Here is a 144,179-nt window from a genome sequence, read left to right on the forward strand (position 1 = left end):
AGGATTGCGATGTTGTATACCTTGACTTTAGCAAAGCTTTTGATACAGTGCCACATGAAAGACTGATTAAAAAAATAGAGTCTCATGGTATTGGGGGTGCTATATTAAGCTGGATTAGGGCATGGCTATACCAAAGGAAACAGAGAGTTAGTATAAATGGAATCAAGTCAGAGTGGGAAAATGTTGTAAGTGGAGTGCCTCAAGGCTCTGTCCTGGGACCTCTGTTGTTTATAATATATATAAATGATTTAGATTCAGGTTTGAGTAGCAACATTTGCAAATTTGCCGATGATACGAAAATCGGTAGGGAAATTAATTCGGAGGAGGACTCACTATCACTTCAAGTTGATCTAGATAGGGTTTTGAAATGGTCAAAGGATTGGCAGATGCAGTTTAATGCTGATAAATGTAAAGTTCTGAGGTTAGGTAATGATGATAGAGTTACAAGATACGAGCTAGATGGTGTTGTGATTGCGAAGTCGGATTGCGAAAGGGATCTGGGAGTTATGATTAGTAAGAATTTAAAACAAAAGGATCAATGCATAAATGTTCGTAATAAGGCAAATCGGACACTTGGATTTATTAATCGCAGCGTTAGTAACAAGACACCTGGTGTGGTTCTCAAGCTATATCTTGCTCTAGTTAGGCCCCATTTAGATTATGCAGTTCAGTTTTGGTCGCCATATTATAGAATGGATATAAATTCACTTGAACGTGTCCAGCGTAGGATGACTAAGTTAATTCCCCAAATTAGAAATCTTTCATATGAAGAAAGATTAACAAAGCTTAAGTTGCATTCACTGGAAAGGCGAAGAGTTAGGGGTGACATGATAGAGGTTTACAAGTGGATGAATGGACATAACCGGGGGGATATTAATAGGGTATTAAAAGTATCAACACAGGACAGAACACGAAACAATGGATATAAATTGGATAAGTTTAGATTTAGGAAAGACTTGGGTAAATACTGGTTCAGTAACAGGGTTGTTGATTTGTGGAACCAATTGCCGCGTAACATTGTGGAGGTGGGGTCCCTCGATTGTTTCAAGCACGGGTTGGACAAGTATATGAGTGGGATTGGGTGGTTATAGAATAGGAGCTGCCTCGTATGGGCCAATAAGCCTTCTGCAGTTACCTTTGTTCTTATGTTCTTATGTTCTTATGTTTTGGTCAATCCTCGATCCTTAAGAGTCGTATTGCAACCCGTTCTCGCACTTGCTTATAGTCAATATTTGGCATATGAATAAGTGCATATGTGACATACTAATTTATTGTGAATATTTGAGTTTACCTTGAAATGCTGGATAGAAAACACCGACCTAACCTAACCTTCTTAGTATGTTAAGATATTACAATTAGTACTGAACCTATACCTATACAGTATTGATATTACAGTTTCAAAAAAATAATAAAACTAAAATATTTAAATAAATTGTAAAGTAACTCAGGATATTGTCAAATTTTGTATAAAATCTCTATTGTTTAATAAAACTGAGAGGAAGAGTTAGTGCTTTGGAAAAAATATGGCTTGGATATTCCATATATATAATATATACTTATACATAAGTATACTTGAAATACTTATTGTATTCTATACAATAAGTATAGAATACTTATATTACATACTTGGAATATATACTTATACATAAGTATATATGTCACATATATACTCATGTATAAGCAAAATAGTGACTATAAGCAATAAGTCCTATATGTGCTGTCTTGTGCGAGAGCGGGTTGTGTATTTCAGTCAAATTATTGTGACATTTCCCGCATTCCTTATTGTTTTATCTAGTCTCGTCTCGCTCTTGTATTTTCTGTGCTCTCTGTAATTCAGATGAATGCCTTAAGTCTTGCTCCTGTATTCTCTCTTCTCCATTATTAGTTGTATTTTTAGAACACCAAAATAAACTGTGTACACTTTCTAGTCATACCTTTTCCTCACAAACATATTTCTAATACATTGTCTTTGTATACTGAAATATTTACAATTTTATATCAAAACAAACAACCCAACCAACACACAAAATGAAAAGAAAGTGAGGATGTTTCAGTCCATCCCGGACCCTCATCATGTCATATCACATCCAAGGCCCTGGGATGGACTGACCTAGACCCCTCATTAAGGGCTTGGGATGGACTGTCCTGGACCCTCATTAAGGGCTCGGGATGGACTGTCCCGGACCCTCATTAAGGGCTCGGGATAGACTGTCCCGGACCCTCATTAAGGGCTCGGGATGGACTGTCCCGGACCCTCATCACGTCATGTTCCTCATTAAGGTCTCGGGATGGACTGAAAGGTCGTCACTTTGCTTTCTTTTCACTTGTGTGAGTTAGTTATTTTCAGCAATGTTATTGTGACTTATTCTCTGCATCAAAAATAAATGTACAGCAATTGCCATAAACAAGAGTACAGTATTTAGACTCATCTGCCAACACTATACATAACATTTGATAATACCAGTTACACATTTCCAGTTGTTATGACCAAATTAAAGTTTCCTCACCATTCACAACTGTATAATTAGAGTATAATTATTTTAGTGACCACCACATGACAGTGGAAACAATTAACTACATATCTCAACAAATGCAAAACTATATCATTTAAAATTACATTTTGTTAAACATAAAACAACATACACATGTTGATTACCAAGGGTGTAATTAGAAAGAAACAAGTACAGTCTGTCATTATATATTTTTAACTATCTATATTGACAAAAGTTTTCCTTCAAGGATGATGCCAATTTACCCAAACAGAAATTAAATTGATAATTAAATATAAATACATAAATAAATAAATAAATAAATAAATAAAAAAAGTGCACTGGATATTTAAAATAATAACTTTCTGTGTAAGTTTTGGATAAGAATGATAACTGTGGACACAGACCATCACGATGCCCCGAGTGTAGGTAAACACCTTCCCTTTTGGCCAATTATCCTTGGCACACCATCAACTCTGTGCACCATCAACTCTCTCTGCCCCATTATTCCTGGCATGGCATCAACTCTGTGCCCCATTATTCCTGGCATGACATCAACTCTGTGCCCCATTATTCCTGGCATGGCATCAACTTTGTGCCCCATTGCTCCTGGTATGGCATCAACTCTGTGCCCCATTATTCCTGGCATGACATCAACTCTCTCTGCCCCATTATTCCTGGCATGACATCAACTCTCTCTGCCCCATTATTCCTGGCATGGCATAAACTCTATGCCCCATTAATCCTGGCAGAGCACCAACTCTGTGCCCCATTGTTCCTGGCATGGCATCAACTCTCTGTACCCCATTATTCCTGCCACAGCATCAACTCTGTACCCCATTATTCCTGGCACAGCACCAACTCTCTGTACCCCATTATTCCTGGCACAGCACCAACTACACAAGCCACACCTTCATAAAGTAAACATCCTCCGACAAGGCAGCAACATACCGCTCCAGACAACCCGTAGTTTTTAGTTGCACCGTTTACGTGACCAAGTGTTTACGTCCACGTATCTTGTTAATGAGGTTACAGATCTTGAGAGCAGGACCAAGCTTAAGTCCCATATACTTCATCATCATGTCACTGTTGAGTAATAACAAAGCCTTTCCATCGATCTCCTGAAAATATAGAAAATAAAATTGCACATGAATTTTTTTTTGGTAATTTCAACTTTGATAAATACCCCATTAATTTTTTATTTAATTCACTCGGAACATTGGAGATTGAACTCGGGCCATAACAGCACGAGACTGTTGCTCTACCACGCAAGCTGTGGATGCTTTGATGATCAAGGTGAATGATCTATGAATGTGCACAAAGTGTTGAAAGGAATGCCACTCAGCCGTATTCTGGTGAATTTTTTTTTGCAAATTTAAATAAAGGGGAAAGTGCCAAGCCATTGCGACTATTTAGCACTGGGAAGGGATCAGGATAAGAATAAGGGATGGGACAGGGGAAAGGAATGGTGCCCAACCACTTGGACAGCCAGGGATTGAACGCCGACCTGCATGAAGCGAGACCATCGCTCTACCGTCCAGCCCAAGTGGTTGGGAGAAGTGATCCACAACCTGCTTCCATACAGCTCGAGGAACAAGCACACTAATAAATAAAAAGTGAAGACCCTGAAGGAGTCCAAGTAACTCCAACTGCAGATCACCCGGGACAGATAAACATATGGAGAGGAGACCAATTGAGGCCAATGGGTTAGTAAGACTGGAAACTAGAGCTAAACTGACCAATTAGAAGCAAATATGATAAAGAAATAGACTTTAAGACACTAGGTACAAATAGCAGGAGGTGGAGCTCAAATAATTAGATTTGAGTTTTGATCATCACAGGTGATCAAAACATGTATACACCAAGATGTAAAACTAATAGTTAAGCAACAGGGAAACTTAATAATGACAAGTAGATTAACTGACAGGTAAACAAACCTGTCTATAAATTTATATTTTAAACCATTTACTGTGTATTTTACTTAAATACCTGTCGAAAATCTGTAGCTTAAAAATCTTAAATACCTGTACTCAAGCTTTGAGTACATATGAGAAGCTAGTTTCTGACCAATACTGTGCACTGTTGTTCCTTGGGCTAGTTCCTACTGATCTTTAGTTAGAATCTTGTGCAAGTTGGGAGTAACTATGACTCTCTTAGTGGTGTCCTCGATCCGAGAAATCTGAGCAAAAGTAACATATTGAGAGTGCATAGTGTACAACTTGCGCGCAGCGGTTGTGTAAAGTCTTCAACACCTCCTCGTGGTACTCCTGGTTCTGCAGACATTGAGGCCTCCCCCCTTACTGTAGCCCTAGGGCAACCTTCAGCTGACCCGCAGTAAGGGCCCAGCTGTCATGGACAGTGCGGGAAGGGCGTTCCTGAAGGTCGTCAGCCCCTGTCATGGGTTTTCGGCCTTGGCATCCGTCAACAGTGCGGGATGTCAAGTTGACATCCCGCAAAAGTTTTATAAACTGTTCACACCAGGTTATACTGGGGCTTGGCAGACAATGGACAATACTCAGTAAAGCTCAGATCAAAATTAAAAAGCCTTTCTAAGAGGCCTGACAGCTGAGTGGACAGCGCTTCGGATTCGTAGTCCTGAGGTTCCGGGTTCAATCCACGATGGAGGCGGAGACAAATGGGAAGTTTCTTTCACCCTGATGCACCTGTTCACCTAGCAGTAAATAGATACCTGAGAGTTAGACAGCTGCTACGGGCTGCTTCCTGGGGGTGTGTAACAAAAAGGAGGCCTGGTCGAGGACTGGGCCGCAGGGATGCTAAGCCCCGAAATCATATCAAGATACGTAACCTCAAAAAACAAGCGTTGAATGTAATGAAACGCCATTTTCTGGGTAAGTCCTGGAGGCTCCCCGGAGCTATCCAGGCTGAATGGATATGTATAACTTTCTGGCATCAGTCAATGCATGGAGTTCTTGCCTACCGGGGACCACGAGCCAGAACCTGGCCCCCTCTAGAGAGGCACGAGGAGCAATGGCCTATAGAAACCCCCTTGTGGCTGGGAGCATTCTGTCTGACTGGGATAGGCACCCAGAAAGGTAGGCGCCCCAAAACAAACGCCTATTCTGGTGAAAATATTGCTACTGAAAGCTGAACGAGTGGACAAAACTCCCCAAACAAAATTATAAAACTAGCATGACGTCATCACGTCGCTGCGCCACCATCTGCGCAACCCCCCCCCCTCCCCGGGAGGGGGGAGGGGGAGCCCTAGACCCTCCACACCGGCGATCCAACTGGCAGTTCTTGGCTGATGGAATTACTGGCTGGTCGAGTGCCTCTGGCTCCGGTTTTTGTTTCAGTTCTGTGCCTTGTGGTGTGGACTGTCTCTACCGGTGGTGTGTGAGCCAGGAGTAAGATTCCACGGTACTAGGGTTTACGAACGTCGTGGGCACGAGGATAGACCGCAGGCTGCCTGGACCGAATAACTCTGTGGACAACACAGGTGGGACACCATCAACGAAGCCACCTGGTCACCATACAAATTGTGATAGATCCGTGTCAGAAAAACCGGACGCAAAGACTTGAGGAGAAGATCGAACCAGCCACGTAACAGACTGGCCTAATCTGCTGAAAGAGGTGTAGCTGCGGGAACACCCCTGGGTTTGGACACCGAGCAAGCAGCGCCTGAAACCAAGGCTGGGCCGGCCACCAAGGAGCCAAAAGGATTACTCTCCCTTGATAAGTCTCCAAGCGAGCTAGGACTTGGAGCAACAGCAGAACGGGAGGGAGGGGGCCCACCTTCGGGAGCCCGTATGTCCAACAGAGCCAACTGAACGAGTCGGCATCGACCGTCCATTCCGTGGACAAGGAATCACGGACAAGGAACCATGACAGGCCATCCACCAGGATGTTGGACACCCCCCTAAATGTGAACGGCCAAGAAAGCCAAACCCTGAGAACTCAGCAGATGATTCACCTGAAGCAACCAGCCCCAAAGAGCCAAGGACCACATCAAACCCCCTTGATTCAAGCAATGAACCACCGGGGAACAGTCCAAATGGAGCTTGATCATTGATCCGCAAGTGACCCGAACTCTTCTGAGCGACATCCTCACGGCCGCAAACTCCTGCACCGTGCTATGTTCTCGACAGAAAGACGGACTCACCTCCCCTGGTCACAAAGCCCCAGCCAAGAAACGACGCATCTGTTAACACATCAAGCGAGGGCTCAGGTAGGCGCCAAGGCACTGAACCCCGAAAAACCTGAAGAGGAACCCGGCGACGCAACATCTGAAGTAAGGCACCCGGAGGCCGAACCCAGCGATCGCAAGGGGGTGTCCCCGAAGGAATCAGAACAGTCAACGAAGCCAAACCCCGTCCGGCGGGTAGACCATCACGGCAAAGTTCAGACTCCTGCACAAACCTTCAAGCAACCTCTTCGTGACCCGGGAGCCCTCAGAAACAGCTGAAGCCGGGACTGCAGCCACAGAAGAGCCGCCTGAGTGAGACAAGGAAGCAGTCCAAGAGTCCCACACAAGACCCAGCCAAGACTGAACCTGAGAGGGACCCAGATGGGACTTCCTCTAGTTCACCAGGAATCCAAACCCGGCGAGCTGGGAAAGAGCCAAATCCCTGGCGAGCAGACACATGGACTGGCTGGGAGCCCACACCAGCCAGTCGTCGAGGTAGGCCTGGTAAACCCCTAAGAGATGCAGAAGGGCCACAACAACCTGGGTAAGGCGTGTGAACACTTGTGGTGTCAGCTTCAAGCCGAATGGAAGGCAACGAAAGCAGTAAGCCTGATGCCCCACAACAAACCCGACCCAATCCCTGAACCTCGAATGAATCTGGAAGTGCCAATACACATCTCGGAGGTCCAAGGACACCATCCAAGCACTCCAAGGCTCCAAGAGGGAGCCGGTCGGCTGAGCGGACAGCACACTGGACTTGTGATCCTGTGGTCCTGGGTTCGATCCCAGGCACTGGCGAGAAACAATGGGCAGAGTTTCTTTCACCCTATGCCCCTGTTACCTAGCAGTAAAATAGGTACCTGGGTGTTAATCAGCTGTCACTGGCTGTTTCCTGGGGGTGGAGGCCTGGTCGAGGACCGGGCCACGGGGACACAAAAGCCCCGAAATCATCTCAAGATAACCTCAAGACGAACCTGGGACAAAGTAGTCATCCGAAAGGAGGGGCAATAGACCCAGGGCGTTCAGACGGGACAAGTCCAGAATGAACCGCAGGTTCATGAAACAGGCGGGGAAACCCACCTGAGGGACGAGGACATTTCGACCATGCCCAAGCGAAGCCACTCCAAGATAGAACGACAGAGATAGAGCGACAGAGAACGTCCAACCTACTTTGGGTCTGTGAGAATACTGCGGCCTGCTGGGAGCACAGCTGGTGCTGGCTCTGTCTGGCATGACGTCAGAGGCCTATTCGCCTGTGATTGGTTATGTCTCAACCGCCATATGTGTCAACTGCCATACCAGCCCATAGGAGGAGGGGCCACCCAACACCGCCGCAGGCCGCAAGAAATAACCCGAAACACCCACAAATTGTGGGACCAATGTGGGCGACCAGCGCGAGTCCAACCCCACTGCCCAGGGGAAAGGCTCCGGTCAATGGGACAAACCGGGAAAAAGCTGATGCCCATTATGCGAAATCACCATACGAGCAGAGCAATCACCGCACCGACCAGTCGTCATTAGTCCCAAAGGCTCCGCCGGTTCTGAAACTGGGACCACTGGCCTACCACAATGGGAGGAATCCCATCCCCAAGACCCTTCCGGGAAGATCCCCCACAGAACCCCTTGGAGAACCAACAAGTCTGACATAGAATGACAACTCAAAGAGCCCGCTTGCAGATACTGCACCACCGCAGACTCTGCAAACCTAAGAGCCAGGGCCCAAGCAGATCCACAGATTGAGTGAGCACCGCCTGCCGGCATGCGAGACGAGAAGCAAAGAACAGAGACACTGCCTCCCACAGGATTGGCACAAACAGCTTCAACTGTGCAGCAGACGCCCACACCGCCGAGGCCAGTGCACCAGACCATAGATCGGCCCCAAGCGCTGCCACGTCCTCCTCAAGCCAGTCTGAAGACAGCTCAAGAAGGGATAATAAACGCAAGACCAAAGGCAAATGGCCACGGGCGCGCAAGTCCTCAGCAACCAGGGCAGCCAAAAAGGAAGAGAACCTGCACATGAAGCTGTACAAGGCCAACATTCCGAAGAAGGGCAGGGGCGAACAAGTACGCACTGAAGTGCTCAAACTCCCCCCTCCCCCCAGGTAAACCTGTACAACCGTAAGGGCTACTAGGCACTCAAGTGTACGGGACTGACAAAACGTATGCCAAGCCCCCAACGAAACCATAGGACTGTCTGCTATTCAGGACGACTCCGGGACCTTGTAACATACCCAGTAGTGAAAAAGAAGAACCGAACTCGAAAGATGCAAGATCCATTATCGAGGAGTAATCCGGGTTGCGCAGGAGGCAAGGTAAGCCGCAATGGCCTCCCGCACCTCATGAGGTGGGATGCGAAAGATGAAAAACCTCCGAAAAGAAGGAATTGAAGTACCCAAGGGAACTCGGAACCGAACCCGGGGAGGGGCTGACACCATATCAAATTCGTACAAGGAAGGGGGATAAGAAAACCCCACTCCCTGCAGCAACAAGCCCTGTTCAGAGGGCACCAAAACCCAAGCAGGGTCAACTAGGCCCAATGCCCCCCTCCCCCAAAGTCAGCCCCTGCCCCAGGAACCTCCACATTAGGACCTGGGGCTGAGCCATCCTCCAAACCCTCCGCCTCAAAAGAAAAGGCAGAGGCCGCCAGAAAAGATGGAACGAAGAGAGCTCACTGGTCAGACCCAGAAGCACCAGCTGGAGGAGCGGGCTCGAGTGTCTCCATCGCCACACTGGATGGGGTATGCCCCGAAACTGCCCGAGTCTCATCACCAACTAAACCCTGCCCCGGCTCCAAAACCCTCAGATGTTTTGGAGCCGGAAGCAGGGGGGATGGGGGGTAGGAACAGTACGAAAAACAGCAGGGGAAGGAAAAAGGGATGCGGACGAAACCAAAGTCGAAGCAACTAACACCCCCAAGTTCGGGTCCCTATAACCAAAACGTGGCAGCCTCGGGGCATCCAGGTGAGCAACCTACAACGCGCATGCAATGCCAAAGCCGCCTGCACCTGTATACCATGATCAGTGAATTAGGTGAAATGGAGTACATGCAAGCAACACCACTCGCAGGACTCTGGGTCGAAAGTGTCGCTGACCCAACAGGCAGCATGACAGAGGCAAAACAGGTTTTTGTCACCCTGAGACAAGGAGACAGAGCAAGCCTCAAACTCGCACGAAGCGAGATGGGACCCAGGGAACGCATCTATCAGACCACTGAGCCCCAGTGGGGTTTACCAGGGCCCTTAGATGCTCTGCTAAGGAAAGCCCAGGCAAGGTACAGTACTGTGAACCGGCGCCCCAAACTACCAAACAAACTGCTAAAAGCTTAACTCCCGGGACGTGAACACTCACGGGGATCAAGTGGAGGACCACCAATATATATATAATAGGTACCAACACCAAGGGGCAGACCCCCTCCCCCACCAGGCAGGAAATAGAAAAACAAAAGCCCTGCAAGAGTACAACAACCCAGGTGGAACAGAGCCGGCCGCTGTATTATGGTAAAACAAGCTACACAATACTTTGCACCTCTACCAGTGACGAAACTACCTCCTACCCAGAGACAAACAGTGGCGCTGAAACACCCCAGCTGACCCCAAGGGCGGGCAATCACTGAGCAGCAAAAGACCTCAACAGAGGTAACCCCCCCAAAGCCACAAGGGCAGTACTTACAGGGCACCCAGGGAAGGTAACCCAAGGTGCATGCAGCCTGAGTACAGGTGAAACTACTCCTGGCTCGCACACCATCACTTGGACACGACCACACCACAAGGTACAGCACTGAAAGAGATTCGGAGCCAGAGTTGCATGACTGCCCAGGTCTGACATCAGCCACAGAACTAACGGTGTGGATAGCCGACGCAGGGGTCTGGGGCTCCCTATTCCTCCTCCGAGGGGGTTGGGGAGCTGCGCAGACAGCAGCACAATGACAGTTGTGATGTCATGCTCGTTTGCTCGTTTTGTTTTTGTTTGGGGGAGTTCTGTCCAACAGTTCGACTTCCAGTAGTAATATATTAACCAGATAGGGTTTGTTTTGGGGCGCCTATCTTTCTGGGTGCCTGACTCGGTCAATGGCAGACATAGAATGCTTCCAACCACATGGAAAAGGGGGTTCTATAGGCCATTGCTCCTCGTGCCTCTCTGAGGGGCCAGGTTCTGGCTCGTTGTCCCCGGTAGGCCTAAGAACTCCATTCGCTTGACTGATGCTAGGGACCTAATACATTCATTATCAGCCCAGATAGCTCCGGGGAGCTGAAGGGACTCCCCCCAGAAAAATCACAATCAAGTAACAACACAATACAGAAAGTTAGTGTATGGTTTTGCCAGCAAGACCAGCAGAAGAATAGACTGAATTACACATCCAGGAGTGGTCATCTCCCAGCAAATTCAGTACACCACAGCTGACACCTGTTGCCAGTACCAAGTCCTGAGAATATAGAGGCTATGGCCAGTGTCAACTGCAAAAATGGGAGGAAGATGGAGGACCCCCTCCCCCACCATTTCAAGCTACTAGTCACAGTATAAATGCAAAGTAACTGTGCAGTACACTGCAGAAAACCTTCACATATGCTGCATTCATCACAAAGGTGATGTAGAGCTGAGCCTGTGACAAGTGATTGTGGACCTCATACCCATCCTGCGACTGGTAGTGGTCCCCATACCCATCCTGTGAGTGGTAGTGGACCCCATACCCATCCTGTGAGTGGTAGTGGACCCCATACCCATCCTGTGAGTGGTAGTGGGACCTCATACCCATTCTGCGAGTGGTAGTGGGACCTCATACCCATCCTGTGAGTGGTAGTGGGACCTCATACCCATCCTGTGAGTGGTAGTGGTCCCCATACCCATCCTGTGAGTGGTAGTGGACCCCATACCCATCCTGTGAGTGGTAGTGGGACCTCATACCCATCCTGTGAGTGGTAGTGGTCCCCATACCCATCCTGTGTGTGGTAGTGGACCCCATACCCATCCTGTGAGTGGTAGTGGGACCCCATACCCATCCTGTGAGTGGTAGTGGGACCTCATACCCATCCTGTGAGTGGTAGTGAACCCCATACCCATCCTGTGAGTGGTAGTGGTCCCCATACCCATCCTGTGAGTGGTAGTGGACCCCATACCCATCTTGCGAGTGGTAGTGGGACCTCATACCCATCCTGTGAGTAGTAGTGGACCCCATACCCATCCTGTGAGTAGTAGTGGACCCCATACCCATCTTGTGAGTGCCAGTGGAACCCATACCCATCCTGTGAGTGGTAGTGGGACCCCATACCCATCCTGTGAGTGGTAGTGGGACCTCATACCCATCCTGTGAGTAGTAGTGGACCCCATACCCATCCTGTGAGTGGCAGTGGACCCCATACCCATCCTGTGAGTAGTAGTGGACCCATACCCATCCTGTGAGTGGTAGTGGGACCCCATACCCATCCTGTGAGTGGTAGTGGGACCCCATACCCATCCTGTGAGTAGTAGTGGACCCCATACCCATCCTGTGAGTGGCAGTGGAACCCATACCCATCCTGTGAGTGGTAGTGGGACCCCATACCCATCCTGTGAGTGGTAGTGGGACCCCATACCCATCCTGTGAGTAGTAGTGGACCCCATACCCATCCTGTGAGTGGCAGTGGACCCCATACCCATCCTGTGAGTAGTAGTGGACCCATACCCATCCTGTGAGTGGTAGTGGGACCCCATACCCATCCTGTGAGTGGTAGTGGGACCCCATACCCATCCTGTGAGTAGTAGTGGACCCCATACCCATCCTGTGAGTGGCAGTGGAACCCATACCCATCCTGTGAGTGGTAGTGGGACCCCATACCCATCCTGTGAGTGGTAGTGGGACCCCATACCCATCCTGTGAGTAGTAGTGGACCCCATACCCATCCTATGAGTGGCAGTGGAACCCATTCCCATCCTGTGAGTGGTAGTGGACCCCATACCCATCCTGTGAGTGGTAGTGGGACCCCATACCCAACCTGTGAGTAGTAGTGGACCCCATACCCATCCTGTGAGTGGTAGTGGGACCCCATACCCAACCTGTGAGTAGTAGTGGACCCCATAGCCATCCTGTAAGTGATAGTGGAACCCATACCCATCCTGCGAGTGGCAGTGGGACCTCATACCCATCCTATGAGTGATAATAAACCTCATACCCATCCTATGAGTAGTAGTGGGACCCCATAACCATCCTGTGGGTGGTAGTGAACCCCATACCCATCCAGTGAGGGGTAGTGGGACCCCATACCCATCCTGTGAGTGGTAGTGGACCCCATACCCATCCTGTGAGTGGTAGTGGACCCCATACCCATCCTGTGAGTAGTAGTGGGACCCCATACTCATCCTGTGAGGGGTAGTGGGACCCCATACCCATTCTGTGAATGGTAGTGGGACCCCATAACCCTCCAGTGAGTGGTAGTGGACCCCATACCCATCCTGTGAGTGGTAGTGGACCCTATACCCATCCTGTGAGTGGTAGTGGTCCCCATACCCATCCTGTGAGGGGTAGTGGGACCCCATACCCATCCTGTGAGTGGTAGTGGACCCCATACCCATCCTGTGAGTGGTAGTGGACCCCATACCCATCCTGTGAGTAGTAGTGGGACCCCATACTCATCCTGTGAGGGGTAGTGGGACCCCATACCCATTCTGTGAATGGTAGTGGGACCCCATAACCCTCCAGTGAGTGGTGGTGGACCCCATACCCATCCTGTGAGTGGTAGTGGACCCTATACCCATCCTGTGAGTGGTAGTGGTCCCCATACCCATCCTGTGAGGGGTAGTGGGACCCCATACCCATCCTGTGAGTAGTAGTGGGACCCCATAACCCTCCAGTGAGTGGTAGTGGACCCCATACCCATCCTGTGAGCCAAGCTGCAACCAGACACAACACACGATGCACCCAGATCAAATCAACCCAGCATCAACAACCCAGGGACCCCCTCCGGAAAGCAGCAGTCCCATACCTAGCCAGAAAAGGCGACAGCTGCAAATGAACAGAACAGCTACCAGGACCAAAAGAGCAGAAACCCCTAGAGGCCAATGCCAACAAGAAAAAGAGCCTACGCCAAAAAAACAGAACTGAAGGGGCACCACAAACCAAGGAGAAGAGAGGAAGGAGAACACTCGGTCTAACTGCCCGACTGCTCAGGCGGCGCATGAGCAGGCCGGAGGCGAAACAACACACGAGACAGCTTACGGAATGGCGAGGAAGTAACATCAAAGCCGAATGCAAGCCACAGCGGCTCTGCCAGCACCACACGTTACGAGACGACAGTATATGGCATAAGATGCTGGTCTCGGAACAAGCCGAATAGAGACAGAACTACACCTATGAAGGGACAAGAATAACAGAAGGACCGCAAGGAAACCTCATACTGCTGCCGAAACAAAACACGCAGGTGGGACACCATCAACGAAGCCACCTGCCCACCACACAAGTGGTGATAGACTCAAGTCAGAGAGACCAACTCGAAGACTCGAGGAGAAGATCGAACCAGCCACGTAACGGACCAGACCGATCTGCTGAAAGAGGCGGAGCCGCAAGAGACCGAGCAAGCTCGGGTTTGGACACCCGAGCTTGACACCACTGAATCGAGGCTGGGCCGGCCACCAAGGAGCAAAGAGGACTACTCTTTGCTCTGCCAGAGACCGGTCTCCGCCTGGAGACCACGCCGACGCAAAGAGATCCACCTCCGGGAGCCTGTACGTCCAGCCGAGCCAAATGAATGAGTTGGCGTCGACCATCCTTTCCGTGGACAGGAGGAATGAACCGTGACAGGCCATCCGCTAGGACATTGGACACCCCCCCCCCGAACGTGAACCGCCAGGAGAGCCAGACCCCGAGAACTTAGCAGACTAGCCACCCAAAGCGACACGCCCCAAAAAGCCAAGGACCTCATCGAACCCCCTTGGTTTAGGCAATGAACCACCGGAGAACAGTCAGAATGGAGCAGGATTGTCGATCCATGAGCGACCCGAACCCCTCAGAGGTGACATCCACACCGCCGCAAATTCCCACATCGTGCTGTGTGCCCGATGGAAGGATGAACCCCACCGACCCCTTGACCAGCCTGGTAAGCACTGGTCATAAAGCCCCAGCCAAGAGACGACACGTCTGTGAACACATCCTGCAAGGGCTTGGGTAGGCGCCAAACCGATGTCGGCGATGCAGCAACCGATGCAAGGCCCCCGGAGGCCGAACCCAGTGATTGATTGCACGAGAGAGACAGAAGGGATGTCCCCGAAGGAACCAGAACAGCCATTGAAGTCAAACCCGACCCGGCGGGTAGACCCATCACGGCAAAGTTCAGGCGCCAGCACAAATCCTTGAGCAACCCCCAGGTGACCTGGGAGCCCCCAGAACAGGCGAAGGCGGGACTGCAGCCGATGCAGAGACTCTGGAGGCAGAGACAAGGAAGCGGTCCGAGAGTCCCACACAAGACCCAGCCAAAACCGAACCTGCGAGGAACTAAATGGGACTTCTGCCAGTTCACCAGGAACCCGTACCCAGCAAGCTGGGAAAGAACCAAATCCCTGGTGAGCAGACACGCGCATTGGCTGGGAGCCCACACCAGCCAGTCGTCGAGGTAAGCTAGGACCCGAACTCCTAAAAGATGCAGACAGGCCACCATGACCCTGGTAAGGCGTGTAAACACGTAAGGTGCCAGGTTCAAGCCGAATGGAAGGCAACGAAAACTGTAACCCTGATGCCCCACAAAAAACCTCAGCCAGTCGCTGAACCCTGGATGAATTGGAAGGTGCCAATTTGCACCTCAGAGGTTCAGGGACACCATCCCAGCACCCAGCTCCAAAAGAAGCCGGACCTGGGACAGAATAGTCATCCGAATGGAGGGGCAAAAGACCCAGGGATTCAGATGGGACAAGTCCAGAATGAACTACAGGTCCGTACAGTCCCGTTTCGGGACTGGGAACAGACGTGAAACCCACCTGAGGGACGTCGTCGTTTCGACCACGCCCAAGCGCACCCACTTCGAGATAACTCGAAAGAGTGGAGGATAAGAGGCTTGCTCTGCCAGCCCCAAACCCCCCGAAGAGAAAGGAGCCACCCAACGCCACCGCAGGCCATCGGAAATGACCCGAAAAGCCCACAAATTGTGAGACCAGGCATGAGCAAACAGCGTGAGTCTCCCCCCCAACCATCGCCCCATCAATGGGACGAACTGCAGAAGGGCCGATGCCCCTGACACAAACCTGACCAACAAGCAGAATGAGCACCACACTGACCAGACGAAGGCGGATCCGAAGGTGGCGCCAACTCCGAACCTGGTGCCACCTGCCTACCCCGACGGAAAGAACCCCCCCCCCATGGCCCCCCCCCTGAAGAACCAACAAATTTGACATATAATGACAACGAACAGAAGCTGCTTGCAGATACTGCCCAACAGCAGACTCTGCAAACAGCAAGGGACAAAAAGGAGAGGAAAGCCTAAGAGCCAAGGCCAGGTAGATTCCATGGAGATAGCGAGCACCACCTGCTGACACGCGAGACGAGTAGCATAAAACAGAAACACCACATCCCGCAGGATCGGCGCAAACAGCTTCAGCAGAGCAGACGACGCATGCGCCGCAGAGACCAAAGCACCAGACCCAGAAACGGCCCCAACCACCTCAACATCCTCAGTATGCCAATCCAAGGACAGCTCAAGGAGGAAAAAGATCCACATGACTGACGCCAACAGGCTACGAGCACGCAAGCTCTCAGCAACCAGTGCAGCCGAAGGGAGGGAACCTGCACGTGAAGCTGCACCATGCCAACACCCCGAGGAAGGGCAGGGGTGAACAAGCACATATTGAGATGCTCAAATTTGCCCCCAGGCAAACTTGGACCACTGTCCCAGCCTCACGCCACTCCAGCATGCAGGACTGACAGAACGCATGCCAAGCCTCCAACGACAAAACAGGGCAGTTGGCTAGCCAGGACGACTCCGGAACCTCATAAGGAATCCAGTGAGGAAACGAAGAACCAAACCTGAGCGAAGAAGGATCCATTATGGAGGCAAAATCCTGGTCGGCAGGCGGTAAGCCACAATGGCTTTCCACACCTCATGAGGCGGGAAACAAGAAGCCGAAAACCTCCGGAAGGATGGGATCGACGAACCAAAACATGGAACCAAACCCGGGGAGGGGCAGACACCACAAATCCAACTCGTACAAGGCGGGGGTGAAAACCCCACCCCATGTAACAGTAAACCCCGCTCAGAGGGCACAAAAACCCAAGCGGGGTCCAACGGGGCTCAAGAACCCCAACACAGCCCCTCCCCCACTCCAGAAACCTCCACAGCAAGACCCGGGGCCGACCTGTCCCCCAAAGCCCCGGCCTCACAAGAAAAAGTCGGAGCAGCTGCAAAAGCAGGAAGGAAGGGGGCCCACTGGTCAGACCCATACACTTTGGCAGGAGGAACAGGCTCGAATGCCTCCGTCGCTACCCCGGAAGGGGCTTTCCCCCGAGACCCTTAGATGCTCCGGAGCTGGGAGAAGGGGGGGGGTCGTGAGGACCAGAACAAACCCCAGCAGGGAAAGGATGAGAGGGCACAGACTGAACCAAGGTCGAAGCGACCAAAACCCCCAAGTCCGGGTCCCTAAAACCAAAACGGGACAGCCTCGGGGCTCCCGGGTCAGCAACCAACCAGGTGAATGTCACCCTGAGACAGGGGAACAGAGCAACCTTCAAACTCGCACAAGGTGAGAGGCGACCCAGGGGACCAATCCATTGGATCCAAGTGCCCCTGCGGGTTTCTCAGGGCCCATAGATGAAAAAGATGCTAAGGGAAGCCCAGGCAGGGTACTGCTAACCGGTGCCAAAGTCCACCAGGAAAACTGCTAAAAGCTGAACCCTTGGTACTTGTCGACTCAAGGGGACCTAGCAGGGGACCACCAAGAACAAGAGGGGGGTAACCAAAACTAAGGGCAGAACCCCCCCACCCCCACCAGGCAGGAAACAAAAGACAATAGAAAAAACCCGCAAGAAAACAACATACCCAGGCAGAACAGAGCCAGCCATTATGAGAGGTGAAAACTAGCTGTGCAGTACCCTGTGCCCCAACCAGTGCAAACTACCCCTACCCAAAGGCAAATAAGGGTGAATGAAACACCCCAGCACACTAAGGGCAGTCAATCACCAAGCAGCAAAAGACCAAGCAGAGGTAGATCCCAAGATGACTTGTGGAAGGTGGTCCCAAGGACAGTACTTACAGGGCACCTAAAGAAGGTGATCCTAGGTACATGCAGTCTGGGTACTTGTGAAATTACTCCTGGCTCGTGCAACACCAGAGAAACTTTGCCACACCACAAGGCACAGAGCTGGAGGGGAGGACAGGAAATCAGGAGCCTGAGTCACACGACCATTGCCAATCACATCAGCCTAATAACTGGGGTCTGGGGCTCCCCCTTCTCCTTCTCAGGGAGGGGAAAGCTGCACAGACAAGCAGCGCAGCAACGTGGTGACGTCATGCTCCTTTACTCATTTTCGTTTGTGGAGTTCACTAGTTTCCACTAGTTCAACTTTCAGTAGCAATTTCTTAATGAAATTAGGGGGGTTTTGAGGTACTTACCTTTCTGGGTGGCAGACATAGACAGCTTCAAAGCACATGGGGGGGGGGGGGGGGGTCTATAGGCCACTGCTCCTCATGCCTCTCTGAGGGGGACAGGTTCTGGCTCGTGGTCCCCGGTAGGCTTAGAACTCCATTCACACTGACCGATGCCAAAGTCTAATATATCCATCAGCCTGGATTGCTCCAGAGAGCCAAAGGGGCTCCCCCCCCCCCAGAAAAAGAGTTGAAGCAAGTTAAAACAGGTAGTGAATTATCCTTTGGAGTTAAAAATTTGAAAACAGTCCAGTGATAAATATTACGAAGTTCGTTTAATGATATGAGAGGAATAGAAGCTAATGTCAGGAAATTAAAAAGAAGACATAGGGATAGTTCACTAAAGAGAATATTCAAGGATAATATGTGATTTCGAGAGAACAATTAAGCTTAATCTGGTATAAGGGAGTACAAGCAGAGGCATGAAACCCTGACATTGAGACAAACAAGAATAAACCTGCACAACTTGACCTCTTGACTACAGAGTGGTGATTCTCAGCTCAGTATGGGATGGACGCACAAGACAAGTGATCACAGAGACAAGAAGGGTTGCAAGAATTAATTGTAGAATTCACTACTGTAGTGGAAAATGGAGAATGGGAAAAATGAACGACCTTAACCCTTAGACTGCGCATATTACCGCGAATATAGGGGCATAGTAGTGAAAAATATTCGAATTATGTAAAAATAACTTAAAAATGTTAAACAAATCTCCAACTTATTGGCTTCAGTGTCATGAAACATTTTGATCAAAATATTTTCAGAAATTGATTTTAGACGAATTTTTGAAAAATAAGAACGTTTTATTGATAAGGAGAACAGCTCCTAATAACTGGAACTGAAGGATAATGCAGTAATAAAGAGATGCAAGCACCTGTCTGACGCTCAAAGAAGAAGAACAGTTGTAAGAAGTGTCCACAAAGTGGATATACAGTTGGTGCCTTTATAACATTGCTGAGTAATACATAATACCACAAATAATAATGAATAACTATTTTAATATAATCTTTTTTGTTATATATCATATAAATACATTGTCCAATGTTAATATATGTTACTTTCATCAATGTCCCAAAATATTTTTTTAATTAACACTTTCGCGCTCTCGGCGCTCAAAAAAAAAACAATACCCCAGATGCTTTCGGCACTTTGCGCGCCTACGCGGTAAGACCGAAAAGTGTACACTCTTTTGACTGTCCTGACAATAATTGAAGGTGCACGTATTTAAATTTGGTATCACTGTGTTCGCAATGAAATTGTCTATAAGAGCATACCTATAAAATGCCGCCCAAGCATAAGGAGTATCAACACCAAATAAAAAACTATGCAGATCACTCGCCGAGAGCGCCAAACAGCAACAAAATGTTTCCACTCTCTTAATGGTTGCGAAGCCTACAGTTGTCCTACATCGCTAATTTTGGTATCATTGGAATCGCAATAAAATTCTCTACACGGACATATGCATATGAATGTTTAATATAGGTAATTGCCCACCCGCAAGAGTGTGTGAAGTGGAGAGTAGTTAGCCGCGAGCGCACTGGCGAAAACACAGGGGGGAAATCATGCTTGGAAAGTTTATACGTTTCCTGACCCTACTTTTCTATGTACGTATTTCTTTTTTATACCAATGTGTTCGCAATAAAATTTTCTATAAGATGAACTGTATAACATTTGTACAAAGCATGTGTAAGAGAAGCGCCAAATATAGAACCACGTCGCTCAGTATGCGTTCGCGGCAGAAACGAACGCATTGTTTTCGTTCGTTTGATGTTTGTCATGTTTATACTTGTTGAAACATTTTATAATTTGTATGACAGTGATCGCAGTAAAATTCCCTACACAGACATATACATAACACATACAAATATTTCCCACGTGTTGGATATATCAACGGCTAAAGGGAACCCACTGCCACATGCTCGCCACACCCCCAAACATACTTTGTGTATTTTTTTTTTACTCATAGAAGTTTATGTGATATAATATTCATTCTGGTACCAAAACATTCGCAAATAAATTCCCTACAAAACAAAAGTATCCCCATCCATTTCGGTTAAAAAATGGAATTTATAGAAATATTTTTTCGATGGACGAGAAAACTCGGCTGTTATGCGGAATCGTAAGAGAAAACGGCGACGAGTTATCTCTAATCTAAAGCGCGAAAGTGTTAAGATGAATTTTTTTTTAAGATTTTTTTTTTGTCCTTTGTTTATTATCTGATTTTGTTTTAACCTTCACGTCGTGGAGAATGCATGTTTCCATAACTACGTGAAAATAGGATGAAATTGGTCAACAAATAAATCAGTCACAACTCGCAAAACTTGGGACTTTTCATTTTTTTGGCTGATTTTTTCTCTGATTTCAAACTCTATTTTCTTTGTCTATTTTGGTTGTTTGGATGATTAGGGACCATATTAGGGCTTTTTCACTTATATAAAGTATACCTTAAATATATCCCCTAAATCATTATAATTATCATTATCCCGATATTTTGTGTTTATTGGGGGTTATGTTTTCTTGACTTCATTTCAACACACATTGACCTACAAATTTCACATATTCAAGTACGAATGCCAAACAATGTTTATTAAAACATACAATTAAATTAACGAATTAAAACTACCTTTATTCATTGTTGATAACTTCAATTATCTCTGGAACCAGAGTTTCAACTTTGAGTGGCTTCTAAAATTCCAGTTATTAACCGATTCTCACTATTTTGACATATTGTGTGCTCAGCTGTCTGTTCTACAATCCCATCAGAATGGATTTTTTCATAAACTTTATACATTTGGAGTTATCATTTTTTTGGTCTAAATTTGCCGCATATTTCAAATGTATTGTAAGATTTTTTTACATAAACTGTACTGAAAACCTATATTCTAATTTGATGAAAATGAAGATCATATGCTATTCTGAGAGAATAACAACATTAAATGAACAATTTGTGGTAATTCATATTTTTTATTCTGAATTGAAAATCTGAGGTTTTCAATATTCAATTTTAAAATTAATTTTGATACTCTTTTTTTTTTTTCAAGTTATGCTGTGATCATTTAGACAAAGTTGGAGCATTTGCCTAGTTGATTATGCCAAAAAAATGGAAAGTGTTTGTGCAAGTTTTAAAAACTTATGTAAAATTATTTTTTGTCAAATCATATACAGTATGTATGTATTGCGTTGTCTAAGAGTTAATACTACTGTGCTCCCGGCAGAAGAGTTTTTAGCTTTTCCCTCGTGCGACAGGCATTTCGGGCGAACGCGCGGCATTTATGAAATGTTTATACTCTTTTTGGTTTGCTGTCCTTAATTTTCCATGTATGTATTTAATTTTGGTATCAACTTGTTTGCAAGAGAATGCTCTAGAGGAATATATATATATATATACTGTATATAAAATTTCACCAAACCTGACGTGAGACCCGCATCAAATAAAAAACTATGGTGATCGTTAGCAGTGAGCCCCAAACATCAATGAAATGTTTATGCTCTTTTCAGGTTTGTCAACCCCAGAATTGTTCTACGTCGTTAATTTTGGCATCACTGTGATCGCAATAAAATTCTGTACACAGACATATGAATATAAAGTACAAAACATGGGCGCGCCCCACCCAAAGACCGTGGCAAGTTGCCCAAGGGTTACCCGCTACTGCACACCCAGCTGCACATCGGCTACACCCCTACTGAAAAGTTTATACTCTTTTCATATTTTTGACTGTAATTTTCGATGTATGTGTTTCATTTTGGTATCAATGTGTTCTCAATGAAATGTTCTAGAGGAACATACGTATAACGTCACCAAAGCAGTCGTTTGTTAGCCGTGCACGCCAAACAGCGCGAACATGTTGCTACTATTGTCAGGTTTATCAAGTCCAAACTTGTTCGACATCGTTCTTTTTTGTATCACTGTGATCGCAATAAAATTTCCTACACAGATATATGCATATAAATTAGACAACATGGGGGCACATAACCCGCAATGATTCCTAAAGTTGCCGAAGCCTTACTCGCTAGTGCACACTCATTGCCACACCCGCTACACCCAATACACCAGACAAACATACAGTTTTCTAACAGACGTTTTTGTGCAACATTGTTCATTGTGGTATCAAATTATTCGCAATAAAATGCTCTAAATAGAAAGACAAATATAAGCAATAACAACTGCAATACTGTATATATAAGCAATACCAGTAACAAAGTATAACGACTAAAGTCAGCCAAGTTACCTGTGAGCGCGCAAAATCAGTAAAATGTATATACTCGTTTCAGTTTTCTCACCTTATATCTTGTGCTACATCGTTCGTTTTGGTATCATTGTGTTCGCAATAGAATTCTCTATAGAGGTATATGCATATAAGGTCTAAAGGCCGAAGTGAGTCCCACAGCAAAGCCTAAACTCGGCCAAGTTACCCATGAACGAGCATCAATTGGCACACCTGCAGACTAATGTATATACTCATTCAGTCTGATAACATAAATTTTCGTGCTACGTCTTTCATTTTGGTATCAAATTGTTCGCAATAAAAAGCCGGGTATTTTAAAACTAGTCCCATAATAATAGAACAACAAATAAAATTTTAACAAATATTTTAACTTATGGACACTTTTTGACACTCATCACCACAAAATTATTTATATCTTTCCAGTGTTCTGACATCAATTTTCATGTTCCGTCTTTCATTTTGGTATCAAACTGTGCGCAATCTAAAGGCGCTCATTTTGAAACCACCTAGAAGTTGATCGGATGAAAATTTAATTTATTACAAATATTTTGGTTTATGATGTGCGCGATAGTCATCGGATTACATTAACCACTTAACTGCGCCAAACGAGTATTCTCGGTCGGCGAGAAACTGCGCCAAACGAGTATTCTTGGTCGGCGGGAAACTGCGCCAAACGAGTATTCTCGGTCTGCGGGAAACTGCGCCAAACGAGTATTCTCGGTCGGCGGGAAACTGCACCAACCGAGAAAACTCTTTTTGATTTTTCGGTACCAATTCTAAATGTGTACGAGGTTGGTTGTGTACGAAATTAACTCTTAGGACCTCCAGTGAGAGGCAGCCATCTTGGAAAAAATTTCCAGAATGCCCTAGGGCTGCTGGCCGGGTTAGTACTGAATGAGCAACAGTGGGTGGCGCACACGCCTCTGACTCCCAAACACCTGTCCGACGCGGTGTTGAAAGATAACGCTCTGTCTGTGAAATTCAAGCCTTATTGTTTGAAGAACATAAGGGTCATAATACTGGTGAAGCTAGGCACAATAAGGACCTAACACAAAGGTTGGATGTAGGTGATACAGCACCTATGAGGACGATACAGCGAGCATATCCAGTTGTTGCTCTGAGCATCACCCTTGCAATCCTATGCTATCTCCAATTTATTTTGATGATACATAGATGAATCATTTTCTGTGTTCAGTGATGATGCATCTAATACAAGTAGCATAGAGGAACAGTGTTAGCGGCTTCCATGGTGGTGTTTTCCATTGATATTTTCAAGAATACCTGAATCTCTTCCTAACTGACGGACACTCTTTGAGGCTAGCTGAATCTCTTTCTGACTGACGGACACTCTTGAGGTAAGCTGAATCTCTTCCTGTGTGGGATGATACAAAGCGATCTTTTCGAGACTACCTTACAAATTGATCTTTTCCTATAATCTTTTCATAACTACCTTATGCTTTACAAGCTTGGCTATATACAACCTACAAGTACTAAAGCCAAGGGTGTACGTGAGTTCATTATTTGCAAGCACACAGAAGGAAGAAACAGGAAGCAAAAATTTATCTGTACCTGGTGCACTGAGAGTGAAGTCGCACTGTGCACCATGGACTACTTCATTATTACTCACTTGTGAAGTACTGAGTGTGTAATACAGTGTGTTACTGTGTAAATAGTGTGTGAAACTGTACATACTGTAATTTTAGTGAATTTTTAACAGGTAATGTGTCCACAATAAACATTTATTGTGGACACATTACTGACACATGTATCACAGTTCCATGGAACATTATGAACATTCTACTGTATACATATTGTAAAGGACACAAATATGCATCATATATGATAAAAAAACAAATAAAACTGCATTGGAAATACATAAAACAAATAATTGAAAATATATTTGTGGCAACACCCAGCGCTTGTATGGCCCGTGCGACCGTGTCTGGGCGAGTCACACACGGGCGACCAGGCCCTGATGACGTCACAGCGCACCTTGTCCACGTCCCCACAGCCAAAGTAAGTGGAATTTGGTATTTATTTTTACATAGACATGTTCAGGGAAGGGAATTTATCATTTTACGAAGAAAAAAGAATTTTTTGGGAACACTTTATTTCATGCGCACCGGAAGAATTTCACAATAAACACGGCGCAGCACGGTGGCTAAGGAGAAAAACTTATGATGATAATAGGAGGGCTCAGAGTGCAATAATGTTAAAATGTATGAAACTCATAAAAGACGAACGAGTAAATTTTAAATGAAGGAGTGAAATTAAAGGAGAACGATAAACAAGTGGAATAATAGGATTGAAGACTAGTGAAAAGACGTCGACAAGAAGGAAACTGCAAGTCGTCCAGCTTGATAGTCTCGTCAGAAACATTAATGGTCACCAAGATGTCGACAAGAAGGAAACTGTAAGTCGTCCAGCTTGATAGTCTCGTCAGAAACATTAATGGTCACCAAGATGTTGACAAGAAGGAAACTGTAAGTCGTCCAGCTTGATAGTCTCGTCAGAAACATTAATGGTCACCAAGATGTTGACAAGAATGAAACTGTAAGTCGTCCAGCATGATAGTCTCGTCAGAAACATTAATGGTCACCAAGATGTTGACAAGAAGGAAACTGTAAGTCGTCCAGCTTGATAGTCTCATCAGAAACATTAATGTTGTCACAGACTAAATACATCATATCCAACAACAATAGTAAAGAATCATTATGTCAAATACAAAAACATTCTCTCACAATCATCTTTTAAAGAACCCAGTGATAACTGTTTTCAAAGTTTGTCCTAGATCTGCTACCTCTCGGTCTTCTACGTATATTAGTTCCTACTGGCATGCTACTGAACTGCATGAGAAAATGTTGAGGCTGTACCATGGGATCACACCCACATATCTACACTGCCGAGGCACACTCACTACCCACTGAACCATGATGGGCCCAAAAGTATCTCAACCAGATGTACTATCTGACTTCCATAGAGTTTACAAGGCACCATTCAGCACCACATGCGTGCCTGAGGAGCTAAGGGATGCAGATTTGATCCCATAGTACAGTTTCAATATTTTCTCCTAAGATACATCACGTCGTGATTTCGTTGTGCACTTAATTATAAATTTCTTAAGGTTTCTACAATTTTAAAATGCAAGAAAAAAGTAGAGCTAACTAACGTGTCGTCTGAACAGATCTGCGTGATTTGCTAAGGCAGAATCTGTGTTGGCAATGTGTGTGATGACTTCCTCAACGGTCCACTCGGCCGGGTCGCCACGGGGCCGAGGACTCTGGCCCGGCTCACTCAGCGAGGAGGGGGATGGCTCTGAGGGAGGGGGGAGGAGTATTCTCGATAATCTAATGGCTATCACAGCTACAATTACATTATCACATACTACCTTCATGTTGGGTATTTCTCATTAAATCTAATTATATCACTACTACAATTAATTGTTAATTTTGGGTATCTGCTATTACATGCCATTGCAAACACCTGTAATAGTCATACAATGCCTACATTTATCTTCCATAGTTCTGCAACACTGAATATACACATAAATTAAGCATCTTGATATGGGAAGTTAATGAGGAATTATCTAGATAAAAATCAAAGAACAGTTAATGAAAAGGAAGAAAAATGTGTAACTGGAACAATTCACTTCTGAGAACAAATTGAAATCTTACCATCAACAGAAGAACATCTGCTCTATCAACCATGCTCACATACCAATTTAATCCTTTTTCATAAACTATGATCTATTTCATAGACCTATAATATATTTCATAATTTCTCAAATTGTAGTTACATCTGTGCGTACACTACATATCATCTGTATCCACAACAGTAAACACTTTAAATAAAAATACAATAACAAATAACATAACCCACTAGTGAAAGTGGCGACATTTCCTGTTTGTCGTCATGTCATGACCTGATGGGTCTAGGATGGACCGAATGACACCCATGTTCAGATATCGAGCAAGAGAGGCAGGAAACTAAGGCCGAGCTGGCCACCAAGGAGCTACGAGGATTACCATGCCAATCAGCCAAACAGTTCCAAATTGTTTTTGGAGAAACAGCCAAACCTAAAAGAAGAGATAAAGGAACCCTCTCTTTGACCACTGGAAAGCATCCGCCACAAACACCTCACGATCAGATAAGAGCCACATATTACAGATGCCGCAGGTTACACGTCGATTCCCGAACATCTTGCAAAGCCGCTGAAGGGACACGCCATTGATGGTTCATTCCATGGAAATGAGATGGAAATAAAAAGAGACCATCTGCAAGCATGCTGGACACATCACACACGTAAAATGTTCAGAGAACCAATCCCTGAGAAGCTAGACTATGTGCTACATGCAGCATCCAGCTCCAAAGAGGAAAAGACTGAAGTGACCCCCGACCCCCACCCCACCCGATTCAGATAATGAACTCTCCAGGGAGCAATCAGAATGAAGATGGAGAACAGAGCCCAGAGGGAGACAAACCTGCAGCAGAACCTGCCACATTGCTACAAACTTTCAAACTGAACTGTATGCCCAAAGGAATGGATTCAATGACCACAAGATGCCTACTGACCGTTAAACACAAACCCCAAACCCAGCACTGAGGAACCTGTATGCACACAGAGTGGCAGCAAGAAGGCAAATTGGAACCAAACCCCAAAAAACCTAAAGAGGAAACTGGTGAAAAAGTTGGTGAAGGGTTAATGGAGCTCACACCAACGATCCTGGCAGTGACCAAAAAGAGGTAACTGGAGGAATGGAACACCACCAGGAGCCAAGCCCTGCATATGAGGAACACCACACATGCAAATTTCAGGTTCCTGCAAACTGTTTCGATTGACTGTCAAGTATTCATATGCCTTCCACACACTAGAGACAATCTTGCAGGCAGAGATGATCTTGCAGGCAAAGCAGAGCTGCCAGTAGCAAGGAAAGAGAATAACTGACTGACAATTCCAGACCACACCAACCAAGTCTGAACCCTGGACAGAACCAACCAAGACTTCCTCCAGTTCACCAGCAACCTGAACCCTGGTTTGCAGACACATGGATTTGCTAGAATCCTAAACCAGCCAGTAGTTGAGCTAGGTCAGACATGAGTCATTCTGTGGTTATGTCCTCCAACATCATCTTTAATCTGTAGAGGGTCCGGTCCCACTTCCCAAGCCCGATCCAGGGTCAGGTTTGACTTGTGAGATCTTGGTCCAACAGGCTGTTACTTGGAGCAGTCCGCAGGCCCACATATCCACTACAACAAGTGGGTCTGGCACTTCTTGCAGAAAACTGTCTAGTTTATCTTAGACTTCCACTTTTGCTCCAGCAATATTTCTCATACTTGCTGAGCAAATATTGAATAATTGTAGGCCCTTAATGTTCAAACAGTGTTCTCTGAATGTGCATATGGCACCTTTACTCTTCACTGGTTTTATTCTGCATTTCATTCCATATCGCTGAAGTACAGTACATGCTGTACAGTACATACTGTACTGTACATACAGTATGTACTTGTATGTACTGTATGTACAGTACATACAAGTACAGTACATACAGTACATTCCAGTACATGCAAATTTGGGACCTGGCCCTCCAGTATTTTCCATTTATATATTATTTGATACCTCTCTTGTCTCCTTTCTAGATAGTACATTTTGAGAGCTCTGAGATGGTCTCAATAGTTCAGATGCTTTATTGTCTATACACATGACATATATGTTCTCTGTATTCCTGCCCTGAAAGGGAAAGTGAGCATTAAACAGTACTCAAGAAGGGACCGCATAAATGACTTGAATAGTATGAGAACTGTGATGGGATCCGTGGATGTAACTTTTCCTGTAATCCATCCTATCACTTCTGGGGTGAGCCCTTTATGGCTCCCTGAAGCTACTAACTCTGACAGTGGCATACTATTTAATGCCATCAGTAGTAGAGTTCTAGTGGCCTACCTTTCACTCTACTTTATCTCTTATTCCTACTGATGTCATTTTATGGGCTATCACTCCATGGTTACATTTATTAAATGCATTTGCAAAGTCCGTGTATACCAGATCTGTATGATGGGATTGAATCCACTTCAGTATTTACTCATAGATACATCATGGTCTTGTGATTACATCATGCACTGCTGGAATATTATCTAAATGAAGCTGGAGAGCCGAGCCCATACTTCAGTCAAATCCCGAATACTGACGTAAAAATACAACAATGCCACAGACTAACGACCTTCATGCATTTGGTAATGGGTGGAAACAAAGCCCTACTCTCACCAGGCTTGTCAGTGAAGAGCTCAAGTGATAGAGCTGAAGGTCTCCATGAAACTAAGCCCCCAAAAGCACCAAAGCAGAAACCTATGACAAATGAAAGCCCCAAAGGCCAGCTGCCCAAACAAGTGATTCTGAAGGCAGCTGTGGGCAGCTGACCAAGTAAATTGGTTCAACCATGCCCAACCCAGAAGATTAATCATGCGAGCAGAATTGAGACACCTCCAGTATCGTTTGAAAGCCCAATGAGAAAGGTGGTATTTCTCACTGAACAAATGGAGAAAGGAAGCAAAGTGAAGCAGAGGCAGGAAGGAAATATAAACAGTCCTGGTGCCCCAACCACATCAGATGCTGTGGCTAAACAAATTTAAATTTTACCACATTCACAAGCGAGCAGAATCAGTCCCAGGAGCTTAGCTCTCATCCTGTAACTACACTTAGGTAATTACCTGTAAAACTGTCTTTATCCAGCAGGCAAAACAAATGACTGGCAGCTCAAACAAGCTAGTCATAAAGGTAGGCAAAGGCATTGACTACAATCAATGCTGTTGGAGAAGCATTCTAGTACGAGGTAGGTGGTGTCACCAACCTTCATCACCAGCCAATCCCTGAACCTCAGATGGATTGAAACATTCCATTAAGAATCCTAGATATGAAGCCACATGAGCTAGCTGATCTTGCCAGAGACCACCAACAACAGCCAAATTTGAGGAGCAGAAACAGGATTTGTATGGGCAGAATTACATAAGATCACCCACACTGCCCACAAGTCTGAATGAGACGTGTGTATAACCATTCTGCAGGAAGAGAGGAGTAGGCATCAGCCGTAATATGTGATCCAGCAGCTAAAAGAACAAATTTGCAGACACCACGGCCAACTGAATTTCCCTTATGGAAAAGAGAACAAAAATGGGAGAAGAGAACGACAGTGAAGAGGCCCAAGCACATTTCTGGAACCCAATAAACATACAGGCATGATTTGTAGTAACAGAGGTACCAACTGAATCTCAGGGGGATCCAGATCCTAGCTAGGCAAACTTGGTGGTATTTTAACAGAGTGGGCAATAACATTTGGGAAAACATGGCAATATCCCACTGCATAACGGCCAGGTCAAATCTTGTGTGTCGATGCATCACGTGGGGTTAAACTAAAAACTAGCTTTCCTAAAGGCATTTACAACACTATGGATAAACTGCTAAGACAATTGTAAATATCTTTCTCATGTCAATAAATAATATGTAAGAACAATTGATACAAAAAGAAGCTTTGATGTATGTAAAAGGTGTGGAGGTGAATGTCAAGAGAGTACGGCAAGTCAGCAAAGTTGTGTAAAGTGAACAATACATAAGAGAAGTGACATGCATCACCATCAAAGACATAATTAAAGAGTAGTGAAACTCACCTTGTAAGATTGGTTTAGCAACTTTGGAGGGAGTGACAGCATCAGATGGCTCGGTGGAAGCTGCTCTCTTTGCACCTATTGCAACTTGATGTGCAGCTTCTTGTTCTGTTCCAAAGTGGAAAACTTTCATTAAAATTATTTAACAAAAATTTGCATTTGCAGATGATGAGTCACAATAACACGGCTGAGGAATGTTGACCAGACAACACACTAGAAGATGAAGAGACGACGACATTTCAGTCCGTCATGAACCATTATCAAGTCGATTGATAATGGTCCACGACGGACCAAAATGTCATCTTTTCATCTTCTAGTGTGTGGTTTGGTTAACAAAAAACCAGCATTGAATGTAACAAAATGCCATTTTCAGGGTGAGCCCCTTCGACTCCCTGGAGCTATAGGACTGATGTATGCCATATTAGTCTGGGGCTTCAGTCAATGGAGTCCTGCCTACCAGGGACCAGAGCTGGAACCTGACCCCTTCAGCGGCACAGGGAGCAATGGCTTAAGGGACCCGGTGACTGAGGAGTATTTTTCCAGATATGAAATACTGAACAGTGAAAATTTTTAAACAAATCTCCCGTTATTTGGCATCAGCGTCATGAAATTTTCATCCCAATATGTTAATAAATGGATTTTCTGTGGAGAGCCCCTTCGGCTCCCCGGAGCTATACCGGGCTGATGTGTATATACTGGACCATGGCAACAGTCAATCGAATGAGTTCTAGGCCTACCGGGGACCAGAGCCAGAACCTGGCCCCCTCAAGAGAGGCACAAGGAGCAATGACCTAAAGACACCCCTGTGTAACTGGAAGCAGTCTTTGTCTGCCATCTACCAGGTCAGGCACCCAGAAAGGTAGGAATTTCAAAACAAACTACTGCTGGTTAAATAATTTGCAAACAGAAAGCCAAACTAACAACAGAACTCTCCAATCAAAACCAAGGAAATAAGTATGACGTCACCACACACACACACCGCATCCTTCTGCGTAACCCCCGCTCCCTGGGAGGGGGACGGGGGGTCCCAGACCTCCACGCCGACCGGAGGGAGGGAGGGAGGGATGCCGGGGAGCCTTCAGGTCTCGTCCAGAAAATGGCGTTTCATTACATTCAACGCTGGTTTTCTGTGGAGAGCCCCTTCGGCTCCCAGGAGCTACCTAACCAAAGATAAAGAAAAAGGGTGACGAACACCTGGGAGGTGTTCGTCACTCGCTCCTCAACTCGAAGTCGAAACAACTGGCTGCAACCTGCGACTCAAGGCTACACACGCCCGAGGAAGGCCAGGAACGTTAACGAGATACCATGGAGCCAGGACCCTGTTCGACCTCCAAAAGCCCCGTGCCCGGATGTCAACCCAAGACATATTCCCCAAAACAGCAGCCAAACGAGTGGGGGAGGGGGGGGGATGAGTGGGAAAATGGAGTGGCAAACGGAGAGGGCCCAGAGAGGACCTCTTGACTCAGGTATTATGACCAGTGAGGGTGGACTGTGACAAATGGGAGGGATGACCAAAGGGAGGGGGAGAGGGGAGAAGCCATGGACTGAGCACAAGATCATTACAAGCTGTCTAACTCCCAGGAACCTATTTACTGCTAGGTAACAGGGGCATCAGGGTTAAAGAAACATTTTGCCCATTTGTCTACCCCCTCCACCGGGGATCGAACCCAGAACCTCAGGACTAAAAATCCCAAGCGCTGTCCACCCAGCTGTCAGGCAGTTGGACATACAATGCTCCAAATCACATGTGTAATTCTATAGGCCATTGCTCCTCATGCCTTTCTGAGGGGGCCAGGTTCTGGCTCGTGGTCCCCAGTAGGCCTAAGAACTTAAATTAATTCACACTGACTGATGGCAAAGTCTAATATATCCATATCAGCTTGGATAGCTCCGGAGAGCCAAAGGGGCAGCCCCCCCCCCCAGAAAGGAATTTCAACTTTGAGACACCTTTAAAAATATCAGTTTGACCGATTCTCACCATTTTTACATATTATATGCAAAGTTCTTTGTTCTAAGGAATTCTAAGGATTGTTTAGTCATAAAGTCATAATGCTTGCAGTTATAAATTTGTTGCATCTAAATTTTGCACATATTTGGATGGCCACATTGAAAAAAATGTTTTACAGTAAACTATACTCTCAACGAATATTGGTCCTTAGGTTAGAAACATGAACATTATATGCCATTTTCAGACCATAATGAATAAAATAAAAATTTGTGACAATTTATTATTTTTAAAGCTGATTTGAAATTGTTTTTTTTTAACTTTTTCTGTTCATGGTATGATGTTGATCCATTAGGACAAGTTTGAACATTTACCATGAAGCTATTATTCACACAAAAATTGAGTGTTTGAGGAAGTTTCAGTACACAGTCACCAGGCCCCCTTAAGGAGACCCTCTTGTATTTGGGAGTATCCCTTGTCTGCCATCGACCAGGGTTAGGCTCCCTTGTCTGCCATCGACCAGGGTTAGGCACCCACAAAGGTACACATCCTCACAAAAAAAAAAAAAAAACTGAACATTGAAATAGAACTGCCCAAAAGAAAACAAAGGCTACTAGCTAAGAAGCAGTTGTCATTCACCGCCACAACCGCAACATCTTCAACCGGCAACCATCTTCATCTTGTTCCAGCAACCACAGGAACAACCGTGGACATCTTCAAGACAAAACTGAACTGTTTTCTAAGAGAAGTTCCGAACCAGCCGGGCTGTGGTGGGTATGTGGACCTGCGGGCCGCTCCAAGCAACAGCCTGGTGGACCAAACTCTCACAAGTCGAGCCTGGCCTCGAGCCGGGCTTGGGGAGTAGAAGAACTCCCAGAACCCCATCAACCAGGTATCAAGCAGGTGGCCACTGCGCAGCATGTCCGTGCAGCCCTTCCCTCCCCGGGAGGAGGAGGGTGATCCCCCAGACCCACACACTGGCCCCCTCACACCTCAGTTTGGAGGCTGAGCATCAAAAACGAAACCGCCAATCGGAGGGAGGGAGGGTGCCAGGGAGCCTCTCACCCAGAAAAAGGTGTTTCATTACATTCAGCGCTGGTTTTTTATGGGGAGCCCCTTCAGCTCCCTGGAGCTACATAATCAAAAGTAAGTAAAAATAGGGACTTACTCGGGAGGCGGCCGCACCATGCGGATCAAATCGAAGACGAGACAACTGGCTGCAAACTGTGACCCAAAGCCACACACAAAAAACTGGGACCAGGAACATTTACCAATTAACAGGCGGCCAGGACCCTGTTCGGCCTCCAAAACCCCTGTGCCCGAGTGTCAGCTCATGACATGTTGTCAAACAAAGCAGTAAAGGCAGCATACTTACAAATGTCGTAGGCGGGTTCATTGTCTGAACCCGCGGTTCAGACAATGAACCTCCTAAGCACAGTCCAAAGAACTGTGCTAACTGTAGAGCCCCGAATGACCCGAACCCTCCGCAGCGAAGACCAGACCGCCCCAAACTCCCGTATCACACTGTGAGCCCAACGGAATGGCTGAGCCCACCATCCCAGGCCAGCCTAGTGAGCATGGGTTAAAAAAAAAACAACAACAAAAAAAAACACCCCAGAGATGATGCGTATGGGAACACAACGAGCGAGGGTTCAGAGAGCCGCCAAGGCACCGAACCCTGAAAACCCCAAAGAGAAAGCCGGCAATGCAGCAACCGACACAAGGCCCACTGGGTTCGAACCCAGCGGTAGCGATAGAGGCGGACGGGATGTCCCAAAAGGAACCAGAACAGGTGCCGAAGCCCAACCCGACGGGTAAACCAGCACAGCGAAGTGCAAACTCCCACACAACTGCTCAGGCGACCGCCGAGTGACCCGGGACCGCCCCAGGAATAGCAGAAGGCGAGACTGCAACCTCCAAAACGCCGCGGAGCCTACCGAGATAGTTTAACGATTTTTCAATTGTTTGTTTAGAATGTTGAGGGAGTTTCTTGACTGTTTAGAGGCTGTGATCTCATTTCTAACCAAGCAGTGTTCTATTTTGTTTCGCTGATTTTATAGGTGTCTTCTCTTGGTGGTGGCAGACATGAATAAATTTACACCAAATATTTCATACATGCCACTGCTCCCTGTGCCTCTCTGAGTGGGCCAAGTTTTGGCTCGTGGTCCCCGGAAGGACAAATATGAACTCCGCAATCGATGGCACTATATCAGCATGGTAGCTTCAGGGAGCAACAAAGAGCTTTCCCCAGAAAAATAAAATACCTTGACAATTATTCCAATTAAGACGGTCATTTCTCCAAATATTATTTAATTCAAACAGAGACATTTACCTCTTTTGAACTGCGCAGGACTCTGGCGTGCACATTTTGTACATTGGCTCACTGGTTGTTGGGTGTAAAAATTTTCACAGCACATGAGATCTTCGAAGAGCGTTTCCAACACACTCCAAAAGTCCTCCACCTTATCTAAAGACGGAAGGCGGTGCGTCTCTGGCTCACCATCTACAGCAGCTGCAAAAGAAAGTATTAAAATATGGTAACCAATGTCCTGAATAAAGATAAGATTTCAATAGTATGACAAATATGTTGATAAATTTTAAACCACTTATTAAATGGATAATTGCAACCATATTTTTAACTGAAATCTATCAAATCCATTACGCTAATATAATGCATAATCATGAATACTCACTAATTACTCATCTAATTTGATCTATGCCAACAGATAGATGGATCCTCCCATTCTAAGTGCATGTATTTATTGTCTCTCAAATAAAAATGTTAACATTAATTGGCAACCAACTCATAGACTATTTAACATTATATTCAATAACCTCCTAAATATATTATACCTGTATTACTGTTTGATCAAGATTCATATTTACATTATGCTTGTTTTGGTGCAGTTTTCCCTCAATGGTGGTTTACTGCTTTGTTTCTGTTGTTAGTTTACACCACCAACTTACCTTTACCTTGACTGCTCTCAGGTAGACTACCGGGATTCATGAGACTTGGTGTGGTGGATGCAAGGTATGGACGTTGACAAGGTCGGATCTTTGTGGGAGCAAGTCAAAGATAATCTAAAAAAAACCAGCTTTGAATGTAATGAAACACCAATTTCTGGGCGAGACCTGGAGGCTCCTCGGAGCTATCCAGGATGGTATGGATGTATTAGATTTCTGGCATCAACGTGGGTGGAGTTCTAGGCCTAGCGGGAACCATGAGCCAGAACCTGGCCCCCTCAGAGAGGCACGACCATTCATTCATTATAGCTATATATATACTACCCATCCATAGTAGCTATATGTACTAACCATTCATTATAGCTATATGTACTATCCATCCATAGTAGCTATATGTACTATCTGTTCATAGTATCTGTATGTAGAGCAGTGTATATTCAAGAGGTCCAAACTATCAGTAAAGATGCCAATACAAGAGCAAAGAGACCTAAGATGGGTAGATGGGTAGAGCAAAGAGACCTAAGATGTCAAAGGTATGGGATTCACCCAGGATCTTATCAAGGAAGAAGGATGCTGGTGTGCAGAACTGAAGAGTATAGTACATGCAATCATTACACACAACCACCCATTTAATTATTGAAGCTCTGTCACTTCGTCTCGCTGCGCTACGTACTTTTGATAATGACTTTGCCATTTCCGTGAGGTAGTAGGGAAGTAACGGTCCGAGGATCTGGCGAAGCATCCACAAGAGCTTGTACGGACTCCCGCACGACACGGTTCAGACTGCCGGGGCCAAACTGCAGCGGAAGTTCTCCCACTCGGCCGCTGTCCAGGTACGGACCGCACGTACACCCGTGATTAACATGCACAATGACTGAAACACAAATTATCGACGTATGCATTAAACCGTTCTAACTGGCCATTTATTTAATAGTCTTTCAGACATTTACAACTTTGGCAAATACTTAAAAATGTTAAATGCTTGTCAAAAGCAGCACAGGAACTTACCTGAGGCACTTAATTTATGGACAGTTGAGGTATCAGGTTCAGTCACTGTAATATTTTGAGTATGGTGAAGCTGAATTGGTTTTGTCGACTCTTGTTTAACAGCACCTGGCACGGCCGAACCCGTACTGCTGCTGGACCCCAAAGATGAGGTTACTGGTTTGTGAGAGGATGACACCGACGGAGAAGTTGGTGGTTCGGGCGATACGGGTGCTGAAGGTAATGAGTGAGTCGGATTAATGGTAGATGAACTTATGGTTGCTACTGTACTGGTGCTACTGGTGGATGTCTCCGACTGACTAATAATGGCTGAGGTGGAATTGCTATCTGAACCCGCTGATCCTGCAGGGGTCTTCATGGGCGATGACGGCGATGATGACGACGACGACGATGCTGATGACGACGACGTTGATGATGCTGACGACGACGACGACGATGGTTTGGATGACGACGGTTTAGAGGGCAATGCTTTGCTTGATGAAGATAAAAGTTTAACTGTTGATGATGAAGATGATTTGTTAGCTGGTGTTTTAGTAGTTGATGATGGCTTGGCAACTGATGAACTTTGTGACTTGGAGGGAGTTGATTGGTGACTTAGGGTGGGACTGACGGGAGGCGGGGAAGGCGTCCGGTGCCTGCTGCGGCTCCCAGACTTAGTAGGTGAAGTTTCTGAACATGACGGGCTCTTCTCTGGGACTATTTCTGAGGACTTAGATGATGGTCCTGCCAGAGGAGGTGGAATATTTAACACGCGAGCCTTGTACCGGCTGCTCGGAGGACCCCCTGGAATGCAAAGAAAGAAATATATTAATATTTAACAAAAACAGACTCCCAAAAGACAAATAACATAATACAAATATTATGCACAGTAGAGCCCTGGTAAAGCTTTGGTTCCTTAACAAAGGAAACTTTACAATTAAACATTTGGAATGTAAAGAATTCAAGTCAGGGTGAAGCAAAGTTTTTGTCTAATATATTTTTAAACAAAGTATTACTTAGTATTACTTCTAACAAACTATTTTCTATTCAGTATTTGTTAGACAATAATTAACTAATATCAAAGTAAGATAAAAGAGCACAAAGATCCTAATACTTGGTGATTTTCACCCCAGGGAAGTAGACTGGTCAAGAGAGGCTCCACACTGTGGAGATGAGACATGGCAGGCAAGACTGTGGACACTACGCACACTTCCTGTGGCAGCACGTCAACGACCCGCCAAGAGAAAGAGAAGGGATCTACCAGCTGTTCAAGACCTGGTGTTTACCCAAAATTAAGATTATGTATAGAAATTAATATATATAATGAGCCACTGGGAGCCAGTGACCACTGTGTTATTGCATTTGATTACATTGTAGAACTGAAAAGAGAGAGTTGTAAACAGGATAATACAGAAGATTGATAATTCAGTTGCAAGAGAGAGATTACAGAAGAGGAGACTTAAAGAGGGTTAGGGTTTATCTACACAAAGTTCAATGGGAGACATAAATGGAAGAAAATTCAGCAAATGACGTGATGGAACTCATAACACAGAAAAGAAAAGAAGCAATGGAACAGTTCATACCCCTCAGGAGGAAAGTGGACTAGAGGAGAACAGCAAATCCGTGGTTCAATAGATAGTGTAAAGATGAAAAGGAGAAGACAAAAAATCAGCATTGAATGTAACGAAACTCCAACTTCTGGGAGAGACCTGGAGGCTCTCCGGAGCTATACCGGGCTGATGTGTATTTATCAGACTGTGACAACAGTCAATTGATGGAGTTCTAGCCTACCGAGGACCACGAGCCAGAACCTGGCCCCCACAAAGAGGCATGGGGAGCAATGGCCTATAGAAACCCCCGTGTGGTTGGAAGGATTCTTTGTCTGCCATCGACCGGGTCTGGCACCCAGAATGGTAAGCATCTCAAAACATACCCCTATTCTGGTGAAAATATTGCTACAAAAACCGAACAAGTAAATAGAACTCCCCCTAAAAGAAACGAGCAAAGAGCATGACGTCACATGTCGCAGCGCTGCTGTCTGCACAGCTCCCCGTTCCCCGGGAAGGGGAAGGGGGAGCCCCAGAACCCCCTCGCCGGCTATCCATCCGTAAGTTCTGAGGCTTGATGTCAAAACACACGAAAAGCCGCCAACCAAAGGGAGGGAGGAAGGGATGTCGGGGAGCCTCCGGGTCACACCCAGAAAATGGCCTTTCATTACATTCAACGCTGGTTTTCTGGGGAGGAGCCCCGTCGGCTCCCTGGAGCTAACTACCCACAAAGGAAAACAATAGGGACTTACCTGGGAGGCGGTCGCTGCTCACTCCTGTACTCGAAGTTGAGACAACTGGCTGCAACCGCCGACCCATAGCGGCACAGGCCCGACTGGGCCCTGGAATGTTCACGAGGTAACAAGCAGCCAGGACTCTGTTCGACCGTCAAAAGCCCAGTGCCCGAATGTCTGCCCAGGACATGTTGCCAAAGATGGCAGCAAGACCAGCGAACTTATGAGCGTCATGGGCACAGGGATAGACCGCAGGCTGGCTAGCCTTAATTCTGCAGACCCGCGAACAGGTTAGAAGGGAAAGCGGATCAACCCAAAGCACATCCCCCAGACACAGGAGCCGTGGCGCGCAAATAACGGCAAAGGCCCGCAACCAGACACATAACATGATGTACCCCTGGCCGAACCAACCTAGCATCAACAACCCAGAGACCCCTCCGGAAAGCAGCAGTCTCATTTTTTGCCAGAAAAGAAGGAGACACAAAGAAAAGAAGAACCATAACGAAGACCGAAACAGCAGAAATCCCCACACCAGAGGAGAGCGTGAAGCTCCCCCACTCGACCCCCTGAGGCCAACGCCAACAGAAAAAGGGTGTTGGAGAAACAATCCTGAACCGAAGGGACCACAACAAACCGAGGAGAAGACAGAAAAGCGAGCACTCTGTCCAATGACCAGGCCAGCTCTGGGGGCGCATGAGCAGGCCGGAGGTGAAACAACGCACGAGACAGTTTGTGAAATGGCGCAGAAGTAACATCAATACCGAAAGCAAGCTGAAGCGGCTCCACCAGCGCCGCACGATACGAGGCGATAGTGTTCGGCATAAGATGATGGTCCTGAAACAACCAAGAGAGAAAGAACAACACCACCCTAACAGAAAGCGAAGTACAACGACGAAGACGTAAAAAGAACCGGAAGGATCGCCAGGAAACTTCATACTGCCGCCGAGAAGAAGCCTGTAGGTGGGACACCAACAAGGAAGCCACCTGATCACCATAAAGATGATGATAAACTTGAGTCAAAAAGACCATACGCGAAGACTTGAGGAGAAGATCGAACCATCCACGTGACGCTCGGGTCTGATCTGCTGGAAGAGGCGGAACCGCGGGAAAACCTCCGGGTTCAGACACCGAGCAAGCAGTGCCTGAAACTAAGGCTGGGCCGGCCACCACGGGGCCACGAGGACTACTCTCTCTTGGTAAGTCTCCAAGCGAATCCAGAACTAGAGTAACAACTGAACCGGGGGAAAGAGGTACAGGTACCCCCACCTCGACCGACCCCGACGGCCCCACAGTCGGGGATGGGCGCCACATAAAGCGGAAAGGCGCCGCAACCAAGCCAACACAAAGAGGTCCACCTCGGGGCGTCTGAACGTCTGGCAGAGCTAACGGAAGGAGGCGCCGTCGACCGTCCATTCTGTGGAAAGGGGAACGAAACGATACTGGCTGTCAGCCAGGACGTTGGACACTTCCCGCACATTAACAGCCAGGAAATCCAAACACCAAGAACTCAGCAGACAAACTCAGCAGACTCGTCTGCTGAGTTCGGCCGATTCTGCTGCTGAATCGGCCTTGGCTTACTTGGTGCAGCCGAGTAAGCCAAACAGAAGGGGGCCCACTGGTTAGACCTAGAGGCATTGGCAGAAAGACCGGACTCGAATGCCTCTGTCGCTACACCGGAAGGGGCATCTCCCAAGACCGCCCGAGTCTCAAGACCATCTAACCCCTGCTCCGACTCCGAAACCCTCAGACGTTTCAGGGCCGGAAGCAGGGGAGGAGGGGGGAAGGAGGACCAGAACGAACCACAACAGGGAAAGGATGAGGGGGTGCGGACTGAACCAAGGTCAAAGTGACCCCCACCCCAAAGTCCAGGTCCCTATAGGCAAAACAGGGCAGCCTCGAGGCATCCGGGTGAGCAACCAACCTAACGCACTACAACAACCTAAAGCGCACATGCAACGCCTGCGCCGCCTGAACCCTTAGAACATCATCATTATATTGGGTAAACTGAGTCACTAGCAAGCAGCAGTACTCACAGGACTCCGGGTCGAAAGTATCACCGACCCAACAGGCAGCATGACGGAGGCAAAAACAGTGAGGGTCACCCTGAGTCAAGGGGACCGAGCAACCCTCGAACTCGCATGAAGCAAGGGGAAGGGACTCTGGGGACACATCCATTAGACCCACGCGTCCCCTTGGGGTTTACCAGGGTCCCGAGACGGAACTCATGCTCAGGGAATCCCAGGCAGTGTACTACTAACCGGCACCTAAAACTACCAAGCAACTGTCAAAAGCTGAATCCCAGGGACGTGTACACTCACAAGGACCTAGCAGGGAGCACCACCAGAAGAACCGTAACAGGTCATACACCAAGGGGCAAGGCAGACCCCTCTACAAGGCAAAAAGAAAAAGAAAAACAAAACCCCGCAAGAGGACAACGTACCCCAAGGAAAAGAGCCGGTCACTTTGAATAGTGAAAACAAGTTGCGCAGCACCCTGTGCCCTGTACCAGTGCAAACTGTCTCTTACCCTAAGGTAAACAAGGGAGACAAAACACCGAAGCACCCTACGGCCAGCCGAAAAACCGAGCAGTGAAACAGCCAACAGAGGCAGGACCCAAGGAACTTGTGGATGGTAACCCCAAGCCCCAAGGGCAGTACTTACAGGGCACCTAGGGAAGGTAACCCAAGGCGGATGCAGCCTGAGTACTGTAAAATAACTCCTGGCTCACACCTTTGGAAGACAGCCACCACACTCGAAGCGCCGTGCTAAAAAAACAACTGGAGCCAGAGCACACGACCTCTGCCTCTAGCATAAGCCTTAGAACTGATGGGTGGATAGCCAGCATGGGGGGTCTGGGGCTCCCTCTTCCCCCTCCTGGGGAGCGGGGAGCTGTGCAGACAGTAGCACAGCGAAGCGTGACGTCATGCTCGTTTGCTTGTTTCTTTTAGGGGAGTTCTATCCACTTGTTTGGTTTTTGTAGCAATATTTTCACCAGAATAGGGGGGTATGTTTTGGGATGGTTACCTTTCTGGGTGCCAGACCCGGTCGATGGTAGACATAGAATGCTTCCAACCACACGGGGGTTTCTATAGGCCATTGCTCCCCTTGCCTCTCTGAGGGGGCCAGGTTCTGGCTCGTGGTCCCCAAGAGGCCCACAGAACTCCATACACATGACTGATGCCAAAGTTTGACATTAGCATATCAGCCTAGTAAGCTCCGGAAAGCCGACAGGGCTTCCCCCAGAAAGACCAGACATAAAGAGTGGAGAAAATCGAACGAGCCATATACCGGACCGGACTGGACCAATCTCCTGAAAGAGGCGGAGTTGAGGGAAGACCCTCAGGGTTCTGACACTGAGCAAGCAGCGCCTGAAACCAAGGTTGGGCTGGCCACCAAGGAGCCAAGAGGACTACTCTCCCCTGGTAAGTCTCCAAGCAAGCCAAGACCTGGAGCAACAACTGAACCAGTGGGGTAAGAGGTACAGGTAACCCTACCTCAACCAGTCCAGCCGAAAGGCATCGACACCCGACGGTCTCACAGTCGGAGCAGGGTGCCACATATACTAGAAGATGCCTCGACCAGGTCGATGCGAAGAGGTCCGCCTCCAGGCACCCAAACGTCTGGCAGAGCGAACAGAAAGAGTCAGCATCGACCGTCCATTCCGTGGACAGGGGAATGAACTGGGACAGGCCGTCCGCCTGGACACCCCTGGATATGAACCACCAGGAGAGCCAAACCCTAAGAGCTCAACAGATGAGTCACCTGAAGCGACCAGCCCTAAAGAGCCAAGGACCGCATAGAACCTTCGCGGTTCAGACAATGAACCAGAGGAGCAGTCCAAAGGAGTCAGATTATCAATCTGAAAGCGACGCGAACCCTCTGATGGGAAAGCCACACTGCCGCAAAATTCAGCACTGTGCTCTAAGCCCAACGGAAGGACGGACCCCACCGACCCTGGCCTGCCTGATGATCACTGGTCACAAAGCCCCTGTGTAGAGATAACGCATCCGTGAACACATCGAGCGAAGACTTGGGTAGGCGCCATGGCACTGAAACCCGAAAAACCCGAAGAGGAAGCCGGCGATGCAGCAGTCGACGCAAAAGCCTAGGGGCCCAAAACCAGCAATCGTGAGAGCAGCAGATGGGATGTTCCCGAAGGAACCAGAGCAGCCACCGAAGCCAGATCCGACCCAATGAGTAGACCAGCATGGCGAAGTTCAGACGAAAGACAGAAAACCTCCAGAAAGAAGGAGTTGAGGAACCCAAGGGAACCCGGAACCGAACCCGGGGAGGAGCTGACCCCAAATTATATTCATACAGGGAAGGGTGGTAAGAAAACCCCTTCACCGGTCCTCGACCAGGCCTCCTGTTTGTTGCACATTCCCAGGAAGCAGCCCGAAGCAGCTGTCTAACTCCAAGGTACCTATTTACTGCTAGGTGAACAGGAGCATCATGGTGAAAGAAACTTTGCCCATTTGTTTCTGCCTCCACCAGGGATCAAAGCTGGAACCTCAGGACTATGAATCCCGAGCGCTGTCCATTAAGCTGTCAGGCCCCACCTTCCTTAGAACAAAATAGTATATATGAGTGAAGATGATGTTTTCTGCATATATGTACACATATATGCTTGTGTGTACACCCCCTTTTTCCCAAGACATGACAATGTGCGCAGTACAGTGGTTAACCAGGGTGGCTGGCTGATCATTATAATCACTTTATCCAGAGAACGGCCTGCTCTTTGGAATCCAAAAATGGTTTGTTTTGACTCGCTGGCTTTGTGGTTGCCTTCCCCGGTGAGGTGGCAAAAATATATTGTCACTGCTGGGCCTCTGTGAGGGAACCAGGTTCTGGCTTTGGTTCCCGGTAGAACTATACAACTCCACAGCTGATGCAACCTAACAGATGATACCATCTTAGCTTATAGTAGCCTCAGGGAGCTACAATAGGCTACCCCCCAGAAAGGTGAGCCAAAAAGGAGGAAGCCTGAAGGTCCACAACAAATGCTAACCAGTCTCTAATCCTTGGATGAAGCAGGACAAGCCAGAACACGTCACGGGGGTCCAGCGACGTGTTCCCCCAGGAACATGCCCAAAAACACGGAAAAATTTACCCAGGAAAAATGGGTAAATTTTTCATAAGGTAATGTTTGTCAATATAGTAAGCAAATATTCTTTATGTATAAATAACCCAACCTACAAATATGAAATGAAAGTGATGACATTTGGTTCATCCTTGACCTTTATCAAGTCACTACAGTACTTGGTAATGGTTTAGGAAGGACCACATCCTTGACCTTTGTCAAGTCACTACAGTACTTGGTAATGGTTTAGGAAGGACCACATCCTTGACCTTTATCAAGTCACTACAGTACTTGGTAATGGTTTAGGAAGGACCACATCCTTGACCTTTGTCAAGTGACTACAGTACTTGGTAATGGTTTAGGAAGGACCACATCCTTGACCTTTGTCAAGTGACTACAGTACTTGGTAATGGTTTAGGAAGGACCACATCCTTGACCTTTGTCAAGTCACTACAGTACTTGGTAATGGTTTAGGAAGGACCACATCCTTGACCTTTATCAAGTCACTACAGTACTTGGTAATGGTTTAGGAAGGACCACATCCTTGACCTTTATCAAGTCACTACAGTACTTGGTAATGGTTTAGGAAGGACCACATCCTTGACCTTTATCAAGTCACTACAGTACTTGGTAATGGTTTAGGAAGGACCACATCCTTGACCTTTATCAAGTCACTACAGTACTTGGTAATGGTTTAGGAAGGACCACATCCTTGACCTTTATCAAGTCACTACAGTACTTGGTAATGGTTTAGGAAGGACCACATCCTTGACCTTTATCAAGTCACTACAGTACTTGGTAATGGTTTAGGAAGGACCACATCCTTGACCTTTATCAAGTCACTACAGTACTTGGTAATGGTTTAGGAAGGACCACATCCTTGACCTTTATCAAGTCACTACAGTACTTGGTAATGGTTTAGGAAGGACCACAGTTTCATAACATATATATTTACGTATGCAACAATGATCACAAAAACACTGCTCAAAGTATGCTGAAAAACCACATTGAAAAAACAGAACATTGTGAATACATTTTCAGCCAGTATAGGCCTCCTTAGAGCAGGATAGAATATGAGTAAAGATGTGGTTTTTCTGCATGTATGTACACATGTGTGGGTTGGGTCATTTGTTTCAGCCACATTATTTGTGACCCATTTTCTGCAGCCTTATTATATTTGCACTTACACATCTGTCCTGGAGGTTGTAAGGGATGGCCAGACATGGCACACCAACCAACTGGAAAGATGTCCCGAGAGTCATACCGGCACCAGTAGTCAAACGCTCCTCGCCACCCATCGAAGGTCACGTGGATCATGTCACCGTTCACCGCACCTTCACAAACACAAAATGTCATTAAACACAATATCAAATTTAAATCTTCTTTAATTTAATGAGAACAATTAACTATGAACTTTAAATGGCCAATTTCTGAAGATCCCTCTATCCCATCTATTCTCCCCTGAGCTTACCTCAAGGCAACTATGCACTACATTATTATGTGTATATTAATTGCCTAAGAGTAGTTACAGGATGAGAACTACATTCTTACATTCTTGTAAAGCCACTAGTACGTGTAGCGTTTCAGGCAGGTCCTTAACCCTAATTTCCCCGGAATACGACCCCGCCGAATCATTTAACAACCAGGTACTCATTCACTGCTGGGTGAACAGAGGCTACAGTTAAGGATTGGTGCCCGGTCAATCCTCCCCGGCCAGGATTCGAACCCAAGGCAAGGCGCTTGCGAAACGCCAGGCGAGTATCTTACCACTGCGCCACGGAGACTATGCTCATGGTGTTTCCATCTTCCCATTACTCTTACACTTAAGAGTACTGGGAGTACTGGGAAGTACTCTGTCATATGATGATTTGATACTACTAATGGCTTTGGCCTCAACTGTCTTCTCACTTAACTTGTTCCAACATTCTACTACTGTGTTATCAAAAGCGAACTTCTGTATGTTTTCTCTACATCCTTGTTTCCTTAACTTGAATCTATGACCTCTTGTTCTTGAAGTTGCATGTTTAAAAAACTCCTCCTTGTCTATTTTGTTAATCTGCTTGCTACCTGTTTGATGGGGTTCTGGATGCAGTTCTTTTCAGCTGTTCAATTCCCGGTACTATTTTGCATGTAGTGATCATATCACATCTTTTCCGTTTTGCCTTCTAGCTTTGGCATATTTAGCACCTTTAACCTCTCCTCATAGCTCTTGTTTTCCACTCTGGAAGCCATTTAGTAGCAGTCTTTGCACCCTTTCCTGTTTATTGATGAAGACACAGCAATTGTATGGGCACCATACAACTGCTGTGTATTCCAATTACTGTCTCACAAATGCTGTGAACAGTTTCTTTAATATTTCACCATCCATGTATTTAAAACCAATTCTGAAGTTGGAAAGGTTTTCAGAGCCTCATCACAATGTTCCTTATGTGGTCCTCTGGTGACAGTTTTATATCCATGACCCCCCCCCATAGATCTCTTTCTTTAATGCCTTTTCCCGTCAAAAGGCTTTTGATAGTCACACACACACGAGAATATTTGGGAAGCTGGAGTATAGTGGAGGGGTGACAGGAAGACCTCTGACATGTATAAAAAGTTATCTGACTGAAACCCAGGTTGGTAATTAGAGACAATGTATCATATTAGAGAAATGTTAACAGTGGAGTACCACAGGGTTAAGTACCAGTACAGTACCAGTAATTTTCACTATCTATAAAAACTTTCACCAAAGAGGATATAAAAATATTTGTAGAAAACCTTTTTGTAGATAAAACTAACGTTGAATATAATAAAACACCATTTTCTGGCTGAGCCCCAGAGGCTCCCTGGAGCTATCGGGCTAATATGTGATACATTAGACCTGGGCATTAGTCTCCAAGGTTCAGCCTTCCGGGGACCACGAGCCAGAACCTGGCCCCCCTCGGAGAGGTGCAGGGAGAAATTGGCCCTGGAAACCACCCCCTCTTGTGGTTGGGGGTTTTCCTTATCTGCCATCAATCAGGGTTAGGCACCCAGAAAGGTAGGTACTGTGTAACAAAACAAACACCACATGAAAGAAAATTACAACTAAAAAACAAAAAGTAAGGCAGAACTCTATCCAATCCCAAGGAAACCAGCAAACATCACACTCCACTGCCACGCCGCTCGTCCGCGCAGCCCTTCCCTCCTCAAGAAGGGGGAAGGGGACGAGCCCCACACTTCCCCACACCGGCTACCTAGCACTGTGCAGAAGTGTGTTGGCCGCACTTCAACAGAGCAGCCAAAGCCCAAGCCACTGAGGACAGCACACCAGACAAAGGCACGGCACTCAACGCCTCCACGTCCTCCTCAAGTCAGGCCAAAGACAGCTCGAAAAGGAAAAAGAAGCGCAAGACCGAAGCCAAATGCCCAGGGGCGTGCAAATCCTCTGCAACCAATGACTCCGAAAGGATTGGAACCTGCACATGAAGCTACACAAGGCCAACATCCCGAGAAAGCACAGGGACGAACAAGCATGCATTAAGGCACTCAAACTCAATTCTTCCCCCCCCCCCCACCAGGTAAACCTGCAGAACGGTAGAAGTTTCTCGCTACTCAAGTTTGAGGGTCCAACAGAACCCATGTCATGCCTCCAACGAAAAGGCAGCCATGGGGCATCCCAGGTAGGAAACCAACCTAGCCCATTGCAGCAACCTGAACCTAGCATGCAACGCAGATGCTGCCTGTAGCCTAACAATAATGTCATCGGAATAGTACTGAAGAATAAGTAGAGACTCTAGGTCAAAGGTGTCGTCGACCCAACAGGCAGCATGGCGGAGGCAAAAAGAGGTGAATGTCACCTTGAGACAAGGGCACACAGCAACCTTTGAACCTGCACGAGGCGGGCTGGACCTCAAAAGACACATCCATAGGTCCACCGAGCCCCAATAGGGTTTTCCAGGGCCCGTAGGCTGACTGCTATGGGAAGCCCGGGCAAGGTGTTGCTAACCGGTTAAGACCCAAAGCTAACAAGGGTGAGATCAAAACACTGAAACCCCTGCGATGTGTACAATCACGGGGACCTAGCAGAGGGCCACCAAAATAATAGAAGTGGAACTATAGCCACACTAGGCAAACCCCAACCAGGCAATAAAAATAAAATCAAAAGAAAAACCATGTAAAATTACAACGTCCCCAGAGGAAACAAGAACCAGCCGCCGCATAGGGAGGCAGGCTGCCCAACACCTTGATGCCCTAACCAGCATGATACCATTCCCTACCCAAGGCCAAACAAAGGTCACGAAACCCCAGCTGGCCCCAAGGGCGGGGTAAATGCCGAGCAGCAAGAACTCCAATGGAAGTGGAATCCCAAAGGCTCTATGGTCCTGTACGTACTACCAAAAGGTAGTACTTACAGGGCACTTAGGGAAGGTGCATGTAGTGCATGCAGCTCCAGTACACTGAAGTTACTCCTGGCCACCACACCACAAGGAGCAGGAACATCATAAAGGCACAAATCCGCCAAGAAATTGAGGCCAGAATTGACGACCTCCCCAGAGCTCATCAGCCTATGAACTGGAGGTGTGAGTAGCTGGCGTGGGGGGGGGGGGACCGTGGATCCCCTCTCCCCCTCCCAGGAAGGGAAAGGCTGCGCAGACAAGTGGCACAGCAGTGGTGAATGATGTTTGCATGTTTGCTTTTTTCCTTATGCATTGGGGGGAGTTGTGTCTCTCTGTTCAGTCATCGATTCCAATTTCTTATCAGGTGGGGTTTGTTTTGTTATGCCTACCTTTCTGGGTGCCTAACCTTGGTTAATGGCAGACATGGAATGCTCCCAAATACATAGGGAGGCCATATGTGTATTTCCCTAGGCCATTACTCCCTGTGCCTCTCTGAGGGGGCTAGGTTCTGGCTCATGGTCCCTGGTAGGCAGAACTCCAATTGACTGATGCACCAGAGTAATGTAGCGAATATCAGTCCGATAACTCCGGGGAGCTGGAGGGGGCTCCCCCCACAGAAAAAAAATCTGCGCTCTCTCGAATGTAATTTACGCATGCTCATTTCTATGAGGAATGTCATATAAATTTGATTCATTAATTTTGTTGGGTGCTTATAATTACTTAAATTGGGCTCATTGGCAACTTCAGATGGCCAACCAACATGGCACAGCATGTTGACATTTTTTCTCCTCAGTGTATCACTGGCAGCCAAGAGAGAAGGTTATGACTTAGTCGATCTCCATAAAGTTGCTTCAGGTTACTTTTTTCCTATTACATCATAAATTTTAGTCATATATATTTGTGAATAAACAGTTACTGAAATGGAAAACATAGTGGTAATATTTATTAAAACATAATTATGAATTAAGTCTAAAACATGCTATCAAACATAGCAAATAACTTTCACCAACAGTTGTAACACAGATGAGTTGGGGAAAATAAGTCTTATTGACAGCTGCTGCACAGATGAATTGGGGAGACTAAACCTTACCTACAGTTGCAGCACAGATGAGTTGAGGATTTTTTTTGTCTACAGCCTCCAGCTTCATGCCTACTTCAAAATTATTTTTTGCTGGTGTCGGTGGCTCTGTGCGAAATATATGTGGAGGCGACACTTCTGCATTGTGTAGAGTCTTCAGTAGGAACATTGGCCACGACGATGCATTCATACGGAAACCTGGGAAAAATTTTAATGGATTTATTCAGTACAGTACTTTATAAATATCTACAAAAAATGGTAGCAACTATAACCATGATTATGCAGTTCATTTAATTTAGAATGATAGAGATTTAAGCAGAGTAGTTGCAAGTTTTATTGATGTGAGAGAGGACTCCTAAAAGATCTGCAGAGAGCCCAAAGGTCCTTTTCTGCCAGGGTATTGTGACTTATTCTTTGCATTAAACATTTATTACTAATACACTTTCATAATAATACATGCAGAATATTTGTACATTAAAATGGTAAGGAAAGTTTTTGCAACTGAGAACGAAAAGTGGAATAAAAGGTTAACTGTGTTTACCAAGAGGAGGCTGTAACATTCCACCATGTTCTTCACAGTGGCCGATGGGGTGTATCTCGTTGTTACAGTCCACAAGACGCCAGAAATCATTCTTATTATCCGAGCCGTCTAGCCTCAGACGCAGCCTAGGCCCCAATGTACCTACTACTGTAGCTATACAAGTTGATGTCAGATTTCGTGGGTCCAAAGCTTCAAGCTTCATTCCAATTTTGAACTCATTCTTTGGTGGTATCTTGTGCTGTAAGTGGTTCAAATATTACAGGTCCTGCTGCATAGATGCATCATTATGGAAACAATTACTGTATTTCAAAATTCAAATTTTTTTAATTAAAACAAAAGAGGAGGAGGAGGAAGCAGAAAGATGCAGGAAAACAAGGAAATGAAGCAGAAACAAACAAGAAAGAGAAGGCACAACCCACGCCAGTTTACGTGTCATATACATACAGGTTATAGGGATGACATGACACTACAGGCACACCACAGTTCTCACTATTACAAACTCTCTAAACTCATGCTCATATATACAAATTCATATTAAAATATAAAATTGTTTTCAGCAGCATGTTATGATACTTAACCTTAGGACAGAGAATATAGCAAAATGGTCATTCCTGCCTATGTGCAAGAAACCAGCATTGAATGTAATGAAACACTATTTTCTGGGAGAGACCCGGAGGCTCCACAGAGCTATCCGGACTGATATGGATGTATTAGACCCTGGCATCAGTCAAAGTGAATGGAGTTCTTAAGCCTACCGGAGACCACGAGAGAGAACCTGACAACCACAGAGAGGCACGAGGAGCAATGGCCTATAGAAACCCACGTGTGATTGGAAGCATTCTATGTCTGCCATTGACCAAGTCAGGCACATAGAAAGGTAGGAATCCCAAAACAAACCCTATCTGGTTAAAAATTGCTACTGAAAGCAGAACTGTCGGACACAACTCCGCAAACTAAAAAACGAGCAAATGAGCATGACATCACAACCGTCACCGTGCTCTTGTCTGCGCAGCTCCTCCCTCCCCGGGAGGGGGGGGGGGGGAGCCTCAGAACCCCCCTGCACCGGCTATCCACCACCAGCTCTGTGGCTGGATGTCAAAACCTTGAAAACTGCTGACCGGAGGGAAGGGAGTATTACCGGGAAGCCTCCGAGTCTCGCCCAGAAAATGGCGTTTCATTACAATCAACGCTGGTTTTCTGGGGAAAGCCCCCTGCGGCTCCCTGGAGCCTACTTAACCAAAGATAAAACAAGAGAGAGACTTAGCCAGGAGGCAGCCGCCACTCGCTCCTCAACTCAAAGTCAAGACAACTGGCTGCAACCGCCGACCCAGTGCAACACACACCCGACTAGGGCCAGGAACATTGACAAGGTAGCGAGTGGCCAGGAACCTGTTTAACCTCAAAAAACCAGCGTTGAATGTAATGAAACGCCATTTTCTGGGTGAGCCCCGGAGGCTCCCTGGAGCTTATCGGGCTAATGTATGTTATGTTAGACCGGGACATTAGCTAAGGAGTTCAGACCTACCAGGGACCAGCGCCAGAACCTGGCCCCTTCAGAGAGGTTTCAGGGAGCAATGGCCCTGGAAAACCCCATATGGTTGGGGGTTTTCCTTATCTGCCATCGACCGGGGTTAGGCACCCAGAAAGGTAGGCGTAACAAAACAAACCCCACATGGTAAGAAACTACAACAAAACCGAACAGAGAGGTAGAAAACTCCCTACAATCCCAAGGAAACAAGCAAACAAGCAAACATCACACTTTACTGCCGCGCCGATCGTCCGCGCAGCCCTCCCCACCCCGGGAGGGGGAGGGGGGAGCCCCGGACCTACCGCGCCGGCTGCCAAGCTCCAGTTCGGAAGCTAAGCTTCAACCAACGCGAAAAAAAACCGCCGACCGGTGGGAGGGAGGGTTTCCAGGGAGCCTCCGGGGCTCACCCAGAAAATGGCGTTTCATTACATTCAACGCTGGTTTTCTGTGGGGAGCCCCTACGGCTCCCTGGAGCTTCATACCCAAAGAGAAGGAAAAGAAAGGGCTAACCCGGGAGGCGGCCGCCACAAACTCTGCAACGCAAAGCCAAGACAACCGGTCGCAAACCTGTGACCCAAGGCAACAAGAACGCCCAAGAACAGACGCACACATGGATGGGCGGCCAAAAACCTGTGCGACCCACAATTCCCTGCGCCCGAAATGAGCCCGAGACGTCACCAACACAGCAGCAATTGCTGCAAACGTCTGAACAGCACGGGCGCAAAGACAGACCGCAGGAAGAAGGAAAACACTGCGGACGACCCGGGAGACCCGATCCCTGAAAACAGGGAACGAAGGAACCGGATCAACCACAGCGCATCCCCAGGCACGGTACGCTGGCAACAGCAAAAAGCACAACTGGACAACACAGGACGCACCCCCCGGCCAAACCAAACAAGTACCAATACCCCAAGAACCCCTCCGGAAAGCAGCCGTCTCGACCGTCGCCAGGACAGAGAAAGGCTGCACACCAATAAAGCTACCACCAGTACCAAAGAGGAGGAAACTGAAACCGAAGGGGCTACCACAAACTGAGGGGAAGAGAAGGCACCCTGAACAAGGACCAGGATGGCTCAGGCGACTCATGAGCAGGCCGGAGGGGAAACAAAACGCGAGAAAACGTAATAAACGTCATACAGTCTCCAAGACGAAGCTCGCAGGTGGGACACCGTCAACAAAGCCACCTGAACACCATAGAGATGGCGATACCTGCGTCAAAATACCAGACGCGAAGAGCCAAAGAGAGGGCCGAACCAGTCACGGACAGGACCGATTCGGCCTGCTGAAAGAGGCGAAGCCTCAGGAAAAACGCCCCGGGTACGGACACCTATCAAGCAGCGTCTGAAAAGAAGGCCGGGCCGGCCACCGTGGAACCATAAGGACTGTTCTCGTGGGAATGGGCTGCAACCGAGCCAGAACCCGAAGCAACAGCTGGACCGGGAGAAGAGGTACAGGTACCCCCCACCTCGACCAGGCCTGCCGAAAGCCTCCACCGGGAAGTCCTCGCAGGTGGGAAGGGCGCCACAAAACGGGCGACGCCTAGACCACGCCGACCCGAAGACGTCCATGGCCAGGAGTCCATAAGCCCAACAGAGCCAACAAAACGAATCGGCGACGACTGGCCAACCCACGAAGAGGAATGAACCGAGACAGCTGTCCACCAGGACGCAGGACACACCCCGGACACGAACCACACGGTTAACCAAACCCCCTGTGGTTCCGGCAAGAACCACCAGAGAACAGTCCAAACAGAGCTGAATGGTAGAGTACCTAGTGACCCAAACCCTCCGAAGCGCAAACCAGACAGCCAGGAACACCTGAACCGGGCTGTGAGCCTGAACAGCCAAAGGCGGGACCACAGCCACAGTAACACTTCTGGAGGGAAGACAATGAGGGGCCCAAGAGTCTGAAACAAGGCCCAGGTCCGAACCCGGGACGGAAACAGAAGGTAAAACCTCCAGATCACCAGGAAACCAAACCCAGCGATCTGGAAAGAACCAACCCCTGGCGAGCAGACAAGCGGACTGACTGGGAGCCCACTCCAGCCAGTCGTCGAGGTAGGCCAGACACCGAATCTCAGACGCAGACAGGGCACTAAGATCCGGTAAAGATGCAAAGAGTATACAAAGTGCCCTTCACAAAATAGGGAATGCAATAAAAACAGCAAACCTGAAGCCCCACCACCAAAGCATTGTATGACAATCATATTAAGACATTATGACATATGACAATCATTATATGACAATATGACAATTATAATCAAAGCATTATATGACAAAGTGCTGGGAAGAAAGGACACCACGTGAGTAGCCCTCATCCTGTAACTACACTTAGGTAAGTACACATAGGTAATTACCAACCGTGCTAGCCCCAGAAAAACTGGAGAGGAACGTGCCAAGAAGTGACCTGGAGGTCCAGGTCCACCATCCATGCACCCGGCCCTAACAGAATCCGAACAGGAGACAACAGTCCTCCGAGCAGGGCAGAGGATCCAGGGCGCAGACGGAAGTAGTCCAGAAGAACTGCAGACTGGAAAAGCTCATGACTGCAAAGAGCTGACGGGAAGCCCAGAAGGATGGGGCGGATCGACCACGCCCCACGCACCCACGAAGAGGAAAAGACGAAGCGCAGGGAAGAAGCCCACCCCGCCAGCTCTGAACCCCCCCCAAGGGGGAGAAGCCGTCCTCCGACGCCAGCAGAGGCCGGAAGACAACCCAAAGCGCCCACCAACAGCGGGACCAAGCGAGAGGCAACAGAGCAAGCTGCTCCCCCAGCGCCCAGTCAACAGAGAAGGGAACAGAACCCCTTCAGAAAGAAAAAGTACACTACCGAAGTCATGAGGAGAGACTACGGGAATGAAACCACACTTCGCTGGAAGAGGAAGTGAGGGGAGACCTGATCACCACATACAAGATACCCAAGGGAATCGACAGGTTTGAGAAGGACAGGCTATGTAACACAAGGGGCACACGCACTAGGGGACACAGGTGGAAACTGAGTACCCAAAAGAGCCACAGATAGAATTAAAGTTTTTTTTTTTTTTTTTTTTTTTTTGTCAGAATGGGAACGGGAAAGCACGAAGAAGTAATGTGGCGACTCCTCACACAAGGAACGAGGCTGACCCCCATACAATGTCACATGTAGACATGACAGAGCCCAAGAGGCACAGGAACCGATACACCTGTTGACGGACGGTTGAGAGGCAGGACCAAGGAGCCAGAGCTCAACCCCCACAAGCACAACTAGGTGAGGACATATATTGTAAAAGCACAAGCCGCCGACTAGTGGCAAAGAGCACTACGCCGGCCAGGCAAAGAAGGCACAAAACTGCATCTAAAGGCCCACCTCGACAGCAAAACCACAAAGTCCCAGCACAACCACAACATGTGCCAAGACCCAAAAAGCTCAGTCTGCAAGCCAGGAAGACCCCGGAACCCCAAAAGGCAGAACCGGGTCACACGAGGAAACAAAGTCCCCTGAACCCACAAAAAGGGGGCCCAAGAGGAAGAAACCTCCAGAACGAAACCAAGGAACCCAAAGGAACCCAGAATCGAACCAGGGGGAGCCCAAACCACCACATTTGCCGGCGGAGAACACCACTAAAAGGCAAAGCACAGACCCCAGCAGAACGCCCTGGGAAAACGGTCCCAACAGACCGAAAACCGAGGGGCAAGGTGTGGGAGCAAGCATACCAGCCAGGGGCACTGAGCCTAAACCCAGAGGCTCAGACCCAAAATCAACACCCAAACGTTCCCAGAGAAACAGGCAACGGCAAGAAAACACCAGAAAAACAAAGAAACGACAACAGGAGAACAAAAACCCTGCAAATTTTTTGAAAACTCACCAGAGACGCTCGCTCGCACACCCAGACGCATGTAAACAAACCGCAACGCCGCCCTGGTGGCCACGCCGGGAAACCGGCAGACGAAAATGGCCGCCAGCAGGGGCTGTGACTGACGCTTAATACACAAAAACACGCCAGCAAATGTGGGAAGCTAGCAGACTGGAAGGGCGAAAAACGACGCCCAACAGCAGAAAAACCCCGGAAGTGGCAAAACCGCCCCAGAACTGCTAGCAGGCAACCCCCACAGCCCCGGGAACCAACAACAGAGGCCCCGGGGCAGAGCCGTCCTCCAAGCCCTCCGCCCGTAAAGAAAAGCAAGAGCCCATGGGAAAGGCAACAAGAAAGGGCCGCTGGTAAGACCCAGAAGCCTTGGCAGGAGGCACAGGCTCAAACCTCCGTCCCCAACCCGAACGGGGCATCCCCCGAAAACCGCCCGAGTCTCTGCCGCAACTGAACCCCGCCCCGACCCCGAAACCCGCAGACGGTCCGGAGCCGGGAACATGGAGAGAAAGGGGCGAGCAGCACCTAACCAAACGGGGCGGCCACGGGGCATTCGAGTGGGAAACCAACCTAGCATGTTGCAGCAACCTAACCTAGCTTGCAACATGGACGCCGCCTGTACTCTGAACAGTAATAACATCAGGAGAGTACTGGAGAACAAGCAGAGAATCACTCGCAAGACTCCGGGTCAAGGTGTCAGTGACCCAACAGGCAGCATGACGGAGGTAAAAATGGCGACTGTCACCCGGAGACAAGGGAACAGCAACCAACGATCCCGTTCAAGACGGGTTGGAACCCGGAAGACACATTCAATGGTCCCCCGAGCCCAGACAGGGGTTTCCAGGGCCCGTAGGGTAACAACTACGGGAAGCCCGGGCAAGGTGTTGCTAACCGGTTAAGAAACCCAAACATAACAAGAGGGTAGATTATAGCACTGAAAACCCCTGAGACGTGTACAAGCACGGGGGCCTAGCAGAGGGCCGCCAAACACTACCAGTGGAACTATAACCACCTTAGGCAGACCCCCACCAGGCAAGAAAATGAAAAACAAAAGAAAAACCCCGCAAAAGTACACCGTCTCCAGAGGCAACAGAAACCGGCCGCCGCTTAGGTGGCAGGCTGCGCAACACCTTGACGCCCTAACCAGCACAATACCAATCCCTACCCAGGGCCAAACAAGGGCCCCAAGCCCCAGCTGGCCCCAAGGGCGAGGCAAATGCCGAGCAGCAAGAACCTCTACGGGAATGGTTCCCGAACGCCCCAGGGAAGATAACCCTGTTACGCAAGGGCAGTACTCACAGGGCGCTTAGGGAAGTCAGCCACTAAGCACATGCAGCCCCGGCACTGATGAAGTACTCCTGGCCACCGCACACCACAACACACGGCAGTGAACGCCACACAAGGCAAACACCGCCTAGGAAACTGAGGCCAGAGAAGCGTCAATCCCGGTTGACATTAGCGAACGAACTGAAGCTTGGCAGCCGGCGCGGTAGGTCCGGGGCTCCCCCCTCCCCCTTCCGGGGTGGGGAGGGCTGCGCGGACGATCGGCGCGGCAGTAAAGTGTGATGTTTGCTTGTTTGCTTGTTTCCTTGGGATTGTAGGGAGTTTTCTACCTCTCTGTTCGGTTTTGTTGTAGTTTCTTACCATGTGGGGTTTGTTTTGTTACGCCTACCTTTCTGGGTGCCTAACCCCGGTCGATGGCAGATAAGGAAAACCCCCAACCATATGGGGTTTTCCAGGGCCATTGCTCCCTGAAACCTCTCTGAAGGGGCCAGGTTCTGGCGCTGGTCCCTGGTAGGTCTGAACTCCTTAGCTAATGTCCCGGTCTAACATAACATACATTAGCCCGATAAGCTCCAGGGAGCCGTAGGGGCTCCCCACAGAAAACCCCCATGCCTGAATGTCAGGCAGGTTTGCCCAAGCGAACCCACTCCAAGATGACCTGACTGAGCACAGGATAAGAGGCCTGCCCAGCCAGCCCCAAACCCCCCAGAAGAAGGAGGAGGAGGGGCTACCCAACGCCATCACAGGCCACAAGAAACTACCCGAAATTCCCACGAATCATGGGACAAGGTATGAGCAAACAGTGCAAGCCTCCCCCCCCCCTCCATTGCCCCATGAATGGGACAACCCGCGAAATGGCTGATGCCCCTTACGAGAAGCCGACCGAAGAGCAGAGCGATCACTGCGCCAACCAGACATAGTCGGCACAGGGCTAGGAGTCCCAATGAAGGTCAAGGGCGAACAAACACGCATTGAGGCGTTCCAATTCGCCCCCAGGTAAACCCGAGCAACCATAAGAGCCTCTTGACAATCGAGCATGCGGGACCAACAGAACATATGCCACACCCACAACAAAAAGAGGACAGTCTGCCACCCAGGATGACTCCGGAACCTCATAACGCACCCTAGCAAGGAAAGGAAGAACCAAACTCAAAAGAGGCAGGATCCATTATTGACGCGTAATCTGGGTCACGCAGGATGTACGCCACAAGGGCCTCCCGCACCTCACGAGGCGGGATGCAGGAGGTCGAAAACCTTCGGAAGGAAGGGACCGAAGAACCCAAGAGAACCCGGAACCGAACCTGGGGAGAAGCTGATACCATATCAAACTTGTACAGGGAGAGAGGATAAGAAAACCCCACCCCCCTTTAACAGCAAGCCCCACTCAGAGGGTACCAAAACCCAAGCGGAGTCAAACGGGGCCCAAGCCCTCCCCTCCCAAGTCAGTGCCTCAAAAGAAAAGGCAGAGTCCACCAGAAAAGCAGGAAAGAAGGGGGCCAACTGGTCAGACCCAGAAGCATCGGCTGGAGGAACCGACTCGAATGCCTCCGTTGTCACACCGGATGGGGCATCCCCCGAAACTGCCCAAATCTCACCATCAACTAAACCCTGCCCAGACTCCAAAACCAACTGAGCCCCAATGAAGGGTTCCAAGGCCCTTAGATGCTCTGCTAGGGGAAGCCCAGGCAAGGTACTGCTAACTGGCACCCCAAACTACCAAGCAAACTATTAAGTGCTGAACTCCTGTGACGTGTACACTCACGGGGACCTAGTGGAGGACCACCAAGAAAATATATATATATTTTCACCTGACTCACCCTGGGCAAGGGCTACCTCAAGTAAGAAGGACCTCTAAGGGAGCAACTCTCGAACACTCCCGGGGAAAATAGCCCTGCCAATGCAAGGGCAGCACTAAGAAGGACTCAGTGAATAGGGAAGGTAATCCTATGCACATGCAGCTCCACTCCCAAAACTAGGCTCACACTACACCACAATGTACAGGAAATGTCACAAGGGCTGAACAAGCAAAACACCGGAGCCAGCACAGAAGAGAGGTGACTACGTAATTCAACAGGTTTTTTAATTATTTAATATTGAAAAGTAGCGCATAATTCAACACACTCCTGGGTAACATAATAGACACAGGGATGCTGGAGTGTTTCAAGAGAAGGTAAGAAACATATATGAATGAGTTATATATTATATAGGAGGATAGGATAAAAATAGGAGTTGCCTCATATGGGCTAAGAGACCTTCTGCAGGTTCCTTTAGTCTTAAGCTATTGAGGCTTAGCAGGACTGTGACATAGGGACACTCATCCCTTTGACACCTCAAGATAGGCAAGGCAAGTAGGGCACAAATAAAAAACTAATTTTTTAGATAGTTACCTGCTTAAAGCACTTGGCAGGAGAGGGGAGTGAGTTAGTGTCTGTGAGGTAGTCTTCCCAGGTGAACTCTGCAGCAGCTTCGATCTGGGCTAGAGCAGCGGCACTCACACCACGACCTGTAATACACAAACACACACACACAGGTTAAATCGGCGGCACTCACACCACGACCTGTAATACACAAACACACACACACACAGGTTAAATCAGCGGCACTCACACCACGACCTGTAATACACAAACACACACACACACAGGTTAAATCAGCGGCACTCACACCACGACCTGTAATACACAAACACACACACACATTTTAAATCAGCGGCACTCACACCGCGACCTGTAATACACAAACACACACACACACAGGTTAAATCAGCGGCACTCACACCGCGACCTGTAATACACACAAACACACACACACAGGTTAAATCAGCGGCACTCACACCACGACCTGTAATACATACAAACACACACACACAGGTTAAATCAGCGGCACTCACACCACGACCTGTAATACACATGGGGCCTGACGGCTGAGTGGACAGTGCTCGGGATTTGTAGTATTTGGGTCCGGGGATCCATCCCCATCGATGGCAGAAACAAATGGGCAGTTTCTTTCACCCTGATGCCTCTGTTTACCTAGTAGTAAATAGGTACCTGGGAGTTAGACAGCTGCGTCTGTATTTGCTGGAAAATACAGAAGCTGATAATCCTCCATAAATTGACTTCAGCTGCTCTATTAAGTGAAGAAGTACAGCATAGTAAACAAACCCAGCACTGAATACAGTATAATGAAATTCCCCTGTCTGAGTGGTCCCCAGAGGCTCCTCGGGCTACAAGAAGACCCCCAGAAAGTGGTGGCAAGTCCCCTTTCTGAGTGGTCCCCAGAGGCTCCTCGGGCTACGAGAAGACCCCGCCGAAAGTGGTGGCAAGTCTAAAGAAAGTTTCAGGCCAGACATGTTAATGTTATGTTATGTTAATGGATAATACATGTCTGCATGAGGGAATATGTCAGCCAAATCTAACAATGGAGTCAAACATCGTAACAAAACAAATAACAAATGATTATTTGAAAGGGTTATCAAAATGGTTATAACAAAAAGTTATATAAGAGTTAAAACAAAAGGTTATATTGAAGGGTTTTACACAGGGTTATAACAAAAGGTTATTACTCTTGTCTGTCCTATATAACGACAGAATACGAGCTGGGATATGAGCACAGACTATGAGGCTGGGATATGAGCACAGACTATGAGTTGGGATATAAGGATAGACTAAGAACTGGGATATAAGGGTAGACTAAGAGCTGGGATATGAGAGCAAACTAAGGGCTGGGATATAAAGACAAGGAGCTGTGATATGAGGACAGAGTGAAGAAACAATGCCCAACCACCTGGACTGCTTGGGAGCGAACGCTGACCCCGTAAGAAGTGAAGCCATCACTGTACCAACCAAAGTGGATGGACAAATGCATAGGAAAGAACAATGAGTAAATAAAACATAGCAGAGGATAAGAAGAAGGGATTAGAGGTTAAGGGATGTAAATAAGGAAATGTAATCAAATACTGCAGACGAGGCAACCCACTTTCACCAATAATATACTGTACTGTACTTTGACGCCATAATCACCAACAGCCAAAGCACTAAGTACTGAACAGTGAAAAACAATGGCTCAAACAACCAGGTATTCTGCGTGGGTTAGTTAGGTTCAATTGGTGGCTTAGGTTCGCATCTTTTACTACCCAATTTTTGGTCCATTGTGCAACTCGAGGGGATGAGCCTGATGAAGATGGAAAAGTTTGGAGCTGTTAAAGAATCAAATGTGTAAAGAAGGAAGATCAACGTTGAATGTTATCCTGATAGACGTATGAGGATTGAACTTAAGATGCTAAATGGAACCTAATTATACTAAATAGATATTTTATTAACCAAAATATTATTTAACTATGGGAGGGAGAAATGCACAAAATTCACTATGGGAGGGATAACTGAAGCGAGGGAGAACGTTGCTTTAGCAGCCATTCCCTATAGGAGGGTGAATGCACAAAAATTCACTCAGGGAGGGGAAACACTCATTCTGGGAGGAAGAAATGCACAAAATTCACTCAAGGAGGAAGAAACAAAATTATTTTCTTTCTTCACTATCATAAGTTTACATTTGTCCACTTTCACATATAAGTCTTCCTTCACACATGTCAATACAAGTTTTCAACTATTCTACATTGAGCCTATAATGCAGTCAAAGCTAGTACGAACTGTGACGCATAAAGCCAAACGTTATAACTTGGTAGAAAATGCAGTACAAAAACAGTAAAAGACTGTATTGTCTAGCTACGTACAATATTCTGACATGCACGTGCATTCTAATGATTCACATATAACTATCAACCAACAATCATTGCCAAATTTCACACTGTGCACATTAACTGGTTATGGTGCTAAATTTTTGTGCAAAGCTTAGTCTCATATTTTTGTTCAGATTAAAATCTTTGAAACAAGGGCATGAAAATACTAAATTTTGTGTCAAATTTGGAATGCTTTTAGGGCTCTCAATACCTCTATAATCTTAACCACTCTGAAAAACTATCACTGTCATGTCACCAAAACTATTTTTGTATAACCAGTAATAATTCTTCACAGCTATTCTAAAAACAACGTTAACACGAATCTCACAAGCAATAAAGCTTCAACCATTCATACCAGCAAGCTTCAGTACACGAGGAAATCACAAGAGTGTGATACGTCTACGAGGAAATATTGAAGTCATACGACGGGACAGAGCCCATCAGTATTTCTTACCAATAACCAGCAGATTGTCACTTGCATCTTTCATACTAGCCAACAGCCTCCAATCTACCTTTCCTACCCGCAGCCGCTTCCATGCCAAGAGCTTTCTCACTGGGAGACACTCCGTTTCCAGAGGATGGCGACATGCTCGACGGAGGAGTGGTCATGGACGAGAAAGACGAGGAAGCAACCCCAACTTCTTCTTCCACTTCAGCCTGTTCTTTCTCCTTTTCCTTCTTGGCCCAAGCCTTAAGGCACTCGTTGCTGCAGAGTTCTCGCCGACGACCAGAAGATGTCTCGCACTTCACTGGTGTCGACCGGATAACATTGTCACAATTGGCACAGGTACCCTGTTCAGTGAAATGAAGTGTATGTAATTTAGTGTTTTTGTACAAAATAGGCCTAAAATGTTTAAATAGTTTTGTTGAATTCCACATAAAATCTAAACAAATATCAAAACAGTTCACTAAATACAGGAGTAAGGCTGATTACTGATCATACTAGAGACAAACTAATCTAATAAAAATTACAAGATTCTTAAGTCATATTTATAATTTTTTATCAAGTCCTTTAACATTCTTACCAAAAGAATCACAATTTCAGAACTACGAATGAAGAGTAATTCCAGTAAATACCTTCATGAGGGCTTTTCTGTATTCTGATAGGCACATTTCCGAGCAAAATTCTCGTTTTCCTGAGCTTGTTGGGAACACATACTTGAGTTGCGATTTGACTTCGGAACACCATGTGCATGTGCGAGGATTTTTTGGAGGCCGACCTGGACCTAGAAAACAGAGTACATACTGTACTGTACTGAATAATGCATGGAATAAACTGAAAAGATGACTAATGAAATTTCATACTAAATATTTTAATTTGGGGAAAGTAACAAATACAGTACTTTGTACAAAAATAATAAGGACCTCAGAGTATATTCTTAAGACCTGAGACAAGTTTAACTTATCAATTGCTATTTTTTAAACAAATCTAACACCAACCAAGACCAGCCCAACCTAACCTAACTAAAAACCACCGGTGAATGTAATGAAACACCATTTTTTGGGTGAGCCCCGGAGGCTTCCTTTAGCTTTCCAAACTGACATGTGCCGTATTAATTTGGTGCCATCGTCCCTCGAGTTCTTTGCCTACCTGAGACTATGAGCCAGCACCTGGTCCCCTCAGAGAGGTGCAGGGAGCAATGGCCATATGAACACACTACATTTACAGTATTGTCATGTCTGCCATAGACCAGGGAATACCCCCAGAAAGGTAGGCGAAACAATACAAACCCCCAACTGGTGAAAATTGCAACCTATATATGAACAGAGCCAAAGAACTCCCCCCCAAAGAAAACAAATAAACAAGCAAATCATCATCCAACTAGTTAAAGGGGGCAGGTGACGCCCACTCAGATGAGCCGGCGGCTCAACCCTCCAGTTCGTGGAATGATGAAAACTGCCGACCGGAGGGAGGGAGGGTTTCAGGGAGCATCCAGGGCTCCCCCAGAAAATGCAGTTTCATTACATTCAACGCTGGTTTTCTGTGGGAAGCCTTATCAGCCCCTGAAGCTAACTACCCACAGATAAGTAGAAGAGGGACTTACCCGGGTGAAGCAGCACTGCAGGTTTCAAGAAGAAGATGAGACAACAGGCCACGACAGATGTCCAAACGCAGCACAAAGCCAGATAATGCCCGGAACGTTGACAAGAAACCTGGCGACCAGGACCCTATTCAACCTCCAAAACCCTCGCACCCAATTGTCACCCCAAAACATATTCCCAAACAGACTTTATGTCCCTGCGAACAGCCTGAGAAACACGAGCCCTGGAATGGGGAACAGGGAAACCGGAGCCACTCAGAGGGCGTCCACAGGAACACAACCAGTGGCCCGCAGGTAGCGACGTAAAGCCGCCACCGGACATAAGACACGATGCACCCCCGGCCTATCCAACCAAGCATCCACCACCAACTGACTCCTCTGGAAGCCAGCAGTTTCATTCTTTGGCTGAAAAGAAGGAGAAGGCTGCAAACAAACAAAACGTCTAACAGGGCCAAAAGAGCAGAAACCCCTGCACCGGAGAAGAGCATGAACCTTCACAACCCAACATGCAGAGGCCAAAGCCAACAAAAACAAGGCTTTCAGAAAACAAACCCGAACGAAAGAGGCCACAACAAACCATGGGAATGAAAGACAAGAAAGCACCCGGCCAAAAGACCAAGACGGCTCAAGCGGAGCATGAGCAGGCCGGAGGTGAAAAATTGCATGGGAGAGCTTGCAGAATGGAGCAGAAGTGACAACCACCCCGAATGCAAGCTGGAGCGGCTCCGCCAACGCTACACGATAAGAAGCAACAGTATTCGGCATGAGATGCCATTCCAGAAAGAGCCAAGAAAGGACAAAACACCTTCACAGACACTGACAACACCCACCGAAGGTAAAGGAAATGGCAGAAAAACCACCAGAAGACCTCATACTGTCGCTGAGATGAAGACTACAGGTGGGACACCATCAGAGAAGCCACTTCATCACCAAACACGTGGCGATATACCCATGTCAGAAAAAACAGACTAAAGAGCGAAGCGACAAGCCCCAAAGAGCCACCGACTGCAGAGACCACCCCCATGTTTGAGACAATGAACCATTGGGGCACAATCAGAATGGAGCCAGATCAGAGAGCCTCGAGGAAGCTGAATCTGCTGCAATGCCAGCCACACAGCCGCAACACCCCCATCGTGCTGTGAGACCGACGGAAAGACGGAGCCCAACAACCCTGGCCAGCCAAGTGAGCGCCGGTCACAAAGCCCGAGCCGAGAGACGAGGCATCTGTGAACACATCGAGCACGGAAAGGGAAAGGCGCCATGGTACCAAACCTCGGAAACCCAAAAAGAAAGCCGGTGACACAGCAACTGACGTAAAGACACTGGGGTGCAAACCCAGCGGTCATGAATGGCAAAAGGGGCTCCCCCAAAGATACCAGAACTGTCTCCAAAGCCAAACCCTGCCAGCGTTTACACCAGCAAGGTAAAGATCAGGCTCCCGCACAATTGCTCGAGCAACCGCCGAGTGACCCGGGCCCCCCCCCCAAAAACAGCTGAAGGCGGAACTGCAACCAACGCCTCAGGAGGGAGAAAGAGACGGACACAGTCCACGAATCCCACATAAGGCCCAGCCAAATCCGAACCTTAGAAGGAACCAACTGGGACTTCAGTCAATTCACCAGGAATTTGAACCCGAAAACACTTTTAAATCTTGCGTGGTACTTTAAAATGTATATATGGGACACGGTGTGCGCCATTCTGCTACTTATACCAAAATCATACATATATACAATTTGCACAGTTTATGGGATAAACAAAACCGGAACCAACACAGGCAAAACCGGATCTCACTGGAGGCATGCGCCAAAAGCTTTCCAAACCCCTCAAAGGGAAGAGGGGTTTTTCTTCCTCCCTTTCCCGAGAGGAAGAAACCCTCTGAAAGACGAATCCAAGGGACCCAAGTGCAAAAGCAAACAAACCCAGGGGGAGCCCTACCTACCACATTTGCCAGCGGAAAAGACACACCACTTGAATGAAGGTTCATTAGGTGTTAATACTGAAGAAGTGATTTCTGATATAACCCTGAAAAAACAGCTCCACGGCTAAAACGGACAGGATATCAAGTGCCGGAGGCTAGGGAGCCAGACGAGTATACAGGGCAAGGTCACCAGGAACAAAACCGGTGCCCAGAAGAAAACAACCCAATGACCACAGTCTGTAAACACAAGACCAGGAGACATGACCACCACCCAAAAGTCTCCAAGGGAACATACAGAGTAGGACGCCTTGAATATAAAGAAACAAGACAAAATGGCATGCAGCAGCTGGAGCGTAACCATGGTTGGACACATGTAAAGTACGTACCGCAGCAAAGGTGTCCTGAAGAATGGATTGAAAGCAAACACCATTTACCAAGGGCGATAAAAGTAATCCCAAGAACTAAAACTTCCCGAGGAAAAGTCATGTCATTGCAGACAAGACAGTCCAGGAAAAGATGGACTACTCAAGATAAGTAGAACACCTAGAAAGGGACACCAGAGGCAACCGAGTACCCAAAGGAGCCACAGAGACAAGAAAAAGAACTTGCCCAGAGGCAGGAGGAAAGAAAGGGAATGCAGGAGGCAGAGCTGAGGTGAAGGCGACAAACGGAGAACCGCAGGAGCTCCAGAAGCACAGAAACATGAACCACAGGAAAAACACGGGGAAGAGGAGAGCCCGAAGAGCCAAAGCACGACCCCCGCAACTACAACAAGAGGAGCACAGTGAGATAAGGGCAAACTTACCCAAACAACCAATGACACCACAGCAGGGATGCAGGAAAACATAGCAATCAACACACCTCCCCCACCCTTAACAAAGCAGACATAACCTAAACCAGAGATACACTCAAAGGAACGAGTCCCCAAGATGAACAAGAGTGCATGAACTAATTGAAAAATGCCCCAAAAAGTGAGCACAAATGCTCAGTAGCCAAATGTAAACACAACCGGCAGTGCCTCCCAGCAGACGGACTCGGAAGCACTCCCAGGAGAGCAAAATGGCTGCCAAAACAAACAACTAAAACTGAGCAAAACGTCCAAACCAAAGATGAACGCGCCTGATGCAAGGGTGCGTAATTCACACTGGCAAATACCTGTATGGTAAACCAAAGCAGAAGAGGAGGAGGAGATGAAAACCCCCCACCACCTAGCCCCAAGAATTCTTGACACAGGCCCTGGGGCAGAACCCTCATCCACCCTTGAAGTAAAGCTTTAAAGAGAGGAGTCTGCTGGACTGACTCTGAAGCCTCAGTGGGAGAATCGGGCTCATCCTCCATCCCCGAATTGGAAGGGACAATCCACGAAGCTACCCGAGCCTCATCCCAAGCAAAATCCTGCCTCAAACCCGAAACCCTCAGACCTATGGGAGTCGGAATGTAGGCGAGGAAGGAGCAGGGCAAACCACATCCACCTGGGACGGAAGCAAGGGTGCCGACTGAACCACAGTTGAAATAATCATTGCCCCTAAATCCTGGTCCCTTAAACCCAAGCGGGGCAGCTCCGGGGCTTCCAACTGGGCAACCAACCTGGCTAATTGCAACAAAGAATACTAAGCATGCAATGAAGCCGTTACCTGACTGATCTTTAACATCCCCAGACAAGAAATGTGTGAACTGAATAATAAGCGGAGAACAAACCCGCAAGAATCAGGGTCGTAGGTGTCACCGACCCAACAGACAGCATGATGGAGGCAGGGGGCAACAAACAACCATCAGCAACATACAGGGTGAAATAGGGCTCAGAAGACATGGTACCCCGGAGCCCAACGAGGTTTTCCAGAGCCCCTTAGGATACGTTAACCCTACGGGAAGCTCAGGCACTGGGACTAGCTATTCCTGTAAACGTTGCCTGTTGCAGGCAAACTGACAACCAGAAGTTGCCTTAAAACCTTGGGGCAACAGAAGAGGAACACCAATACAACTTAGGCTGGCCTAATGGGAGAATAGGTAGACCTCCTCCACCAAAGTCAAGCAAATACGCTAAAAACTAAGCAAAGCAAAAGCCACCAAAGCAACACACAAATCAACCGGTTGTCAGTGAAAATCGTCAGCCACTGCTGAATGCACGCTGCGCCGGCTGAAGTGCGCTCCGCCCAGCAAAACCCAACTCCATACCCAGGGCAAGACGGGAAGCCCAAGACCCCTGACGTACCTCTATTGCATGAACAACGCCAAGTGATAAACCCCTCATGCGGAAGTGAGACTCAAACATCTCAGAGAAGATAACCCTGAAACACAAGGGAAATACTTACTGGGCACCTAGGGGAAGGTAGCTCTAGGTGCATGCAGCCCAGCATACAGAGAACATCTCACCACCACACCACACACAGCTAGTAAAGCCATAAATGCAAAAGCCAGTCAGGAAAGTGAGGCCAGAAGAGACTTGTTGACACCAGGCACATCAGTCATGAACTGAGGGGTGAGCAGTCGGTTCGCCCGAGCGGGCTCCCCCTCTCCCCCAAAAGAGGAGAGGGGGAGCCCCTCTCGAGGAGGTTCAGTCCCCCCCTTCTTCCCTTTTGGGGGAGAAAGGGGGAAGTCGCTAACGAGCACGTGTGCTAATTAGATGACGATTTGCTTCTTTGTTTTGCTCTAGGGGAAGTTCTTTGGCTCTGTTCATATATAGGTTGCAATTTTCACCAGTTGGGGGTTTGTATTGTTTTGCCTACCTTTCTGGGGGTATTCCCCGGTCGATGGCAGACATGACAATACTGTATTCTATATGTAGAGTGCTCACATGGCCATTGCTCCCTGCACCTCTCTGAGTGGACCAGGTTCTGGCTCTGGTCTCTGGTAGGCACAGAACTCCAGGGACTGACGACACCAAACTAATATGGCACATGTCAGTTTGGATAGCTTCATGGAGTTGACGGGGCTCCCCACAAAAAAAAATAGTTATATTTGATATATGGCATGCTTGAGCTGTATGACATCACTGTGTTGTCATAATGTTCATGCAGGAACAGGTTTTGATCCTATTGTAGATATATGAGGTCAAGAACCGACACATGAACAACAATATACAATACAGTACAGTAGTTAAATGTGCACTATGGGACTTTTCTGTATCAAATCAAGAGTTAGCACCACCCAACCAGAATGACAAAGTTCAATCTGTTAGCACACCACTGTGGCCCAGACAATCAACTCATACCACCAGCACAGCTTCCCACTGAAAGCTCTCAGTAACGTAATGATGTGTCCCAAACACCCGAGTCTCTCCACCACCACAACACCTGAGTCCCTCCCCCACCACAGCACCTGCTTGATACCTGCTTGATGGGGTTCTGGGAGTTATTCTACTCTCCAAGCCCGGCCCGAGGCCAGGCTTCACTTGTGAGAGTTTGGTCTCCTGAGTCTGAGTCTCTGAGTCTCACCTGAGTCTCTCTACCACCACAACACCTGAGTCCCTCCACCCAACTATTCTGGTGTTGGTAACTGTCACTGTGGTACAGAACCCCTTACCTCACCCTGGTGTTGGTAACTGTCACTGTGGTACAGAACCCCTTACCTCACCCTGGTGTTGGTAACTGTCACTGTGGTACGGAACCCCTTACCTCTACCTGGTGTTGGTACCTGTCACTGTGGTACAGAACCCCTTACCTCTACCTGGTGTTGGTAACTGTCACTGTGGTACAGAACCCCTTACCTCTACCTGGTGTTGGTAACTGTCACTGTGGTACAGAACCCCTTACCTCTACCTGGTGTTGGTACCTGTCACTGTGGTACAGAACCCCTTACCTCTACCTGGTGTTGGTAACTGTCACTGTGGTACAGAACCCCTTACCTCTACCTGGTGTTGGTAACTGTCACTGTGGTACAGAACCCCTTACCTCTACCTGGTGTTGGTAACTGTCACTGTGGTACAGAACCCCTTACCTCTACCTGGTGTTGGCATCTTGCTGTGACTTCCTCAATGTGTCACCATCACTGAGACTGCCAGGCCTCTAAATGTATCACCATCACTGCCTGTAAACAAAATTACAACACATAAACATAAGGGCAAACAAGACAGGTATCTCAGAATCTCTCTCAATATATTCAGTAGTGTATTGTTTGTTGTATTTAATAAATCTAACATTCAATGTGCCTCCCCCACCTAACTCTTTAACCCTCAGACAACGGTTATCGTCAGTGATGTTGATTCACGTCATATGTTGATCTATATGTTCATTGTTATAATGATAAGCAGTCCCCGTTGGACAGTGGTAAAACACTCGCCCGATGCTTCGCGAGCGCTTTGGCCGGCAAGAATTGACTGGGTGCCAATCCTTAATTGTAGCCTCTGTTCACCCAGCAGTGAATGGGTACCTGGTTGTTAAACGATTTGGCGGGTCGTATTCCGCGGGGGCAAAATTAGGATTATGGACCTGACTCAAAACACTACGCATGCTAGTGGCCTTACAAGAATGTAAGAACTCTTGTGTGTATGTGTGTGCAGCCAGGGAAACATGGAGCAGCCTACCTGACAAACACCGAACGAACCTCTTGCTATACAATAAATGAAAAAAAATTTAACAAATTTGAAGAAAGAAAAATGTCATAAAGGTTTGTTCAGTGTAAGGTAGGCTGCTCCATTATTTAAAACATTGAATAACATATTGATGTTTTTCACTCCCTCCATGCCGGCTTGCCACCATCGTCAACCAGCATACTACTATTCCAGCCTGCCTGCTTCTGATTGGTGACCCGCCGACTGCACACCTGCACCTCTGCACCTCAGCGCCCTCTACCAAGTCGATGTCTGGGCTTGAACCAGCCATTGAAGTTAGAATATCCTTGTGCTCTCAAGCTGTGAACAACCAACTGATATACGCTCTGTTTATTGGTGGAGGTTCTCAGCTAGCGCTATATTCTCAGCACCTGTTTATTCATTCTTTTGTCTTTATTTTATGTGTAGAGTAATGCCACCCTTGTTTTTAATTTTTATGTTATATATTTTTTGACTTGTTTGTTTGCACTGTACATAGCCAAGGGATTCTCTTTCTTTAAAGTTAATTAAAGTTTCATTGTTCATACCATGTGTTTTGCGTGTCTTCCCTTACTTTACCACAGACAACAGCTAAGCAGTCGATCTTTTTTTTCTAAAATGTGATAGGCATTGATACCAGCCATTAGGAGGACTGCCGAACACCTACACTTCTACACATTCCCGTCCCAGTGACAAAGCCAGAACACAAATCAATGGGTATAAATTGGGTATGAGAACATAAGAATGGAAGTAACTGCAGAAGGCCTATTGGCCCATACTTCCTCTTGCTGTTTCTATGTTGGTTCTTGGTCTTGAAGTGGGTCGAATATAGTTGTGCATTAATTGGCTTTTGATTGCTGGTGTAGACTTTTTTATATATAGTGCCTCGCTGATGTCGAGTCTCGTGCTATCACTGTATTTATCAATGACTTCTGTGATGCTTGTTAAGATTTATCCGGTGATGGTCTGGTTGTGAGAAGAGTTATGTTCTTTGATGGAGCCCTGTTACTTCTACAGTTACTTCCAGATTGCTGGTACTTCTAATATGGATGAAAAAATTTCTGAGTGATAGAAAAATGAGGGCAGTAATCAGAGGCAATGTATCGGACTGGAGAAATGTCATAAGTGGAGTACAACAGGGGTTCAGTTCTTGCACAAGTGATGTTTATTGTGTACATAAATGATCTACCAGTTGGTATACAGAATTATATGAACATGTTTGCTGATGATGCTAAGATAATAGGAAGGATAAGAAACATAAGAACATAAGAACACAGGCAACTGCAAGCCTTTTGGCCCATACGAGGCAGCTCCTATTTATAACCACCCAATCCCACTCATATACATGTCCTTACCACACTTGAAACAATCGAGGGACCCCACCTCCACTACGTTTTGTAGTAATTGGTTCCATAAATCAACAACCCTGTTACCGAACCAGTATTTACCCAAGTCTTTCCTAAATCTAAACTTATCCAATTTATACCCATTGTTTCGCATTCTGTCTTGTGTTGATACTTTTAATACTCCATTAATATCCCCTTTGTTATGTCCATTCATCCACTTGTAAACCTCTATCATGTCACCCCTTAACTCTTTGCCTTTCCAGTGAATGCAATTTAAGCTTTGTTAATCTTTCTTCATATGAAAGATTTCCAATTTGGGAAATTAACTTCGTCATCCTACGCTGGACACGTTCAAGTGAATTTATATCCATTCTATAGTACGGTGACCAAAACTGAACTGCATAATCTAAATGGGGCCTAACCAAAGCAAGATATAGCTGAAGAACAACACTAGATGTCTTGTTACTAACGCTTCGATTAATAAATCCCAGTGTCCTATTTGCCTTACTAAGAACATTCATGCATTGATCCTTTGGTTTTAAATTCTTACTAATCATAACTCCCAGATCTCTTTCGCAATCCGACTTCGCAATCTCATCGCCATCCAGCTCATATCTTGTAACTCTATCATCATTACCTAGCCTTAAAACTTAACATTTATCAGCATTAAACTGCATCTGCCAATCTTTTGACTATTTCAAAACCCTATTTAGATCAACTTGAAGTGATAGTGTGAAGTGACAATCATCAAACTTAGATGATTGTCATGCCCTTCAAGAAGACCTGCACAAAATAAGTATATGGAGCACTACTTGGTAAATGGAATTTAATGTGAATAAATGCCATGTTATGGAATGTGGAATAGGAGAACATAGACCCCACACAACCTATATATTATGTGAGAAATCTTTAAAGAATTCTGATAAAGAAAGAGATCTAGGGGTGGTTCTAGATGGGAAACTATCACCTGAGGACCACATAAAGAGCATTGTGCGAGGAGCCTATGCCATGCTTTCTAACTTCATAATTGCTTTTAAATACATGGATGGCGAAATACTAAAGAAATTGTTCACGACTTTTGTTAGGCCAAAGCTAGAATATGCAGTGGTTGTGTGGTGCCCATATCTTAAGAAGCACATTAACAAACTGGAAAAGGTGCAGCAAAGACATGCTACTAAGTGGCTCCCAGAACTGAAGGGCAAGAGCTACGAGGAGAGGTTAGAGGCATTAAATATGCCAAAACTAGAAGACAGAAGAAAAAGAGGTGATATGATCACTACGTACAAAATAGTAACAGGAATTGATAAAATCGATGAGCAAGATTTCCTGAGACCTGGAACTTCAAGAACAAGAGGCCATAGATTTAAACTAACTAAACAAAGATGCCAAAGAAATATAAGAAAATTCACTTTCGCAGAGTGGTAGACGGTTGGAACAAGTTAAGTGAGAAGGTGGTGGAGGCCAAAACGTCAGTAGCTTCAAAGCGTTATATGACAAAGAGTGCTGGGAAGACGGGACACCACGAGCATAGCTCTCATCCTGTAATTACACTTAGGTAATTACACTTAAGTAATTACAATTCTCACAACACTGTGAGTGTCACCCCTTTTTCCAAATTTCTCAAACCATCCCCTGCTCGGCCGAAACTCTTTCATATCTGCATCACTTGTTCCAGGGGGTTTTCTCTAAAAGGTCTTCATCCAATAGCCTTGCTTTTTCACAAATGATGGACTCTGAAATGTTAACATCTGCTTGTTGTGTATCCAAATTAATAACAACTTTTGAACATCCTCAAGTGTTTGTGTTCTTTGTTTTGCGATTGTTGAGATACCTTTTGCCACTTTAGCACTCATAATGTCCTTTTTCTTAGCAATTACAGTGCATATCGTTGACATAGATTTGTTGTACCGCCCAGCTAGTTCAACAACCTGTGTACCATTTTCATGTTTATGAATGATCTCTTGTTTTTGCTCAATGGTAATTATCACATGTGTTTTCTTAGATTGAACCTTACCACTGACTTTCTTGGAATCCATGGAGTGATATATAATAATTACTTTTATGTTCAAAACCCCAAAAAGTTGAAAAACAATGAAATTCTTTACAAAGAATTCAAGCACGATCGTCACTAAGCGGAAGGCACTGGTAAATTGAAGCGAAATTGAAATTGAAACCACGCGCTAGGTCGCCCATACGCATATCAACAAACTACATTACTCGAGGCAAAGCTCGTAACCTGATTCAAATTTTACTAAGAAATTGAACTTATAACCCTTAAAGTTCGTAAATAGGGGCATTCGTAAGCCGAGGTGTCACTGTATATCCAGCATATAGACTGGATATGGACAAAAATAGTAGTCAAGAGCTTTGTATCATCCTTTGCAGATGATACAATTGTCAGCATGAAAATTTCCTCTGTATAAGAAACTGAAAAACTGCAGGCAGATATTAACCCTAAAAGGGCGTACATATACAATTTGAGTAAATGTCGCTGAACGGAGCACATCGTATACACTGTACAGTATATACAACTGAAGGTGCCGTGCACGATTTAAATGTCCCACTGGGTAAGAGAGACATCCATACGCTAGCCAGGAGCGAAAGTGAACAACAGACACCATCTTGGAAACAAATCCAGTGTAGGCTGCCACTGTGGGGGGGTGGAGGGGAGGTAGGACTCGGTTACCCAACAGACACCATGGCGAGAGCATCATATTCCAGTGGCCAACTGCGCTCACCACAGCACGCCACCCAGTTATTGACCAAGGAAGAAATTAATATTTAATTGTTCCAGGAGGGTGAGGAACCTGATATTGACGACTCGGACATACCTTACCCAGCGATGATTCCAGGGCCTAGCGTTCCCACAGCCCGGTCCTCTATCAGACCTCCTCGTTGCTGGACTGGTCAACCTGTTTGATGTGCCTGCTCACAGCCTGGTTGATCAGGTATCCTTTGGAGGTGCTTGTCAAGTTCTCTCTTGGACACTGTAAGGGGTCGGCCAGTTATACCCCTTAAGTATAGTGGAAGTGTGTTGAACAGTCTCGGGCCTCTGATGTTGATATAGTTCTCTCTCAGAGTACAATACATACTGTACCTCAGCTCTTCAATGTGGGTATTCTGCACATCCTGCCATGCCTCCTGGTTTCATGTGGTGTTATTTCTGTGTGCTGGTTTGGGACCAGCCCACCTACTATTTTCCACATGTAAATTATTATGTATCTCTCCCGCCTGCGCTCAAGAGAATACATATTTAGGCATTTTAGTCGTTGCCAATGGTTTAGATGTTTTACTGAATGGATTCTAGCAGTAAATGATCTCTGCATGCTTTCTAGGTCAGCAATTTCACCAGCTTTGAAAGGGGCTGTCATTGTAAATACCTAAGTGTAATTACATAAGTGTAGTTATAGGATGAGAGCTATGCTTGTGGTGTCCCGTCTTCCCAGCACTCTTTGTCGTATAACGCTTTGACAGTACTGACGGTTTTGGGCCTCTACCACCTGCTCACGTAACTTGTTCCAACCGTCTACCACTCTGTTTGCGAAAGTGAATTTTCTTATATTTCTTCGGCAGCTTTGTTTAGTTAGTCTAAATGTATGACCTCTTGTTCTTAAAGTTCCAGGTATCAGGTATCGGGATGTCTTCCCTATCAATTTTATCGATTCCTGTTACTATCTTATACTTAGTGATCATATCTCCTCTTTCTTCCATCTTCTAGTTTTGGCATATTTAATGCTTCTAACCTCTCCTCGTAGCTCTTGCCCTTCAGTTCTGGGAGCCACTTAGTAGCATGTCTTTGCACCTTTTCCAGTTTGTTGATGTGCTTCTCAAGGCATGGGCACCATACAACCGCTGCATATTCTAGCATTGGCCCAACAAAAGTCGTGAACAATTTCTTTAGTATATCGCCATCTACGTACAATATTTAAAAGCAATTCTGAAGTTAGAAAGCATAGCATAGGCTTCCCACACACCATTCTTTACATGGTCCTCAGGTGATAGTTTTCTATCAAGAACCTCGCCTAGATCTTTCTTTATCAGAAGTCTTGATTCTCCTCATAATTTATAGGTTGTGTGGGGTCTATGTTCTATTCCACATTCCATAACATGGCATTTATACACATTAAGTTCCATTTGCCAAGTGGTGCTCCATATACTTATTTTGTGCAGGTCTTCTTGTAGGGCATGACAATCATTAAAGTTACTTATCCTTCCTATTATCTTAGCATCATCAGCAAACATGTTCATATAATTCTGTAATCCGTCTGGTAGATCATTTATGTAGACAACGAACATCACTGGTGCAAGAACTGAACCCTGTGGTACTCCACTTGTGACATTTCTCCAGTTCGATACATTGATTACTGCCTCTGATTACTGCCCTCATTTTTCTATCAGTTAAAAAAAATTTCATCCATGTTAGCTTACCTGTCACCCCTCCAAAATGTTCCAGTTTCCAGAACAACCTCTTATATGGAACTCTGTCAATAGCCTTTTTTTTAGGTCCAGAAGATGCAGTCAACCCAACCATCTCTTTCCTCTGTGGATAGATCATAGAAATTGAGTAAATTCGATACACAGATCTTCCAGATCGAAAACCATACTGTCTGTCTGATATTATATGGTTTCTCTCCTGGGGTTCCACCCAATTAGTTTTAATTATTTTTTCCAATATTTTGACTATTATACTTGTCAATGATACAGGTCTATAATTAAGGGGATCTTCCCTGCTGCCACTTTTGTAGATTGGAACTATGTTAGCCTTCTTCCACACATCTGCTATGACTCCTGTACACAGGGATGCCTGAAATATCAGCTGAAGTGGAATGCTGAGCTCAGGTGCACATTCTCTTGGAACCCATGGTGAAACTCCATCTGGACCAACTGCTTTGTTCCTACTTAGCTCCAAGAGCATTTTTTCACTTTGTCTCTGGACACCTCTATGTACTTTATGTTGTTCTCTGGAATTCTTATTGTGTCTGGTTCCCTGAAAATTTCCTCTTGTACAAACACACTTTGCAACTTTTCGTTTAATGTTTCACACATTATGTTTTCATTTTCCGTGAATTTGTCTTCCATTTTCAACCTCTGAATATTATCCTTTACCTGCAGCTTGCTTTTAATGAATTTATAGAAAAGGCCTGGATCTGATTTACATTTGTCTGCTATACGGTTCTCAAAGTTCCTCTCTGCCTCTCTCCTTACTGACGTGTAGTTGTTTCTCGCATCTTTGTATCGCTGGTATGTTTGGGGGTTTGGCCTCTTCCTATAATGATTCCATGCTTGTGTCTTTTGATCTCTGGCCCTCTTGCAATTTCTGTTGAACCAACCCTGTTTCCCAGGTCTGTACCTCTGTTTTGGTGCAAATGTTTGTATGCCTTCATAGTATATTTCACAAAATTTGGCATACATCTCATTTACTTCCTTACCTAGCAGCAAGTCTGTCCAATTATTCCCAGGAAAAATTTTGTAAGTTCCCCATAGCGTCCTCTCTTGAAACCGAGTTTAACAACCGTTTCAATATCCTCATTCTCTACCAGATTAAATCGCAAAGCATATTTAATGTCCAACATGACATGATCACTCTTTCCCAAGAGAGGAAGGTACTGTACTGGATGTTAAATACTTTATCTCTTCTTCTTTCCTGGTGAATATTAGATCCAGTAATGAAGGAACATCCCCTTCCCTCATTCTTGTGGTCTGCATCACATGTTGATACATGAATGTCTCCAAAATGAGGTTTACAAATCTGCCTGTCCAAATATCCTCTGTTCTTGTCTCGTAGGCCTCCCAGTCTATTGCCTTAAATTTCAAGTCCCCCAGTACAAGCAATCAGGATTTATCTTTGTCTCTATTTTATCTTTATTTATCTATTTATGATAGATTTATCTTTCTCTCATTTGTCATCCAGTTCTTCCTTCATCCATGTGTTTGTGCAACAGTATTCCACTCTAGAGAGCACTAGCGACTCAAATTGTATCAATATTGGTACAGCATCTCTAGTTTGAAAAGTTTTTGTTATCCAATCTGTCATTTATAATGGCAGGTGTACTGTAGTGAGGGGGCAAGTGTTATGTAGTGAGAGGGCAGGTGTTATGTAGGAGTGAAGGAGACAGGTGTAGTGTACTGAAGAAGACAGGTGTAGTGTACTGAAGAAGACAGGTGTAGTGTACTGAAGGAGACAGGTGTAGTGTACTGAAGGAGACAGGTGTTGTGTACTGAAGGAGACAGGTGTAGTGTACTGAAGGAGACAGGTGTTGTGCATTGAAGGAGACAGGTGTTGTGCAGTGAAGGAGACAGGTGGTGTAGTAAAGGAGACAGGTGTTGTGCAGTAAAGGAGACAAGTGTTGTGTAGTGAAGGAGACAGGTGTAGTGTAGTGAAGGAGACAGGTGTAGTGTACTGAAGGAGACAGGTATTGTGAAGTGAAGGAGACAGGTGTTGTGTAGTGAAGGAGACAGGTGTTGTGTAGTGAAGGAGACAGGTGTAGTGTACTGAAGGAGACAGGTATTGTGAAGTGAAGGAGACAGGTGTTGTGTAGTGAAGGAGACAGGTGTTGTGTAGTGAAGGAGACAGGTGTTGTGTACTGAAGGAGACAGGTGTTGTGTAGTTAAGGAGACAGGTGTTGTGTAGTGAAGGAGACAGGTGTTGTGTACTGAAGGAGACAGGTGTGTAGTGAAGGAGACAGGTGTTGTGTAGTTAAGGAGACAGGTGTTGTGTAGTGAAGGAGACAGGTGTTGTGTAGTTAAGGAGACAGGTGTTGTGCAGTGAAGGAGACAGGTGTTGTGCAGTGAAGGAGACAGGTGTTGTGCAGTGAAGGAGACAGGTGTAGTGTAGTTAAGGAGACAGGTGTTGTGTAGTGAAGGAGACAGGTGTTGTGTAGTTAAGGAGACAGGTATTGTGAAGTGAAGGAGACAGGTGTTGTGTAGTGAAGGAGACAGGTGTTGTGTAGTGAAGGAGACAGGTATTGTGAAGTGAAGGAGACAGGTATTGTGAAGTGAAGGAGACAGGTGTTGTGTAGTGAAGGAGACAGGTGTTGTGTAGTGAAGGAGACAGGTGTAGTGTACTGAAGGAGACAGGTGTTGTGCATTGAAGGAGACAGGTGTTGTGCATTGAAGGAGACAGGTGGTGTAGTAAAGGAGACAGGTGTTGTGCAGTGAAGGAGACAGGTGTTGTGTAGTGAAGGGGACAGGTGATGTGTAGTGAAGGAGACAAGTGTTGTGTAGTGAAGGAGACAGGTGTTGTGTAGTGAAGGAGACAGGTGTTGTGTAGTGAAGGAGACAGGTGTAGTGTACTGAAGGAGACAGGTGTTGTGCATTGAAGGAGACAGGTGTTGTGAAGTGAAGGAGACAGGTGTTGTATAGTGAAGGAGACAGGTGTTGTGTACTGAAGGAGACAGGTATTGTGAAGTGAAGGAGACAGGTGTTGTGTAGTGAAGGAGACAGGTGTTGTGTAGTGAAGGAGACAGGTGTAGTGTACTGAAGGAGACAGGTATTGTGAAGTGAAGGAGACAGGTGTTGTGTAGTGAAGGAGACAGGTGTTGTGTAGTGAAGGAGACAGGTGTTGTGTAGTGAAGGAGACAGGTGTAGTGTACTGAAGGAGACAGGTGTTGTGCATTGAAGGAGACAGGTGTTGTGAAGTGAAGGAGACAGGTGTTGTGTAGTGAAGGAGACAGGTGTTGTGTAGTTAAGGAGACAGGTATTGTGAAGTGAAGGAGACAGGTGTTGTGTAGTTAAGGAGACAGGTGTTGTGTAGTGAAGGAGACAGGTGTTGTGTACTGAAGGAGACAGGTGTGTAGTGAAGGAGACAGGTGTTGTGTAGTTAAGGAGACAGGTGTTGTGTAGTGAAGGAGACAGGTGTTGTGTAGTTAAGGAGACAGGTGTTGTGCAGTGAAGGAGACAGGTGTTGTGCAGTGAAGGAGACAGGTGTTGTGCAGTGAATGAGACAGGTGTAGTGTAGTTAAGGAGACAGGTGTTGTGTAGTGAAGGAGACAGGTGTTGTGTAGTTAAGGAGACAGGTATTGTGAAGTGAAGGAGACAGGTGTTGTGTAGTGAAGGAGACAGGTGTTGTGTAGTGAAGGAGACAGGTATTGTGAAGTGAAGGAGACAGGTATTGTGAAGTGAAGGAGACAGGTGTTGTGTAGTGAAGGAGACAGGTGTTGTGTAGTGAAGGAGACAGGTGTAGTGTACTGAAGGAGACAGGTGTTGTGCATTGAAGGAGACAGGTGTTGTGCATTGAAGGAGACAGGTGGTGTAGTAAAGGAGATAGGTGTTGTGCAGTGAAGGAGACAGGTGTTGTGTAGTGAAGGGGACAGGTGTTGTGTAGTGAAGGAGACAAGTGTTGTGTAGTGAAGGAGACAGGTGTTGTGTAGTGAAGGAGACAGGTGTTGTGTAGTGAAGGAGACAGGTGTAGTGTACTGAAGGAGACAGGTGTTGTGCATTGAAGGAGACAGGTGTTGTGAAGTGAAGGAGACAGGTGTTGTGTAGTGAAGGAGACAGGTGTTGTGTAGTTAAGGAGACAGGTGTTGTGAAGTGAAGGAGACAGGTGTAGTGTAGTGAAGGAGACAGGTGTTGTGTAGTGAAGGAGACAGGTGTAGTGTACTGAAGGAGACAGGTGTTGTGCATTGAAGGAGACAGGTGTTGTGTAGTGAAGGAGACAGGTGTAGTGTACTGAAGGAGACAGGTGTTGTGCATTGAAGGAGACAGGTGTAGTGTAGTTAAGGAGACAGGTGTTGTGTAGTGAAGGAGACAGGTGTTGTGTAGTGAAGGAGACAGGTGTTGTGTAGTGAAGGAGACAGGTGTTGTGTAGTGAAGGAGACAGGTATTGTGAAGTGAAGGAGACAGGTGTTGTGTAGTGAAGGAGACAGGTGTTGTGTAGTGAAGGAGACAGGTGTAGTGTACTGAAGGAGACAGGTGTTGTGCATTGAAGGAGACAGGTGTTGTGAAGTGAAGGAGACAGGTGTTGTGTAGTGAAGGAGACAGGTGTAGTGTAGTGAAGGAGACAGGTGTTGTGTAGTGAAGGAGACAGGTGTTGTGTAGTGAAGGAGACAGGTGTAGTGTAGTGAAGGAGACAGGTGTTGTGTAGTGAAGGAGACAGGTGTTGTGTAGTGAAGGAGACAGGTGTTGTGTAGTGAAGGAGACAGGTGTTGTGTAGTGAAGGAGACAGGTGTTGTGTACTGAAGGAGACAGGTGTTGTGTAGTGAAGGAGACAGGTGTTGTGTAGTGAAGGAGACAGGTGTTGTGTAGTGAAGGAGACAGGTGTTGTGTAGTGAAGGAAACAGGTGTTGTGCAGTGAAGGAGACAGGTGTTGTGTAGTTAAGGAGACAGGTGTTGTGTAGTTAAGGAGACAGGTGTTCTGTAGTGAAGGAGACAGGTGTTGTGTAGTGAAGGAGACAGGTGTTGTGTAGTGAAGGGGACAGGTGTTGTGTAGTGAAGGAGACAGGTGTTGTGTAGTGAAGGGGACAGGTGTTGTGTAGTGAAGGGGACAGGTGTTGTGTAGTGAAGGAGACAGGTGTTGTGTAGTGAAGGGGACAGGTGTTGTGCAGTGAAGGAGACAGGTGTTGTGTAGTGAAGGGGACAGGTGTTGTGCAGTGAAGGAGATAGGTGTTGTGTAGTGAAGGGGACAGGTGTTGTGTAGTGAAGGAGACAGGTGTTGTGTAGTGAAGGAGACAGGTGTAGTGTACTGAAGGAGACAGGTGTTGTGTAGTTAAGGAATGAAGGGACAGCAGGGGTGAGGGACACCAGGGGTGAGGGACAGCAGGGGTGAGGGACAGCAGGGGTGAGGGACAGCAGGGGTGAGGGACACCAGGGGTGAGGGACACCAGGGGTGAGGGAGAGCAAGGGTGAGGGACAGCAGGGGTGAGGGACATCAGGGGTGAGGGACAGCAGGGGTGAGGGATACCAGGGGTGAGGGAAACCAGGGGTGAGGGACACCAGGGGTGAGGGACACCAGGGGTGAGGGAGAGCAAGGGTGAGGGACAGCAGGGGTAAGGGACACCAGGGGTGAGGGACACCAGGGGTGAGGGAGAGCAAGGGTGAGGGACACCAGGGGTGAGGGACACCAGGGGTGAGGGACAGCAGGGGTGAGGGATAGCAGGGGTGAGGGACACCAGGGGTGAGGGACACCAGGGGTGAGGGAGAGCAAGGGTGAGGGACACCAGGGGTGAGGGACACCAGGGGTGAGGGACACCAGGGGTGAGGGAGAGCAAGGGTGAGGGACAGCAGGGGTGAGGGACATCAGGGGTGAGGGACACCAGGGGTGAGGGAGAGCAAGGGTGAGGGATACCAGGGGTGAGGGACAGCAGGGGTGAGGGACAGCAGGGGTGAGGGACAGCAAGAGTGAGAGACACCAGGGGTGAGTGACACCAGGGGTGAGGGACACCAGGGGTGAGGGACACCAGGGGTGAGGGACACCAGGGGTGAGAGACACCAGGGGTGAGGGACAGCAGGGGTGAGAGACACCAGGGGTGAGGGACACCAGGGGTGAGGGACACCAGGGGTGAGGGACACCAGGGGTGAGACACCAGGGGTGAGGGACACCAGGGGTGAGGGACAGCAGGGGTGAGGGACACCAGGGGTGAGAGACAGCAGGGGTGAGTGACACCAGGGGTGAGGGACAGTAGGGGTGAGGGACACCAGGGGTGAGGGACAGTAGGGGTGAGGGACAGCAGGGGTGAAGGACACCACGGGTGAGGGACAGCAGGGGTGAGGGACAGCAGGGGTGAGGGACAGCAGGGGTGAGGGACAGCAGGGGTGAGGGACACCAGGGGTGAGGGACACCAGGGGTGAGTAACACCAGGGGTGAGGGACAGCAGGGGTGAGGGACAGCAGGGGTGAGGGACAGCAGAGGTGAGGGACACCAGGGGTGAGAGACACCAGGGGTGAGGGACAGCAGTGGTGAGGGACACCAGGGGTGAGAGACACCAGGGGTGAGAGACACCAGGGTTGAGGGACAGCAGGGGTGAGGGACACCAGGGGTGAGAGACACCAGGGGTGAGAGACACCAGGGGTGAGAGACACCAGGGTTGAGGGACAGCAGGGGTGAGGGACACCAGGGGTGAGGGACACCAGGGGTGAGGGACAGACACCATGGACCACCTGGACCATCACCAGGTCACTGTCCTGGCACGTGTCAATGTGCCAGGGGGACACCGGGGAGCACCACGGGGAGCCACAGGGCGCCAAGGGGTGCCACAGAGCTCCCCGGGGGTGCCAGGGGGTGCCACGGGGTGCCAGCGAGAGGGACCGTCTCCGGACCACTTGACTGGCACAGTTATAGTTTCCCGCTCCGCCTGACTCCCACCCATTATAGCACTCTGCGCCCGGGACACTCCCCTCCCACGCCTCATTACTCCCCCATGGCGCCCATGGGGGCACCTTACTCACCCGAGGAGCCTCCTGTCTTCAGTCTAGGCACGCGCCACCTCCTCCTAACTGCCATAAAAATTTCCTAGCTATAAAAACAACAAACACTGACCGCCATATTGTTTTGGCGTCTGAGGCGTCGCGCGTCATAGAAAATGGTGCGGCGGCGAGGGGGACCATCCCATTCTCGCCGGCCCCCGCACAGCCCTCTACTTTACCGGAATGTACCTCGGGGCCGCCGTCTCTAGTGGCCTCCACGAAGAGAAGAAGCCCTGAGAGGCAGCCGTCTCCAGTGGCCTCCACGGAGAGAAGAAGCCCTGAGGGCCGCCATCTTCAGTGGCCTCCACGGAGAGAAGAAGCCCTGAGGGCCGCCATCTCCAGTGGCCTCCACGGAGAGAAGAAGCCCTGAGGGCCGCCATCTCTAGTGGCCTCCACGGAGAGAAGAAGCCCTGAGGGCCACCATCTTCAGTGGCCTCCACGGAGAGAAGAAGCCCTGAGGGCCTCCATCTCTAGTGGCCTCCACGGAGAGAAGAAGCCCTGAGGGCCGCCATCTCTAGTGGCCTCCACGGAGAGAAGAAGCCCTGAGGGCCACCATCTTCAGTGGCCTCCACGGAGAGAAGAAGCCCTGAGGGCCTCCATCTCTAGTGGCCTCCACGGAGAGAAGAAGCCCTGAGGGCCGCCATCTCTAGTGGCCTCCACGGAGAGAAGAAGCCCTGAGGGCCACCATCTTCAGTGGCCTCCACGGAGAGAAGAAGCCCTGAGGGCCGCCATCTTCAGTGGCTTCAGCGGGGAGAAGAAGCCCTGAGGGCCACCATCTTCAGTGGCCTCCACGGAGAGAAGAAGCCATGAGGGCCACCATCTCTAGTGGCCTCCACGGAGAGAAGAAGCCCTGAGGGCCACCATCTTCAGTGGCCTCCACGGAGAGAAGAAGCCCTGAGGGCCGCCATCTTCAGTGGCTTCAGCGGGGAGAAGAAGCCCTGAGGGCCGCCATCTTCAGTGGCCTCCACGGAGAGAAGAAGCCCTGAGGGCCACCATCTTCAGTGGCCTCCACGGAGAGAAGAAGCCCTGAGGACCGCCATCTTTACTGGCTTTACCAGAGAAGAAGCTCTAAGGGCCACCATCTCTAGTGGCTTCTACGGAGAGAAGAAGCCCTGAGGGGCACCATCTCAAGTGGTTTCTACAGAGAGAAGAAGCCCTGAGGGCCACCATCTTCAGTGGCCTCCACGGAGAGAAGAAGCCCTGAGGGCCGCCATCTTTACTGGCTTTAACAGAGAAGAAGCCCCGAGGGCCACCATTTCTAGTGGCTTCAATGGAGAGAAGCTCTGAGGGCCACCATCTCTAGTGCCTTCAACAGAGAGAAGAAGCATTGAGGGCCACCATCTTCAGTGGCTTCAAAAGATAGTCAACCCATGTCTGTTATTTTTAAACAATGCTGTTTGTCGACCTAATTGTATTTTGGCTGTTTTTCTGCCATGTTCCTCCCTTTTTTTATATTTTTTCTCAACACTTTTTATACTTTCATCTCAATTAGTATTAAGTTTTAGCCTTTAATATTTTTCCTGCCCGAAACGCTTTGTGTAATAGTGGCTTTAGGCATTGTATGTACTAGCTCTATCTATAAATCTATCAGTTTTTGTATCACCTCTTGTATGTATGTACTTTACCTGAATAAACATTTGATTTTGAATTTTTGTATTTGAAAGAGAGAAAAAGCCCTGAGGGCCACCATCTCTAGTGGCTTCAACGGAGAGAAGCCCTGAGGGTCACCATCTCTAGTGGCTTCAACAGAGAGAAGCCCCGAGGGCCACCATCTCTAGTGGCTTCAACGGAGAGAAGCCCTGAGGGCCACCATCTCTAGTGGCTTCAACAGAGAGAAGCCCCAAGGGCCACCATCTCTAGTGGCTTCAACGGAGAGAAGCCCTGAGGGCCACCATCTCTAGTGGCTTCAACGGAGAGAAGCCCTGAGGGCCACCATCTCTAGTGGCTTCAACAGAGAGAAGCCCCAAGGGCCACCATCTCTAGTGGCTTCAACGGAGAGAAACCCTGAGGGCCACCATCTCTAGTGGCTTCAACGGAGAGAAGCCCTGAGGGCCACCATCTCTAGTGGCTTCAACGGAGAGAAGCCCTGAGGGCCACCATCTCTAGTGGCTTCAACGGAGAGAAGCCCTGAGGGCCACCATCTTTAGTGACTTCAACCGAGATACCTTGAGGACCACCATCTCTAGTGGCTTCAACGGAGAGAGGCCCGAGGGGCCACCATGTCTAGTGGCTTCAATGCTTTGAGTAATAGTGGCTTTAGGCATTGTATGTACAAGCTGTATCTATAAATTCAGCAATATTTGTATCACCCCTTGTATGTATGTACTTTACCTGAAAAAACATTTGAACATTTGAGAGAAGCCCCGAGGGCCACCATCTCTAGTGAGTTCAACGGAGAGAACAAGCCCTGAGGGCCACCATCTCTAGTGAGTTCAACGGAGAGAAGCCCTGAGGGCGACCATCTCTAGTGGCTTCAACGGAGAGAAGCCCTGAGGGCCACCATCTCTAGTGGCTTCAACAGAGAGAAGCCCCGAGGGCCACCATCTCTAATGGTTTCAATGGAGAAAAGAAGCTCTGAGGGCCACCATCTATAGTGGCTTCAACAGAGAGAAGCCCCGAGGGCCACCATCTCTAGTGGCTTCAACAGAGAGAAGCCCTGAGGGCCACCATCTATAGTGGCTTCAACAGAGAGAAGCCCCGAGGGCCACCATCTCTAGTGGCTTCAATGGAGAAAAGAAGCCTTGAGGGCCACCATCTCTAGTGGCTTCAACAAGGACAGGAAGTTGGAAGCTGAATTTTAAACAGAAGAATGTCTTCACATTTACGACTTCGGCGGGTAGGCAGTTCCATGGGTTTATAACTCTATGGGTGAAAAATCATCTCTAAAGCAGCTATGTCTGTCTGAAGATGAGATCTCCGTGTTTGGATACAATAATCCAAGTGGGGATGCACCAGAGATTTATGCAGTTGAATAGCTACCTTCTTTTCCTTGAAGTTACAGTTTCGCTTCACTATTACTAGGTCCTTTTCTTCATCAGTCTGCAGCAAGGTAATTTTATTAATTTTGCAGTTGTGATGTGGAGTGCTATCCCCCACATGCAAGGTCTTGCATTTTCGATTATACACTTACATTCTTGTAAAGCCACTAACACACATACTGTTCCGGGCAGGTTCTTAATACTAATTTTACCTGGAATACGACCCGCCAAATCATTTACCAAGTAGGTAGCAATTCAGTGCTGGATGAACAGACACTACAGTTAAGGATTGGCGCCCGGACAATCCTCCCCGGCCAGGATACCAACCCTGGCCAAAGGTGAGTGTTTTACCACTGCACCATGGCGACTGTTTCAATATTAAAAGCACTTGCCAGTCTCCCAGCCATTTGTATAGATCTCTTTGTAAGGCCTCAATATAATTTTTACTTCCCACTTTACCATAAATAGTGCCAATCTGCAGATTTGATGATGATGTTTGTAATCTTCTCATTTGTTATTGATGTATATGACAAAAAGGTTTGGCCCCAAGATGGACCCTTGTGGTACCCCACTTACTTTACCACATTTCTCCAGATTCATTCCCATTTACCACGACCCTTTGTTTTATTTTAACCATTGTTTTATCCATTCTAGTACAGTATTCTACCATTTATTCCATGTGCCTGTAATTTCCTTGCTAGTCTTTCATGTGGTACCTCATCAAGAGCTTTAGCAAAGTTCATGCATACAACACCTGAACAGCCGGTTACCATTTCCAAAAATATGAGCAGATTTGTAAGGCAGGATTTTTGACTGGGCAGCAGAAAATAACATGATGTTTAACAGTAATCAATTCCAGATACTCAGGTACAGTACGGAAAAAATGAGGACCTTAAACATAATACAGGGTACAAAACACAATCAGATTTGCCCATAGTAGGAAAGCAGCATGTAAAGGATTTGGGAATAATGATGTCTGATGACCTAACGTTTAGGAAGCAAAACCAAGTAAATATTGCATCAGCCAGAAAAAAGATGGATAATCCAGGGATCCCATCACAATGGTTGTACTCTTCAAATACTTTAAGCTCAATTACTATTAAGTTTTAGTCTAAATGTTTTTTCCCCCACCTCACCTTTCCCAAAACACTACGCGTACTAGTGGCTTTAGGTATTGTATGTACTAGCTCTATCTATAAATCAATTAGAATGTTTGTAAATCAGCATCTATGTACTTTAACTAAATAAAATATTTTTATTATTATTATTATTATTATAAATCTCTTGTGCTGTCCTGTCTTGGGTACTGCTCAGTACTCACTTCTCCCTTCAGAGCAGGAGAGATTGCTGAAATAGAGGGAGCACAGAGAACACAGAACATAATACGTACATAGAAAATAGAGAACTATTAGCTGAATATCAAATAAATGGATTTAAACTATTTCACACATATAGACATATTAGACGAGGAGGGGGAGTAGCCATATATGTTAGGGACAATTTGAAATGTAGTCTCAAAGAGGGAATCAAAACTGAGTCACATACAGAAACTATTTGGATAGAATTAAACGAAAAAGCAAATCATATTATAATAGGGGGTTATATATAGGCCACCAAATTCAGACAGAATGGAAGCAAAGCATCTATGGAATGAAATATCTAGAGCATCTAGATCTAACAGTATTTATGTCATGGGTGACTTTTTTAGTGGAATAAACTGGTTGAACAAAACAGGGAATAATGAAGCAGAAGATTTTCTAGAACTAATTGACGATTGCTTTCTTACGCAACACATTAAGGAACCAATGCGGGGAAATAATATTTTAGATTTAGTGTTAACTAACAGGGAAACACAAATTAAGGACATCGAAATAGGGAGTGAGCTAGGGAACAGTGATCATAAAGAAATCAGATTTAGCATTGAATGGAATAGATCTGTAGGAGAAAATTCTGTTAAAGTGCCAGATTTTCAAAAAGCTGATTTCAATAGCCTAATTATTTTTTTGGGTCAAATAGATTGGAAAGTCTTGGGTATGGGGTGTGGGCCGGTTTTGGAGCTAGATGTGAACCCAGCGATAGGTGACGTAAAAGGGGTTTTCAATGTGAATTCAAAATATAACCTATTTAAAAATATTCTAAGCAAAGCCCAGGAATGTAGTATACCGTATAAATTGAATAGATCGAATACTAATGATCCAAAGTGGATAACAAAGGATCTGAAGAACCTTATAGGTAAAAAGAGAGCGTGGTACAAAAGGATTAAGAATGGAAAAGTCAGTTTAAAACAGGAATTCGTACAACTGGTTAGAAATACTAAAAAAGAGATAAGGAAAGCAAAAAGAAACTATGAAGTTCGCATAGCAGAGCAAGCGAAGACAAATCCTAAAGGGTTTTTCCAGTTATACCAAAGATTAAGGAAAGGATAGGTCCATTAAAAACTGAGACAGGTCAAATAACAGATAGTGATGAAGAGATGAGTAGTATTTTTAATAAATATTTTATATCTGTATTTACTAAAGAGGAACTTAACAATATGCCTTCAGCCGAACAAGTCTATGTGGGTGGGGACGAAGGCAGGTTGACTAGTTTAGCAGTTACCAGGGAGGATGTAATTCAACAATTAGTAAAACTCAAACCAAACAAATCCCCAGTGCCGGATGAAGTGTTTGCCAGGGTGCTTAAAGAATGCAAAGAGGAGCTTTGCGACCCACTGTCTACCATATTTAATAAATCAATAGTGTCAGGCAAAGTGCCAGAGTTATGGAAAGTTGTTAATGTGATACCAGTTTTTAAGAAAGGAGATAGATCACTTGCATCAAACTATCGGCCAATTAGCCTAACGTCTATTGTGGGAAAGTTACTCGAATCGATATTGCAAATAAAATTCGTCTTCATCTTGAAAAACATAAATTAATTATTGAGTCGCAACATGGTTTTATAAATGGCCGTTCATGTTTAACAAATTTGTTATCTTTTTCTTCTAGCATAGTTGAGGCAGTTGATAGTGGTAAGGATTGTGATTTGTGTACCTTGACTTTAGCAAAGCTTTTGATACAGTGCCACATGAAAGACTGATTAAAAAGATAGAGGCTCATGGTATTGGGGGTGCTATATTGAGCTGGATTAGGGCATGGCTATACCAAAGGAAACAGAGTTGGTATAAATGGAGTCAAGTCAGAGTGAGAAAATGTTGTAACTAGCTTATCAAGACTGTAACTTGCTTAGCTAAATGAATTGTGGGGTTCTGTCCCTGAGCCCATTATGTGCCTCTGTCACCCTTTCCACTACTGCCCACAAGATAGGTATGTGGTGCATAATAAATAAACTAATCTAAACAAAATCTTTTCATCGAACTGACTCTTCATCTTCTTAATCTTATGTTGTGAGTTTTTTCCAATATCAGTCCCAAAGCTCCATAAATTTGTTCTCCACTTGTACACCTGTTGACTCCAGCCACCACTATACACCTGTTCATTCCAGCCACAACTGTGCATGGGTTCACTCCAGCCACATCTGTGCATGGGTTCACTCCAGCCACATCTGTGCAAGGGTTCACTCCAGCCACATCTGAGTATGGGTTCACTCCAGCCACATCTGTGCATAGGTTCACTCCAGCCACATCTGTGCATGGGTTCACTCCAGCCACAACTGTGCATGGGTTCACTCCAGCCACATCTGTGCATGGGTTCACTCAAGCCACATCTGTGCATGGGTTCACTCAAGCTACATCTGTGCATGGGCTCACTCAAGCCACATCTGTGCATGGGTTCACTCCAGCCACATCTGTGCATGGGTTCACTCCAGCCACATCTGTGCATGGGTTCACTCCAGCCACATCTGTGCATGGGTTCACTCCAACCACAACTGTGCATGAGTTCACTCCAGCCACAACTGTGCACCTGTTCACTCCAGCCACAACTGTGCACCTGTTCACTCCAGCCACAACTGTGCACCTGTTCACTCCAGCCACAACTGTGCACCTATTCACTCCAGCCACAACTGTGTACCTGTTCACTCCAGCCATAACTGTGCACCTGTTCACTCACCACAACTGTGTACCTGTTCACTCCAGCCACAACTGTGCATCTGTTCACTCCAGCCACACCTGTGTGCCTGTTCACTCCAGCCACAACTATATACCTGCTCACTCCAGCACCAACTGTGCATGTGTTCACTCCAGCCACAACTGTGTATTATACCTGTTCACTCCAGCCACAACTGTGGAGGTGTTCACTCCAGCCACAACTGTGGACGTGTTCACTCCAGCCACAACTGTGGACGTGTTCACTCCAGCCACAACTGTGGACGTGTTCACTCCAGCCACAACTGTGGACGTGTTCACTCCAGCCACAACTGTGGACGGGTTCACTCCAGCCACAACTGTGGACGTGTTCACTCCAGCCACAACTGTGGACGTGTTCACTCCAGCCACAACTGTGTACGTGTTCACTCCAGCCACAACTGTGTACGTGTTCACTCCAGCCACAACTGTGGACGTGTTCACTCCAGCCCCACAACTGTGGACGTGTTCACTCCAGCCACAACTGTGGACGTGTTCACTCCAGCCACAACTGTGGACGTGTTCACTCCAGCCCCACAACTGTGGACGTGTTCACTCCAGCCACAACTGTGGACGTGTTCACTCCAGCCACAACTGTGGACGTGTTCACTCCAGCCACAACTGTGTACGTGTTCAGCCACAATTGTGCACATGTTCAGTTCACTCCAGCCACAACTGTGCACGTGTTCAGCCACAATTGTGCACATGTTCAGTTCACTCCAGCCACTACTGTGCACGTGTTCACTCCAGGTACAACTGTGGATGTGTTCACTCCAGCCACAACTGTGGACATGTTCACTCCAGCCACAACTGTGCATGTGGTCACTCCAGCCACAACCATGGATGTGTTCACTCCAGCCACCACTGTGCACATGTTCACTCCAGCCACAAGTGTACACCTGTTCACTCCAGCTACAAGTGTACACCTGTTCACTTCAGCTACAAGTGTCCACCATTTCACTCCAGCTACAAATGTACATTTGTTCACTTCAACTACAAATGTGTATCTGTACAAATGTACAATTGTTCACTTCAGCTACAAATGTACACTTATTCACTTCAACTACAAGTGTACATCTGTTTACTCAAGCTACAAATGTACACCTGTTCACTTCAGCTACAAATGTATATCTGTTTACTCTAGCTACACATGTACACTTGTTCACTTCAACTACCATTGTACATCTGTTTACTCTAGCTACACATGTACACTTGTTCACTTCAACTACCACTGTACATCTGTTTACTCTAGCTACAAATGTACACTTGTTCACTTCAGCTACAAATGTACACTTGTTCACTTCAGCTACAAGTGTACATCTGTTTACTCTAGCTACAAATGTACACCTGTTCACTTCAGCTACAAGTGTACATCTGCTTATTCTAACTACAAATGTACACCTTTTCATTTCAGCTACATTGTTTACTCTAGCTATAAATGTACACTTGTTCACTTCAGCTACAAGGGTACACCTGTTCACTTCAGCTACAAGTGTACACCTGTTTGCTTGAGCCACAACTGTGATGTCTGCATAGTAAGTAATTATCAAAGAAAGGCACCAAACTGGAAGGCTATGTAGCACCTCCAAATGTGCGGAGTAATCAGAGGGCGCTAAATATCACCAAGAATGCCAATACGAGAACAGAAACGCATAAGGCGAACGATATCAAAAGTATTCGATTCACCAAGAATTCTATAGAGGGACAGTCAGAAAGCAAAACATATGCTCGTCTTGGAAGTCAGAACATTCAACAAGAATGTGCACGACCGTAAGAGGTACAATGCAATTTGAACAATAAGGAGCAGGGCATGACTGTGAGTTAAACGAGTATGGCCAATGCGTAACCTAGCCAGAGCCGTTTTCCACCACTGGTTACAGTGGTAGGAGGAAGGCCACAGGGACACACGACTCTTACGAGTACGCAGTTTGTTACCAGTGACAGAAGACCAACAACCCTGCCAACGGGCAAGGATGGAGGAATGAATAACTGGGTAAAAGTCGGAATAAGAAATACCTTTACGGGAGATGGGCCAAGTGTGGATAGCTTCCTTAGCGGCAGCATCCGCACGCTCATTTAAATTGACACCAACATGGCTGGGAACCCAGCAAACTCTGTTGACTTAAATTTACTGGAGATAAGAAACAGCCAATGTTGAATCTCGATGACCACTGGATGATTCGGATTAATGGTCCCCAAAGCCTGAGGGCACTATGAGAGTCAACTACCACCACAAAGAAGGATTGACAATGAGAAAGGAGGAGACAAAGAGCATAAAGAATAGCATAAAATTCTGCTGTAAAGATGCTAGACTCTGGAGGAAGGCGACACATATAAGTGTGGTCAGGAAAAACAACAGAGTAGCCCACACCATCAGCAGACTTAGACCGGTGAAGATGGAAATGGAGTGGGAGTGTGAAGAAAAGTGCTCAAGGAAAAGGCATTTCAGAACTGTAGGAGGGGTAAAAGCTTTAGTGATGTGGGTCAGGGAAATACAAAATTTGGGAAGGGGGACAAGGATGGAACAATACGAGGAGAAACATTGGTAATACGAATCGAAAGAGAATCTTGTAAGCGAGACAAACGGACAGAAAGAGGAAGGTGGTGAAGAGGAACAGGAACTACAGGAAGGGTAAAAGTCAAAGCACGACAGAGGCGAGAGTGAGGATACTGTAAGGACCGTGCAAGATAGTGAAGACAGTAGCGATCACAGCGGTCCTGGAGAGATAGGAAGCCAGTGTCAGCATACAAGCTGAGGGTAGGAGTTGAACGAAAGGCACCAGAGCTGAGGCGCAACCCAGCATGGTGCAAAGGATCAAGACGGCGAAGAGTAGAAGGAGAAGCAAAAGAGTATGCAGGGCAACCATAATCGAGTTTAGACAGGACGAGAGAGGAGTGCAAATAGAGGAGCGTGCGTCTATCCGCTCCCCAAGAAGTATGGGACAAATACCTTAAGTAGGTTAAGGGCCTTAGAGCATTCAACTTGGTGATAAGAGACATGGGGCGACCAAGACAAACGAGTGTCAAAGATTAACTCCAAAACCTCGCGGAATCTTTGTACACAAAGGGATGACCATAAAGTGACAAAAAAGGATGAAGATGACTGTATAAATCACCAATTATATACCTTCTAATCTAAATGTTGCTATACTATGCTGATACTGTTTCAGTTCCTTATGTAATTACTGTACTGTAATTTTATGTAAACTTACACAATTATAAATGTACAGTAATTTATGAAGAAAACTTTTTATTTCATTGGTTTTATGTGGGTTATCATTTGAGCAAATGGAGGCTGTGTCACTGACAAATAGTATTGCTGAAGGTTTATCAAAGTCAACCCTAGGACAACCATTGACCTTTTCCATGATGCATCCCACAACTGTTGTTTAACTCCTGGGTACCTATTTACTGCTTGGTGAACAGAGATATCAGGTGAAGGATACATTCCCAACTATCAAGTTGCACTTCAGTCATGAATGTAGCTCATAAGTGACATCAATGGAAAAAGAACTACCCGATATTACTTACTAGGTGGTTCCATATTTGGGCCGAGGCCAAATGGTCTTCTAGCTAACAATAAGAATATACAAAATATACACAATGAAATCACAAAAACAATGAATTAATGAATAAATTTGAATGCCATACATTGGAATCAAACCCATGACCCTGAACTCCTTAGGCACACGCACCATCATGATTCAAAGAGTAGTGCGAGTGCCTGAGCAGCTCAGTGTCACACGTCTCATTTTACCAAACAGCTTTAATATTTATTCATGAAAAATACAGCATAGGTTGATCTATATAAATAAAAGACAAGATATTTAGATAAGATCTTATTTCCTTTTCCAGGGCTAACACTTTTTACAGCTTTGTACAGCAAACACATTTGACTGAGTTAGTGGGTGCAAGCTGAAGGCATTCGTCTTCAAATATAAGCTGGAGATGGAATAAATTATTTTGTAAGCAGCCTAATTGATAAATGTTTTTTATATATGAATCAAATAAATATGCCTTATTGAAAATGGTAACACTTATAATGCTTACAATCAATAAACCTTCTATCCTTAGACAGTTCTGTAACATAATTTTCTAAGCAAACATTTGGTACTGCATTCACATCCCTAAATACACTTTTATCTAATCTAATAGAATATACCTATTCTACACTAGCATTTTAAAAGTTTAAAATTAAACACTTGTCATTCCTATCTCTATCACAAAAGTAATAATACTATATTACAGTAAATGCAATACAATCAGAAAATTTTAAAGGTTGCAAGACTAACAATGCTGCAATGAACCTTGATACATCAAGGTGCCTACACCTCATGTGAAACACCACAATAGTGCTGTACTGAGCCTTGATACATCAAGGTGCCTACACCTCGTGTGAAACACCACAATAGTGCTGTACTGAGCCTTGATACATCAAGGTGCCTACACCTCATGTGAAACACCACAATAGTGCTGTAGTGAGCCTTGATACATCAAGGTGCCTACACCTCGTGTGAAACACCACAATAGTGCTGTACTGAGCCTTGATACATCAAGGAGCCTACACCTCGTGTGAAACACCACAATAGTGCTGTAGTGAGCCTTGATACATCAAGGAGCCTACACCTCGTGTGAAACACCACAATAGTGCTGTAGTGAGCCTTGATACATCAAGGAGCCTACACTTCGTGTGAAACAGCACAATAGTGCTGTACTGAGCCTTGATACATCAAGGAGCCTACACCTCATGTGAAACACCACAATAGTGCTGTACTGAGCCTTGATACATCAAGGAGCCTACACCTCGTGTGAAACACCACAATAGTGCTGTACTGAGCCTTGATACATCAAGGAGCCTACACCTCGTGTGAAACACCACAATAGTGCTGTACTGAGCCTTGATACATCAAGGTGCCTACACCTCGTGTGAAACTCCACAATAGTGCTGTACTGAGCCTTGATACATCAAGGAGCCTACACCTCGTGTGAAACACCACAATAGTGCTGTACTGAGCCTTGATACATCAAGGAGCCTACACCTCGTGTGAAACACCACAATAGTGCTGTACTGAGCCTTGATACATCAAGGAGCCTACACCTCGTGTGAAACACCACAATAGTGCTGTACTGAGCCTTGATACATCAAGGTGCCTACACCTCGTGTGAAACTCCACAATAGTGCTGTACTGAGCCTTGATACATCAAGGAGCCTACACCTCGTGTGAAACACCACAATAGTGCTGTACTGAGCCTTGATACATCAAGGTGCCTACACCTCGTGTGAAACAGCACAATAATGTCGCATCGAGCCTTGATGCATCAAGGAGCCTACATCTCCTGCAAAATGCCACAAAATATTTGTATTTCCAGAATAAATGCAGCACAATAAAGATTACAGAGACCAAATTCATGCTCTATTTTGTGGCATACTGCAACAGAGAATAGACAACACGTTATTAACCAAAAAAAACCACAAAGCAGCATGGCTATATAACACTATGTTACAGAATATTCAAGAGATACTAGATAGAATGGAAAACAAGTCGAGTACCAGTAAGATTGAGCAAGCCAGACAACTTGCAGCCAGCCACTCAGGAGCCCCAGGTGGTGAGTATACACTGAAACACCAGGTTCATGCCCACCTCCATAAATTGACATGTAATTTGCGACACTCAAATAAAAATGTGACCATGTAATAGGAAATTCGTAAGACGTATGCGCTACACTTCCGCAGACGTGTTAACGCTCACCAATCAAAGGGCTTCCTCAGTCTTCTAATTTCACATTTTAATTTGATAATGGAAGGTTGGTGACATAGCTGAGTACTATTAAGTATAAATATATTTATATATATATATATATATATATATATATATATATATATATATATATATATATATATATATATATATATATATATATATATATATATATACACATACATACATACACATACATACATACATATACATACATACATATATAATTTTTATAAAAAGATTATCATGAAGATTATGAATAACACCTTAAAAAACTAGTAGTGGAGACTTTATGTCTCATACAATAAATGCATTATTTATGACTGTCTTTTGTTGCCATCTAAGTGTCGTTTTGCTGTAATAAGCTTCATTTATTAAGAAAAACAAATTTGTCAAGGGTGAATAACAATAAATTTCCTATTGAAACTGTAAGTTATCTCACACCTGGAGTGGTGCAACACAGTCGCTCATACTGTAACACATGTGATAATGACAACAATGAGTATAGTCACCTTTGCAGCTTCCCAGCGCCATAGCTTCAGCACATGCTAATTTTATTGACTGAAAACTGTGTTTACTGTGGCTTTGCACTTCAAAGATGTTCAGCCAATTCGAGCTTCAGATATCTGTGTTGTTAATGGAGCTGTGGGATAAAGCCAATGTGAACTACCACTGAGAGGAAGAAACAATGCTGTGCACTAATGCATCAGTATGACTGTACACTCACTAACACCTACAAAGTCAATGAACACATGCACAATACCATTTGATGCTTCACCCCCCAAATATCCTGCACAAGTGCTTATACTGTTCAATGTAGCACATTCATAATTGCATTGCATACACCATTCAATGTAACACATTCATAGTTGCATTGCTTACACCATCCAATGTAACACATTCATAGCTGTAGTGTTTACACCATCCAATGTAACACATTCACAGCTGTAGTGTTTATACCATCCTATGTAACACATTCACAGCTGCAGTGCTTATACCGTCCTATGTAACACATTCATAGCTGCAGTGCTTATACCATCCTATGTAACACATTCACAGCTGCAGTGCTTATACCATCCTATGTAACACATTCACAGCTGCAGTGCTTATACCATCCTATGTAACACATTCACAGCTGCAGTGCTTATACCATCCTATGTAACACATTCACAGCTGCAGTGCTTATACCATCCTATGTAACACATTCACAGCTGCAGCATGGAGATATTCTCCTGTAGACTTTATAAAACATACTGAAGCAGATCAAAATGCAAGAACATTATTATCTTGAAAAGAATAGACTGAGACACACATATTAGCCAGTTTGTGCAATGCCATAAAACAAAGGACTTTGTGGATGACTTTTACTGTCGTAATTCACCGTTTCCGAAGACTATAAGAATTATCCCGAAAGCAACACACTTTGGTAAGCTTGCTGCACAATAAAGATTTTGCAACTATTATAAAGCATGCACAAGCCAAGGAGCTTACTATGGAATGCTAACAGCACAGCCTGTCCTCTTCCCTAAGATGTCACATTTTTAACAGGATCGACCATTCCATTAATAATGCAACGCATTAGTAAAAATTACAGCACTGTGATATTAACATTATCTATACATCGGCTTCGATAGGTTAAATGGGTCGCTAGGGTTCGTATATTTCTGGCTATGCAAAACAGTTGCATTTTTACGGAATGGCAAAATGAGAGACTGGACCGAACAGCAGCCAAATTCAAATTTGAAAGCTTATTCTACAAATTCTATAACATATGCAGAATGACTTTGACAATACTTAAGGTGAAAACTTTCTAAGCCTGAGCAAAAGCTAGTTTAATATTGGCAGCGGTTAAATTGACTGATGTAAGATTATGTAAGGACACGATAAAAAAGTTGAGTATTATATATATACAAATTTCTCAACAGATGTGGGGGCAAACACATGTTCACACATTATTAACAGTGACACACAACATTACAATGACGAGGATGAGGGAACATACAGCAGCGTGGGTCAGTCAAAAATAATGAAAACATACACTGACGTAAGGCAAGTTCCACATTCCATAACAATGGAATTTAACCTGGTTTATGGTGAAAATACTAACTATGAAGCTGACTTCAAAGCACCATTGAAAGTGCAACTCAACCATACATTCAGTGGGTTGATACTATCTTCTACTGATCCACTTTAACAAAACAGTTTATATACACAACTCCCAGAACACCCACTTGCCACTGTGCCTGAGATGTGATCTCTACAGATGTACAAACTTTTACCTCATTAACATTAAAGACTACAGTTAGTAATTAATAGTCTATACAGCAGCCTTAAATAAATATATATATATATATGATAATTTTTTAATTAGCAAGGCTATGTCCATTCATACTTAATGCTACTTTTGGCAGTTGATACGTACAATTGTGATGGACGCTGGGTAAGAGACAATGAGTACATTTGTTACATTTTGGCATTTTTACCAATCAACAGACATAACAATGTGTTCTCATACGCGAAGAACAACACACCTTGCTGTAAATCAAATACCACACACACTCACTTTGTCTCTTTATTCCTCCATTCTAGACTACCATACCTTGAGGTGGTTCTGAGGTTCAATGTCCTTGCAGCCCAGTCTCTGACTAGACCATAAAGTGTGTTTTAAGAATGAGCCTTCATTTAGTTTTCTCAACTGTGTACTATACTAATAAATTGCCTGTGGAGTGTTTTGTTTTACTGTAAAATCAAATTATTTTTCTTCAATATACTGTAGATCAAATTGGGCACAAAACCAATATTGATTAACACAAATTTCTGCTTTTTGGATTACCGATCATATACTGCTTGGTATCTAGTTGTCTGTCTGAAGTGTTTGTTGTGTGTATATCATTGTCTGCTCATCTCTCTTAATCATCAATTATTCCTATAGCATCTTGTGATGGAGCTTGGCCATCACAGATCAACCATCTGCTTATCTGCATTGCTCACTCTTCAAGCCTATAATGTACTTGGACCAGTCTCATACTCGCACCAGCCTCAGTTACAAGTCACACTTATAATATACTCTGACCCGTCTCATTCACATCATACCTATAATATACTCTGACCCGTCTCATTCACATCATACCTATAATATACTCTGAACTGTCTCATTCATGAGTCATACCTATAATATACTCTGACCCATCTCATTCACGAGTCTCACCAAAAATATTTATTGACAACTTTCGATCACCAGTCACAGAGCTGTATGTCCCATGAAATGGGTAAGAATTATGCCCCAATTCGAGGTAGACTATACATATTTACAGCTCAAGATCCCAACACCACCTCTGCAGCAATACAATGGTAACTCATCAGCATAATTGGTGAATTCATACTTAATGAGACCATATATAGCTAGAAAAATTATCGCTGGATTACACCCCCAGGCACAGTTATCTCTGGCTATTTATACACTAAGGGTTTAATTAGGACACGTGTGTAATGTCCACGGGACAAAATATCATCACAATAACACACACACACAAACTACAAAAATACAAAGGTAAATAGAAAGTCTTGACTAAATAATGTGTATCTTAAACATAGGTGATGGTGAAGGCTGAAACAATAATATCAATATCAGGTAGATTAGGAAAACTCACTGAATTGTACACATTCCAATGTGTACACACAAATTTTGATAATGGTCACATACATTTACACAATCACAGACATGCTCATATTTTGAATAAAGTAAAACTATTTGACCTAAACTGAAAAATACAGTTAACAAAAATCAAGTATTAAATCTAATGAAACACTTTTCTGGCTGTCCCTCAGTAGCTTCAGTTCTGGTGCTGCTAAGTCTTAGGAACTTGCACCGGATGCTCAGATACTTCCATACCCATGGAGCCAGGCTCAGAGTCTGGCTCTCTACCACTTGTGATGGAGCTTGGCCATCACAGATCAACCAAAAAAAAAAAAAAAAAAAGTTGAAAGGGAGCTTGGGGATCAGATAAAAAAAAAGTTGAGAGGGAGCTTGGGGATCAGAGATCAACCCCCCATAAAAAAAAATTGAGAAAGCCCAGCCAGAAAGGAATGTTGCAACAAAAACAAACAACTACTTGAAAGAAATTTGTAACTGTGAGGTGAAGGCAAATGATGATTGGTGCAGGGAAAATAGCCTAACTGGGCTGTGCCTAACCCTCAGCAGATGGTGTCCATCTACTAATGGTGCCAGGTCGGCCCCAGGTCACCAATGGTTTCTGCTACACTACTATCTCACGAGCTGCTAAACCAAACACCCTCCCGACACCCCTAGAGTAGGAAGGCAACAGATGGGGCTGGAGGGCTTCAAGGGGCCCACCAGAAAGGGTCTTTCATCACATTCAACACATAATTTTCTGAGAGGAATTCCTTGGAAGCTTCCCGAGCTTGGTTTTTCGCGGAAAAGAAACACAAGTAAAACAGTGAAAGTGGACGGAGCTTACCTGTGGAAGAAGATGGCAATATAGGAGGGGACCAAGATAGAATAACATCAGCTATGCACATGACTAACCATGCAGGAAGTCATGCCACCAATCCTCTGAGAGAGGCAGAACCCTGGGAAGGGAAGGTCTCCAGCCTGGCCAGCACCAATCCTCTGGGAGAGGTGGAGACATGGGAAGTGAAAGTATCCAGCCTGCCCAGCATAAAAAAGGGAAAGTGTAAAACAACCAACTCCACTCTATGCAAAAATGTCCCCAACATAAACCCCCCTCACAATCTGGAAACCATGACATGCAAGGACAGAAAGATACCATTCACAAGAAACTTCAACATGCCTTGAACATGAACTGCAATAAGGACTAAACCTGAGAAGCCAGAAGTAAGGATGTCCTGAAGAACCAACTTCATCAGGGAAATGTAATGAAAAAAACCAGCATTGAATGTAATGAAATGCCATTTTCTGGGCGTGCCCCAGAGGCTCCCTGAAGCTATTAAACTGACATGTGCCATAATAGTTTGGTGCCATCAGTCTCGGGAGCTCTAGTGCCTACCGAAGACCAGAGCCAGACCTTGGTCCCCTCAGAGAGGTGCAGGGAGCAATGGCCATTATGAGCATTCTACATTTAGAATGTCATGTCTGCCATCGACCAGGCAGAGGGCACCCAGAAAGATAGGCAAACCAATACAAACCTCCAACTGGTAAAGATTGCAACCTACGTCCGAACAGAACCAAAGAACTAACCCCCAAAACAAACAAGCAAATCATCCTCCAACTAGTGCGCCCACTTGTTAGCACCCCCCCCCCCCTGAAAATGGGGAAGAGGGGGGGGGCAGCATCCCACCATCTCAGTTTGTAGAATGATGAAAAACTGCTGACTGGAGTGAGGGAGGGTGTCAGGGGAGTGTCTGGGCCTCACCACGAAATTGCTTTTCATTACATTCAACGCTGGTTTTCTGGTGCGAGCCCTGTCGGCTTCCTGAAGCCTACTACCCACAGATAAGAAAAACTAGGGACATACCTGGGAGGTAGAAGCACCGCAGGTCTCAAGACGAAGATGAGACTCCAGACCATGACAGACCTCCCAAGGCCACACAAGGCCGGAGAGGGCAAGGAACATTCACAGGATATCTGGCGGCCAGGACCCTGTTCGAGATCCAAAACCCTGGGCCTGAATGTCAACCTAAGACATATCCCTAAAACAACAGCAAGAGCAGCATATTGCCTCATAGACATAGGCACGAGGGTAGACTGCAGACTGGCTAGATTTGATAGCCCTGCAGACAACCTGAGAGCTGTGAGCCTTGGAACAGGGAACCAGGGAAATTGGATCAACCCAGAGTGCGTCCACTGTTACAGAGGAAGTGGCCCGCAGGTAGCGATGTAAAGCCACCACCGGACACAAAACATGATGCACCCCCAGCGAACCAATCAGGCATCAACACCTCACAGACCCCTTCAGAGGACAGACATCTCATTCTTCACCATAAAAGATAGGAGAAGGTTGCAAACGAATAAAACGACCCCCAGGGCCAAAAGAGCTGAACCCCCAGCATCGGAGAAGAGCATGAAGCTCTCCAACCTGACTCCCTAGAGGTCAAAGCCAACAAAAACAAAACTTAAAAAAAAAAAAATCCCGAACCATAAGGGCCACAACAAACCTAGAAGAGGAAAGACAAGAGAGAACCCGGTCCAAAGACCAAGACGGCACAAGCGGTGTATGAGCAGGCCGGAGGTGGAAAATGTGTGGGAGAGCTTGCGGAACGGTGCAGAAGTGACATCCACCCCAAATGCAAGCTGAAGCGGCTCTGCCCATTTCGCACAAGAAGAAGCGACAGTACTAGGCATGAGATGCCGGTCCCAAAAAGAGCCAAGAAAGAAATGACAAGACAACTTGTATAAACACCGACAACACCCTCCTAAGAGAAAAAACTGGTGGAAAGACCGCCAGGAGATTTCATACTGTCACTGAGACGAAGACGGCAGGTAGGACACCATAAGAAAAACCATCCAATCACCATACAAGTGGCAATACACCCGTGCCAGAAAAACCAGATGCGAAGAGCGGAAGAGAAAGTCGAACTAGCAAGGTACCCCACTAGCTCGACCTGCTGACAGTTGGAGCCACGAAAAGACTCCCGGGTTCGGACACCGAGCAAGCAGCGCCAGAAATCAAGGCTGGGTTGGCCACATGGGGCCAGGAGAAGCACCCTTCCATGATAGGATTCAAGCTGAGCCAGAACCCAAAGCAACAACTGGTACAGAAACCCTCCATCTCGACCAGCACTGCTGGAAAGCGTCTACCATGAAGGCTTTGCAGTCGGGAAACAGTGCCATATATATTAGGAGGCGCCGAGACGACACCAACGCGAAAAAGTCCACCTTCGGGCGCCCATACATCCGACATCCCAAAGGCCAGCCTGTCTGCCAGGACGTTGGACACTCCTTGAAAATGAACGACACGGAGAGCTAAACCCAGAGAACTCGGCAGAAGAGCAACTCAAAGTGACCAGCCTCAAAATGCCACGGACCGCAGAGACCCCATACTGTTGAGACAACGAACCACGGGTGCAATCCTAATGGAGCCAGATCAGAGCCTCGAGGAAGCCGAATCCACCACAACGCCAGCCACACAGGTGCAAACTCTCGTACCGTACTGTGAGCCCAACGGAAGGACGGACCCCAACGACCTTGGCCGGCCTGGTGAGTGCTGGTCACAAAGACTAGCGACTATGTTGATACACGTATGGGTCGACCAAGCGCGTGGTTCCTGGTGGCACGGGTGACCCCGCCTCAGTTTCCCAGAGCCACCTGCTTAGTGACTATCTCACTTGTAGAATTTCATTGTTTTTGTGCTTTTTTGTTTTTTGAATATAAAAGTAATTATTATATATCATGCCATGGGTCCCAAGACAGTCAGTGGTAAGGTTCAACCTAAGAAATCACATGTGAGGATGACCATAGAGGAAAACAAGAGATCATTCATAAACATGAAGATGGTGTGCGGGTTGTTGATCTAGCTAGGCAGTACAACAAATCAATGTCAACGATATCCACCGTACTTGCTAAGAAAAAAGGACATCATAAGTGCTAAAGTGGCAAAAGGCGTCTCAATATTCATGAAACATAGAACACAAACACTTGAGGATGTTGAAAAGTTATTATTAATTTGGATACACAACAAGAAGATAGTGGGTGATAGGTTTTCAGAGGTCATCATTTGTGACAATGCAAGGCTACTGCATGACGATCTTATAAAGAAAACCCCTGGAACAAGTGATGCAGATGCGGAACAGTTTAAGGCGAGCAGAGGATTTTTTGGAAATTTAGAAAAAGAAGTGGCATTCACAGTGTTGTGAGAGTTGTGTGTTGTGAGTTGGTGAAGGAACACACAGAAGAACTGACCACCGTAGAAGTCTTAGCCCTTCACAAGTAGCGGCAACAAGAGACTGCCGAGGAATTTTTTTTTTCCGACTTACAAACCGTCTCTGGAAATGGATAAAATTTGTAAGTGGAGGTACCACTGTACCTGACGTGAGGGAGTGTAATTTATGCCGGAAAACATGGTATACCAAAGCAGAAGGGAAGGAAGAGACAAACCCCTCCCACTCACACTGCAACAACCCCAGCCCAGAAGGCACAAAGGCCCAAGCTTGGGCAACTAGCGGACTCCCCCCCCCCCTAGCCCCGGGAATCCCCGACACAGGCCCCAGGTCAGAACCCTTATCCCTGCCCACCACCCTTGAAGAAAAGGCAGAGTCCCAGGAAAATGCTTCATAGAAAGAAACTTGCTGGGCAGACTGTGAAGACTTGGAGGGGAATCGTGCTCAACCTCCATCCCGGAATCAAAAGGGGCAATCCCCGAAGCTACCCGAGCACCGAACCCGAAACCCTCAAACGGGTGAACCATACAAGTGAATCCCACAAGACTCAGGGTCGGAGGTATCACCGACCCAACAGGCAACATGACGGAGGCAAGACGGGTGATCATCACAGCGAGGCAGTGGCAGCAAACAACCTTCAGCATCGCACAAAGCAAGACAGGGCTCAAAGACACATCCAAGATATCCCTGAACTCAATGGGAATTTCCAGGGCCCATAGGGTATGTTAGCCCTATGGGAAGTCCAGGCACTGGGGCTAACTAAGCAGAAAACCCTGTCTCTTGCAGGCAAACTGACAACCGAAAGTCACTGTGAAACCTCGGGGCAACAGAGGAGGACCCCCAACACAACCTAGGTTGGCCTAATGGGAAGCTAGGCAGACCTCTTCTGCCAAAATTCAGCGAATATGCCCAAAACAAATAACAAAAAAGCCCCCGAAGATACACACAAACCAACCAGTCCCCAGGGAGAATCGTCAGCTGCCGCTGTATGCAGGCTGCGCCGGCCGTAGTGCGCCCCACCCAGCAAAAACTTCCTCCCTACCTGGGTGCAAGATGGGAAGCCCAAGACCCTTGACGAACTCTTCGGGTCCTTCTTGGGCCAAGCACAAAACAACACCAAGCAGTGAAGCCCTCAAATGGGAGCGAGACCTGAACGCCCCAGGGAAGAGAACCGTGACACGCAAGGAAAGTACAGTACTTACCTGGCACCTAGGAAAGGTAGCCCTAGGTGCATGCAGCCCAGTGTACCAGAGAACACCCAGCCACCATACCACCCAAAGCTGGTAAAGCCACAAACACAAAAGCCAGTCAATAAAAGGCCACAGGAGACTTGTTGACACCAGGCACATCAGTCAACGAACTAAGGTGGTGGGGTGACAGCTCGTCTGAGCAGGCTCCCCCTTTTCGGGAAGGAGGGGCACTAACGAGTGAGTGCACTAGTTGGAGGATGATATGCTTGTTTGTTGGATATTTGGAGGAGTTCTTTGGCTCTGTTCAGATGTAGGTTACAATTTTTACCAGTTTGGGGTTTGTATTGGTTCACCTATCTTTCTGGGTGCTCTGCCCGGTCGATGGCAGACATGACATAATCTAAATGTTGAATGCTTATAATGGCCATTGCTCCCTGCACCTCTCTGAGGGGACCAGGTTCTGGCTCTGGTCTCTGGTAGGCACTAGAACTCTCAAGACTGATGGCACCAAACTAATATGGCACATGTCAGTTTAATAGCTTCAGGGAGCCAATGGGGCTCCCCACAGAAAAACTCCCGTTGAGACAACAGAACACAGAGGCACAATTCAAATGGAGATGGCGAGCATAGCCTTACAAAAGATGGTTAAGCAAAAATACCATCTAGAATGCCTCAAGCTCCCACAGTGTAATGTTCGCCTGTCACAGGCAAGAAGCCCATCACCCTTGACTGATGTGGTGAGAGCTGGAAAACAAGCCACAGCCAAAGTCTAATGCACCCATTAATAGTTTAGGATACAGCTCAGGGTGACACAGATTGAGCCTCATAAACTCTTATGAGGGGTGGCAGACCAAAAAGCCACAGCCGGCCAATTGAGGAAGAACCATTTCCATGACTAGCAGACAAGCCAAATGACTCGATAGCTTACAACCCACATGTGAAGTATAAAGGGAATAATAAGCATGGCCTAATGTGAAAATAGCATTCCTGAGATAGGAAGCACAGTGTAGCTTCCAGAGATAGGAAGCACAATGTATCTTCTAGAGATAGGAAGCACAGTGTAGCTTCCAGAGATAGGAAGCACAATGTATCTTCTAGAGATAGGAAGCACAGTGTAGCTTCCAGAGATAGGAAGCACAATGTATCTTCTAGAGATAGGAAGCACAGTGTAGCTTCCAGAGATAGGAAGCACAATGTATCTTCTAGAGATAGGAAGCACAGTGTAGCTTCCAGAGATAGGAAGCACAATGTATCTTCTAGAGATAGGAAGCACAGTGTAGCTTCCAGAGATAGGAAGCACAATGTATCTTCTAGAGATAGGAAGCACAGTGTAGCTTCCAGAGAAAGGGAGCACAGTGTATCTTCCAGAGATAGGAAGCACAGTGTAGCTTCTAGAGATAGGAAGCACAGTGTAGCTTCCAGATAGGAAGCACAGTGTAGCTTCCAGATAGGAAGCACAGTGTAGCTTCCATATAGGAAGCACAGTGTAGCTTCCAGATACGAAGCACAGTGTAGCTTCCAGATAGGAAGCACAGTGTAGCTGCCAGAGAAAGGAAGCACAGTGTATCTTCCAGAGATAGGAAGCACAGTGTAGCTTCCAGATAGGAAGTACAGTGTAGCTTCCAGAGATAGGAAGTACAGTGTAGCTTCCAGAGATAGAAGCACAGTTTAGCTTACAAAGATAGGAAGTACAGTTTAGCTAAAAGTGAGTAGTACATGATGGGCCCAGTCAGAGAGGTGCATTCAGAACAGTGACCAATGGAATGAGTGAGGTAGTAGATTAGTCGAGACCCCTGTTGACCTGGGCTGCTACCTGGTAGTGATTAGGAGCATCACAGATAAGGAAGTTACTATTCAACAACAATCATTTGCCATGTTTACCTCAGGAATCACTAATTTGCTACAAGCAGTTGCTTGTTTTATTGCATTAATTCTCTTCTGTTTGTTTTTAACCAAATTTTGATTGATCTCTGATCATGATGCTGCCCTCAGTTGTGATAAGAGCCAGATTCTGCTCCTTGGTCCTGGTAGACCTGGGTGGGTCTTCGAGGCTGGGTATAGTCTCCTAAACCTCGGTACAACCAGCACTGAAGCTCTTGAGCTACCGAGGGAAATACACCAGAATTAAAGATAGAATACATGTATAATATTTCCAAAGAGTATTGCAATTACCTGTACTTGTGCTTTTCAGAGTGGAAAATGATTAAATTTATCTACAATAAAAGAGATAACTTGCTTAAGTTGGTTTGATATGACATGGATAATGGAATTCCACATGAAGCTTACATTTAATATGACAGACTTGGACCAGTATTTGGATACCAAGAAACCTACTTAACATCACAAATTTAAAAGATAAAATAATATATATACAGTACCAGACAGAAACACAATGACATTTGTACTCATAAAAATAAACATGTTAGTAATTTGAGTAACAATAACATAAAATATTCACTACCACATAAACCTACTTAGGTCCTTTATTCTTAAGTACAAACACAATATTAATGTAGACAATTAAATAAAAAATAGAAAATGATTGCTTAAAACAAATATATAAAATATAAATAAAAATGATTAACCTTACAAACTTAAGAGGTTTCCATTGGGCCTTGAGCAGCTTCTTCCGAGACACGCTAACAAGAGACACGATAGTCGAGAGGTGGGGGCAGAGCTGGGTGGTGTGGGGCGGGGCAGAGCTGGGTGGTGTGGGGCAGGGCAGAGCTGGGTGGTGTGGGGCAGGGCAGAGCTGGGTGGTGTGGGGCGGGGCAGAGCTGGGTGGTGTGGGGCGGGGCAGAGCTGGGTGGTGTGAGGCGGGGCAGAGCTGGGTGGTGTGGGGCAGGGCAGAGCTGGGTGGTGTGAGGCAGGGCAGAGCTGGGTGGTGTGGGGCAGGGCAGAGCTGGGTGGTGTGAGGCAGGGCAGAGCTGGGTGGTGTGGGGCGGGGCAGAGCTGGGTGGTGTGGGGCAGGGCAGAGCTGGGTGGTGTGGGGCAGGGCAGAGCTGGGTGGTGTGAGGCAGGGCAGAGCTGGGTGGTGTGGGGCAGGGCAGAGCTGGGTGGTGTGAGGCAGGGCAGAGCTGGGTGGTGTGGGGCGGGGCAGAGCTGGGTGGTGTGGGGCAGGGCAGAGCTGGGTGGTGTGGGGCAGGGCAGAGCTGGGTGGTGTGGGGCGGGGCAGAGCTGGGTGGTGTGGGGCGGGGCAGAGCTGGGTGGTGTGGGGCGGGGCAGAGCTGGGTGGTGTGGGGCAGGGCAGAGCTGGGTGGTGTGGGGCAGGGCAGAGCTGGGTGGTGTGGGGCAGGGCAGAGCTGGGTGGTGTGGGGCGGGGCAGAGCTGGGTGGTGTGGGGCGGGGCAGAGCTGGGTGGTGTGGGGCAGGGCAGAGCTGGGTGGTGTGGGGCGGGACAGAGCTGGGTGGTGTGGGGCGGGGCAGAGCTGGGTGGTGTGGGGCAGGGCAGAGCTGGGTGGTGTGGGGCAGGGCAGAGCTGGGTGGTGTGGGGCAGGGCAGAGCTGGGTGGTGTGGGGCAGGGCAGAGCTGGGTGGTGTGGGGCAGGGCAGGGCTGGGTGGTGTGGGGCAGGGCAGAGCTGGGTGGTGTGGGGTCAAGGAGAGCTGGGTGGTGTGGAGTGAAAATGGGTAGTGGGGGATTAGGGAGAGATGGGCAGTATGGTGATGGTTGGTGCTGTGGAGCAGAGATGGGTGGTGTGGGGCTGGGTAGTGTAGGGTGGAGTGGTGATGGGTGGTGTGGTGATGGGTGGTGTGGGGTGGAGCAAGACTGGGTAGTGGGACAGGGAGCTCATAGGAATCTGGATGACAAATACAAATAAATATCTTTCACTAATTAAATAAAAATGAAATAGATATTTCTTGCAACAGTGAAATCATATAAATATTTCAGAACAATATATGGTTTTAGAGGAAGACATTATATAGTTCAAGTATTAGAAACCTAACCATAACTTATGTTATTTGAATACATAATGCTATCAATAAGAGGCATATTAGGTTGTAAGCAATCTAACATAGCACAGAGTAGGAAATTTGTGATATTCAAACAAGAATAGCAGAGTGAGCAGCCAACGTGAGGCAAGACATAAAAGATGTCTACTTTTAAACGCACAAGAAACTGACGCATTATAGAAACCCGAGAAAGAGGCATACAGGACACTGATAACACGAGTAAACACATCCTGCATTAGTCACTCCAGTGTGCGTACAGATGCAAGCATCCTCTCCCCTACACGTCATCATCAAACTGTTGCAACTTCAATTGTATACATTATAAAATGTATATGTATGTATATGTATGTATATATATATATATGTATATATATATATATATATATATATATATATATATATATATATATATAATGTCAAAATGTATACATTAGATAACTGACAAAATGTATATATTATATACCTCAGAAAATGTGTGCATTATATACATGACAAAATGTATTCATTATATACACGATAAAATGTATATATTATACACATAATAAAATATATACATTATACTGTACACATAAAATGTATACATTAAACACATAAGATGTATACATTATATACATATGTGAGTGTTATATGTAGGCTTGATTAATACTTAGTGTATTAATGTATTGTTACCGAGACTGTGGCCTGGGCAGCCGTGGGTGTAGCTGCTGGTGCACTTGAAGACCTGTGTCAGAAACACACGCACGCAGGTGAGGTGAACAAATAGAGAAGGCTTTTTGCAGCACAACACAAGTCTTTCTTACTTGCTCACTGGACTTATTGTAATACTGATCACCAGATTCTGTCAACTGTGTGATGAAGGCTGCTGCTCATATTTATGTACAAGGCAGATGTTAACACTTTCCCGCTATGGGCGAGCGAGCACGCGCCTACCCCAAGGTGGGCCGGGCATTCCAAGGGAGTGCGTTGTAATATTGAAAAGTGTATACTCTTTTCAATTTTGTCACCTTAATCCTTGTCCTAGGTTTTTCATTTTGGTATCAATGTGTTCGCAATTGAATTCCCTACAGGAATATATGTATATAAAGTCCAAAAGAGTACCACCCGTAACAAACCGAGAAATTGGTCACGCATTACCTGTGAGCACACAAAGCAATACAATTTGTATGGCCTTTTTGCTTTGGTCACCTCAATTCTCGTCCTAGGTCTTTCATTTTGGTATCACTGTGTTCACAATAGAATTCCCTCCATGAGTATATTTATATAATGTCCAAAACTGTGGCGCGCTCCACCTGCAGCCAAGCCAAAAGCAGGCCATGTGTTACCCATGAGCGCACACCCATTGGCCCACCTGTTACATGCCCATATCCAGCTCACAAATGCCTCCTGGGTCACGCTGCCTCAGTGCACATGGGCCATCACAGAAAATGGGAAGATGTTGGTGCCAATTTTAAAACCTGTTCCCCAAAAATTTGATGAAAACATGAATTTTAGCAAATTTTTACATTTTTGATGCCATACTGCGTCATTCCCGCACATTCGTCTAATAAATTTTTGACGCCATACGGTGTCACGAAAGTGTTAAGCTTAACACGAAAGTGTTAAGAAGCAATCATCAGTCATGGTGATGGACACACTCATCAGTGCTCATGGTAACATTCATCATTCATGGTAATGACTACACTCATCAGTGTTCATTGTAACATTCATCATTCATAGATGAATATTCTCATCAGTGCTCATGGTAACATTCATCAGAATTTATGGCAAGATTCATCATTCATTTGAAGAAGACATTCAACTGTGGTAATGGCAAAGTTCATCATTCAAGGTGATGAACATGCTGATCAGTGCTAATGGAAACATTCATAATTCATGGTGATGGACACACTAGGTGGTGGAAACAGGAGGCTAGACACAGGATACAGAATGGGAAATGAAGTCCTTCACGAAACGGACAGAGAGAAAGATCTAGGAGTTGATATCACACCAAAGCTGTCTCCTGAAGCCCACATAAATAGAATAATATCTGCGGTGTATGCGAGGCTGGCTAACATCAGAACTGCTTTCAGGAACCTGTGTAAGGAATCATTCAAAACCTTGTACACAGCACATGTAAGACCAATCCTGGAGTATGCGGCCCCAACATGGAGCCCGTACCTTGTCAAGCAAAACACGAAGCTCGAAAAAGTTCAGAGGTATGCCACTACGTTAGTCCCAGAACTAAGAGGCATGAGTTACGAGGAAAGGCTGCGTGAAATGCACCTCACAACACTGGAAGACAGAGAAGTAAGGGGAGACATGATCACTACCTACAAAATTCTCAGAGGAATCGACAGGGTAGTCAAGGATAAACAGCTTAACACAGGTGGTACGAGACACAATGGGGTACAGGTGGAGACTGAGTACCCAAATGAGCCACAGGGACGCTAGAAAGAACTTTCAATGTCAAGAGTAATTAACAGGTGGAATGCATTAGGCAGTGATGTGGTGGAGGCTGACTCCATACACAGTTTATAATGTAGATATAATAGAGCCCAGTAGGCTCAGGAACCTGTACACCAATTGACCAAAGAGCCAAAGCTCAATCCCCACAAGCACAACTAAGTGAGTACAAGTAGGTGAATACATACTTACCAGTAGTGATAGCAGCATTCAAGGTGATGGACACTCATCAATGGTGATGGCAACATTCATGGTGATGGACACACTCATCAGTGGTGATGGACACACACATCAGTGGTGATGGATACACTCATCAGTGGTGATGGACACACTCATCAGTGGTGATGGACACACTCATCAGTGGTGATGACAACACTCATCAGTGGTGATGATAACACTCATCAGTGGTGATGACGACACTCATCAGTGGTGATAACACTCATCAGTGGTGATGACAACACTCATCAGTGGTGATGGACACACTCATCAGTGGTGATGGACATGCTCATCAGTGGTGATGGATACACTCATCAGTGGTGGACACACTCATTAGTGATGGCCACACTCATTAGTGATGGCCACACTCATCAGTGGTGATAACACTCATCAGTGGTGATGACAACACTCATCAGTGGTGATGGATACACTCATCAGTGGTGATGGACACACTCATTAGTGATGGCCACACTCATCAGTGGTGATGGACACACTCATTAGTGATGGCCACACTCATCAGTGGTGATGGACACACTCATTAGTGACGGCCACACTCATCAGTGATGATGGACACACTCATTAGTGATGGCCACACTCATCAGTGATGGACACACTCATCAGTGGTGATGGACACACTCATTAGTGATGGCCACACTCATCAGTGGTGGACACTCATCAGTGGTGATGGACACACTCATCAGTGGTGGACACACTCATCAGTGGTGATGGACACACTCATCAGTGGTGATGGACACACTCATCAGTGGTGATGGACACTCATCAGTGGTGATGGCAACATTCATGGTGATGGACACACTCATCAGTGGTGATGGACACACTCATCAGTAGTGATGGACACACTCATCAGTGGTGATGGACACACTCATCAGTGGTGATGGACACACTCATCAGTAGTGATGGACACACTCATCAGTGGTGATGGACACACTCATCAGTGGTGATGGACACACTCCTCAGTGGTGATGGACACACTCATCAGTGGTGGACACTCATTAGTGATGGCCACACTCATTAGTGATGGCCACACTCATCAGTGGTGATAACACTCATCAGTGGTGATGACAACACTCATCAGTGGTGATGGACACACTCATCAGTGGTGATGGACACACTCATTAGTGATGGCCACACTCATCAGTGGTGATGGACACACTCATTAGTGATGGCCACACTCATCAGTGGTGATGGACACACTCATTAGTGATGGCCACACTCATCAGTGATGGACACACTCATCAGTGGTGATGGACACACTCATTAGTGATGGCCACACTCATTAGTGATGGCCACACTCATCAGTGGTGATAACACTCATCAGTGGTGATGGACACACTCATCAGTGGTGATGGACACACTCATTAGTGATGGCCACACTCATCAGTGGTGGACACTCATCAGTGGTGATGGACACACTCATTAGTGATGGCCACACTCATCAGTGATGGATACACTCATCAGTGGTGGACACACTCATTAGTGATGGCCACACTCATTAGTGATGGCCACACTCATCAGTGGTGATAACACTCATCAGTGGTGATGACAACACTCATCAGTGGTGATGGACACACTCATCAGTGGTGATGGACACACTCATTAGTGATGGCCACACTCATCAGTGGTGGACACTCATCAGTGGTGATGGACACACTCATTAGTGATGGCCACACTCATCAGTGGTGATGGACACACTCATTAGTGATGGCCACACTCATCAGTGGTGATGGACGCACTCATCAGTGGTGGACACACTCATCAGTGGTGGACACACTCATCAGTGGTGATGGACACACTCATCAGTGGTGGACACACTCATCAGTGGTGATGGACACACTCATCAGTGGTGATGGACACACTCATCAGTAGTGATGGACACACTCATCAGTGGTGATGGACACACTCATCAGTGGTGATGGACACACTCCTCAGTGGTGGACACACTCATCAGTGGTGATGGACACACTCCTCAGTGGTGATGGACACACTCATCAGTGGTGATGGACACACTCATCAGTGGTGATGGACACACTCATCAGTGGTGATGGCAACATTCATGGTGATGGACACACTCATCAGTGGTGATGGCAACATTCATGGTGATGGACACACTCATCAGTGGTGATGGCAACATTCATGGTGATGGACACACTCATGGTGATGGCAACATTCATGGTGATGGACACACTCATCAGTGGTGATGGACACTCATCAGTGGTGATGGCAACATTCATGGTGATGGACACACTCATCAGTGGTGATGGACACACTCATCAGTGGTGATGGACACACTCATCAGTGGTGATGGACACACTCATCAGTGGTGATGGACACACTCATCAGTGGTGATGGACACACTCATCAGTGATGGACACTCATCAGTGGTGATGGCAACATTCATGGTGATGGACACACTCATCAGTGGTGATGGACACACTCATCAGTGGTGATGGACACACTCATCAGTGGTGATGGACACTCATCAGTGGTGATGGACACACTCATCAGTGGTGATGGACACTCATCAGTGGTGATGGACACACTCATCAGTAGTGATGGACACACTCATCAGTGGTGATTGACACTCATCAGTGGTGATGGCAACATTCATGGTGATGGACACACTCATCAGTGGTGATAGACACACTCATCAGTGGTGATGGCAACATTCATGGTGATGGACACACTCATCAGTGGTGATGGACACTCATCAGTGGTGATGGCAACATTCATGGTGATGGACACACTCATCAGTGGTGATGGACACTCATCAGTGGTGATGGCAACATTCACCACTGATCATACAACACACGAGAACTGAGAGTAGTGTTTAATACTGCATTACTGTACTAATTTCTCACAATAAAAAGGTGGAATTTCCGTAACGTTTGTTTCACATATTTTAGCCATGGAATGGGAACCCATCAATTGACTCCTTTTGTATTGTCTTAATATACTTTCATTAATCAAATGATAATGACGTTTATTTATTTCCTTCTCAACAAAAAGAGTAAATAGCAACACTGCCGTCACTCCCAATGTGTACCATTATTACAGTCCACTTACAGAATACACAAACATTGGAATGAAATATCTCCGTGTAATAACTCTAAATTATATCCACTCCATGATGTAAGCACCTATAAGTCTTCAATATTTAACAAAAAAAAATTGATGTACTTACTTTGCACAGATGTTGCAAGGCAACATCATATAACAAAGTAAATTAAAAATGATATATCCTATACAGACTTTGATTTATGTCCTTTATTACTGTATTAAAGAATTGGGTTGATAGAACAATCAGGATCTTCAATGAAGACCATCTCACCACTTGTGCAGCTCTGTATATAGCCAACGAAATAACGAGAATGTGATATTTCCGAGAGAAAATACTAAAGCCACCTGATGGGATTGATCCTGCATCCGATAGCTCCACAGGCACACCCACTACTGATTGGACTAATGGTTCAGTCAGTGCTGCGTGTGCCTCAAGAGTTCACTCCACAGGCACACTCACTACTGATTGGACTAATGGTTCAGTCAGTACTGTGTGTGCCTCAAGAGTTCACTCCACAGGCACACTCACTACTGACTGGACTAATGGTTCAGTCAGTACTGTGTGTGCCTCAAGAGTTCACTCCACAGGCACACTCACTACTGATTGGACTAATGGTTCAGTCAGTACTGTGTGTGCCTCAAGAGTTCACTCCACAGGCACACTCACTACTGATTGGACTAATGGTTTAGTCAGTACTGCGTGTGCCTCAAGAGTTTAGGGATGTGGGAATCCACTGTATGGCTTTAGTGTTTTATCAAACTGTCCATTTCTAATACAAAATGTATTTTAACTCAATACTCTTGATAAATGGTTTAATTAATACTGCTGGTGATTGTAAAAAGATAAGCCTTACTCTTAATAAAGTGTGGTCTAAATATCACAAATGAACAGTGGGATCCCCCAACCTAAACATACATATTTAGACAAGTGTAGATATTCTGTAATGATGCACACTGTTGCAGTGAGAATGTTAGTACTTTCTCGGTAAATATATAAAGATATATAACGCTGTCGTGGGATGACCAATGTAAAACTATGTTCAGACTTTACAAATTCTGTAATGATGTGCACTGCTGTAAAAATTCCAGTAATTTCTCAAGAAATATGTAAGGCCATTTAATGCTACATTACAAAATGGCATTGGAGCAGATGCCTATCCTTCAATGATGGTTCAATACAATACTTGATAATAACCACATTATGGAATACTTGGGTTATTATTCAGAATACTTCTCATCTGTGTTTACAAGAGAGTGCGATAAAGAAGATATGTTGCCTCGTGCGCAAGGAAGCTATAGATTATGATTCATCTGAGATATATAGAGAGAGAGAAGACTGGAAAAGCCATCACCAGATTCTACTAGTAACAAGTCATATCCGGCAAGATGACCAATATTTTTATTGCAGAGAATAAGTCCCAATAATGCGATGGAAAATTAATAATCCAACTCACACATATGAAAGAAATGAGTGATGACATTTTGGTCTAACTTGGACCCCTTACCAAGTGGTATCTTACTAAGGGTTCACAATGGACTCAAACATCATTACTTTCTTTTGATGTGTGAATTGGGTTATTAATATTCTTATTGGATAAAAGACCCACAATTATGTACGGTACATTATTTATGTATTTTATGTAAAAATTTGAACTACACCAAGTCTTTTGCACTCTCCTGAGTGTATTATCAAGGTCTGATCTGAGTGTATGGTTTGCACAAGACTTACATTGCAACGACTGATTAGTTGTTACATCACAATGACTGATTAGTTGCTACATCACAATGACTGATTAGTTGTTACATCACAATGACTGATTAGTTGCTACATCACAATGACTGATTAGTTGTTACATCACAATGACTGATTAGTTGCTACATCACAATGACTGATTAGTTGTTACATCACAATGACTGATTAGTTGCTACATCACAATGACTGATTAGTTGTTACATCACAATGACTGATTAGTTGCTACATCACAACGACTAATTAGTTGTTATATCACGACTAATCAGTCTTTGAGATGTAAGTCTTGTCCAAACCCTATACTCAGACCTTTATAATGCACTCAGGAGAGTGCAGCAGACTTGGTGTAGTTCAAATCTTTATATAAAATACATAAGTGTGCATTTTTTATCCTGTTATTAAGGTTGTGATAAGATATTACCATTATTTAATTAATAATATTCCTATTGATATTTAATTACTATACCTCTATATATTTACATTTTAATGTTCACCATCATTACCAACTCTTTGTGTCTAGGTCTTTATGATAATATTTATTTTTAGTACTGTAATTACCAACAAAATCCATTTATTTAAAACAGTATCTTACTGTTCTTTAAAAATACCTGTATTTAGTATAATGAAATACAATCCCCTCATAAAGGATAGCATGCAATTATATTCACCATATTCACAGTTCACCAAGGAAGGGGCTCACTATTCTACACCACGTACTCTATAACTACGGCACTAATAATACTGTGTGAATTTTGACAAATATATTCCATTTCACTTATCGCCTAGCTACAGTACAAGTACTCTAGCTACAGTACAAGTACTCTAGCTACAGTACAAGTACTCTAGCTACAGTACAAGTACTCTAGCTACAGTACAAGTACTCTAGCTACAGTACAAGTACTCTAGCTACAGTACAAGTACTCTAGCTACAGTACAAGTACTCTAGCTTCAGTACAAGTACTCTAGCTACAGTACAAGTACTCTAGCTACAGTACAAGTACTCTAGCTACAGTACAAGTACTCTAGCTACAGTACAAGTACTCTAGCTACAGTACAAGTACTCTCTTATACCAACTTCTTACCAAACATTAAAGTAAAAAACAAAAAATAATCCATACGCTTGAGAAGAAACTTACCAGTAAACTTCTAAATGCCCTAATAAAAAAAAAATTATACTTTACAATGACAAATATATTGTTTCCACAAACTATAATATTAGCTATCTTTACTATAAAAGTTGTGTGTCTACTATCAAACTCATAACCCCAGTAAACATGTCACAAGAGGTATTTTATTTCTGTGTATTTCAGTTAAGTGTTTATATATAATTACATATTTGTAGTTTCATGACTAGTTGTACGCTTGTGGCACCTCATCTTCCTTGTAAAATTTTATTTTGATGTAATTTTTTGAACATTTTGAGTGGTTTCACACACACATGACTGCCTCTTGGAATACATTTTGTGTGTGTGTGTGTGTGTGTGTGTGTGTGTGTGTGTGTGTGTGTGTGTGTGTGTGTGTGTGTATATGCCTACATGTACAGTATCTATGGAAAGCGAGACCTAGTTCTTGAGCACTGCCTCTTGGTTATTGTGCCTGGCATACAGTATATATATACAGTGATATTAGGGTGCACTAACGCACTTACTCTTGAAGCTGGGTGAATTAGTGTAAATGCGCACATGTATACCAGTTTCATTTATATGCAGGTGCATGTCTTTTTGTCTTATTGTCATTAAAAAGGTCAATTATTACAAAAGTCTTATTTTCATTACAAAAGTCCTATCAACATCATTACAAAAGCCCTATCATAGCTACAAAAGTGAAGTCTGTTACAAAAATATCTCTGCAACAGCATTCCTATCGACACTTCAAAACACTCCTACTGCCACTATGAAAGTTCTCGGCTACAAAGACCTCACCTCCATTACAAAAGTATTATTCCCACCTCAAATTTTTGTATCTGCAGCTACATGACAAAAATGTATATTGAGTTCAATATCTGCTGTAAAGGTCCTATCTTACCTATGATTGTCCTATGTCCTTTACAGAAGTGCTATGTCCATTTACAATTTTCTATCTCCATTACAAAATCATTACTGTACAAAAGTATTGTCTCTACTTAAAAATTCCTGACACTGGCATCAGGTATTATTAAGATACTATATAAAAATGGCCCCCATGCATTAGTGAAGATTATGACACTGTATGTGCCATCCAGTGCCACATCGCCACCATGCTGCATAACCCAAAACATAACACAAAATTTGATTAAATTCTAATGGAAAAATTATACCAAATTTAAAGCTATTTGGTTTCAGAACTTAAACAAAAAAAAAAATTGGCACCTACCCGTAAATAGTTGATATATGTAGTGTACTGATACTAAAGATGCCATGTTATGTCTGGTAACTACCAAGTAATACACTACATTACAAGATACTAATGTCAATTGTTTATCAAATCTAAAGCAATATTAATCATTAAGAAATTAACAAATTTGTCAAAATAATCTAACTATTCGGTACTTTACAGTGACCGATATCAGTCTGATAAATGGCAACGCTGCTGCAAAAGATCATTAAATCAGGAACGCACATTATATGAATCTTAAGGCAAGTAAGCACCAAACTTAAAGTAATTTAACAAATGAACTATTGAGTTACTTACCAACTCCTCCCCCTCCCCCCCCTTTCCCTAAATATAATGCATAACTACTTCCCAAAACTGCCATCATTGCAGTCAAATTACAAATAACCTAACCTACACGTATGAAATGATATGACAGTGACAATGTTTTGGTCTGATCTGGACCCTTAGCAAGTCCAGGTCACTATCCAGGTCACAACTTGATAAGGGTGCAGCGTGGACCAAAATTTTGTCATTTTCATTTAACTTCATACCTGTGGGCTGGACCATTTTTTAGCCACGTTATTGTGACTTATTTTCTGCAGTGAAATTACGTTTAAGTACCACAGGTATACAAGTAGCAAACTTGAGTGGAATATTCAATTAGCACATTTATACCTACGTCCAACTAGAATGTCTAGTATCTTGCACCATATAGCATGACCACCATCCAGTCTCTACAGCTTCCAATCTCAAAGTTTACTTTTTAAGATAAATTCTCATAATCTCAGATTTGCTTTACTCTTGGCCTGAGAAATTAAGAAATCATTGTCAACTGATACTGTTTGGCACACAAATATCTTGTAAAAGTGTTGAACAATATTTCCATGTAGTATTATTATATAAAATATTCACAATATTGAGGAGGCAGGACTCTAGAGCATGATCTCGCTCCCCATATACACAAGTAGGTTAGAATGTGTATTCACACACACATACACATGTATATACACACCCTCACCCTACACATAACTATATACACACAATTGAGGTGAGAAGATGGTGGATGCCAAAATCATCAAAGCATCATCTGACAAAGATTATTGGAAAGCCGGGACACCACGAGCATCACTCTCATCCTGTAACTACATTTAGGTAATTACACTAGTCTAATGAGGTATACTTAAACATGTAAGGGAAAGAAATTGTAAACATTGAAGTAACTTGAGAAGTAAATAAGATATCACTAAGATATAAAAAAATAATGAAGCAATAGAAGATAAAATATCTCCTATTCCTGAAGGAATGTGCTGAAGAGCTCTCCTAACCACTGATAATGTAAAGTGACAAATATGGCATTGTGCCTATATTCAAGGACAAAAGGTTCAATCCTTTAAATTACACAACTATTTCACTTTCAAAATACTAGAAAATGCCAATAAAGAAAAATTGAGTGAAACATTCAGAATGCAAGAACTATTTAATAATCAAGAAAATTAGCTTTAAGTTATCATGTATTGAATATCAACTCCGTTGAGCTTCTATGTACCTCATATATGGGTAGTTGCCATCACCCCGTCTCCTTCCATATAATCGTACTGACTTGGTGTTTGCTCCTGATAATAACCTTACCTTGCCCCCCTCCTCACCCCTTCTAGTAATTCCTGCAGGTATTAACCAATATTATGTAACAATATACCCTAACTACAGCTCTTAATTAAATTTGAAATAATCTATAAAAAATACTACTTCAAAATTAATGATCCAAATGTAAAGTAATTTTGTCATAGTTTTGATAATGCATAAATATACTATTTCCATATAAAGTAAGTAATTAAATAATGTATAAATTAATAAAATACAACTAAACAAGATTACTATTGCTCCATATGTACATCATCAAGAATATGACAAAATGCTACCTTTTGATGAGCCAAGTCTTATGACGGATAATATCAATAAAACAAGCTGGGGACAATGAGGAAATACCACGAAAGCCTAATAGTGAACAGGCTAAAGTATGACCTTATAATAAAATTAAGAGTATGCATATGCACTCCAGTGCTTTCTGGTAGATAAGATAGAAAATATTATGCACACCCACTCAAACATCTTATAATGACCATGAATGAAAATACAGTAGTATGCATATATGCCGTCATCAAACTACCAGAGCAGCGGTAGAATGCCAACGATGGTGAACATTAAAATCGTAAATAAAGTGCCAGTGTATAATTTCCAAATACAATAACAACCGTGGCCAACTGGATTCCACTAATGACAAAAGGAATAAGGAAGATTAAGCTTTTCGTGTGCCTATGTTGGTCATTTTGCTACATACATTAATTTTGCAGAGCACATAAATGAGGAAATGAGGTAAACTTTTAGAAAAAGAGCTTAAATAAAATTTGTATCAGTTACAGTTTTTATAAATCACAGAGCTACAAACCCTATAGTAAGTGCAACATATGAATTAGCTGCCAAGAAGATTAAGATAAAGAAAATAAGCTGCATTATTAAAAACAATAAATGAATTGGTAATCCTGATGAAATTTGAATACAAAAGGAAAATATTAATCAAACAGTTCCTAGAGCCTCACAGTAACTTGTCTTCTTTCAAGACTTGACAAAAAAGACAAGATAAAAGAAGCTGGGCTAGCGGTGTGAGGAATGACAGAGTATTATTTACAAAAAATGCAAAAAATAATACATTGGGATTATAGAAGGGGAAGTAAAAAGTGTAGCGTGATTCCAGGTCAGAAGCGGCCATAGTTCCCCGCGCTCACTAGACATGCCAGACAGCCTGAAGGCGAATCGTCTTTCTCTGGCCAGCACTGGAGCGTTGCTGCGGGTGGGGTGGCAGCCCCCGACCCGACCCGCCTCAGGTAGTAAGTAGGTGATTCAATTCGTGGTGAAGAGCCAGAAGGTCTTTAATACGTTCACCTAATTGCATGTTGACGCTCTCAACCACACCTCTTTGAGAATCTTGTGTTGACATAGCTACATCTAGTTGAGATTGAGCACGTGCAGTCTCCATGCGTAACTGCTCATTTTCTTCAGAAAGACGCTGCAAAGATAATACAATTTTTATTATGTTTCATTAAAAATGATTCACTTTTTATAATATATATATATATATATATATATATATATATATATATATATATATGCAGGCGATGAGTCACAATAACGTGGCTGAAGTATGTTGACCAGACCACACACTAGAAATTGAAGGGACGACGACGTTTCGGTCCGTCCTGGACCATTCTCAAGTCGATTGTGAATGTACTACGGTCGATTGTACTACGAAACGTAGTCGTCCCTTCAATTTCTAGTGTGTGGTCTGGTCAATATATATATATATGTATGTATGTATGTGTGTATGTGTGTGTGTGTGTGTGTGTGTGTGTGTGTGTGTGTGTGTGTAATTACCTAAGTGTAATTACCTAAGTGTAGTTACAGGATGAGAGCTACGCTCGTGGTGTCCCGTCTTCCCAGCACTCTTTGTCATATAACGCTTTGAAACTACTGACGGTCTTGGCCTCCACCACCTTCTCACTTAACTTGTTCCAACCGTCTACCACTCTATTTGCGAAGGTGAATTTTCTTATATTTCTTCGGCATCTGTGTTTAGCTAGTTTAAATCTATGACCTCTTGTTCTTGAAGTTCCAGGTCTCAGGAAGTCTTCCCTGTCGATTTTATCAATTCCTGTTACTATTTTGTACGTAGTGATCATATCACCTCTTTTTCTTCTGTCTTCTAGTTTTGGCATATTTAATGCTTCTAACCTCTCCTCGTAGCTCTTGCCCTTCAGTTCTGGGAGCCACTTAGTAGCATGTCTTTGCACCTTTTCCAGTTTGTTGATGTGCTTCTTAAGATATGGGCACCACACAACAGCTGCATATTCTAGCTTTGGCCTAACAAAAGTCATGAACAATTTCTTTAGTATATCGCCATCCATGTATTTAAATGCAATTCTGAAGTTAGAAAGCATTGCATAGGCTCCTTGCACAATATTCTTTATGTGGTCCTCAGGTGATAGTTTTCTATCTAGAACCACTCCTAGATCTCTTTCTTTATCAGAATTCTTTAAAGATTTCTCACATAATATATAGGTTGTGTGGGGTCTATGTTCTCCTATTCCACATTCCATAACATGACATTTATTAACATTAAATTCCATTTGCCAAGTGGTGCTCCATATACATACTTATTTTGTCCAGGTCTTCTTGAAGGGCATGACAATCATCTAAATTTCTTATCCTTCCTATTATCTTAGCATCATCAGCAAACATATTCATATAATTCTGTATACCAACTGGTAGATCATTTATGTACACAATAAACATCACTGGTGCAAGAACTGAACCCTGTGGTACTCCACTTGTGACATTTCTCCATTCCGATACATTGCCTCTGATTACTGCCCTCATTTTTCTATCAGTCAGAAAATTTTTCATCCATGATAGAAGCTTACCTGTCACCCCTCCAATATTTTCCAGTTTCCAGAACAACCTCTTATGTGGAACTCTGTCGAAAGCCTTTTTTAGGTCCAGATAGATGCAGTCAACCCAGCCATCTCTTTCCTGTAATATCTCTGTGGCCCGATCATAGAAACTGAGTAAATTCGATACACAGGATCTTCCTGATCGAAAACCATACTGTCTGTCTGATATTATATCATTTCTCTCCAGGTGTTCTACCCATTTAGTTTTGATTAGCTTTTCCAATACTTTCACTATTAAACTTGTCAATGATACAGGTCTAGAATTGAGGGGGTCTTCCCTGCTGCCACTTTTGTAGATTGGAACTATGTTAGCCTGTTTCCACACGTCTGCTACGATTCCTGTACACAGGGATGCCTGAAAGATCAGGTGAAGTGGAATGCTGAGCTCAGATGCACATTCTCTCAGAACCCATGGTGAAACGCCATCTGGGCCAGCTGCTTTGTTCCTCCCGAGCTCCTTTAGCATATTTTCCACTTCATCTCTAGACACCTCTATCCGCTCTATGTTGTTCTCTGGAATTCTTATTGTGTCTGGTTCTCTGAAGATTTCATTTTGTACAAACACACTTTGGAACTTTTCATTTAATGTTTCACACATTTCCTTTTCATTTTCCGTGAATCTGTTTCCCATTTTCAACCTCTGGATATTATCCTTTACCTGCAATTTGTTGTTTATGAATTTGTAGAATAGGCCCGGTTCTGTTTTACATTTATCTGCTATCCCTTTTTCAAAATTTCTTTCTGCCTCTCTCCTTACTGCTGTATAATTGTTTCTCGCATCTTTGTATCGCTGGTATGTTTGGGGGTTTGGCCTCTTCCTATACTGATTCCATTTTTGTGTCTTTTGGTCTCTTGCCCTCTCACAATTTCTGTCGAACCAATCCTGTTTTCTGGTCCTGCATCTCTGTTTTGGTATGAATGTTTGTGTGCCTTCCTCGTATAGTTTTAAAAATTTGGCATACATTTCATTTACTTCCCTGCCTAGCAACAATTCTGTCCAATTACACTCATTAAAAAAATTTCGAAGTTCCCCATAGTTGCCTCTCTTTAAATCGAGTTTATCAGCTGTTTCAATGTCCCCATTTTCTTCTAGATGATATCTTAAAGCATATTTAATGTCTAACAGGACGTGATCACTCTTTCCCAAGGGAGGAAGGTACTGGATGTCAAAAATCTCTTCTTCTTTCCTGGTGAATACTAGATCCAGTACTGACGGTATATCTCCTTCCCTCATTCTTGTGGCTTGCTTTATGTGTTGATACAAGAATGTCTCCAGAATGAGGTTCACAAATCTGCATGTCCAAAAGTCCTCCGTTCTTGCTTCATAGGCCTCCCAGTCTATTGCTCTAAAGTTGAAGTCCCCCACTATCAACAGTCGTGATTTATCTTTATCTGCTTGTACAATAATATCTCTCATGACCATTATGAGGCCCTCTCGTTTGTCATCCAGTTCTTCCTTTGTCCACGTGTTGCTTGCTGGTGGGCTGTAGGCATTTACAATTATCAGGTTATCATCCTGATTCCAGACCTGCAATGCCATTATGTCAATATCTCGAGGGTTTTCAAATATTAACTCTTTTACCTTCAGGTGTTTTTTCACCAGTACAGCCACTCCTCCTCCCTTCCTAGTTTTCCTGTCACGTCTCCAAACTGAGTAGCCTCTTGGGAATATGACTTCATTTATTATATTTCCTTCAAGTTTCGTCTCTGATAATGCAACAATATCTGGGACCCTAAGCTGGATTATATCTTGCAACTCCAAAGTTTTTGACCTCACTCCATCTATGTTGGTATATACAATTTTCAGGAACATGTTCCCTTTTCCTTTGCTCTTTACTCCCCCTTCCACTACTGATCTTGTTGCTTTGTTTTTATGTACCATTTCACAAGCTTTCCAGTCCCTGTCACTTTGTAAAAAAAAGAATTTCTGTCTTCTTCATTTCTATCCCCATTTAGCCGTTTTGCCTCAATTAGGTTCATTTTCAGCTTTTCTCTGTCTTCCTTGGAGAGGTCTTGTCTTATTGACCAAGATTTGCCAACCTCATCACTCTGCAGTTTCCTGGCATTTCTTAGCACTTCCATCATGTTTTTCACTCCATTAAAGGTCACCCTTAAGGGGCGGTTCTTTTCTTTCTCATATTTTCCTATTCTTCTAAAATCACTGACATTTTCCTTTGAGCCTTCTCCTAAACCTACTATTTTCTCTATGATTTTCATCTCTTCTGCCGCTCGGTCCACCCTAGATGGAATTTCCTTCTCTAAACATCCAAAAATGATTATGGACTTAGTTCTATCTGCAGTGTTTTGTACCAGTTTACTGTTGGTAACCAGTTCTTTCCTAATTGCTTGCCTAATTTCTGCTTCTTGTTGGTCATTTCTGGTTTTGACTTCCGAACACACTTCTTTGATAGTCTCTTTCTCTTTTACAACTTCACCATATGTCGCTTTTATTTCTTCTTTATACTTTTCTAGTTCTTTATTCACCTCCTCTATGTGAGTTGTCAGTGAAGTTTCCAGTTGGAGATCCTTACCTAACTCTATGTTAGCCCTTAGGCTTGCTTGGAGTTGTTCACCATATGAGTCTATCTTCTTGTTTATTTCTTCAAAGTCACCACACTTCACTTTCCACACCTCATTTTCTTTCACTAGTTCCTTGATTTGCTCCTCCTGATTTGTTACCTTGTCTGTTAATGCAGTAATAATCTTACCTTGTTGAAGCATACTCCCTTTTAGAGTGCAAAGCTCACTCCAAAGAGCTCCATTGTCCTCTTCTAATTTAAGCACTTTTTCTTCATACTTCTTTTGCATATCCTCAATTATCTCTAACCTGCCAAGAACACCTCCTTTCCTTATATCTTGTGGTGAGAATCCTTTGAAACCATCATCTGATGGTGTGTCTACCTTCTCAGTGGGGGTGGTGGCGGCGGCCATCTTTGATTTTGTTCTAGACCAAAACAAACTTTTCCACTCGGCTATTTTCACTCAGTTTTACTTGTTTATTGTATTTTATTTGCTTTTACTCTTCCCTGAACCTATATGTAACCTGGGACACCACTGTAGCCCTCAACCTGTTCCCAATACTTAGGTAATTCGATATTTCCAGGAGCTTGCTGCAGTGTGACTTCTGCCTCCTCCAGCTTCACCTCACCCATGTATGTATGTATGTATGTATGTATGTATGTATGTATGTATGTATGTATGTATGTATGTATGTATGTATATGTATATATATATATATATATATACATATACATATACATACATACCAGAACGCACTTCTCAGCCTACTATGCAAGGCCCAATTTGCCTAATAAGCCAAGTTTTCCTGAATTAATATATTTCCTCTAATTTTTTTCTTGTGAAATGATAAAGCTACTCATTTCATTATGTATGAGGTCAATTTTTTGTTATTGGAATTAAAATTAACGTAGATATATGACTGAACCTAACCAACCCTACCTAACCTAACCTAATCTATCTCTATAGGTTAGGTTTGGTTAGGTAGCCAAAAAAGTTAGGTTAGGTTAGGTTAGGTAGGTTAGGTAGTCGAAAAACAATTATTTCATGAAAACTTGGCTTATTAGGCAAATCGGGCCTTGCATAGTAGGCTGAGAAGTGCGTTCTGGCTACTAGGTATGACATACATATATATATTGTGACGATAATCTCTTTCAAGAGAGATTGAGCCTGCTCTTCTCTACATGAAGTTACGTATTTTATTCAAGAATAAGATGCTACCTTGAAGATACGTCTACCAGTAGCACAAAATGTTTGACCAGGAGGCAAAACGTACCCAAGACTCAACCCCTACTCCACTCCCTCCACGCCGGCTCGTCATCAACCAGCGAACTACCCTTCCCAGCCTGCCTGCTCCTGATTGGTGACTCGCCAACTGCACACCTGCACACTGCACTTCAGCGCCCTCTACCTGAGTCGATGTCTGGGCTTGGTCCAGCCATTTAAGTCAGAATATCCTTGTGCTCTCAAGCAATGAACAACTAACTGATATATGTGTATCAGTGGGATGTCTCGCAGCTAGCGCCATATTCTCAGCACCTGATTATTTTTCACCTTTAAACGTTATATTATTGTAGAGTAACTTCATCCCTATTATTCATTTATGTTATATTGTTTTTGACTTGTTCTTTTGCACTGTATATTGCCAAGGGATTGTCTTTGTTTATATTTTGTTTTCTATGTTAATTAAAGTTTCATTGTTCATATTTTTGTGTTTTGTGTGTGTTCCTTTACTTTACCACAGACAAACAGGCAAGCAGTCTATCTTTTTTTTTGTAAGTGTGACTAGGCATTGACACCTGCCATTGGAGGACTGCCGAACATCTACACTCCAACACTTTCCCGTCACAATATATATATATACATACATACATACACATACATATATACATACATACATACACACAACATCATTGATCACAACATTGATCAGGGTCAACACTTGCATCAGAGGAGCTCCAGCATATTTCAACAATCCTAAGTATTGTAGTACAGGATGATGATAGTGAGTGGTGTCCCAGAGAACATAAAGGTATAGTGCTTTTGAAAAATAGGTGAGATAACAGGAATGTGCCAAGAGAAGTGAAAAATCAAATGAGAAAAAGTTGCCCTAGTGTTTCCAGTGCAGAGAAGAACATTCAAGATGGCCGCCAGCAAGAGGAAAAATAAAGCAGAGCTTGATTTTGCTGGATTCAGTGAAGAAAGCATTGATATAACCAGTCTATACAACAAGTTGGTAAAATTAGATACTATAGTGACCTCTCATGTAGAAATAATTAGAAAATTGAAAGAAAGTAATGAACATTTGAATAGCAAAGTTGTATGTCTTGAGAGTTTAGTGAAAGACTTGTGCAAGGATAAGAATCAATTGGAACCAAATTGCAAAGCCATGGAAGAAGAAAATAAACTCTTAAAAATAGCTTTGGAAGAAGTTAAAGTAAATTTAAACATAAATGACTACAATAGGTTAGGTAAGGAAATTCAACAGGAGAAACTGCTTTTGTCAGCACAGATGGAGGAAGTTACACAGGGAATAGAACAGTGCAGGAAAGATATGCAACTCACTTATGCACAAGTGGCCAAGGAGAAGGAAAAAATTGAAGAAGCAGTAAAGAAAGCCCAACACTGCAGCAACCAAGATAAAACAAACATTAGGCTGGAAGTGAGAAAAGAATTGGCATCTAACCCGAAGTTGATGCAAAACACAGTTGATCGGAGCAAATCCCTGATAATTTTTGGTTGCAAAGAAAAGGAGATAACATCTAGGTCAGAAAGAGCTGTAGAAGAAGCGAAAATAGTAGATAAAATTGTTGGCTTACTACCATAGAGAATGTGTGCGACTACAGGAGAATAGGCAGATACGTAAAAGGGAAAGATCGACCTTTGAGGATCACCCTAAATGGTGCCAAACAGATGGAAGAAATACTCAGGAATGCTAGAAAATTACAAAGTGATGAGGATGGGAAAGTGTGGTCGTTAAGACGAGATATTTCAAAAGAAGACAGAGAGAAGCTGAAACTGAACCTCGCCGAGGCAAAACATTTAAATGAGAGCAGGAATGAAGAAATCAATTCTTTTCTCTACAAAGTGATAGGGGTAGGCAGACCAGTAAAGTGGTACATAAAGGCAAACCAACAAAATATATAGAGAGGGGAAGTGAAGAATAAGGAGAGGGGGAACAAGTTTCTGAAGATTGCATACACCAACATAGATGGAGTGAGATCAAAGATACTGGAGTTAAGTGATGTAATACAGCTCCAGACACCAGACATTGTTGCACTCACGGAGACAAAACTTGTAGATGTTATTATAAATAAGGTAATATTCCCAAGGGGCTACTCAATTTGGAGACGGGACAGAAAAATTAGGAAAGGCGGTGGCGTTGCTGTGCTGGTGAAAGAACACCTAAAGGTGAAAGAAATAATGACTGCCAATCCACAAGAAATTGACATAATAGCACTAGAGATCTGCCATGAGGATGATAAACTAATGATCATAAATGCATATAGTCCACCGCCAAGCAGCACATGGTCAGAGGAGGAGCTAGATAGTAAATGCGAAGGTCTTATAACAATAATGAGAGAGATTATAGCGAGAGCGGATAACGATAGATCACGACTGTTGATAGTCGGTGACTTCAACTTGAAATCCATAGACTGGGAAGCATATGAAGCTAAAACAGAAGATTTTTGGACCTGTAGATTTGTAGACCTCATCCTGGAAACATTCTTGTATCAACATGTTAAACAAGCTACGAGGATGAGGGAAGGGGACGTTCCCTCCATGCTAGATTTGATATTTACCAGGAAGGAGGAAGAGATATTTGACATTCAGTACCTTCCTCCCTTGGGTAAAAGTGACCATGTCTTTTTGGGAATAAAGTATGCAATGTGTTATAATCTGGAAGAAAATAAGGAGGTTGAAGCAGTTGAAAAATCTGACTTCAGGAGAGGACATTATGGCCACCTTAGAATTTTTTTTAGTGAGTATAATTGGACAGACTTGATGCTAGACAAGGAAGTGAATGAGATGTATGTCAAGATTTGTGAAATATATTATAAAGGCACAAAAAAATTTATACCAAAACAGAGATGCAGAACTAGGGAACAGGACTGGTTCAATAGAAATTGCGAGAGGGCCAGAGACCAAAAGACACAAAAATGGAATCAATACAGGAAGAGGCCGAAACCCCAAACATACCAGCGATACAAAGATGCGAGAAACAACTACACGGCAGTGAGGAGAGAGGCAGAAAGAAATTTTGAAAAAGGGATTGCAGACAAATGTAAAACAGAACCAGGTCTATTCTATAAATTCATAAACAACAAATTGCAGGTAAAGGATAATATTCAGAGGTTGAAAATGGGAAATAGATTCACGGAAAATGAAAAGGAAATGTGTGAAACACTAAACAAAAAGTTCCAAAGTGTGTTTGTACAAAATGAAATCTTTAGGGAACCAGATACAATAAGAATTCCAGGGAACAACATAGAGCACATAGAGGTGTCTAGAGATGAAGTGGAAAAAATGCTCAAGGAGCTAAGTAAGAACATAGCAGTTGGTACAGATGGAGTTTCACCATCGGTTCTGAGAAAATGTGCACCTGAGCTCAGCATTCCTCTTCAACTGATTTTTCAGGCATCCCTGTGTACAGGAGTTGTAGCTGATGTGTGGGAAAAGGCTAACATAGTTCCAATCTACAAAAGTGTAAACAGGGAAGACCCCTTAATTATAGACCTGTATCATTGACAAGTGTAATAGTCAAAATATTGGAAAAAATAATTAAAACTAAATGGGTAGAACACCTGGAGGAAAACAATATAATATCAGACAGACAGTATGGTTTTCGATCTGGAAGATCCTGTGTAATGAACTTGCTCAGTTTTTATGATCGAGCCACAGAGATTTTACAGGAAAGAGATGGTTGGGTTGACTGCATCTAAAAAAGGCTTTTGACAGAGTTCCCCATAAGAGGTTGTTCTGGAAACTGGAACATATTGGAGGAGTGACAGGTAAGCTACCAACATGGATGAAAAATTTCCTAACTGACAGAAAAATGAGGGCCGTATTCAGAGGCAAAGTATCAGATTGGAGGAATGTTACGAGTGGAGTACCATAAGGGTTCAGTTCTTGCACCGGTAATGTTCATTGTCTACATAAACGATCTAACAGTGGGAATACAGAATTACATGAACATGTTTGCTGATGATGCTAAGATAATAGGAAGGATAAGAAACTTAGATGATTGTCATGCCCTTCAAGAAGACCTGGACAAAATAAGTATATGAAGCAACACTTGGCAAATGGAATTTAATGTGAATAAATGCCATGTTATGGAATGTGGAATAGGAGAACATAGACCCCACACAACCTATAAATTATGTGAGAAATCTTTAAAGAATTCTGACAAAGATAGGGATCTAGGGGTTACCTTATCTTGAGGTTACCTTGAGGTGCTTCCGGGGCTTAGCGTCCCCGCGGCCCGGTCGTCGACCAGGCCTCCTGGTTGCTGGACTGATCAACCAGGCTGTTGGACGCGGCTGCTCGCAGCCTGACGTATGAGTCACAGCCTGGTTGATCAGGTAATCAGTGTCAATGATCAGGTTGGGGTGGTTCTAGATAGAAAACTGTCACCTGAGGACCACATTAAGAACATTGTGCGAGGAGCCTATGCTACACTTTCTAACCTCAGAATTGCTTTTAAATACATGGATGGAGAAATACTAAAGAAACTGTTCACGACTTTTATTAGACCAAAGCTGGAATATGCAGCGGTTGTATGGTGCCCATATCTTAAGAAGCACATCAACAAACTGGAAAAGGTGCAATGACATGCTACCAAGTGGCTCCCAGAACTGAAGGACAAGAGCTACGAGGAGAGGTTAGAGGCATTAAATATGCAAAAACTAGAAGATAGAAGAAAAAGAGGCGATATGATCACTACGTTCAAATAGTAACAGGAATCGATAAAATTGATAGGGAAGAATTCCTGAGACCTGGAACTTCAAGAACAAGAGGTCATAGATTTAAACTAACGAAACAAAGCTGTAGGAGAAATATACGAAAATTCACTTTTGTAAATAGAGTGGTAGACGTTTGGAACAAGTTAAGTGAGAAGGTGGTGGAGGCCAAGATCGTCAGTAGTTTCAAAGCATTATATGACAAAGAGTGCTGGGGAGACGGGACACCACGAGCGTAGCTCTCATCCTGTAACTACACTTAAGTAATTACAACCTTCAAGAGCACCTCCACCTCTTGAAATGATAAATATTCACTTATTTTCATGTTTTACTTAAATTCTTAAATTTGCATACAAATTAATAATTCTTTCATGAAAAAGAATTATTGGGAATTTGTTTATTTTTGTATGCACATAGGAGGGGTATGAGCATGTCTCCGTAGCCACTGCCCAAGGGTTAATTGTACACAAATGAAACCTCTTTTTACGTAAATAACATAAAATGCAAAAAATATTACATACTGTAAACATGCACATTTCCATCACAGTCAAGCATTAGTGCTTACAAACAGAAAGATTGTGTTCACCTGTATTTTCTCCCGTTGGTCATCAGCTCGGGCATGCTGAAGCTGATTTTCTAATTCGTCGATTGTCGCCTCCCTAGACCTTATCTGTTCCTCAAGGTTTTCCAACCTTGCTTGTAGACATGCCATCTCCTTGACAAGTTCTTCCGATTCACCTCTACCAACTAATGGAACATTAATTTAATAAAAAATTAACTATGTTATTAAAACAATGGATAAAATACACATTATAAGAAAATCTGAGGAAAAAAGAAGCAAATTTCCTGAGAAGTAAGTTTTTTGAAGAGCAAGGTTTCTGAATGACAAGTTTTTTAAAGAGCAAATGGTGCCTATAAACTTCAAGAATAGATATGTGTGCAGTGATTTTAAAGCTGGTAAACTGAGAGGAATTATCTGTGTGGTTGAGAAGTGTACAAAAAACCAGCGTTGAATGTAATGAAATGCCATTTTCTGGGTGAGCCCCGGAGGCTCCCTGGAGCTTATCGGGCTAATGTATGTTATATTAGACCGGGACATTAGCTAAGGAGTTCAGACCTACCAGGGACCAGCGCCAGAACCTGGCCCCTTTAGAGAGGTTTCAGGGAGCAATGGCACTGGAAAACCCTCTTGTGGTTGGGGTTTTCCTTATCTGCCATCGACCGGGGTTAGGCACCCAGAAAGGTAGGCCTACCTTTCTGGGTGCCTAACCCCGGTCGATGGCAGATAAGGAAAACCCCAACCACAAAGGGGTTTTCCATGGCCATTGCTCCCTGAAACCTCTCTGAAGGGGCCAGGTTCTGGTACTGGTCCCTGGTAGGTCTGAACTCCTTAGCTAATGTCCCGGTCTAATATAACATACATTAGCCCGATAAGTTCCAGGGAGCCGTAGGGGCTCCCCACAGAAAATTGCATATTACCTGCTGGAAAAGTATGAAAGTTATGTTTATTTTTGTTTTACTGCGATATAGACTGATAATGTGCATATTTCCACATTTTGTATTTTAATGTTGGAAAATCAATGTTGAAATTTTCATTAAATTCACACATTTATCTCTGTCACTCACAATATATTATAAAAACACATTTTGTATGGTATCTATATTTTAGCAAATTCATTTGCAAACATTTTGACATCAAATTCATAGTTATAACTCCAAAACTAACTGAGAAACCTTGGCATGAGTATGAACATTTTAGAGGTTGCCGAGTGCAACTCAAGATGCCAGCAACCTTAACGGTCGGATATGAACTGATGGGCTGCAAAGTTAAAGTGTTAAATACAGCAATGTGTGCTTGCAGAGGGAGTCTCTTATTATTATTGATATAGAGGGACTGAAAATGATGTTGAGTACAACTGAACTCGAGATATATCAATACTGTACTATCTTCTATTGATCTACACTTACATTTGTTTAAAATGCATCAGTTCCACCTTGTTTTACAGAGCATAGAAAGAAAGATAATAAAAAGAGTACATAATGAATTTTTTTAATTAAAATTTTAATTTAAAAATATTACTAATGAATTAATTATTCTATAATCAATTTTCTAATTACGGGTAATTAGAAAAATTTTAGTAACATTTACTTACTTCGCCCTCCAGCATCTAATTCGTGAATACGTGTCTTCATGCGATTATTCTCTTCCTTGTATGTCTGTAGTTGCTTCTTCCATTCTTCAACATTAGCTGTAGATTCTTGTAGTGCTGATGTTAACCGGGCATTTGTAGTTTTTAATGAATTTAACTCGATCTCCCACTTTTTAGCATTGGCCGAACTGTGGAAATATATATGGCATAATTATGTGTTTGTGTGTGTGTATGTGTGTAATTACTACATTAACCATACAAAAATATTACAAGCATCATATTTCACCACAATGAAACTAAAACTAGTCTCTAAAACTGTAAATTTTTTCTCCCACAATTATACATTTTTTGTGAAGATTTCTGGAGTATATACAGATCAATGTGGCAAGTGTTTAGGGAAGCTCTTCACACATTATCTTACCTTAGATACACTATTGCACAGACTAAAAATGTTTAGATGAATAAAGTAGTCTGGCTGCCTTAGGATTAGATACACTTTGCTCGTTACATGAGCAATGCAAATGCTATTCAATGGATTTTTGGTCATTTTCAATTTGCCTAAAGAAGCTAAGCTGTGTCTGTGCCAACAAGTCCCTAGCGGTCCAGGTTTCTGGGCACCATTCCTTCACTCCATCATGTCCCTGATCCTAGTCCTCAAATCCCAGCTCTTTCTCCTCATATCCCAGCTCCATGTCCTCATATCTCAGCTCCATGTCCTCATATCCCAGCTCCATGTCCTCATATCCCAGCTCCATGTCCTCATATCCCAGCTCCATGTCCTCATATCTCAGCTCCATGTCCTCATATCCCAGCTCCTTGTCCTCATATCATAAGATACTGTAATTCCCCCTAAAGCCATACATACAGTACAGCAAAACCAAATAGCTAGAGTTCTAAGAGAGTGTTCTTTGTCAGCAGAGAAACAATAGTAAAACACTAAGGTTTGGAAAGAGGTGAAATAAATGAGGGTGGATTTATACTCAATGGAATGAAATTGTACATATTAGCTATTTGGGATATATAAAAAAAGCAGTAGAGTAGCTTTTCATTCAGTTGAGCCGAGTTATAGTAGTTATCCATATATAAATGATAACCTTTGTTCTTCAGTGGTTCAATCATGCCCATAACCATTTGAATTGTTGTCTTCCCAATTCCTGCATACACTACAAAATCATAGATGTAACCAGTATGCTATTCAGCCAACATGTACAGCATTACTCCATACTTATCAGGCTTATTTGGATTATAAACCTTGAAAGCTCAATGACATTGTACCTTCATCCAAACACAAACTTTTCTGAGGAATACAGTATAAATTATTTTGCATTTGTATCTGAGATATTCCATGAATGTTCTAACCTTTATTAATCTATCTTGATTGTCTTTGGGAATGGCATTATTGTTATGATTATGAAAATACTTTGCAATCAATTCATATCGTCGCGCAGCCATAAAAATATTAAAAGAAGGTACATGCCACAATTGACCTGTTTGTCAGTACATTCTCATCACTGGCATCTTCACAATGCCTATCAACATTGTCACTCCCAAATATCTGGCAAGCTCTTTTACACTCACTTCATCCCACTTATTGTTTGTGTTGTTAAGACGCATTGGACATGCTTTGTGATGCATAAAAATTTGTTTCATATATCATAAATTTCAACAAATCTCGAGTAATAAATAAATAACCGTAAAAATCCCAAGGGAGTGCTTGGTACTGGTACAGTCAAGCCTGGTGTTCCAGTAAAACTGTCTACAGATGGTGGAGTGTTGTCAGTAGACCAGGCTTCACCAGAACTGGTGTGTGGGGGGGGGGTATGTTGGGTACAAGCGGTATGCACTGTATGAGTTCTAATAGCAGGCCCTGCATGTGTGGCGGTATCAAGATCACCACCACCACCACTCCCATCACTTTCAATTTCATCCTCACCTGCTGTTTTGGTTTCAACCACCTCACTATCTACATCACTGTCACTTTTGGCATTTTCAAGATCAATGTAGAGTGTATATGTACAGTGTATAAAGGCAGTAACAAACATAGCTGAGGAAAAATAGCTGGAACGGGCACAGGTGATGGATGCGAGGTGAGGTCGCAGCGGTCACGAGAGTAGACACGATAACAATGGACCTACCGTGAGGCAGGCGGTGCCGTGATGCCATATGGCCATCTCAGAAAATGGGAAGACGTTGGTGAAGATTATAAAAACACATTCCATAATGATCGGGAAAAAATGGAATTTTAACAAATACTTTAATTTCAGACGCAAAATGTGTCACTGCCAGACATCCGTCGAGTTATTTATGGACGCAATATCTGTCACAGACAGCCGAAAGTGTTAAATTGTGGGCTTAGAAGATTTATACACATTTAGATTATCATAGAACTCTAAAATCCATATATTAAAGAATAAAATAATACAGTCGATAGATTTGACTATATGTACAAAAATAAATTAACTTCAGTCAGATTGATCATATATCTGCTAATGTTTGATTGCATATGCAATTGTGTGTAATATCTTTGAATAGGTTAAAGTAGAAATCTTTCACAGGTTGGTTAATGCAGCTGCTACCACCCTTTGTCATAATTTAACCCTTAGGCAGCAGTCATTGTCATGTGTTGATTCACAGAGTAATGCGGTTATCGTCATATGTTGATTTACTGGGTAATGCAGTTATCGTGATATGTTGATTCATGGGTTAATGCGGTTATCGCAACTCCTCCTTCTGTTTAGATAGTAATCTATTGTGACGATCGTCAATAGTCAGAATTCGTACGTTCTTAGCTTTTAGATAGTAGTATACTGACTAGTAAGGAATTCTTTTAAAATAAATGAAGCTAAAACAAACTTAAGGGGCCGGGAAATGAAATTTTGCGTCTTGCTCAAACGCTTTCAAATTTTTTGTACTTAATCTACAGTATTAGGCACATGCTCCAACTTTGTCTAAATGATCACCAACATAACTTGAAAAACAAGAAAATTAAAAATAATTATAAAATAACTTATGTTAACTACAGTATTGAAAATTTAAGATTTTCTAATGAGCATCAAAAATATTAAATATCACAATTTGTTCATTTGGTGTTGTTATGCTCTCAGAAAAGCATATGATTTTCATTTTTATTTGTTATTATTATAGGATTCAATATAGTTTACTGTAAAAAAACAGCATTTAACGTAATGAAGCACCATTTTCTGGGTGAGACCTAGAGGCTCCCCGGAGCTATCTGGGCGGAGTATTAGCTTTGGGCATCAGTCAATGTACATGGAGTTCTAGGCCTACCAGGGAGCAACGAGCCAGAACCTGGCCCCCTCAGAGAGGCGCGAGGAGCAATGGCCTATAGACACACCTTATATATAATTTAGAAGTACTCTATGTCTGCCATAGACAGGGTCGGGCATCCAGAAAGATAGGCACCCCAAAACACCCTCCCAATCTGGTTAAGAATTGCTATCAAAGCCGAACAATTGGATAGAACTTCCTATGAAGAAAAAACGAACAAACGAGCATGATGTCATCTCATTACCAACATGCCACTGTCTGCGCTATTCTCTCCTCCCCGGGAGGGGGAATGAGGGAGCCCCAGACCTTCTGCCGGCTACCCAAGCCTGCCAGTTCTTAGGCTGGATATCAAAAACACCCAAAAGGAAACCACTGACCGGAGGGAGGGAGGGATGCCGGGGAGCCTCTGGGTCTCCCCAGAAAATGGCACGTCATTACATTCAACACTGTTTTTTTGGGGGGAGCCCCTTCGGCTTCCTGGAGCTACTTACCAAAAGAGAAAAACAAACAGGGACTTACCCGGGTGGCGTTCGTTCCTCACATCTCAACGTGAAATCGAGACAACTGGCCGCAACTGCTGACCCAATGCAACACAGGCCCAACCAGGCCCCAGGACATTGACCAAGTAGCGAGCAGCCAGGACCCTGTTCGACCTCTGAAAGCCCCACGCCCGTACGTCAGCCTAAGACATGTTACCAAAAATGACAGCAAGTGCAGCAAACGTATGAACATCGTGGGTGCGGGGATAAACCGCACACTGGCTATACCGAATAACCCTGTGGATGACCTGGAAGACCCAAACTCGGGAACGGGGAAGAAGGGAAACCGGGTCAACCTAAAGCGCATCCCCGGTCACTGAGGCCGTGGCGTGCAAATAACGGTGCAAAGCCGCAACTGGACACAACACATGATGCATCCCAGCCTTACCAACCATGCATCAACAAAGAAAGAAAGAGAGAGAGAAAAGAGAGCACCCAATCCAAGGACCAGGATGGCTCAGGCTGCGCATGAACAGGCTGGAGGTGAAACAACGCCCAAGACAGCTTACAGAATGGCGCCAAAGTAACATCAACGCCGAACGCCAGCTGCAGCGGCTCCACCAACGCCACACAATACAAGGAGACAGTGTTCAGCATAAGATGACGATCCTGAAACAACCACGAATGAAAGGACAAGACAACCCGAACAGAAATAGAAGTAACTCGACGAAGGGTCAGATAGAAACTGAAGGACCGCCAAGAAACTTTATACTGTCGCCGAGACGAAGCCCGCAGGTGGGACACCATCAAAGAAGCCACCTGGTCACCATACAAGTGGTGATAGACTCGAGTCAGAAAGACCAGATGCGAAGACTGGAGGAGAAGATCGAACCAGCCTCGTAACAGACTGGACTGATCTGCTGAAAGAGGCGGAGCCGCATAGAAACTTTCAGGGTTCAGACACTGCGCAAGCAGCACCTGAAACCAAGGCTGGGCTGGCCACCAAGGAGCCAGAAGGACTACTCTCCCCTGGTAAGTCTCCAAGCAAGCTAGGACCTGGAGCAACAGCAGAACCGGAGGAAACAGGTATACGTAACCCCACCTCGACTGGTCCTGCCTGAAGGCGTCGACCCTGACAGCCTTGCAATCTTGGAAGGGCACCACATACAAGGGAAGGCGCCTTGACCAAGCTGACAAGAAGAGATCCACCTCCGGGAGCCCGAACGTCTGGCAGAGCCAACGGAACGAATCGGCATCGACCATCCATTCTGTGGACAGGAGAATGAATCAAGACAGTCTGTCCCGCCAGGATGTTGGACACTCCCCGAATGTGAACAGCCAGGAGAGCCAAACCCTGAGAACTCAGCAGACGAGTCATCCGAAGTGACCAACCCCAAAGAGCCAAGGACCAGAGAACCCCCTCGGTTCAGACAATGAACCACCGGACAACATTTCGAATGGAGCCAGATCGTGGATCCACAAGCGACCCGAACCCTCCGGAGCGACAACCACACCGCCACAAACTTTCTCACTGTACTATGGACCCAATGGAAGGACAAACCCCACTGCCCCTGGTGAACTGGTGAGCACCGGTCACAAAACCCCAGCCAAGAGAAAACGCACCCGTGAACACATCGAGCGAGGGCTCGGGGAGGCGCCAGGGCACTGAACCCCGAAAAACCCGAAGAGGAAGCCGGAGACGCAGCAACTGAGGTAAAGCCTCCAGAGGCCGGACCCAGCGATCGCGAGAGAGGCAGAAGGGATGGCCCCGAAGGAACCAGAGTAGCCTACGAAGTCACACTCATCCTGGCAGGTTTACCAACACGGCAAAGTTTAAGCTCCCGCACAGACCCTCAAGCAAAAGGGGGGGTGGGGGGGGGCGACGACCCGGGAGCCCCCCAGAAACAGGTGAATGTGGAACCACAGGCGAAGGAGGGACTCTGAAGGGAGAGACAAGGAAGCGGTCTGAGAATCCAACACAAGACCCAGCCATGACCGAATCTGAGAGGGAACCAGATGGAACTTCCGCCAGCTCACCAGGAACCGAAACCTGGCAAGCTGGGAAAGAACCAAATTCCTGGCTAGCAGACGCGCGGACTGATTGTGAGCGCACATCAGTCAGTCGTCGAGGTAGGCTAAGACCAGAACTTCTAACAGACGCAACCAAGCCACCACGACCCGGGTGAGGCATGTAAACACGCGAAGTGCCAGATTCAAGCCAAATGGAAGCCATCTGAAAGGAGGGGCAAGAGACCCAGGGGTTCAGACGGGACAAGTACTGTACAGAATGAATTGCAGGTCCACACAGTTTCCAGTCACGTTTCGGGATTGGAAACAGGAGGGGAAACCCACCCGAGAGACGTCGTCGTTTCGACCACGCCCAACAGCACCCACTCCGAGATGACCTGACAGAGTGCAGGAGAAAAGGCCTGCCCTACCAGCCCCGAATCCCCAAAGGAAGGAGGGGCCAACCAATGCCACCTCAGGCCATTGGAAACGACCCGAATAGCCCACAAATCGTGAGACCAGGCATGAGAAAGCAGCATGAGCCTCCTCCTCCTGCGCCATCAATGGAGCGAACTGCGAAAGAGCCGGCGCCCCTCATGGGAACCCGACTTCGGAACATAACAAACACCACGCTGACCAGAAGAAGAAGGGTCCGGAGGCTATACCTGCTGTGAAACCGGCACCCCCTACCTACCACGACAGAACGAACCATGAGCCCTGGCATGACCCTCCCGGGAAGAACCCCCCCTCCCCCAGAACCTGGAGGACCAACAAGTCAGACATCGGACGACAAGAAGCAGAAGCCGCTTGCATGTACTGTGCGACCGCCTCCTCCCCAAACAGTAAAGGACAAAATGGAGAAGACAACTGAAGAGCCAGGGCCCAAATAGATTCCACAGATGAAGCCAGGGCCCAAATAGATTCCACAGATGAAGCCAGCACTGCCTGTCAATACGCGAGACAGGAAGCAAAAAACAGAAACACCGCATCCCGAAGAATCGGGGGAAACAGCTGCAACAGAGCAGACAACATACGAGCCGCCGAAAACATCACGCCTGACCCCCGGCACAGCCTGAAACGCCTTCACATCCTCCTCAAGCCAATCCGAGGACAGCTGAAGAAGGGAAAGGAACCCGCAAAACAGAGGCCAAGGAGCCACGAGTGCGCAAGACCCCAGCAACCAGCACAGCTGAAAGGGAAGGAACCTGCATGTGAAGCTGCTGCACACCAACATCCTGAGGAAGGGCAGGAGCGAACAAGCATTTAATGAGGTGCTCAAGATCGCCCCCAGGGAAACCTGGGAAACCGTCAGAATCTTCCGCCATACAAGGGTGCCGGAACGACAGAACGCATGCCAAGTATCCAAAGTAAAGAAGGGACAGTCTGCTAGCCAGGACAACTATGGAACCTCATAACGAACCCAGAAAGGGGAGGAAGCCCCAAACCTAAGAGAAACAGGATTCATCAAAGTGGCATAATCCGAGTCACACAGGAGGTAAGACGCCACAAACGCCCGCACCACATGCGTCAGGATGCGGGAAGCCGAAAACCTCCGGAAGGACGGGACCGACAAACCCAAAGGAACCCGGAATCAAACCTGGGGAGGGACCAACACCATATCCAAGTCATACGTAGAAGGGGAAAAGGAAAAAAAAAAAAAAAACTCCCTGTAACAACAAGCCCTGCTGGGAAGGAACAAAACTCCAAACAGAGCCCAATGGGCCCCAAGGCCCCCCAAGTCAATCCCTCCCCAGTCCCAAGGGCCCCCATCACAAGTCTGATTCATCCTCCAAGACCCAGGCTTCACAAGAAGAAGCTGGAGTAGCAGTACAAGCAGGAATAAGGGGAGCCCACTGGTCAGACCCAGATGCTTCGGCAGGAGGACCCGCTTCGAATGCCTCTGTTGCCAGCCCGAAAGGGGCAGTTCCCGAGACCGCCGGAGTCTTCACACTATCTAAACCCTGGACCGACTCCAAAACCCTCAGACGCTTCGGAGCCTGAACCAGGGATGAGGGGAGCAGAATGAGCCACAGAAGGGGAAGAACGAGGGGGCATGGACAGAACCAAGGTTGAAGCAACCAAAACCCCCAAGTCCTGGTCTCTAAACTCAAAACGAGATAGTCTCGAGGCTTCCAGGTTAGCAACCAACCAATCACGTCAAAGCACACGAAACCTAGATTGCAACGAATGAGCCGCCTGCACCCAAACACCCAAATCAGAGGTCCGGGAAACCTGAGTCACCAACAAGCGACATAGCTCACAGGACTCTGGGTCATAGGTGTCACCGACCCAGCAGGCAGCATGACAGCGGCAGAAACACTGAGTGTCTCCGGAGACAAGGGGACAGAGCAACCTTCAAACTTGCACAAAGCGAGAGGAGACTCGGAGGACACATCCATCGGACCCAAGAGCCCCGTAGCTTTTCAATCTCCACTAAAGGAAGCCAAGGCAAGGTACTACTAACCGGCTCCCAGAACTACCAAACAAATCTCTAAGACTACACCCCCGGGACATGTACGGTCATGGGAGTCTAGCGGGGATACCACCAAAGTATATATATAGATATAGGGTATGAAACAACCCAAGGGCAGCCTCCCCCACCAAAGCAAAGGAACAAAAATAAAAAATAAAAATAAAACGCAAGAGGTCAGCGTACCCAGAGGATGCAGAGCCGGCCACTATGTGAGGTGACAACTAGCTGCGTAATACCCTGCGCCTCTACCAGTGACGAATACTACCCCCTACCCAGAGACAAACAGAGGAGCAAGAAACCCCCCCCCAGCTGACTCCATGGGCGGACAAGTACTGAGCAGTAAATGACACAACGGAGGTAGTCCCCCAAAGTGACTAGTGGAAGGAGGCCCCAAGCCCCAAGGGCAGTACTTACAGGGAGTTTAGGGAAGGGGACCCTAAGTGCATGCTGCCCCAGTATTTGTGAATATACTCCCAGCTTGCACACCACTGAAATTTAGCAAGAATCAAAGAAGTCTGGAGCTGGAGGTACACAACTGAAGCCTACCGACATCAGCCAAGAACTGGCAGGCTTGGGTAGCCGGCGGAAGGTCTGGGGCTTCCCCTTCCCTCTCCCGGGGAGGGGAGAGTTGCACAGACGGCGGTGAGTTGGTAACGAGATGATGTCATGCTCGTTTACTTGTTTTTTCTCCATGGGGAGTTTAATCCAATTGTTCGGCTTTGATAGCAATTCTTAACCAGAATGGGGGGTATTTTGGGGCGCTTATCTTTCTGGGTGCCCGATTCAGTCGATGGCAGACATAGAGTACTTTTAAATTATACGTAAGGTGTGTCTATAAGCCATTGCTCCTCGCGCCTCTCTGAGGGGGCCAGGTTCTGGCTCGTTGGTCCCCAGTATGCCTAGAACTCCATGTACATTGACTGATGCTCAAAGCTAATACTCCGCATCAACCCAGATGGCTCTAAGGAGCCGAAGGGGCTTCCCCCCCAGAAAAATTGTCAATATGGCATTTGAAATATGCACCAAATTTTGACCAAGAAATTAGTAACTCCCAACATTTAAGGTTTATGAAAAACAATCAAATAGGATTGTAGAACAGATAGCTGTGCACACTATATGTAAAAATGATGAGAATCGGTCAGAAACTGGATTTTTTATACCGACTCAAAGTTGAAACTCTAGTTTTAGAGTTAATTGAAGTTATCGACAATGAATATGGTTGTTCTAATTCATTAATTTACTTGCATGTTTTAATTAACATTGTTTGACATTCGTACTCGAATATGTGAAAGTGTAGGTCAATATGTATCGAGATGAAGTCAAGAAAACTAAGCCCTCCAAACACAAAATATAGGGGTAATTATAATGATTTAGGGCATATATATGTATACTGTATGTAAGTGAAAAGCCCTAATCTGGTTCCTAATCATCATATCAACCAAAAGAGACAAAAGACAATGTAGACAATGTAGCTGATTTATTTGTTGACCAATTACATTCTATATTAAAATAGTTAAGGACGGGTATGCACGCTACAGGATGTAAACATTACAACAACATCACATAATAAACAAAGGAGAAAAAATCTTCCCTAAAAAAAACAAAACTTGTGAACACTGGCAAAAGTAAGAGATATTAACATTAGACAATGTATTTATATGATATATAACTAAATAGAGGCTAATAACATACTCATTATTATTTGTGGTATTATGTATTACACAGCAATGTTATAAAGGCACCAACTGTATAGCCACTTTGTGGACACTTCTTACTGCTGTTCTTCTTCTTTGTGCATCAGACAGGTGCTTGCATCTCTCTATTGCTCCATTATTCATCAGTTCCAGTTAATAGGAGCTGTTCTCCTTATCAACAAAACATTCTTCTTTTTAAAAAATTGTTTAAAATAAATTTCTGAAAATATTGGGATGAAACTTTCATGATGCCAAAGCCAATAAATTGGAGATTTGTTTAACATTATTAGTAATTTTCACATAATTCAAATATTTTGTCAATTTCCAGCTCCTTAAATATTCCTAGGCCTAGTAGAGCACACATATGTACTGTACTATATTAGGCCTCGGATATCATGTATTAGGCCTAGGGAGGTGTGACAATATCGAGGCCATCTATGAAAGTGCACCAGAATCCCAAGGCTTTTAGGTGTGACGAGGACAACACCATCTGTTGGCAGAGGTGTGGCAAGGTCAGTGCCATCTGTGGAATGCTCCTGATCATAATTAATTTTGATATTGGGTCAATAACACTGCCCTCTGGTGAGGGAGATAAAGATGTCAACACCATCTATCGTGTATATCCGATCATATTTTCTGTTCCCCGATGAAAGGCTGTCATCCCATGTTATCCTGGTGCACTTTCTGTCTTTCTAATGACTTGCATGTCCACAGAAGTGATGAAGAGGGTCTCTTGCACTCTCGATGTGAGTTCACCCCAGAGCAGTCCAAAACTCCTGACTTGTCCCATCGACAACAAGTGGCCGCCATCGATAGAAGATAGTGTTTTGTCTATGCAGTGTTACTAGTTGGACTGACGTACCCGGAATTGGCCCAGTGGAGTTACAAAACGACAGTACTGGCCATCTGTTGAGAAGTTCTGCTCGTGCATATTGAGAGACTTCTGCCAGGGTGTTGGTAGAGACCTCCCCTGTAAGTGTTATTTGTGACCCCTGTCAGCGTGTTGCTGAAGACCTCTGCCAGTGTGTTGGTGGAGGGAAGAAGTGGGGGTGTTGGACACCATGCCGATACAGTGTAGGACTGACCCATGTTGTGTTGAGTAGGGTGAACTCGCTTGAGTAAGGACCATACAACGTGGATGTTGTATAATATAGAAGACTCACCGGGAAGAGAAGAACACTGCTGAATATATTGCATTAGTGTCCATTGCAAAAGTGATTCTCGCTGTGTACATATGTGTATATATCAAAAATATTATATATTGGTGAAGGTGTTTATTAGTATTGTTTACCCCTCTTAATTCCTTGCATGATTACTTGCTACTGCCAATTCTACTGCAATTCTTGGTAACTAACTACTGACTTGGGGTGGGATTAATGAAGAAGAGGCACTAAGGCCCCACATGCAGTGATAGAAATAAAGAACCCGATTACTGGCTAAGTGAGGCCGTAACAAGAGATTAGAATAGGTTAGTTTAGTTTGTCAAAGCAACACAAGTAAAAAATA

General features: G+C 45.2%; 2 protein-coding genes across 12 annotated transcripts in view; both read right to left on the reverse strand.

Moving 5' to 3' along the window:
• Nucleotides 1-2,682: 2,682 nt before the first annotated feature.
• On the reverse strand, nucleotides 2,683-82,074 carry Scm (Polycomb protein Scm). 6 transcript variants are annotated; one of them, XM_045762433.2, is made up of 14 exons: nucleotides 81,951-82,074; nucleotides 68,637-68,720; nucleotides 61,812-61,960; nucleotides 61,247-61,526; nucleotides 58,387-58,502; nucleotides 49,344-49,581; nucleotides 48,815-49,000; nucleotides 44,554-44,700; nucleotides 36,030-36,809; nucleotides 35,695-35,895; nucleotides 34,390-34,569; nucleotides 30,116-30,238; nucleotides 25,626-25,771; nucleotides 2,683-3,610 (listed from the first exon to the last, which is right to left on the reverse strand). In XM_045762433.2, exons 2-14 carry the CDS (start codon nucleotides 68,647-68,649, stop codon nucleotides 3,476-3,478), a joined length of 2,694 nt encoding a protein of 897 aa, XP_045618389.2. In that variant the 5' UTR covers nucleotides 68,650-68,720; nucleotides 81,951-82,074; the 3' UTR covers nucleotides 2,683-3,475. The 6 variants fall into 6 exon arrangements, with proteins under 6 accessions (XP_045618389.2, XP_045618397.2, XP_045618407.2 ...); XM_045762441.2 differs by having other exon boundaries at nucleotides 61,256-61,526; nucleotides 68,631-68,720; XM_045762451.2 differs by having other exon boundaries at nucleotides 30,116-30,220; nucleotides 68,631-68,720.
• A 10,756-nt stretch (nucleotides 82,075-92,830) lies between these two features.
• The window catches only part of LOC123770518 (homer protein homolog 2), a 292,519-nt gene continuing 241,170 nt past the window's right edge, over nucleotides 92,831-144,179 (reverse strand). For all 6 annotated transcript variants that reach the window (XM_069324488.1, XM_069324489.1, XM_069324487.1 and 3 more), the window contains 3 exons: nucleotides 132,736-132,920; nucleotides 131,169-131,329; nucleotides 92,831-120,664 (listed from right to left, as the gene is read on the reverse strand). In XM_069324488.1, the coding sequence (XP_069180589.1) occupies nucleotides 120,479-120,664; nucleotides 131,169-131,329; nucleotides 132,736-132,920 (532 nt within the window). In that variant the 3' untranslated portion in view covers nucleotides 92,831-120,478. The remainder of the gene's footprint in view (nucleotides 120,665-131,168; nucleotides 131,330-132,735; nucleotides 132,921-144,179) is intronic.

This window comes from Procambarus clarkii, chromosome 14 (genome assembly GCF_040958095.1).
Source record: "Procambarus clarkii isolate CNS0578487 chromosome 14, FALCON_Pclarkii_2.0, whole genome shotgun sequence".
In the NCBI taxonomy this organism is placed as follows: Eukaryota; Metazoa; Arthropoda; class Malacostraca; order Decapoda; family Cambaridae; genus Procambarus; species Procambarus clarkii.

Excerpts from the sequence above, each read along its gene's own strand:
- Scm (XM_045762423.2), bottom strand. Across the intron at positions 49,582-58,386 it reads CTGCCAAGTGCTTTAAGCAG|CACAAGATACCACCAAAGAA; the intron begins GTAACTATCTAA and ends AACCACTTACAG. Across the intron at positions 25,772-30,115 it reads TGCTAAACCAATCTTACAAG|AGCCATCCCCCTCCTCGCTG; the intron begins GTGAGTTTCACT and ends CCCCTCCCTCAG.